The 144,179-nt window shown below is 46.3% G+C and overlaps 1 protein-coding gene across 1 annotated transcript; it reads right to left on the bottom strand.

Moving 5' to 3' along the window:
- Positions 1–48,911: 48,911 nt before the first annotated feature.
- Positions 48,912–105,513, bottom strand: ZCCHC2 (zinc finger CCHC-type containing 2). Its single transcript, XM_027525963.1, has 14 exons — positions 104,524–105,513; positions 80,386–80,497; positions 77,817–77,893; positions 75,536–75,607; positions 73,859–73,971; positions 71,933–72,027; positions 69,308–69,391; positions 67,711–67,768; positions 65,364–65,499; positions 64,225–64,289; positions 63,745–63,839; positions 56,465–56,593; positions 52,052–53,356; positions 48,912–50,990 (listed from the first exon to the last, which is right to left on the bottom strand). Exons 1-14 carry the CDS (start codon positions 105,469–105,471, stop codon positions 50,923–50,925), a joined length of 3,357 nt encoding a protein of 1,118 aa, XP_027381764.1. The 5' UTR covers positions 105,472–105,513; the 3' UTR covers positions 48,912–50,922.
- Between the last annotated feature and the right edge of the window lie 38,666 nt (positions 105,514–144,179).

Raw genomic sequence — 144,179 nt, 5'->3', positions numbered from 1 at the left:
GTTCATAGGATAATGATAAAGATGATTCCGATGAGAGTCAGTGGCAGCTGATTGTGACAGTGATAGTTCCTAGTGTAATGGTTCATAGGATAATGATAAAGATGATTCCGATGAGAGTCAGTGGCAGCTGATTGTGACAGTGATAGTTCCTAGTGTAATGGTTCATAGGATAATGATAAAGATGATTCCGATGAGAGTCAGTGGCAGCTGATTGTGACAGTGATAGTTCCTAGTGTAATGGTTCATAGGATAATGATAAAGATGATTCCGATGAGAGTCAGTGGCAGCTGATTGTGACAGTGATAGTTCCTAGTGTAATGGTTCATAGGATAATGATAAAGATGATTCCGATGAGAGTCAGTGGCAGCTGATTGTGACAGTGATAGTTCCTAGTGTAATGGTTCATAGGATAATGATAAAGATGATTCCGATGAGAGTCAGTGGGAGCTGATTGTGACAGTGATAGTTCCTAGTGTAATGGTTCATAGGATAATGATAAAGATGATTCCGATGAGAGTCAGTGGGAGCTGATTGTGACAGTGATAGTTCCTAGTGTAATGGTTCATAGGATAATGATAAAGATGATTCCGATGAGAGTCAGTGGGAGCTGATTGTGACAGTGATAGTTCCTAGTGTAATGGTTCATAGGATAATGATAAAGATGATTCCGATGAGAGTCAGTGGGAGCTGATTGTGACACTGATAGTTCCTAGTGTAATGGTTCATAGGATAATGATAAAGATGATTCCGATGAGAGTCAGTGGGAGCTGATTGTGACAGTGATAGTTCCTAGTGTAATGGTTCATAGGATAATGATAAAGATGATTCCGATGAGAGTCAGTGGGAGCTGATTGTGACAGTGATAGTTCCTAGTGTAATGGTTCATAGGATAATGATAAAGATGATTCCGATGAGAGTCAGTGGGAGCTGATTGTGACACTGATAGTTCCTATGAGAGTCAGTGGCAGCTGATTGTGACAGTGATAGTTCCTAGTGTAATGGTTCATAGGATAATGATAAAGATGATTCCGATGAGAGTCAGTGGGAGCTGATTGTGACACTGATAGTTCCTATGAGAGTCAGTGGCAGCTGATTGTGACAGTGATAGTTCCTAGTGTAATGGTTGACAGGATAATGATAAAGATGATTCCGATGAGAGTCAGTGGCAGCTGATTGTGACAATGATAGTTCCTAGTGTAATGGTTCATAGGATAATGATAATGATGATTCCGATGAGAGTCAGTGGAAGCTGATTGTGACAGTGATAGTTCCTAGTGTAATGGTTCATAGGATAATGATAAAGATGATTCCGATGAGAGTCAGTGGCAGCTGATTGTGACAGTGATAGTTCCTAGTGTAATGGTTCATAGGATAATGATAAAGATGATTCCGATGAGAGTCAGTGGCAGCTGATTGTGACAGTGATAGTTCCTAGTGTAATGGTTCATAGGATAATGATAAAGATGATTCCGATGAGAGTCAGTGGCAGCTGATTGTGACAGTGATAGTTCCTAGTGTAATGGTTCATAGGATAATGATAAAGATGATTCCGATGAGAGTCAGTGGGAGCTGATTGTGACACTGATAGTTCCTAGTGTAATGGTTCATAGGATAATGATAAAGATGATTCCGATGAGAGTCAGTGGGAGCTGATTGTGACAGTGATAGTTCCTAGTGTAATGGTTCATAGGATAATGATAAAGATGATTCCGATGAGAGTCAGTGGGAGCTGATTGTGACACTGATAGTTCCTATGAGAGTCAGTGGCAGCTGATTGTGACAGTGATAGTTCCTAGTGTAATGGTTCATAGGATAATGATAAAGATGATTCCGATGAGAGTCAGTGGGAGCTGATTGTGACACTGATAGTTCCTATGAGAGTCAGTGGCAGCTGATTGTGACAGTGATAGTTCCTAGTGTAATGGTTCATAGGATAATGATAAAGATGATTCCGATGAGAGTCAGTGGGAGCTGATTGTGACACTGATAGTTCCTATGAGAGTCAGTGGCAGCTGATTGTGACAGTGATAGTTCCTAGTGTAATGGTTGACAGGATAATGATAAAGATGATTCCGATGAGAGTCAGTGGCAGCTGATTGTGACAATGATAGTTCCTAGTGTAATGGTTCATAGGATAATGATAAAGATGATTCCGATGAGAGTCAGTGGGAGCTGATTGTGACACTGATAGTTCCTAGTGTAATGGTTCATAGGATAATGATAAAGATGATTCCGATGAGAGTCAGTGGGAGCTGATTGTGACACTGATAGTTCCTAGTGTAATGGTTCATAGGATAATGATAAAGATGATTCCGATGAGAGTCAGTGGGAGCTGATTGTGACACTGATAGTTCCTATGAGAGTCAGTGGCAGCTGATTGTGACAGTGATAGTTCCTAGTGTAATGGTTCATAGGATAATGATAAAGATGATTCCGATGAGAGTCAGTGGGAGCTGATTGTGACACTGATAGTTCCTATGAGAGTCAGTGGCAGCTGATTGTGACAGTGATAGTTCCTAGTGTAATGGTTGACAGGATAATGATAAAGATGATTCCGATGAGAGTCAGTGGCAGCTGATTGTGACAATGATAGTTCCTAGTGTAATGGTTCATAGGATAATGATAAAGATGATTCCGATGAGAGTCAGTGGGAGCTGATTGTGACACTGATAGTTCCTAGTGTAATGGTTCATAGGATAATGATAAAGATGATTCCGATGAGAGTCAGTGGGAGCTGATTGTGACACTGATAGTTCCTAGTGTAATGGTTCATAGGATAATGATAAAGATGATTCCGATGAGAGTCAGTGGGAGCTGATTGTGACACTGATAGTTCCTATGAGAGTCAGTGGCAGCTGATTGTGACAGTGATAGTTCCTAGTGTAATGGTTCATAGGATAATGATAAAGATGATTCCGATGAGAGTCAGTGGGAGCTGATTGTGACACTGATAGTTCCTATGAGAGTCAGTGGCAGCTGATTGTGACAGTGATAGTTCCTGGTGTAATGGTTGACAGGATAATGATAAAGATGATTCCGATGAGAGTCAGTGGCAGCTGATTGTGACAATGATAGTTCCTAGTGTAATGGTTCATAGGATAATGATAAAGATGATTCCGATGAGAGTCAGTGGAAGCTGATTGTGACAGTGATAGTTCCTAGTGTAATGGTTCATAGGATAATGATAAAGATGATTCCGATGAGAGTCAGTGGGAGCTGATTGTGACACTGATAGTTCCTATGAGAGTCAGTGGGAGCTGATTGTGACAATGATAGTTCCTAGTGTAATGGTTCATAGGATAACGATAAAGATGATTCCGATGAGAGTCAGTGGGAGCTGATTGTGACAGTGATAGTTCCTAGTGTAATGGTTCATAGGATAATGATAAAGATGATTCCGATGAGAGTCAGTGGGAGCTGATTGTGACAGTGATAGTTCCTAGTGTAATGGTTCATAGGATAATGATAAAGATGATTCCGATGAGAGTCAGTGGGAGCTGATTGTGACAGTGATAGTTCCTAGTGTAATGGTTCATAGGATAATGATAAAGATGATTCCGATGAGAGTCAGTGGGAGCTGATTGTGACAGTGATAGTTCCTAGTGTAATGGTTCATAGGATAATGATAAAGATGATTCCGATGAGAGTCAGTGGGAGCTGATTGTGACACTGATAGTTCCTAGTGTAATGGTTCATAGGATAATGATAAAGATGATTCCGATGAGAGTCAGTGGGAGCTGATTGTGACAGTGATAGTTCCTAGTGTAATGGTTCATAGGATAATGATAAAGATGATTCCGATGAGAGTCAGTGGGAGCTGATTGTGACACTGATAGTTCCTATGAGAGTCAGTGGCAGCTGATTGTGACAGTGATAGTTCCTAGTGTAATGGTTCATAGGATAATGATAAAGATGATTCCGATGAGAGTCAGTGGGAGCTGATTGTGACACTGATAGTTCCTATGAGAGTCAGTGGCAGCTGATTGTGACAGTGATAGTTCCTAGTGTAATGGTTGACAGGATAATGATAAAGATGATTCCGATGAGAGTCAGTGGCAGCTGATTGTGACAATGATAGTTCCTAGTGTAATGGTTCATAGGATAATGATAAAGATGATTCCGATGAGAGTCAGTGGGAGCTGATTGTGACAGTGATAGTTCCTAGTGTAATGGTTCATAGGATAATGTAAAGATGATTCCGATGAGAGTCAGTGGGAGCTGATTGTGACAGTGATAGTTCCTAGTGTAATGGTTCATAGGATAATGATAAAGATGATTCCGATGAGAGTCAGTGGGAGCTGATTGTGACAGTGATAGTTCCTAGTGTAATGGTTCATAGGATAATGATAAAGATGATTCCGATGAGAGTCAGTGGGAGCTGATTGTGACAGTGATAGTTCCTAGTGTAATGGTTCATAGGATAATGATAAAGATGATTCCGATGAGAGTCAGTGGGAGCTGATTGTGACACTGATAGTTCCTATGAGAGTCAGTGGGAGCTGATTGTGACAGTGATAGTTCCTAGTGTAATGGTTCATAGGATAATGATAAAGATGATTCCGATGAGAGTCAGTGGGAGCTGATTGTGACACTGATAGTTCCTATGAGAGTCAGTGGCAGCTGATTGTGACAGTGATAGTTCCTAGTGTAATGGTTGACAGGATAATGATAAAGATGATTCCGATGAGAGTCAGTGGCAGCTGATTGTGACAATGATAGTTCCTAGTGTAATGGTTCATAGGATAATGATAAAGATGATTCCGATGAGAGTCAGTGGGAGCTGATTGTGACAGTGATAGTTCCTAGTGTAATGGTTCATAGGATAATGATAAAGATGATTCCGATGAGAGTCAGTGGGAGCTGATTGTGACACTGATAGTTCCTATGAGAGTCAGTGGCAGCTGATTGTGACAGTGATAGTTCCTAGTGTAATGGTTCATAGGATAATGATAAAGATGATTCCGATGAGAGTCAGTGGGAGCTGATTGTGACACTGATAGTTCCTATGAGAGTCAGTGGCAGCTGATTGTGACAGTGATAGTTCCTAGTGTAATGGTTGACAGGATAATGATAAAGATGATTCCGATGAGAGTCAGTGGCAGCTGATTGTGACAATGATAGTTCCTAGTGTAATGGTTCATAGGATAATGATAAAGATGATTCCGATGAGAGTCAGTGGGAGCTGATTGTGACAGTGATAGTTCCTAGTGTAATGGTTCATAGGATAATGATAAAGATGATTCCGATGAGAGTCAGTGGGAGCTGATTGTGACACTGATAGTTCCTATGAGAGTCAGTGGCAGCTGATTGTGACAGTGATAGTTCCTAGTGTAATGGTTCATAGGATAATGATAAAGATGATTCCGATGAGAGTCAGTGGGAGCTGATTGTGACACTGATAGTTCCTAGTGTAATGGTTCATAGGATAATGATAAAGATGATTCCGATGAGAGTCAGTGGGAGCTGATTGTGACACTGATAGTTCCTATGAGAGTCAGTGGCAGCTGATTGTGACAGTGATAGTTCCTAGTGTAATGGTTCATAGGATAATGATAAAGATGATTCCGATGAGAGTCAGTGGGAGCTGATTGTGACACTGATAGTTCCTATGAGAGTCAGTGGCAGCTGATTGTGACAGTGATAGTTCCTAGTGTAATGGTTGACAGGATAATGATAAAGATGATTCCGATGAGAGTCAGTGGCAGCTGATTGTGACAATGATAGTTCCTAGTGTAATGGTTCATAGGATAATGATAAAGATGATTCCGATGAGAGTCAGTGGAAGCTGATTGTGACAGTGATAGTTCCTAGTGTAATGGTTCATAGGATAATGATAAAGATGATTCCGATGAGAGTCAGTGGGAGCTGATTGTGACACTGATAGTTCCTATGAGAGTCAGTGGCAGCTGATTGTGACAATGATAGTTCCTAGTGTAATGGTTCATAGGATAATGATAAAGATGATTGGGTTTGTTAGTACAAAAAGGATATTAACCCACATTTTCAGGGAATAGTACCGATAGCTGTAGCTGGCCTTACTATTAGCATTTGGTGTAACTGGGAGCCTGAAGAGTTTTGAGCTCTTAGGAGTAGGTTCAATCCCTATAGTTCTAGAAATAAGAGGGTTTAAACCTCTATTATTGACTCTATCAAAGTAGCTCTTTTATCAGACATATTTCTTATGTCTGTGGGAGGATGCTTGATAGGAGAATGGGTAGTGATACGTGCCACATACATAGGGCTAGTGTTTAGGGGTAGAAAATTTTTTCATAGTAGCTGTATTAGTTGATCATAACAGAATCAGGGATAGGATGCTCGAATTCATAGGAAAGAGATTGTGAGTAGCAGTGATTTGATGGTGAAGTTAATTGTGTATAGTTCTGGTATATATGGATTATGAAATGCCCCTAGGAATAGGATTGTTGTAAAAATATTTATTATAATGATGTTTGCATTTTCTGCTATGAAAAACAGGGCAAATGGTCCTGCTGCGTATTCTACGTTAAAACCTGAGACTAGTTCTGTTCTCCTTCAGTAAGGTCAAATGGAGCTCGGTTTGCTTCTGCTAGAGTTGAGATGAATCATATTATTGCTAGGGGTCATGCCGGGAAGATCAGTCACACTTGTTCTTGTGTGATGATTAGGGTGGAGAGGGTAAAGGATCCACTTATTAGAAGGACTGATAATAGAATAATTGCTAGCGTGACTTCAGATGAGATTGTTTGTGCAGCTCCTCGTAAGGCTCCCATTAGTGCGTATTTTGAATTGGAGGCTCAGCCTGATCAGAGGATGGAGTATACGGCTAAGCTTGATACGGCTAGTGTGAACAGGACTCCGAGGTTTATTCTGATGGGGGGTAGGGTATGCGTAGAGGAATTCATACGGTTAGGGCTAGGCTTAGGGCTAGGATAGGCGCTAGGATGAATATTGAGACTGAGGATGTGGCAGGTCACAGTGGCTCTTTGATGAAAAGTTTAATTCATCAGCAATGGCTTGGAGTAGGCCGTATGGGCCTGCAACATTTGGGCCTTTTCGGAATTGCATATACCCTAGAACTTTCCGCTCCACTAGCGTAAGAAATGCCACAGCTAGGAGAATGGGGATAATTAGCATCAGAATATTTAATTATAAACATTTTGTTAAGGAGAGGATTTGAATTTCTGATTATAAAGGTTTAAGTTTTACACAATTACCGGGCTCTGCCACCTTAACTGAGTCCTTTTCTAGGGCAGGGTCTGTTTGTGGAATTAATTGAGATGAAATCATTAACTGACTTAAGGTGCTGGTTTGAAGTTGGCCTTATTTCTCTTGTCCTTTCATACTGGGAGAAATACATAATAGATAGAAACCAACCTGGATTACTCCGGTCTGAGCTCAGATCACGTAGAACTTTAACATCTGGCCTTTTTTTCATAGGGTACATGGTAATCAATGATGCAACTGTGGAGAACTACGGCTTGCTGTACTAAGAAATGCAAACTTCCTTTTTTAAGGCAAAAGGAAACCATTACGTTCAAGTGGAGAAGGGCAAGGGCAAGCGTGGGGCTGGGAATCTCAGGGTGAAGAGGTGAGTGTGTTGACTTTGGGGAGAGAAAATGAGGGCTGAGCTTGGGGCCAGGAAGGAGGGGTCCCAGAGGCGACACAGACACACCTACAGTGTCCTGTTGGGTGAGGGGGGCTTGCAGACCTGGGGACCGCCCGCCTGAGGATGGACCAACGCCCGGAGGGGGGCCGGGTGTGCCGAGGAGGACGAATCACTGTGTCTGCCCGGATGGTGCACCGGAGCCCAACTCTGTTGCCCCGAAGCCTCCACAGACGCTGACTGTGGGGATCGGGTCTTCTTGCTGGTCAGGCAGCAAAGAATGAAGGGTTTCTCTTGTCACTACGCCTCACGGTGAGAAAACTCTTCTCTTCGGGAGGAGGTCAATTCCTCGCTCGTTTGGAGCCTTCCGTCTCTAATGAATTCATCTCTCAGGCTCAGGCGCAGCCTCGGTCTGAGCCCTCGGCGGGGGCCCTAACAAAACAGGGCTCCTAAGACCCAGGAAGCATCGCTCCTGCGCTGGCCCCCTGTGCTCAGAGTCCAGCAAGTCACATCCGGACACTGCAGGGGGCACGTCCAGGCGTGTATGACCTGAGACAGTGAAAAAGGGACCTCTACCCCATCGGCGTGAATAGGCATGTTTTTGGGTCCAAGGAAAAGTCAGATTCCAGGAATGGACAGGCTGCCTGGGGGCTCTGGTCAGCAGATGAGGCTGTGAGGACGTCCCAGGGGTCCAGTGGCGAAGACTGTGCACTCCCAATTCAGGGGGCCCGGGTTCGACCCCTCGTCAGGGGACTAGATCCCACATACCTCTGCTAAAAGACCGCACTTGCCCCAACTATGGCCCCAGAGCAGCCAAATAAATAAATTAGTACTTAAAAACCGATGAGGCCCCGCTGGGACAGCACCCTCCACGTGCCACGCCAGCCCGGAAGGATGGGAAGGAGGCCTCAGCGGCAGGAGTCTGTAGAACCAGGGGCCAACGCCAGGATGAAGCCGGAAGGGCCGACACGACAGCAGCTGCGGCGGATTCCAAGAATGAAGAACGGTCAGCCAGAAACACGGCGGCTGACAGTCCATAGTCGGTGCCCCCTCAGAGCAGGGACCTGAGAACTGAAAGGGGCTGAAAAGTCACAGACCCAGCAATGCCAAGGCCAAGGGCTGGTACGGGCTGCCGCTGGTTCTAAGGGGAGTGGTACCACCTGGAAAAGCCTATTAGCGGGCACTGGGTTCACTGGCCTGTGGAAGAGAAAGTGGCTGTGAACTAAGCTGTAAGCTCCTAGAAGGCAGAGAGCAGAGGTGAGGTCTTCATCTGTAAGCAAGTGAGGGGTATTGGTTGACCAGTTGCTTACATAAGCTCTGCAAGAGGACAGCCCCTTAACTGTTACTCCATACTTTTGCAAAGGCTTTGATTTTTCTAGTTTCTCTCTTCTTCTCCCTCTGGCAGCGGTGACTGCTTCAGCAGACTGAAGCTGCTGCTGCTTCAGCATCATTGCTGAGAAGGGCATCGGAGCATCTCGATGTCGGGCTGAGCTCACTCAACCAGATTAATTCCTTAGATGTTCAGCAGGATTTCAGGGAAAGTCACCTTTCGGTTGGAACAAAAGGCAGATAACTCACTTTATCCATGAGTCTCTTATCTTGTTGACAAACTCCAACTCGCATCCATTCCAATTTTCATTGCAATTCAAGAAATTGCTAGAAGAAATGTGGACTTGGGAAAGATACAGCTTGCTCTTGTTATCATGTACAGTCCCCATAGTCCCAGCAGTTTCTGAGTCAGTTAGGAGGGGATTATAGAAACAGAGTGATTATTGTGTCCCCTAAGCCTCTCACTGGTTTCAAAGACATGGCTGGTTTCTACTTTATTTATGGAAACTTTAAGAATTATCTCCAAAGGCCAGGAGTCCAAGAAGACATGCAGACTCTTAGTGTTTGACAGGACACCTGGGGGTCACCTAACCCCTCCTGTGTCAGAGGGGTGAGCTGAACGCAGAGAAAGACCCTAAGGTCCAATGAACTGTAATGTCGGCGATTGGACCTGAGCGTCCATGCTCCAAATAACATGACTTCTCATTGACAAAAATACTTGCAGTGGGTCCAGATATTTTAAAAATGAATGCAAAAAAAAAAAAAAGAGATGAAAAATGTAATAAGAAGTAATCAAACCAAGCAAAAAAAAAGGAGAAAAGTACGAAACAAAGAAAGGCATTTGCTGCCTAGACCGGGTAATCATTCCCCTGAACACATCTTTGCACCCACAACACAAGGCACTCTCCAGTTGTCTATACATGCGGATCTCAAAAGGTACTTCATGTTCCGTATTCTCTGCAAAAGAGACAAAGTTGCCATCTTCTTCTGAGCAAGGAAGGACCTTCCCTGGCGTCCATCCTTTGAAAACTCAGTATGTAAGCTTCGCCCTTCACCTCTCTCAGTTTTTATCCCGAGAACAAAGAAAACTTAAAACATTACGCTGACAATGGAAATGTAACCCTTTAAAAAAGTCCTGGCTTGCTGCTGTTGTTGCTAGGGTTGAAGCCTGCGTGTACCATAAACTCTCTCCCATCTGGCTGGTTTTTCAAACTTCTCTGGGACTGTTTTTACAGTTGAGCAATTAATTCTCTCTAACGGGAGCTGCTGAAATAAAGATTTCAGAGAGAGCAGTTCATGACCTTATGTCTTTGTGAGTTGTACCGAACGCTGAACTTCCTGTGTTACTGGGAGAGAAAAATCTATTAAAATCTCTTGGGTGAATACCTCAACAGCCTGATTTCATTTTGAAACTAATCATTTGTTAGAGTTTAGAAGGCATGATGAATGATGTCACTTCAAATATTAATACTGTTATAACCCTGGATGACATGCTTTTCCCTCAGATTCAGAGCTTTTTTTAAACAACATTTCAACAATTCCATAAAGCTCCTCCTATACCATTTGAAGTCCGGTAGAACACAGGAAAACAAAAAAAACCTATTGTTTGATATCATTGAAAAAGTATCAAAAACTTAATTATCTATAAACCTAACCACCCCAAAATCACAAAGAAGTTATGGAAAAAAATTAAAACTCTAACAAAGGATATAAAAGACCATCTAAATAAACCGACATATGTACCATATTTATGAGTAGGCCAACTTGGCACAGAATAGATGATAATTTTCCCTAATCTCTAAATTAATGCAATTTAAGTCAAAATCTCAAGATGACTTTTTCCAACTACTGAGACACGGTTGACACATGACGGTATTCTAGCTTAAGGTGTGCAGTGTGATGGTCTGAGCCACCTAAGTATACATTATGAAATGATTAGCACAAGACTGGTTAACACATTCTTCACCTGACGTAACTGCTATTTTGTGGTTGTTTTGGTGAGAACACTAAAGGTCTACACTCATAGCAACTTCGGGGCATACAACACAGTCTCGTTGACGCTAGTCACCAAGATGTGCCTTAAACCCTGGAACTTGAAGAGTTCAAGACGATTCTTCAACTGAAAAGATTAATTCCAAATTTTATAGAGAAGAGTAAAAGTCCACAAACAGCCAAGGGAATTCTGAGAACAAAGAGCAAAGGAGGGCTAGCTCTATCAGACGCTAACCCGGATTACAAAACGTAAATACAGGAGAGCCAGAACAGAAACAGAAAGTTCTGAAACAGAACAACATGTATACGAGGAATTGGCATATGATAGAGCTGCCAGTATAGACCAGAGGGAAAAATGAGGGATTACATAATAATTGATCTTGGAAAAATGTGGTTCACCTTATGAAAAAAACGGATTTAAATTAAAACCTTTACATCTAAATTTATTTTAATAATTATATAATATATAATAACATAGTTTATTAAGTTTAACAAATATAAATTATAAATGAAATACTTTATATTTTAAATAATTATTTATTTAAAGATTTACAAAATCAATACAAAAAAAGAAATTCAAAATAGTTTAAAGACCATAAAACTCCTAACGCCTGGAGGATTGAGAAGAGTGGGAGGAACAACGGGTGAGCCGGGAGGATTTTCAGGGCTGTGAAGCTACTCTCTCTGACACTATACCGAAGGGTACGTGTCATCGTACATCGGCCCAAACCCACAGAACAAACACCACCAAGAAAGGCTGCGTGGACTCTGCGTGGTGTGCTCTGTCCACAGACTTAACATTTCTGAGGGGGCTGTGGAGGGGGTCCTGCGCGTGTGAGGGCTGGGTGTGAACGTGTGAGAGGGTGGGGTGCAAATCGGCAGCTCTGTGCCTGCTGCTCCGTTTTGCTGCGAACCTAAACCTGCTCTAAAAAATAAAGTGCCTTAAAACGGACAAGCACGCCACAGCTCCTCCCAGCAGGACAGAGCTGGGCTCTTTTTCTCACTTCCTGAATCTGGGCTTGGTCAAGGGTCCTGCTGTGGTCCACTGGGTCCTTGTGATGTGAAGAAGCAGAGGCTTGAAAAGCATGTGCACCCCGGGGTTTGTCCTCCCCACTGCTGGAACCCACGAGATCCCCATGTGGAAAGGCCTGGGCTAGCCTCCTGGAGGTTGAGCAGCCCGGCCCTCCCAGCCGAGGTCCCCGTGACCTGAGACCACCCTCGACCACCCAGTCCCAGGAAGCAGTCCCGGACCAGAGGGCCACCCTGCCAGGCCACAGCAGGGCGTCACTGCTGGCTTATGCCGTTATGCTTTGCAGTGGTTTGTTACATGTCAAAAGGTAGCTGATTCAAGCAGAGACCCAGAAAGTACAAACTTCAAAGGAAAAAAAGTTTGATGAATTTAATGACATCAAAAGTAAAACTCTCTCTCCAAAATAAGACACCTTTGACAAGAGTAACAGATAAGAAATGTGCTAGAAGAAGATATTTTTCAAAACTAGGACAAAGGATTAAAATCAGAACATCCCAGGAACTCTCGTAAATTAGCAAGGAAAAATAAAACAGAAAAATTGGCAAAAATATGAAAAAAGAATCACAGAAGAATGCAGAATGGCCAATAAATAGATGAGGAGACTCTCAAATTAACTAGTAATCAGAGAAATGCAGGCTATGTTAAAGATGAGATGCTACATGGAGGTTTCTCAAAAAGCTTAAAATAGAACTGCCATATGACCCAACAATTCTACTGGGTATCTGTCCAGAAAAAAACAGAAACACTAATTCAAAAAGATACATGAACCCAACTCATTGGAAAAGACTCATGCTGGGAGGGATTGGGGGCAGGAGGAGAAGGGGACGACAGAGGATGAGATGGCTGGATGGCATCACCAACTCGATGGACGTGAGTCTGAGTGAACTCCAGGAGTTGGTGATGGACAGGGAGGCCTGGCGTGCTGCGATTCATGGGGTCTCAAAGAGTCGGACACGACTGAGCGACTGAACTGAACTGAACTGAATGTTCATAGCAGCATTATTTACAATAGCCAAAATATGGGAGCAACCTATATCAACAGATAAATGGATAAAGAAGATGGGGTATATATCACAATGGAATACTACTCAGCCATTAAAAAGAGTGAAATTTTGCCTTCTGCAAGAACATGGATGGACTTGGAAGATATTATGCTAAGTGAAATAAGTCAGACAGAGAAAGACAAATACTGCATGATACTGCTTATAAGTGTAATCTAAAAAATACAACATACTATATTTTGTGAATATATCAAAAAAGAAGCAGATTCATGGATACAGAAGACAAACTAGTGGTTACCAGTGGGGAAAGGGAAGAGGGAGGGGATGTCATAGGGGGAGGGGATTAAGAGTACAAACTATTAGGTATGAAATAAGCTATGAGAATATATTGCAACACAGGGAAAACAGCCAATAGATTATAATAACCATAAATAGAATGTAACCTTTACAAGTTGTGAATCATTATATTGTATACTTGTGACTTATATAACATTGTGTATTAACTAAACTTCAGTACACGTGAGATCCTACCTTGTTACGATTAGGCTGGTAAGAAATAAAAAGGTTTTGAATAACAGCAGGTGTGGACAGGGGTGTGGGGAGACGGACGTGCTTATTGCACCACAGGTGGGCAGGGCGCGCTTGATGCCACTTCTGGAGGGCACTTTGGCAGGAGTGCTGACAACATGTATATGTATATTCTTCGTGTGACTTGGGAATATTGTTCCCAGGCGGCAGCTCTGAGGACCCGTCAGGTGCCGGAGAGACTCGTGACAGTGTGTTTGCACTAGCGTGCAAACAGCTGTGAGCAACCCGTCCTCCAGGGCGAGAGGGAGTACGTCAACTGTGGAGCACCGTAGGGTGGAAAAACGGCACGACGGTCAGAAGCGGTAAATGAGATTGACTCATAACAACATGGTTTCGTCTCCGAAACGGTACGACAGGTGAAAAAACGAGCCGAGTAAGGTGCACAGCACCACACTGGCTACGTGAGTGAAAGCCTGCTTTGTGCATGTGAAGGCGTGGAAGGTGAGTTGCAAGAACACATGTTAAAGCCCAGACTGGATGTTTTTAAGAGGTGAATCCATGAGCAATTAAGACACTATAGTAAAATAAAATCAGAAATTTAGTTTTATACGGGCACCTACAACTTATGACAACATGAGCTTAACTGACAAAGTTGTGATTTGGAAGACCAAGTGAAAACATATTTCTAGGACTTCCCTGGTGGTCCAGCAGCTGAGACTCTGTGCTTCCACTGAAGGGGCCTGGGTTAGATCCCGGCCAGGGAACTGGATCCCACAGGCCACAGCCCAGGGTTCGAATGCCTCAACGAAGAGCCAGCAAGCCAAACAAATAACCAAGTATTTTAAAAGAATAAACCAAAACAGAGCCTCTTTTATACAAACAGGAAAAAATGCGGAGTGCTTTTCTGCTGGCAGTGCTTCGCTGGTATCACTAGCATCACTGCTGGCCTGTAACTGAACGGAGGCCCAGCGGGAGGCAGAACCCGACAGAAGGCATCTTTCCTCTTGTTAAAGGAGCGGGAGACAGAACCCGACAGAAGGCATCTTTCCTCTTGTTAAAGGAGCGGGAGACAGAACCCGACAGAAGGCATCTTTCCTCTTGTTAAAGGAGCGGAAGACAGAACCGGACAGAAGGCATCTTTCCTCTTGTTAAAGGAGCGGAAGACAGAACCCGACAGAAGGCATCTTTCCTCTTGTTAAAGGAGCGGAAGACAGAACCCGACAGAAGGCATCTTTCCTCTTGTTAAAGGAGCGGAAGACAGAACCCGACAGAAGGCATCTTTCCTCTTGTTAAAGGAGGAATTCGCGCAGGGAAGCCCCAGGCTTGTTGCTGAAATCCTGGGTTAAAAGGCTGGTGGTCCCTTCCCTCTTATCCACAGACTGGCTTCCATGGTGTATTCTGCTCCATGGCCGTGCTTTGTAACTGCTGACTCTTAAATGTGAATTCAGTACCTATGCAGGGCGTCCTCTCTACAGCTCCCTTGAGCAGAATTTATTTCGCCAAATTTATATCCAAAGGTGAAGCCAAAACTATTTCAAATACTCCTCTGAAAACAGCCACTCATGTAAAAGAATTCAGGAGCTGTTTCTTGAGTCAGAAATTTGCCCTGGCGCTGGTCTTCTTGCCCTGGTTATATCAGGTTGAGATTTTCTTAGCCATTTGAATTTGTGGACCAGACCCTCCTTTGCCTTGTTCCCCAGAGAGAAGCCCGTGACAGGATTACAGGCGTGTGTGTGCGTGGGGCGGGGGGCAGTGTCAGGGTGTGGGCAGACACAGTCCAGCGGAAAGACAGTTAGCACTGTCTACTTGCCTGAGCCATGGTGTCTGGATATTTGGTCAAACATTACTCTTGATGCTTGCTCAGTGTTTTTAGAAGTGACCAGTATTTAAGCTGGGAGCCTCTAAGTACAGAAGAGTGCCCTCCAAATGGGGGGTGGGCTTCGTCCAGTCAGTTGAAGGCCAGAATATCATGGGAGACTGCTCTCCCTCCAGGCTGACAGCCTTTGAGACAGGAGCCTGGCAGCTCACCCTGCAGATTTTGGACTTGCTAGCCAATCCTTTAATCTCTCTCTCTTTTCATATGTATACATCCTATGGGTTCTGTTTCCCTGGAGAACCCTGACTAATAATATACCAAGAAACACCTGTAAGGAGTGGTTAAGAAGCTAATGAAGAGTATATGCCATCAGCTGAGCTCAGGGTTGGTGGGTTGGGATCAGTGAGAAGGAACAACTTCAGACTAGATTAAAGGAAAGATGCTCAGGTTTACTGTAGGTGGGATTCAATTTCCAACACACAGAACTGTTGACATAAGAGGGACAAACATTCCTAAAGCAAGAAGCACCGCCCAGAAAACCCTGTCCATTTCAACCACAGTGATTCCCCAGACGGCTCAGCTCAGTTTTCCAGGATGTGAAACAGTGCTATGAAGGAAAATGAGCTGACCTTGAAAATGGGAAATAACGTAAGAATTTTCCCTTTGTTTTGCTTTTTACTCTCATCACTCAATGAGGTCCAGTTGCCATAGTATGTAAGTCCTCTGTGGGGAAGGTTGGATCTAGGTTCAACATAAAGATGTTGGAGGGAAATATCAGATGTCGACTCTTCAGGAAAGACCCTGATGCTGGCAAAGATCGAAGGCAAAAGGAGAAGAGGGTGGTAGAGGATGAGATGGTTGGATGGCATCACCGACTCAATGGACACGAGTTTCAGCAAACTCCGAGAGACACTGAAGGACAGGGAAGCCCAGTATGCTGCAGTCCGTGGGGTCACAAAGAGTCGGACAGGACTTAGCCATGATTTTTGAACAACAAAAATCAGGCCAGTGAGTGGAAAGAGAAGGTGGGTCACTCAGTCTGTTCGAAAAATAGGATCCCAGGGAATTTTTCCCCACTTAAAATCGCCAACATTGCCCTCATGAAATCGTTTGACCAATAAATAACCTTGTCTAAATGTGAGCTTTCCTTGGGAAAAAAGAAACAAGCACACTCATCTTTCCCCCGTCAAGGTCTGGAGAAGCTCGACTGACTCCTCCGTGAGACCCCAGCCGCAGCACTTTTCCTGGTCGTCTTCTGGTTTAACTACAGGCAACAGAGGAACAACACGCATCAGTCATCTGAGACGGGTGGACGGAAGCGGACTCCTAGCGTCGGAAGGAAAGCTGGGAACGGGGCTGGCTCACTCCCTTGGCTCTCGGACCACACCTAAACCCTTAAAGCCCTTAGGAGTTTACTGGGCTGAAGACCTCCAAGGACAATGCCTAATCTGTCTTAGAAACTCAGTGTTTCTAAGAATACTTGCTGCCAGGAAGTTCGCTGTTGTGAGTAAGTTTGGGCTCCGCTCACACCCATTTCCTCTGGCTCTGAGCTCGGGTGGAGAGGACTCTGGGTACACAGTCTAGCCCGGGCACATGTGTGGTCACCAGCACAGCCCTGCCCACCCCCACCATCAGCCTCCTCTTCTCTGGGTGGAATGATTCCAGCTCCTTTAATATCTTCTCTGTGGTTTCCTTCTCTGGATTTGGAAGTTAAAAGTGTTAGTCGCTCAGTCAGGTCTGACTCTTTCCGACCCTGTGGTCTGCAGCCCGCCAGGCTCCTCTGTCCATGGGATTCTCCAGGCAGGAATACTGGAGTGGGTTGCCATTCCCTTCTCCAGGGGATCTTCCTGACCTGCCTAAACAGAATCTTGGACAAACAGTCCATGAGAGCAGCGGTCCCCAACCTCCAGGGTCTAATGCCTGATGATCTGAGGTGGAGCTGAGGCCCTAACAATAGAATAATGTTCACAGTAAATGTGATGCCCTTGAATCATCCCGAAACCATCCCCCCTGCCGGGTCCGTGGAAAATGGTCCCCGGTGTCAGAGAGCTCGGGGCCCGCTGCAGTAGAGGGTTTGTTACTGTTGCCTCTCCAGGGACCAACTGCCCAGTTGGCCAGGGCCTTCCCAGGACACGGGACTTTCAGAGCTGAGACCAGGAAAGTCCCAGGCAGACCAGGACATGCTGGCCGACTTGGCTCTCTGAAGTGGAGAACTGTCCCTGCCCCAAATCTCAAGGAAACCGTGAAAACCACAGCTTTGATTCTGTGCCTTGGCTCCCATCTTCGGAGTCTGTGCAGAGCCAGACTTCTTGCCCTCAGATTCATCGCCCTGAACGTGCCCCTCGTGTTGGAAGCATTGTGGGTAAAAAGTGTCTTCCGGCGCTAAGACAACACCTCAGTGAACGGCACAGCACTCCGAGAGACAGAGAGGTCGGTCCTGAGGTCCTCACTCGCTCTGCTGTCCTCCGCACAGACAGACCTCCATCCGGCGGGGACGGGGAGGCGCCTGTCCTCAGGCAGCGGGGCTGAGCACACGTGGGGGCGGCTCTTGCGATGGACGAGCCAGGAGCAAACTCAGAAACAGAAAGATGAGTGCGAGGCCGGGGCAGGAAGACGGCAGGGAGAATGCAAAAAAGGGGGTCAGGGAGGGGTGAGAAAGAGTACAGCCTAAAGGGTACAGGAGAGGAAAAAGTTAACTTCCTTTCTTCCCCACTCTCACCTCCCAGGCTGGCTTCCCAGGAGGCGCTAGTGGTAAAGAGCCTGCCTGCAATGCAGGAGACTCAGGTTTGATCCCTGGGTCAGGAAGATCCCCGGGAGGAGGAAATGGCAACCCACTTCAGGTCCTTGCATGGAGAATCCCATGGACAGAGGAGCCTGGCGGGCTGCAGACCATGGGGTCACAAAGAGTAAGACACGACTGAGACACACGCCACACACACACACACACACACTAAACAGCAAGAGCGTGAGAAGCCTGTGCTGGTGGGAGACGTGAGAGCCTCCCCACCCCTTCTCTGTCTCCCTTAACTTTTACAGGAATGGTTCCCATTCTTAGTATCTCATAGACCAGAAAAAAAAAAAAAAAGCAAGGCGGCAAAGAACACAAAACTAAACGTTGCTCTATACTCGTCATCTCCAAAACCGAGGAGCGCTGTGCATTCTCGGAGCAGAGAAGAAAGCTCCTGGGCAGCCGAGGGCCAACACGCAGGTGTCAGACGCGCGTCTCCCATCTGCCAAGGGATGCTGAGAACTCTGCCCCAGGTGGGTGCCAGGGGTCCGCCGGCCCTTGGGAGGCATTGCCTTCGTGGACCTAAGGTCAGCCCTGCCCTTGTTCAGAAAGGCGCTGAGAGCCAAGGTTTATGGGGCATTTACGTGCCAGGCCTGCGCTCAGCCATCGTTATCTGTGAGACTGCATCAGAAGTCCAGTCATCTGTACTTTCCTCACGCTCCAAACAAGGAAATCGCAGCCTGGAAGTGTCGAGAAACGTGTTCACGGTCGAGCGGTAGAGGAGGGGCTTAACCCAAGCCACCTGACTCCGCAGCCAGCACCTCCCAGAGGTCCCCAGTGTCTCTGGCCCCAGGGACCAGTTTTGCGGAAGACAATTTTTCCACAGACTAGGGTGGGAGGTGGCTTGGGGATGATTCAGGCTCGTCACATTTATTGTGCACTTTATTTCTTGTTATTACACCAGCTCCTTCTTAGATCATCAGGCATTAGAATCAGAGGGCAGGGTTGTTGTTCAGTCGCGAAGCCACGTCCTGCTCTTCGGACCCCATGGCCTGCAGCACGCCAGGCGTCCCTGCCCCTCACCACCTCCCGGAGCTGGCTCACACTCCCGTCCACCGAGGCGGCGACGCTGTGCAACCGTTTCATCCTCTGCCGCCTCACACTCCCACCGAGGCGGTGATGCTGAATAACTGTTTCATCGTCTGCCGCCTCACACTCCCGTCCACTGAGGCGGCGACGCTGTGCAACCGTTTCATCATCTGCTGCCTTCTTGTCTTTTCACCTTCTCTCCGGAGGCTGGGGACCCCTGTTTTCAACCACGATGCCGCGGTTGGTAAATGTGTTCCCTGATGGAGGGAGTCCTCTGAACCTTTTGGATAACCTTGGAGAGTTTTCACAAGCTGGACATCACTGTTGCTTAGGCCTCCAACTGAGAAACCACAAGGGTCTCCCTGCAACTCTTTCCCGAAGCAGAAATCCTCAGGATACCTGAGAGCCGCCAGCGCTGCCCCTGCCTGGCCCGACGTCCCGGCCTCTCAGCGGCTCCTTCTCCTTCCAGGGTGGGGCCTGTCCTCCCGGCGGAATAGGAATAGCCCGCTGCTATTCATATCTCTATTTGTTCAGGGCCTTCCTTCCTGCCTCCCTTTTCACCTTAAGATCTTCCCTTTTCAGCAGTGCTGCCCTTGACATCTCACTCCAGCTGCACCTTAAAATCAGAGCCACAGGAAGAGCGTGTCAGGGGGACGTTTCTCGTTTTTCCACGTTGGAGACTGGTGCCCACAGCCTGAGTGCTCAGATAAAGGTTGCAGGAACCCGGGGGTACTGAGTGACAGGCCACTGAGAGGCTGGACTGGCCTCCTGCTCAAACTCAGGGTGACGAGGGCGGGAGGACTTTATCTGTCCACCACTGGCTGAGTCTCTTTTATTCAGTTCAGTTCAGTCGCTCAGTCATGTTTGACTCTTTGTGACCCCATGAATCACAGCACGCCAGGCCTCCCTGTCCATCACCAACTCCCGGAGTTCACTCAGACTCACGTCCATCGAGTCAGTGATGCCATCCAGACATCTCATCCTCTGTCGTCCCCTTCTCCTCCTGCCCTCAATCCCTCCCAGCATCAGAGTCTTTTCCAATGAGTCAACTCTTTGCATGAGGTGGCCAAAGTACTGGAGTTTCAGCTTTAGCATCATTCCTTCCAAAGAAATCCCAGGGCTGATCTTCAGAATGGACTGGTTGGATCTCCTTGCAGTCCAAGGGACTCTCAAGAGTCTTCTCCAACACCACAGTTCAAAAGCATCAATTCTTTGGTGCTCAGCTTTCTTCACAGTCCAACTCTCACATCCATACATGACCACTGGAAAAACCACAGCCTTGGCTAGACAGACCTTTGTTGGCAAAGTAATGTCTCTGCTGTCTAGGTTGGTCATAACTTTCCTTCCAAGGAGGAAGCGTCTTTTAATTTCACGGCTGCAATCACCATCTGCAGTGATTTTGGAGCCCCCCAAAATGAAGTCTGACACTATTTCCACTGTTTCCCCATCTATTTCCCATGAAGTGATGGGACCGGATGCCATTATCTTCGTTTTACGAATGTTGAGCTTTAAGCCAACTTTTTCACTCTCCTCTTTCACTTTCATCAAGACGCTTTTTAGTTCCTCTTTACTTTCTGCCATAAGGGTGGTATCATCTGCATATCTGAGGTTATTGATATTTCTCCCGGCAATCTTGATTCCAGCTTGTGTTTCTTCCAGTCCAGCGTTTCTCATGATGTACTCTGCATATAAGTTAAATAAGCAGGGTGACAATATACAGCCTTGACGTACTCCTTTTCCTGTTTGGAACCAGTCTGTTGTTCCATGTCCAGTTCTAACTGTTGCTTCCTGACCTGCATACAGGTTTCTCAAGAGGCAGGTCAGGTGGTCTGGTATTCCCATCTCTTTCAGAATTTTCCACAGTTTATTGTGATCCACACAGTCAAAGGCTTTGGCATAGTCAATAAAGCAGAAATAGATGTTTTTCTGTAACTCTCTTCCTTTTTCCATGATCCAGTGGATGTTGGCAATTTGATCTCTGGTTCCTCTGCCTTTTCTAAAACCAGCTTGAACATCTGGAAGTTCACAGTTCACATATTACTGAAGCCTGGCTTGGAGAATTTTGAGCATTACTTTACTAGCGTGTGAGATGAGTGCAATCGTGCAGTAGTTTGAGCATTCTTTAGCATTGCCTTTCTTTGGGATTGGAATGAAAACTGACCTTTTCCAGTCCTGTGGCCACTGCTGAGTGTTCCAAATTTGCTGGCGTATTGAGTGCAGCACTTTCACAGCATCATCTTTCAGGATTTGAAATAGCTCAACTGGAATTCCATCACCTCCACTAGCTTTGTTCGTAGTAATGCTTTCTAAGGCCCACTTGACTTCACATTCCAGGATGTCTGGCTCTAGGTGAGTGATCACACCATCGTTATTATCTTTTATTAACAATCTAATAATGAGGGAAGCTTTCATTATGGCTCTTCTAGAAGCTTGAGGGAAACAGTCTGTACTGGTTTACTATCCTGCTGTGCAAATCAGAACATCAGCATCAGGGCTGGAGGGGAGTTTAAATGATCCCCACCATTATTCCAGATGGGGGAGATGTCATCTGAGCTTTGGAAATCTCCAGAGGAGAATCTTCCACGATCAACTCTTTCAGCCTATCCAACGTTTAATAATTATCTTTGCTAAGAAATTATTCTTTCTTTAATACAAATCCTTTCTCCTGTGAACTTGTCTCTTACAGGTGTCCTTAGAGCTAAAAGGGTTTCCCCGGTAGCTCAAAGGGTAAAGAATCTGCCCACAATGCGGGAGACCCCGGTTTGATCCCTGGGTGGGGAAGACCCCCTGGAGAATGAAATGGCAACCTACTGCAGTCCTTCCTGGAGAATCCCATGGACAGAGGAGCCTAATGGGCTACAGTCCATGGGGTCACAAAGAGTCAGACACGACTGAGTGACTAACACTAACAAACTTAGAGCTAAAAACACCACCATCCTTACTATGTTTTAATGTACATTTCTTAACCGAAGGAGAGAATTCTTTCATTTTTCCTCATTTTCCAACCTTTAGAAGCTAACTTTTGTGGAATTGGAAAGGGACAACAAAGGGTTGTATATTTCCAACCCTGGTAATATACAAATCACATTTCCAGGTCAACATTTTTGTTAAAAAAAAGAATAAACAATTTGTTTTTCCAGTAATTGGTTACATGGACAGGGAAACTACATATCTCATTGTCAAAAAGCCCGGGCTTAGTCATCAGCACTTCAGTGAACAAGGAACTATCAGAAGATCCAGCTCGCTGGTTCTGAGGCTTTAGTGCGAATCAGCCACAAGGGCTCCGGTTATCAGGTATGGACATTCGCGTTGGACCATAAAGAGGGTTGAGAGCCGAAGAACTGAAGCTTCTCAACTGTGATGTTGGAGAAGACTGTTGAGAGTCCCTTGGACTGCAAGGAAATCAAACCAGTCCATCCTAAAGGAAATCAACCTGAATGTTCACTGGAAGGACTGATTCTGATGCTGAAACTCCAATACTTTGGCCACCTGATACGAAGAGCCGACTCATTGGAAAAGACCCTGATGCTGGGAAAGATTGAAGGCAGGAGGAGAAGTGGGCAACAGAGGATGAAATGGTTGGATGGCATCATTGACTCGATGGACATGAGTTTGAGCAAACTCTAGGAGATGTGAAGGATAGGGAAGCCTGGTGTGCTGCAGTCCATGGGGTCGCAAAGAGTCCCAAACGACTGAGCAACTGAACAATTGGTACCCGGGTTCTGTGACGGCTGATCCAGACCACACTTTGAGAACCCTTGGGCCAATATCTGCATCGACTTCCCCATGGAATAAAAACCTACTGCCTCAGAAGCAGCTGGGGAAGCTTCAAAATGCACAAATATCTACAGGGCTGAGGACTCTGGCACTGCAACAAGCATTTCACGGAAATCTTCTTGCTAAAATCTGAGAATCCTTGGTCTGTGGTTTTGACGCTTTAAAGAGCTTTGGGTTTGAGGCCTGTGGTTCTCAACGTGTGTGGTCCCTGAACCAACAGCGTCAGCACCACCTGGGAGCTTGTTAAAGTTGCGAACGTCATCGTGGGTTTTTCTTTTCTTTTTTTTCTTTTTAAAATTTTGTTCTAATAGTGTGGTGGGTTTTGCCATACACTGACATGAATCAGCCACGGGAGCACATGTGTCCCCATCCCAAACCCCCTCCCACCTCCCTCCCCACCCCATCCCTCTGGGTTGTCCCAGAGCACTGGCTTTGAGTGCCCTGCTTCACGCATCGAACTTGGACTGGTCATCTGTCTCACACACGGTAGTATACATGTTTCAATGCTGTTCTCTCAAGTCATCCCACCCTCGTCATCGCATTTTAACAAGCCCTGCATGGGATTCTGAGGCAGACTTTGAGCAACAGGCACGGGCTAAGCTCACAGAAAGGGTCAATCTCTCACTACTTCCCCTGCTTCTGCTTTTTCCCAGTTTTGTTCTGTTTCACAAGAGAACATATTAGTTCATTATTTGGCAAGTTCCTAAACGTCAAGGAGTTGACAGGCCAGGGGGGGAAGACGGCCTGGGGAAGACTTCTGAGCTTGAAGGAAGCTTACGACCCAGGGATTGAACCCGGGTCTCCCATTTCTCAGGCAGATTCTTTACTGTCTGAGCCACCAGGGAAGCCCTTACCTACCACATTATGGGTTACATTTTTTTTTTTTTACTTTAAAACATACTTAAAATTTTTTTTACTTTAAGACATAAAATTTCCCATTTTGATCACGTCTAGGTGTACAGTCCAGTGGCACTAAGCACGCTCACACCGGTGTGCAGCCTTCACCACCGCGCCTCTAGAACCTCTTCCACCACCTACCTAAACTGAGACTCGGGCTTCCCAGGTGGCTCAGCGGTAAAGAATCAGCCTGCCAAGCAGGAGACACAGGCTCGATCGCTGGGTGGGGAGGACCCCCTGGGGGAGGAAACGGCAACCCACTCCAGTATTCTTGCCTGGAGAATCCCATGGACAGAGTGAGCCTGGTGGACAACGGCCCACGGGGTCGCCAAGAGTCAGACGCGACTTAGTGAGGAAACAACAACAGAAATGTGGTCCCCATTGAGCACTTCTCTCCCCTTTGCCCTTCCCTCCAGGCCCCAGGCAGCCACCATTTGCTCTCTGTTTCTATGAATCTGACTGTTGCAGGTACTTCATACGAGCGGAATCAGGTGGTATGTGTCCCTCTGTGACTGGCTTATCCCCCAGCTTCGCGTCCTCGGGGCTCACGCGAGCCGCAGCCTGTGTCAGAATTTCCTTCCTCTGTCAGGCTGGTATCCCCCTGCACGTGTAGGACACGTTCTGTTTAGCTCCTCCCACGTCAGCGGGCAGGTGAGCTGTTTCCCTCTGTGCCTGCTGTGGATCGTGCCGCCGTGAACACACACGCGTGTGCAGAACCCACGGGGGCGTCCGCCCAGCCTCCCCCGCTGGGCCCAGTGAGGCTCTCCCGCCTGCAGACTGTCCCGTCTTGTCCCGGAGCCCAACTCGGCAAAGGCAGGAACTGGATCATTACCTGGCTGGTGGGGCAGGAAGTCACTGCCTCGGGAGTGGGCTCTGGGGCCCCGTGACAGCCACTGCATCTCACGCGGGAGCCCAACTCTTCCTCCTGAAAGCCCTCCCTCACGCAGTGCTTCTTCCACAAGGACAGGGCATGCGTCTTCCCGAGTGGCGGCGGTGTCCCCAGCCCCCAGGACGCGGTCCAGCCACGAACAGGAGCTCAGAGAAGATGCCAGTAGTGGAGCAAACCAGGGCCTGCGGGCTGGGAGCGCCTCCCGGGCCACCGGGCCTCTGCCCTGCCCCCGGGTCAGGACCAGCTCTCGCCTCGGCCCTGCGGCTCATGCTGCCACGCGCGCAGTCCAGCCTGGACACAGGTCTCTCCAGGGGCCAAAGTGTGAAAGCGTTAGTTGCTCCATCGTGTCCGTCTCTTTGTGACCCCGTGGACTGTAGCCCACTAGACTCCTCTGTCCATGGGATTCTCCAGGCAAGAATACTGGAGTGGGGTGCCATTCCTTTGTCCAGGGGATCTTCCCCACCTGGGAATCGAACCTGCGTCTCCTACCTTGCAGGCAGATTCTCTGCCATCTGAACCACCAGGGTCTTCCTCTAAAGGCCCAGTCTTTTCTTGTTAATATTCAGACGTGTTCCCTGGTTCCAACGGTTAGCTGGGGTTCTATGCGGACTGCCATCCAATGGGAGCTCTTCAGACTTCTGACTCACACCCCTGCCTCCTGCCCCAACAACGGTGGGGTTCCTGCTTGGCCGTCCCTTTGGCCCCTGGGAGCTGTGACTCAAAGTCCACACGGGCTGAGTCCCCCGCCTGCTCAGTATGAGGTCTGGAGCTCAGGTCCTGAAGAAAGGTGGGAGAACCACCCGCCGGTTGACCTGAAGCTCCTTGACCTCGGGGCAGGCCGGCCACAGGAGTCCAGGCTGACTTCTGGGGGGCAGAGGGCAGCTGTGACATACAAAGTCAGCCGGACTGAGAAGCCACACCTGGGGCAGGTGCGGTAGAATCAGGAGATGGTGGGGGAGGGGGGTGTTTTGCAGGACCCTAGGTTCTCGTCGGCACTTAGACTAATGTCTGGGGAGCCTACTAATGTACAGATAACGTTTACCAAAGGTTGCTTCTTCAGTTACCTGGAATTTGTAGTTCAAGTTCTTTGGTGGGGAATTAAAAATTCTAGAGGATAGTGGAAAGATAATTCCTGACAGTTTAAGTTCGTCATCTCATACTCCCATTCACCATACTCCATCTAGATGCTTCTATCCATAACAAAAGTTTGATATTTGAGCTATAAGGCGAAGGATGGCCATGGTCTCCTGACATATTGAACTCTGTGCTAATTCAAGACTGCCTCCTGGAGACTTACACTGGAGACAGTACTAGGAGAAGGAATCTGGAAGAAAATGTTAAGGGCTGGGTCTGCAATAAAGTGTGGAATGCAAAGCGTTTAGAGGCAAAGCATTTGCCGGAATTCTTCTCCTGAGACCCCGGAGGATTTGCTGTGTGGGTATGAGACACATAAATTCTATGAGTGTATCATTTTCATTTTATAATATTTACTGAAAACTATGAATTCATAGCACTGTACTGGAAGTTTCTTTTATGATTGACCTCCTAATATGGAGCTTAACATCATCTGTTGGCCAGGACAACTTTAATTTGTATATTAAGCAAAAGCAGTGAAGTTTGTGACTTTCAAGTACCACTTGGTTGCCCGCAGCACAATGAAGTATTCAGAAACGTTAATTTGACAGGTGATGCTTACTGGATGCATTACTGCTTGTAGCCTCTGCTGCTGCACATAAAACATTAAGGCAAAGTATTTTCTGAACCCATTTTGACACACACACAGTGTTTGGAAGAGAGGAAAGAGACAGGTGCTATTTTGGGATCTGTCCTTTCAAAGAACAGCAGCTAAACGACGAGAAAGCAAGCAGAACCAATTTTAGAATGAAAGGATGGGTAGGTAGGAGGGACAAGATGACACAGGTTTGAAAGGATGAATAAGACACAGTCTTTGCTCTTAATTGGCTTGCATTCCAGTGGTGGGGGTGGGCCCGCTATTCCAAAATAGTAGTGACCATCCTTTCTAAATTCAACCTGGGGACACATGGCCTGAAAAGAAGGGGTGCCTTTTATGGGGACAACTGGACCGAATGTTTGAAATGTCAGTGGATTTAAGACACGTGGTTGCCATACTTAGGACAGAAGACCAAGGAAGGAAAGCTGTTTAGGAGTCCACGTGGAGCCCACGTAGCTTCCGGGAGAAAAGGCCCAGGAGCCGCTCTCTCCTTAAACCCCGGCCTCCTGACTGGCTGCTCTCTGCTGGGAACTGAGTTAAGGGCTGTGGTGGAAGCGCCCCGGCCCCGCCACACACTCCCCTCTGACTGGTCAGGCATCCCCGCGCAGGTCTGGGCATGGGTCTTGAAGAGACCTCACTCTTTGGGATCAAACACACATGGGCCGTGAGGCTGTTATGGTGCCAAGGTGCCATCAAAAGCACTGGCTATACCCCCTTTTTTTAACTTCAAGAAATACAGATTTAAAACAATTCTTTAATGCAATATTCTCTATCTATTAAACGAAAAGGAGACGAGGCAGAAGAAAGGAAGCAGGGGGCAGGGTCCACCAGCAACAAGAAGGGAAAAAAAAGAAAGGAAAAACTCCATTAAGCCCAAAGAGAAATGGGTAATTAATAAATTGCTAATGCTATTAAGGGGGCATCCAGTGGCTAAGCGGTAAAGAACCCGCCTGCCAAGGTAGCAAGTGAGGGTTTGATCCCTGGGTTGGGAAGATCCCCTGGAGAAGGGAATGGCAACCCACTGCAGTATTATTGCCTGGGGAATCCCATGGACAGAAGAGCCTGGAGGGCTACAGTCCATGGGGTCTCAAAGAGCCAGGCACGACTGAAATGACTTATAGCAGACATGCACGCACAGGCTTCTCATAAGATGATGTTACTGAGACACCTGTTACAGGTAATTTGTTATTAATACCAACAGTTAAAATAGAGGATTTCCCTGGTGGCTCAGACGGTAAAGTGTCTGCCTGCAATGCGGGAGACCCTGATTTGATCCCTGGGTCTGGAAGATCCCCTGGAGAAGGAAATGGCAACCCACTCCAGTGTTCTTGCCTGGAGAATCCCATGGACTGTAGCCTGGGGGGCTACAGTTCACGGGGTCGCAAAGAGCCGGACAGTCTTTGGTTATTTAGTTAAAGTAATAGTCTCTGGTTTATTACAATATTTCAATAATAATTTTAGAGGTGACTCAAGCCCATTCTGTAAAGTCACTCCCGCACGTGTTTTGAGAGGACTCCTCTCGCACAGAGGGACAAGTTCACACGTCACTCTCCAGCTCAGTGTCGGCTCCTGGACCAGAGTGTGTCACTCGTGAATGTCGGCTGTCTCCAGAGGCAGGCAGGAAGTGCTGAAATGCTGTGATGCCTATGACAGTCCTGTTACCACATACAGGCATCTAGCACTTCCCGATGACTGCAGTCTTAAAAAGAGCCACACTTCCTCTTTCTTCTCATTCAGATGCCTTCACCGGGGTCCCTCCTGTCCCTTTTGCCTACGTCATGCCTTCTCGGCCAAGACGCCCCGAGGAGCCGCAGCAGCTTCTGTCTACAGTCTCTGTCGTAGGGACTCCCGGTGTGGAGATGCAGGAAGCACAGCCCTGAGCCTCCCCAAGGCCGGATGCCGGGGCCACTGGCCTCCCTGAAGCTCTCCCAGTTCAGCGAACGGCTGACTTGCGGGCCCTGGGAGGAGCCCGCCCGGAGGACCAGCTGGTCAGGGGCTCCACGGAGGGGCTCACTGGCTGGCCTGCGACCCCCACTGCCAGCTGAGCCTCAGACCCTGGGGGCCGCCTCCCCGCAGCTCAGCCCGGGACCCCTGCTCCAACCCCACTGTGCCACCACAGGGGACAAGAGTCCAGGAGACGCCTGACTCCAGGGGGCCCCAAGGGCAGGGTGCCCATGGATGCGCCAGCCCCGACCTGGGTGTCCTCCCACCATCCTGTCCCCTCATCCCTCCCAGTCCTGAGTGGGCGGCCATGCCCTCCTCCAGGGGATCTTCCTGACCCAGGGATCAAACCCGGGTCTCCCTGCCGGCTGAGCCACCAGGGAAGCCCTCATCCGGCCAAGGGGACAGGATTGAGAGCAGGGCCTCGGACAGTCCTCTCTGTAGCCGGGACCCTCTGAAGAAAGTGCCAGAAACCCCCGTGGAACCACTCAGCGTGTATGAGCTGTGAGTGGACGCAAGGCTTCCTCCCAGCCTCCTCTCCCGCCTCCTCAGGATCACAAGTGGCTGTCACTAGGGGCTTCAGGAGCCGCCGGGGGGCGGGGGTTCCCGGCTCACCGTCCACGGGGGGACACGGCCAACCTCTGACAGCCTCGCGCCTGGGCTGGGACTCTGCCCTGGGTGCGAGGGAAACCTGGGCTTGAAGGGGCAGCCCCGCAGCTGTGGGCAGGGCCCGGCCAGGGGCCTCTTCCTGAGGTTGAGACGCAGCCCGCTGGTCTCCTGCACTGCTGGCCCTCCACGTGAGCAGTAATCCAGACGCCTATCTCCAGATTGCTGCCGTGACCCTTGAACCCCAGGGATGGAGCTGGGCCAGATCTCCCTACGCAGCCCTGGCCGCTGTGCGCCTCCAGCGGGACTGGCTGCTGGTGGCCACGAGGAAACACCCAGCCCGGAGCTGAGCAGTGGGGAGAGGGGCGGCAGCTCCACCTCAGAGCACCGCAGGGCAATGCCACCTTCCTGATCATTCACTGCTGCCCCGGCCCCCGAGAGAGCTGCAGAGCCACTCCCCACATTTGGAGGGTCAGGGTGTGGGCAGGCACCCACAGCTCAGGCTTTCTGTTTCTGCCCTTCACTGGCGGGGGCAGCCTGGCCCCCCAGGGCCCCCACCATAGCCTCAAGGACGGCCTTGGGCCCTAAAGGCCTCTCTCTCCAGGTGCCAAGGCTGGTGTCGCCCGTGATGCCGGTCAGTCCCAGGTCTCGGGAAAGAGTGGGCTGCTCATGGAAGGCGTGTCCTGAGACTCGCCCACTGAGACCCTGGCCCTCCAGGTGATGCTGGCGGGGCGGGCCTCGGGGAGGCCTGGGTCCTGAGGGCAGCCCCCCACGGACGGGAGGCACCCCCAGAGCTGTGTCCTCACGGGGCTCCCTCCTCCCACCCTGAGGACACAGCCGGGGCCTTCGTCCTGGGCCGGGCCTTCACCAGGAGCGGGCCAGCCTGGCACCCCGACCTTGGACTCCCAGCGTCCAGAATGGGGAGAAAGGAATTTCCGCTGTTTACCAGCCACCTTGTCCCGGGAGGTTTATTATAAATGGACCAAGACAAAGCCCTGGGCAATCAGCCCCTCCCAGCACCAGCAGCCCACGCCCACCTGCTCGTCTCCCCTTCCTCCTCCAGGACCCCCGAGGTCACCTGGACCCCGCCTGCGGGACTCCTTGCTGCCCTGCTCGCTCCCTGGCACCTGGTTCTGATGAGATGGAGCTGCTGCGGCCCGATGAGTCCGTCCCAGGGAATTTGGCAAAACACGAAACACAGACAAAGGCACACCCCCACCCCCACCCCAAGCCCCACTCCAGCCCCCACGGCGGCGCCCCAGGGCGACCATGGGCGCACCAGCCACGGCCCATCCGCTCACATCCCCGCTTTTCCGAATGACATCTCCCAAGATCAAAGACACCGCCAGCCGTCAAAATAAGGTTCCTGTTTCCATATACAGGACAACAACGGCCAAAAAGAGATGACGCGGACACGAACAAACGGAGGGGAGGAAGCGGGGAGAAGCTGGGCTGCCTCCCTCCAAACCCATCCTTTCTATGGAAGCAGGGACTGGAATGACCTCTGAGCTGTTAAAACAGCGACTGACAAGCACAGCCTTGCAGCCATGAAGGCTGGCATCAAAGGAAGCTAGAGACAGGGATAAAAGAGTTTGATCTCCAGAGAAAATCACGGAGGATGAGAAGCGCTGGGCGTGGGTCGTTCGTTCCTGAGCCATCACGTGTTATGAGCATGGCAGAGAGCAAAGGGAGCTTCTCCCTGAGATGACGAGGAAGCCAAGACTGGCCAGCAGACCGGGACAGACGTGGGGTGACCTCTTAACATCTACCAGGCGCCCCCTTCCTGAGAAGTACCCCTCGTGGACACATCCCCCTGCTAACATCGTAAGAACTGCTCCCATCCAACTCAAGGCCCAGAATAGGGCTAGAACCTAGGACGTTAAAGTCCTTATTCCTGCCGTGCTACTCTGAATGAATCACTTGAATGGTCTCTGCCTCAGTTTCCCCATTTATAGGATACAGAATCCTAAGAGCATGGTGTGGAGGTGGCATGAGGATCGTGTGAGATCGCAGTAAGGAAAGCAGGGTGTAGGCTGCAGGGGCCCTCGGGAGGGAGGGGTGGCACCACAGATGGAATTGGCATCCCCGGCAGCTTGCCCGAGGGACTGAGTTGTTTTAAATGACATGGTATCTCCCAGAACTATCCCCCAGAACATAATGATGGTGTGGGTACTGCATGCACAGTGCTGGGCTGGCCCACAACCTCTGTCCAGCTGACGGTCTTGCAGCGGGGTCAGAGTCAGAGCCGGGAGGAAAAGCACTTTGATTGCCAGGCTCTTATGACCACCCCCTACCCCACCCTGAGCCACTAAAAGGGGAGGGCAGGCCAGCGTCCCGGGGAGCCACGAAGGCCTCAGGACAGCGGTCTCTGGGGCCCGATTGCAGCTATAACAGCGGAGGGCTCCCAAGGGGGTGGTGATCCAAACACCCAGAGAAGCAAAATCATTCATCTATAAGCTGAGAGATGCCAGGGAGGGCACCGGGGGCATCGAGGACACCTTGAGAATACGTGGGTTCTTTTTAAATGTCTGTGGCATTGATTTCCAACATAATCCCACAGTGACTTACAGAGGGGCACAGATGCGGCATCATTTCCACACCTTTGCACCATGAAACGTTTGTGCCTTGTTTTACGACCCTGGATATGTTCCAGGGTCTCCTGGTTTACAGTCTATGGGAACGTGAACAGAATGTGTATCCTGCTGTTGTGTGAGAATTGTGTAAAGCTTAATTATGTTGAACTGGTTCATAGTGCTTTTCAAGGTCTACTATATCTTACTTTTCTGTCTATTCATTCTACTAATGTTTGAGAGTTTGATATTGAGACTTCAGGTAAAAATCTTAATTTATCTACTTAAAATAATCATTGTAATATATCAGTTCAGTCGCTCAGTCGTGTCACCTCTTTGCGACCCCGTGGACCACAGCACGCCAGGCCTCCCTGTCCATCACCAACTCCCAGAGCTTATCCAAACCCATGTCCATCGAGTCAATGATGCCATCCAGCCATCTCATCCTCTGTCGTCCCCTTCTCCTCCTGCCCTTAATCTTTCCCAGCATCAGGGTCTTTTCAAATGAAAAAGACCCTGATGGCTCTCTGCGTGAGGTGGCCAAAGTTTTGGAGTTTCAGCCTCAACATCAGTCCTTCCAATGAACACTCCAGACTGATCTCCTTTAGGATGGACTGGTTGGATCTCCTTGCAATCCAAGGGACTCTCAAGAGTCTTCTCCAACACCACAGTTTAAAAGCATCAACTCTTTGGTGCTCAGCTTTCTTCACAGTCCAACTCTCACATCTATACATGACTACTGGAAAAACCATAGCCTTGACTAGATGGACCTTTGTTGGCAAAGTAATGTCTCTGCTTTTGAATATGCTATCTAGGTTGGTCATAACTTTCCTTCCAAGGAGTAAGTGTCTTTTAATTTCATGGCTGCAGTCACCATCTGCAGTGATTTTGGAGCCCCAAAAATAAAGTCAGCCACTGTTTCCACCATTTCCCCATCTATTTCCCATGAAGTGATGGGACCAGATGCCATGATCTTAGTTTTCTGAATGTTGAGCTTTAAGCCAACTTTTTCACTCTCCTCTTTCACTTTCATCAAGAGGCTTTTTAGTTCCTCTTCACTTTCTGCCATAAGGGTGGTGTCATCTGCATATCTGAGGTTATTGATATTTCTCCCTGCAATCTTGATTCCAGCTTGTGCTTCCTCCAGCCCAGCGTTTCTCATGATGTACTCTACATATAAGTTAAATAAGTAGGATGACAATATACAGCCTAGAACTATATATAACCTTGTTCTGTATTTTTCAAGTCTCCTATAAATGTGTTATCATACTTTCATAATCTAAAATATAAAAGAGATTAAAAATATCCCCAACCTTCTATTGTGTCCAACCCTTTGTGACCCCATGAACTGCAGCCCACCAGGTTCCTCTGTGCATGGGATTCTCCAGACAAGAATACTGGAGTGGGTTGCCATGCCCTCCTCCAGGGCACCTTCCCGACTCAGGGATGGAAGCCGGGTCTCCTGCACTCCAGGAGGATTCTTTACCATCTCAGTCACCAGGGAAGCCCAATAAAATAAAAGGGGTGCATCTCACTCAAACATCTCAGGGAGTCTTGGCCCCTCAGTTAATCCTGAGACCTCCGAACAGGGCTGGGAAGCCAGGCAGCTCTCCCTGCGATGTGTGAGGTGGCGCAACCCTCCCACAGATGGAGCCCAGGAGTCACTCTGAGCACCGTGCGGCCCGCAGGACAGTGAAGCGAGGCCGCCAGGCCCTCCCAGCACCCACGGGGGCCAGTCTGGCCGTGGAGCCCCCAGCACGAGGCTCAGATGGCATCTGCAGGCCCAGGACCATCTGGGGACGAGTCAGGATGGCAGTGCTGACCCCGCCTCGCTGGGTGTGTGGGAGCCAAGGGGAGGAGGGGGCTGCCCTTGGCAATCACCCCATTCCTGCACCGCCGTCATGCAGAGCTGCATCGGCTGCAGTTGCACGGACCATTCAGTCCGTGGATACGGAGTGGAAAACATCGATCTTGAAGGGATCTCCACACAAGCAGGGCCGAAAGGACTCTGGTGAGCAGGTGATTTCTGAGATGGCCCTGCCCTCCTGCTTCTACGGCAGTGACGAGACGTGGCATTCGAGTAGGAGTGTTTTGACAGCTGGACTGTGTTACTAAAGAGAAGGGAGTCATTGAAACTGCATGCTGGAAGGCGTGTCGCGGGGCCCCAGCGCCCGCCTTTCTTGGGAGAAGCTGGGCCTCCTTCCCCCTCGTTGTGTCACATGAGACGTGAACCCGCCACCGTGAGAGGCAGCCTGGCCCCCAGGCAGACCTGGCAAACTAACCCAAGTGCCAGTCTGCCCGTCTGGCTCTTGGGGGCGCGAGCTGAGAGGCCATTGGCGCTGGCGGGGGGGAATCCAAGCCGTGACTCGGGAGGTCGGTGGGGGCAGCGAGAGGGGTGCCTGAGGAAGCGGACCCGCCAACAGTCCAGGCCGCTGGTGAAGGGGAGCGGACGCCAGCAGGGGAGGTGGGAGGGACCCACGGGGAGCAGCCCCTGCAGCCGCCCCAGACCCCCCAAGAGGGGCCAGGCCACCGTGCCCATTCGTCATGGGCAGGCTTAAAATAAACCTTTTAAAAATTAAATATATATATATATTTTAATAACTTAAGATGCTTGCTATGAAAGAAAGCCTAATGAGAGCACACAGCATGGAGCCTCCTGGGCCAGGAATGATCTGTCCCACGTGGGAGCTAGGAACCTGGTGACACGGCAGCTGCCTGGAAATTAGGCTTTGATCTCATCTTTGGATCACTAGCCCTGGTTTCTCAGCGCCTTCAGCTCAAGGACATTTTAACACCTAATGACTAGGATACCTGCTTTACTCTACTCACTAGAAAAGACCCTGATGCTGGGCAAGACTGAAGGCAAAAGGAGAAGAGGTAGCAGAGGATGAGAGGACTAGATGGCATCACTGACTCAATGGACAGGAATCTGAGCAAACTCCAGGAGGTGGTGAGGGACAGAGGAGCCTGGCGCGCTGCGGTCCATGGGGTCACAAAGAGTCAGGCACGACTGGGCAACAGAACAACAACAACAAATTCTTGCTATCATTAACAAGATTAAGGGCTGCTTTTACTATGGTGACCGTATGGTCGGCTTTCACATTTTCTCAGGTGAAAACGGGGGCGGATAGGAGGAGCGGGGAGAAAGCAAATGGAGCTCCTTTCCAGGGAGAGAGTCGCGTGTGACATGAGGGCTCCATCTCTGCAGCATCAAACAAAAGACAGAGAAAGCTGGGGGCTCCCCGCAGACCCCGGACAGGGTCAGTCGGTCGTGTAATCCTGTCCCCCGCAGACCCCGGACAGGGTCAGTCGGTCGTGTAATCCTGTCCCCCGCAGACCCCGGACAGGGTCAGTCGGTCGTGTAATCCTGTCCCCCGCAGACCCCGGACAGGGTCAGTCGGTCGTGTAATCCTGTCCCCCGCAGACCCCGGACAGGGTCAGTCGGTCGTGTAATCCTGTCCCCCGCAGACCCCGGACAGGGTCAGTCGGTCGTGTAATCCTGTCCCCCGCAGACCCCGGACAGGGTCAGTCGGTCGTGTAATCGTGTCCCCCGCAGACCCCGGACAGGGTCAGTCGGTCGTGTAATCACGTCCGACTTGTAACCCCATGGACCGTAGCCCGCAGGCTCCTCTGTCCCTGGGATTCTCCAGGCAAGAATACTGGGGTGCGTTGCCATGCCCTCCTCCAGGGGCTCTTCCCGACCCAGGGAAGGAACCTGCGTCTCTTATGTCTCCTGGTCGGCAGGCGGGCTCTTGGCCACTGCACCCCTGGGACACCCAGTGGGAATCAGTCACCTCTACTTCAGCTCTGCATTCTGGGTGTTGGAGTGGGAGGCAGACCTCACTGGTCACGAGAAAGTAAGAGTGAAGCCTAGTCTTGAGGGACAAGAACACGCGAGCGGAGATCCTGGAGGCGAGCTGTCTCTGGAGAGAAGAGGGTGAGACTGTGTGCAGGGAGGAAGACTGAGACAGCCGCTCAGTCGTGACTCTTTGTGACCCCATGAACCGCAGCACGCCAGGCCTCCCTGTCCATCACCAACTCCTGGAGTCCACCCAGACCCATGTCCATTGAGTCGGTGATGCCATCCAGCCATCTCATCCTCTGTCGTCCCCTTCTCCTCCTGCCCTCAATCTTTCCCAGCATCAGGGTCTTTCCAAGTGAATCAGCTCTTCGCATCAGGTGGCCAAAGCATTGGAGTTTCAGCCTCAGCATCAGTCCTTCTAGTGAACACCCAGGGCTGATCTCCTTTAGGATGGACTGGTTGGGTCTCCTTGCAGTCCTCCTCTCCAACCAGAGACCAGGCCATTTCCTGTCCTGGGCATGCAGGAAGGGGCATCTCCCAGTGCCCTGTGCAGTGGGCAGGGCTGTGTCACAGGTGAGGCTGCCTGGTCAGTGGAAGACCCCCTGGTGTGATCCTCCCTTTGATCCTGTCCCTTGGGGACCCCAGAGGCCACAGCTTCGGGAAGTCAGGGCCGCAGGATGCATGCAGCCACGACCCCTGAATGACTGAGACTCAGAGTCCCCAAGAGACACAGTTCCTCCATAACTCCTGCCCTTCCCACGTCTGCCTTGGACCGCCAGGGACTTGCAGTAAACGAGCAACTCTTTTTTGCACTAGGTCACTTTAAGGGTTGTGTGTTAGAATATTAGCTTACCCTGACTAAGTGCTCAATAACTACGGTGACTGAATGTTGTTGATTCCAGAGTCCGAGTTCCTAACTACCACAATCTCTTAAATGGCTTTCTGTATGTATTTCCCGATTTTTTCATAAAATAAAATTCTTTTCTTATTTTAAGACGTATGTGCCCAGAAACACCAGCAACAAAGAAGCTGATAAAACAATGGGCCTAGGACTTGACTGGACACTTCTCCAGAGAAGACAACACAAATGGTCAACAAGCACATGAAAATGCTCTTGATATAAATTTTCGTTAGGGAAACACAAATAAAACACAATGAGACACCATTTCACACCCATCAGGATGGCTATAGTAAAAGAAATGAGAAAACATCAAGTGTTGGCAAGGATATAGAGGAGTTGGAATGCTTGGGCACTGCTTCTGGGAATGTAAAATGATGCGGATGCTGTGAAAATGGCAAGGCAGCCCTCGAAAAATGAAACACGAAATTACCATATGCGCCAGCAACTCCACTGCTAGTTAAATACCCACAAGAACTGAAAGCAGAATCTCAAAGATATATCCAATACACCTGTTCACAGCAACATTCTTTACAATGGCCAAAGGCTGGAAGCAACTCAAGTATCCATCCATGGAGGAATGGATAAACAGATAAACGAAATGTGGTTTAACATACAACGGAATATCATCAAGCCAGGACAAGTCAGGAAATTCTGACACATGCTATAACATGAATGAACCTTGAAGACATTATGCTAAGTGAAATAAACCAGTTGCTAGCACAAATACTGTACTACACAGCTCACTTACGTAAGGGTCCCAGAGAGGTCAGATTCATGTACTACACAGCTCACTTACGTAAGGGTCCCAGAGTAGTCAAATTCATGGAGACATAAAGTAGAATCAGGATTGCCAAGGACTGTGGGGAGAAGGGATGGGGGACTCGTTTAACGGCTTCAGTTTCAGTTTTGCTGAAACGAGTTCTGGAGGCGGCTGCACAACCTGAAGATGTTGTGGTTAAGGTGGTAAACTTCCTCTTCTGTGTATTTTATCGCCACTTAAATTTTTTTTAAAGTATTATGTGCTCATTTTTAAAACATCACAAAATATGAAGGAAGTTTGAAGAACATCATCCTCGACTGCTCCAGTAGAGTTTACCGCTATAGAGAGAGTCTTTTTAGTTGCCAAAATGGAGCTGTTTTATAAAACACTGATTCAACACTACAAAGTGAAAGCCAGTCTTGGTGAGAAAGCGATCCTCTTACAGAAGGGGAGAATCAGCCCACTTTTTGCTTCCAGGCAGGAAGCAGGAACAACTCCAGTATTTCTTTCTAAATCTTCACATTTGAATTTGGTGAATATTGTCTTTGACACCAGAAGTGCAGAGGCCTCAGAAGTGGAGTTTGGACGACTATAATTAGTTTTGGATTCAGGGCCATATAAATTGATACCTGGGCGTTTCTTCCTTTCATTCACAAACGTATTCATTTGTTGAATAAATATTTGATTGTCTACATATGCTAGACACTGGGCTAGGGGTTCAGGAGACAGCGGTGAACGGGAGAGGACACCCACCTTCTAGGTGCAAACAGCAAACAAACTGCAAATCATGACTCTGAAGGAAAGGAAAGTGTGATGCTAGGAAAGGCGCGGGAAAGGAGGCGACGCGTGAGCTGACTGGAGGGCGCAGTGACTCCCACAGAAAGTGCTGGAGACACCAAGGAGCCTTAGGTCATTCACCATTGTCGCTAAGTCGGGTCCCCCCACCAGGCTCCTCCTTCCATGGGATTATTCCGCCAAGAATGCTGGAGTGGTTGCCATGCCCTCCTGCAGGGGATCCTCCCGACCCAGGGATGGAACCCACGTCTCCTGCTTGGCAGGTGGACTCTTTGCCACTGAACCCCCCAGGGAAGCCCTGGGTCATTTACAGGACCCGACAACAGGAATCTGCGATGACCAGGTCAGAACAGTGCTTACCCGGGTTTGGGTGCTGACCTGGGCAGGCTCCGGCAGGCTTCTCGGGCTGCAAACAGTAAGCGTCTTGGCCTGGGTGACTACGTATGCAGAAAGAGATGTAAAAATTCCTCCGGTGGCACACTTTAAGGTTTGTGCTCTTTACTATATGAATGTTATACCTTAAAAACGGAATTAAATACCCTTCTCGCCACGAAGGGAAACAACAGGGGTGGCGTTCCGGGTGGAGGCGCTCTCGAGCAGGGGCCTGCAGGGGGCGCCCTGGGCGAGGACCGGGCCCGGCCTCCGCGCTCTCCCGGCTGAGCCGGACCCCCAGTCGCGTCAACTGCTCACCGCTGCAGAGACTCGAGACGGAGGCTCCGGGACCAGGGACTTCTAACTGTTCATGCTTTAAAAACACATATTGTTTTTGAGCACTGTTGTTTTCCAGGTATCATTTTTAAAAGTAAATGAGGCCATTTGCTTTTGCCTTCAGTGTTGCTTCCTGCCTTTCCTATCCGCTTGTTAATGGCTTGGAATACCCTCTTCCGCGCCTCCAGAGGAACAAAGCACGCGGGTGGAAAGCCCCGAATCGTCCTCATCAGGGCCGCGTCCTAGAAGGCCTCTCAGGGCACACGCACGGTTCCGGGTTCAGGCAGAACGAAGCGCGCGGCCGGCGGGGGGCCGGCTCCTCGCTGGGGTCGCTCACGGCGCTCCCCCCGGGGGTGCTGGGCGCAGACGCTGCGCGGCCTCCTGGTCCTCCCGGGTACAAGTCTCTCCCTGCTCGGAGCCTAAACCCGAGGCAGGAGGCTCGGGAGTGCGGTCGGTTGGAGCAGAAGCGGACAAGGGGGCCCCCAGGGAGAGTCCCGTGGCCCTGCGGCCCGCCGGCTGGAGCTGCGGGGCAGGGACCCCGGGGGGACGGGGGCACGTTCTGGACCGAGCCTGGGGCCCCTTTCTCACCGCCGTCCAGGCGGCACCCACGGACGCTCCGGCCAGCGGGGGGCGCGGGCGGGGTCTCTGCCTCCTCCCGGGCAGACGGTCCTGGGGGCGGGCCTCGTCAGGACGTGAGCCCCGGGCCTGGCCGGACAGCTCCCCTGGGGCCGGTGCGCAGGGGACAGACCCTGGGCGGCTCTCTCGGCCCTAAAACGGCTTCGGAAAAGTGCAGAGGGGCGTCCACGCGGCCGGAGTGGGGGTCGCCGGGAGGGCCCTGGCCTGCGCCCGGCCCTGCAGCCTCTCTGCCCTGGGCCCTTTGTCTAAAATCAGCCTGTGGGGGACAGACTGATGTGACCCCGGTGACCCTCTGGCCGCAGACCGGACGTGGGACTCACAGCGTCGAGGATGCCGCGTAGGCTCGTGGGGACCGTCCGTCTTGGAGCCACAGCGGGGTCACTGGAGCCGTGTGGTCGTGAAGAGCTGATGGACTTCGTCGTTTCCCGGTCAGTGGGCTTCATGCCTCTCTGTCAGTTTACCATCAGGGCCCTACTGGCCGGAGGCCCACGGAGAAGACCGCGACCCAGGCTCCGCGGTCCCGCGTTCAGATCCCAGCCTGGCCACTTAGCCGGTGAGTTCCTTAGGCTGTCCTTGCCTCCGATTCTCCGTCTATAAAACAGGTGTCGCAATTACCCTATATCATGGGATTGGCTTAATACACAGACGAGTTTAGGATATGTGTGCTGCAGGATAAGACTCCATAAAAGCTAGTCATCATTCCTCATGTGAAGCGCATGGAGCGGGTGCCTCCTACACTTTGTGAAGCCGGCCTCCTCTCTGAGGGTCTCCGGTGTGTTTCAGGGTGAGTTTCAAGTGCTTTAGCTTCTAGCAGCTGTGCAGGCAGTGAGTGGTCTGCACAGCCCCATTGTTATTATTCCCACTTTACAGATAAGAATGAAGCCAAAGTCACACGGCTACTGGGTGAGGGAGTGAAGATCTAAGTCCAGCTTTTTAGGCTTCTCAAGTTTCTGCTTTCAACTTGTATGCTAAGTCACTTCAGTGGTGTCCGACTCTGTGACCCCATGGATTGTGGCCCTTCAGGCTCCGTTATCCATGGGATTCTCCAGACAGGAATCTTGGAGCAGGTGGCCAGGCCCTCCTCCAGGGATCTTCTCGACCTGGCGATTAAACCCGCGTCTCTTACATCTCCTGCCCTGGCAGGCGGGTTCTTTACCACCAGGGTCTCCTGGGAAGCCCTGCTTTTAGCTTGATGGTGCTTTGCATCGGAAAGCCTGAGGGGCACCCTCTGGGCCTTCTGCCCAGCATTCAGTGCAGGGGTCGGGGGACCTGGACGCTGGAGGCCCCCAGGGGCTTCCCAGGCGGCACCGCACTGATTTCCCTCCAAGTGTTTTCGGTCAAGAATGACAACCATCTTTGCCTGAGTAAACACACCTTCACTTTCCATTAAGTGGAAAATCTGACTTAAGAGGAAACTGGGATTCAGGACGAGCTGGGCACAATGGCTTATCTCTACAGGGATCACGCTCTCTAGGGCAGTTCACTTCCTCCTCCCCAGGCTTTCATTGTAGCCAAAAATATGCCTGTTTCATACTGGACTCCAGAGAAGATCCTTGGCTATTTGGCAGCGTTCACTTCGCATCCATTTCTCCCGAAGTGGGTGGGGTGGGAGGGCTGCTCTGACAACCGTAGGCCCAGCCCTCCGAGGAGCTAACATCCTGTCCCCATGGTGGGACCGCTTCCCATCCCGGGAAGCACTATTGTCTTTTGCTCCCCCGAGGCCCCATGAGGTATGTGTGTGTCCCGCAGAATGAGGCCCAGCCCGGAGGAGCACAGGCAGCCTTGCTGGAGGCCCCGTGGGAAACGGTCTGCTTCCTCTCCCTGTGTGTCTCTGTAAATACACTGGGGAGGAACGCGGTCCTGTGTCCCAAATAAGATTGAACAAGTTATGAGGGGATGTCGTTGTAGGCCCACAATTTCTATCCTCTGGGCAAGTGACACGAACGGCCAGTGGTGTCCCAGCCGCCCAACTGTGCCAGGTTGTCCCTACGGGGAGATCCCCTGGAGAAGGGCATGGCCACCCAGCCAGTATCCTCGCCTGGAGAGCCCCACGGACGGAGAACTAAGTCCATGGGATCGCACAGTTGGCCCAGCTGAAGCGGCTCAGCCTGCCTGCCCGCCTGTCCCTTCAGAGAGGGGCTTGGCAGCCTCCTGGCCCCACTCCAGCAGCCACGTGACCACCCCCCCCAGGGTTGAGGGCCTGGCCACCACTGGGGACCCCCTTTCTGACACTGTAGCCGGACACACAGCAGGTGCCACTGGAGACGCCTGGCGTTGCATCTAAGGAGGGTGAAGACAGGGGGCCTCTGGCTCCTCTCTGTCCCTCGGTGTCTCCACACCCCCATTTCATCGCAATAAAAAGAACGAAGCACTGAAAGAATGAAAGGACAAGGAGAAAGCGTCTGCAAAACACAAAGGACTGGGATGCGAAATGTACAAAGAATGCTTAGAATTCAACAATAAGAAAACAGACAACACAACTTTAAAAATCAGCAGATCTGGACACCCTACCAAAACAGATGCCAGACACCTGAACAAAACGCTCCGTGGCATGTGTCACTGGAGAACTGTGAATTCACACGATAAGGCGCTGCTGCGCACTTCCTGTAATGGCTCAAACCCAACCCAGGAGAACAGCAGACGCTGTGAGGCTGTGGAGCGACAGAAAGCCCCATTCACTGCTGGCGGGGTGAAGGCGGGACAGGCCCTCTCAAAGAGTTTGGCAGATTCTTACACAACTAAACATATCTTACCATATGATCCAGCAATTGCACTCTTTGGTATTTACCCAACTAAGATGAAAACTTATATCCACACAAAAACCCACACGCGGGTGTTTAGAGCAGCTTTATTCATAATTGCCAAAACCTAGAAGCAACCAAGATGTCCTTTGGTAGGTGAGTGGAGAGACAACTGGCACATCAGATAGTAGAATATTCGGGGGGTGGGGGGGTAAAAATCTAAGTTATTGAGCCACGAAAAGACAGGAGGAAACTTCCATGCATATTACTGGGTGAAAGGAGCCAATTTGAAAAGGCTACATACCATGGGGTTCCAACTATATGACAACCTGGAAAAGGCGAGCCTTCAGAGCCAGTAAAAAGATGCGTGGCTGCCAGGGGCGGGAGGGGGGTGAGTATGCAGAACGTGGGATCTCTAGGGGAGTGAAGCTTACTCTGTGCGAGACGTGTCATTATGCATCAGTCAAAACCCACAGAACGCACAAGACCAGGAGTAAACCCTGACATTAACTATGGGCTTTAGTTAATAGTAAAGGATCGACACTGGCTCACCAACTATATATATATATATATATATATATATATATAAAAGAAAATGTGTGTATAGGATGATTGCAGTGATGTAAAGCAAAAGCAGTAGCTGACACAAACAAGAGAACAATGCATTCATAATTCAAAGAAGGGAGGCATCCCTAATTTTGACAGGCCCTGAAATAGGAGGGCAGGTTCTGAATAAGAAAGTATTTTTAAAGGAAGTAGAACACCGTGTTAGTGCTCCCTGTACGCCTCGCACCACCCTGGAACGTTTTAACCTGCACAAAAACCCTAAGAGGTGGACACTCTTGTAAACTTTTGTTTACAGTCAGGGAACTTGCTCAGGGGCCCCAGTTCAAGTGGGACAGCCTTGGGATTCAAAATACTGCATTATATATACTGCCTTTAAAAATAAGTAGTAGTGTTAAAAATAGTCTTGAACTATTTTTAAAATGTTAAAAATCTGAAATATTAAAAAGTTTTTTAACACTAGTTACATTCATTTAAGCAATACTTTAAAGATAGTACTAGTGTTAATTGCTCAGTCGTGTCTGACTCTTTGCCACCTGGTGGACTGTAGCCTGCCAGGCTCCTCTGTCTGTGGGGTTCTCCAGGTGAGAACACTGCAGTGGGTTCCATGCCCTCCTCCAGGGCATCTTCCCAACCCGGGGATGGATCCCGGGTCTCCCATCCTCCTCTGGCTCTGCCCGCTGCCCCCGCCCCGCCCCACCATTCCTCTGAAACTGTCATTTAGAGTCACCAGGACCTCATGACTGGCAAGCTCTCGGCCGTGACTCCTGGTCTCTTGCATGTGTCGGTGACGACCATCTCAGTCCCGGTGTCTCCAGGGTACCTCCTCCTGTACGGCCACCTCCTCAGCCTTCTTTGGCGGGTTGCTGCGTCCTCCCGGCCCCCACCCAGTGAACCCCGGGGAGCTCCCTTCTCTAGGGGGGTGTTCCGGGGATGGGGAAGGGTTGAGACATCTGTGCTTTCAGTCGAGCCTTCGGGTGATTCTGCTATCTGGGGCCTGGACAACCAGGTGTCACTCAGACTCAGCAAGAGCAGAAGAGTCCGCTTTTCTCCTCCAGGCGGCCACCCGTCCTGGCTCCTGCGTGGTTGAGGCCGCGTCTGTCTCGCCGGAGTCCGCGCCAGCCCCGCGCCCGCACCTCCCCGCGTCCCAGGGCGTTCTCTGAAGCCCGTCTTCCATGACACTCTCTGCCCTCTCTCTGCCTCTTCACTAAGAATGTCTCACTTCTTCCTTTCTGCCCCTCTGCCCTGGAAATGTTGTGTCCTTTGCAAATCGTTCCCCAGCTCTCAGCAGGCGGAGCTCACCCGTCCACCCCGGGACCCCATGGCTATGCCCCCATGACACTGAGCTCCGAGCCCAGAGATGTTTGCTGCATGGCTCACAGGACCTGCGCGCCAGAGGCCCTCTCGCGGTGCTAAGACGACTCTGCAGCAAAAAGGAGATTCCTACTCACACAGAGGACCTCAAAGGCACCGGACAGTGCGTCTTTACTCAGAGAAGGTTGATAGGCATCTGGGCTCAGCAAGCTTTTTCCATAAAAACACAGATAGTATCTCGGGCTCTGATAGTCATATGGTGTCTCTCATAACTCCTCAACTTCCTGGCGAAAGCAGCCTTCACGAGAGGAACGAGAGCGGCTGGACTCCAAAAAACTTTGTGAACACTAACACATGAATTCTGGGGGATTTTTGTGTGTCGTGATAAAAGTATTCTTCTCAACCACTGAAAGATGTAAAAGCATGGTTGGCTGTGGGTCGTGTTGCTGACCACGGCTGACCCTGTGTCCTTCAGCACAGGACTCGGGAAGTGAGCTTCCCTTCTTTGACTGGAAGGCCCCCCAGGTGAAAACCTTATTGGTTCAAGGAGACAAGAGCCTAGAACTCTGACGACAGGAAGCACCGCCTGCTCGGCGCTGCCCCGGGTGCCCGGCCGGTCCCACGCGGGCCTCCTCTCCTCTCCCGAGTGCCACGTGCCCTCCATCAGCACGTGGGCGCAGCTGGGCTTCGTGCGCCTAGCCACAGCCCCGAAGGGCCGCACATCGGTGAAATCAAAGAGAACTACAGAAACCTGATAAATCACTTAAAGAGAAAAGGCAAGCTTCCAGTCAGAATTCTGCGGTCATTCTGCTCAGTGTCTACCACCTTCTTCCAAGAAAGCACTCAGCTTTCAGGTGAGAGATGAAGGTCCAGGAGGGCCAGGTGTCCCAGACCGAAGGGCTCACAGCAGAGCTGGCCTGGGCCCCGCACGGGGCGCCCTGGACGTCCATGCCCCGCCTGCGGCGTCCTGGGACCCCAGCACAGAGAACTGGGCGGGGGGGGGAGGAGCGGCTCGGGGGCCAGTCCCAGCCTGGCCGCTGACCTGCTCTGCGCCCTCAGTGGGGCGCCTTCGTGCCTCAGTTGCCCCAGCTGTAAGCCGACGCAGCGCACCCGCCTCCAGGGGCGGTCGTGTGGCTGTGACCAGTCCGCCCCAAGGGGCACTCAGGTGTTTGCCACCTTCACGAACTTACAGAGCGCCTGCTGTGTATCTGATATTGAGTTCTTCATTCATTTCACCGGAGTTAAGTCTTGTAACTATTCTAACAAAGTGACCGTTATCCCCACTCCGTAGATGAGCCCGAGAAGGTGGTGTGAAGCGGGGGTGGTGCTGGAATAAGACCTCCTCTCTTGCACAAATTCGTCTGATGAAGGCGAACGAGGCACGCGGGATGACCATGTCCCGAGTCCAGTCCTCGATACTCGAGCAGGAAGGAGCCCCAGGCCCCTGGTGAGCGGGCGGCCTCCCCAGAGCATCCAGAGGGGCTTCCGCGGTGGATGTGGCCGCCGCTGTGTCTGCCTGAAGGTGCCTTTGCTGCCGCCGTTTTCGGCCCGGGGAGTCTGAGCCGCGGGGCTGAGGGGGAGTGCTTGCGACCATCCACATGTCACTCTCAGAGCTTTTCCAGCGTCAGCAGTCAGGTGTCCTCTGTGTGCCCTGCCGCTGCGTTTCCGAAGTTCCAAAGTCTTGACTCACTAAATGCTCGATTTACCGAGACATCTGGGGGATCATAAAAACCTCTGCAGAGCAAAAGTCGGTGTTTCAGCGGAGGATAGTGGCGCCTGTTTAAAACCCTGGGTGTAGGCGAGAAATACCGCTTCTTGAATTCATCGGAGACAGAACACTTAAAGCCTCGTCCAGAAGTCCCGAGGCGTCCACCTCTGCACGCCTCCCCTCACCCCGCGTCTTCAAATCCGTCAACAAAGACGCAGCGAAGAGACATCCGGGCCGCCCAGAGCCGGCCCTCTGCTCCCGCAGGGAGTCCAGAGGCCCCAGGCTCCTAAGACCACGGGTATCGACCGTTTTATGCGGCTTCAAAGGCCGTGGCCTTGGGCTCAGCAGGGAGGCGCTGCGGGCCGTGGGCGAGCAGGGGGAGCCTCCTCTGAACCTGGGGCCGGGCCTTCACCGCCCGTGGCCCTGAAGCCCCCTGAGCAATGGTGGGGGGACAGGGAGAAGCACCCCTTCGCACGGGAGACTGTGAAGCACCATCGGTGCGTGTAAGATGTGTATGCCCTACTGAGACTGCGGAGGCTGAAAGGGGAGGCCGCTCACACTGCTTCCGCGGACAGCCGCCGGCAAGCTTTAAGGCCCTGAGCTCAGGTCACCACCCCAAATGCCTCGCGCCTTCCGCCCCGTCAGGCCGCTCGTGGCGGCGTCCTCTCCCCACCAGGTGGCGCTGCTGCCCAACGAGCAATCTCTCGGTCTCGAGGCGGGTGAGCCCGTTTCCAGTGGACTGCGTTGGAGCTGCAAGAGGACAAAGAAGAACAATGAAGGACCCCCCTCAACACACACACGCCTCACCCCTACCCCCAGGTCTCAAGTATCAAACCAGGACCTCGGGACTAGCAGCTCTGGAGGCTGAGGCTAGCGGTCAGTGCAGCCGAGCTGCGACGGCAGGAAGGCTTTTCCTCGTCTCCACTGTGATGGGCCCCGTTTTCCAGGGCAGGAAGAGGGAGCCTAAAGCCACCCGGCTTCCAAGGTGGACCGACAGTTGGATACACAGAGGTCACGCCATGGGTGCCCATGCTCCAAAGGGGCCAAGTTTCCAAAAGAGGACAGCATTTAACAACTAGGTCAGTTTCTCTGGAGATACAGCACAGTTACTTTTGCACATATGGGCACAACGGGATCCGTAAGTAGCAATAAACTGAAATACTGATGTTAGATGGACCTCAGGTGTTAAAACCGTGCACGCTCCGGAAAAGGACAGTGCTGCCCTCTGCAGGAGAGCGCGGGCACTGTAGGGGAAACACCCTCACCTGCGGTGACACCGGACTCTCAGCCTAGACTCCAGGGCCCTTCATTCGCCAAACAGGACCCGCTGCAGACTTTCCTCCAGCCCCACAGAAACGACCAGAAATGCAGCAACCATGTTTAAAAGCGTACCCTCTCTTCCTCCATCCCCCAGATCTCAATTCATTTCTCCAGAAATAAGTGCATCCTTTTTGTGGGTGCAGTAGGTGGGGTGTCAGTATTTTTCTTCATTCCTTCGAGAGGAGAGATGGAAGTGTTATGGGGTTAACTGCTACCACAGCTTGCCTCCATTTGCTTTCACTGCCTTAACCTTAGAATGCTTTTGTAATCAATACATAGAATTGAAAACAGGTGTCTTCCAGGCTCTAATGGGTGGTGCTCCTGAGTACTAGATGCTCCCTGTTAAAAAAAAAAAAAAAGAGAGAGAGAGAGAGAGGGATTATTTGGCATTGTGCTTTAATCTTTCGGGAACCTTCAGAAAGTTTAGGTATTTAGCACTTAAAAAAAACTACAATGTGGATTTGCCTTGTAAGACCTTATTCTACTTCGGTTCTGCAAGACTTAGCCCATGGATATTATACCCCAGAGTTGCCTCCAAATAATTTTTAATATATACTTTATTTGGTTGCATTGGGTCTTAGTCATAGCATGTGGGATCTGACCAGGAATCGAACCTGGGCCCCTCCATTGGGAGCACAGAGTCATCCACTAGACCACCTGGGGAAATCCCAAATAATTTTTGAGGACAAGGAATATTTTATCTTTTATCAATGGAGAGAGCTCAAACAACTAAGCTTAACATAAGGAAGAACTACATTTCCTAAGCTCCTCACCGCCGCAACCAACCACTGCCTTCAGGCAGACAGTTCTGTTCATGGAAACAGAATTCTGCTGACATCTGAGTGCCTCCTTGGTGCTATTTCATGGTGCTGGACCCTGCCCATTATTATTTAATCCTCGGAGCCATAACTTAAGCTTGTCATCCACGTGGTAAAACGCAGCTCTGCAGCCCAGGGGTCCTTCCATCCGCCTCTGCCATCCCCCTCTTGTCCTGCCCTCACCCTAACCCATCTCTCAACTTCCAGGCTTTCTCTCAACCATCTGACAGTTTAAAAAACCATGTCAACACATTTTTTTCTTTTTGTCTCTATTTTAAAACCTGGCAACTTCCAATTTTTCCTTCAACAACTCCCAATTCTGCAGTCTGGCTGTTTTACTAACTGAACCACAAATCCTGTAACTCTTTCAGGATGTTTCCCACAACAGTTGCCCGTGTCAGGCCCCCTCACCCCACTTCCTAACCACAGCGCCTGTCACCCGGAGGTGCCCGCAGCGCGCCCCCGGCCCTGGCTGGGCCGTCCGCGCCCGCCCGTGCAGTCAGGCACTCCTCCACGAAGCCTCACACGAAGCCACCCCCGCCTCGCCCCCGGCTACACGTCCACCCCAGCCAAGGCGCCCGGGGCACTGTCACCAGGTCTCAGGAGCGGCCAGGACACGGACCGAGCGCCAGCCACTTGGAAAACCGCCGGCCAGTCTGGGAGGACGGCCTACGGCCCCGCACCTGCGTGCCTGGATGTGTCTCCCAAGGGCGCTCCTGCACGTGGAAACCGGGAGACAGGGGCAAAAATGCTCCTGTTAACGACGGCAGAGCAGTGAAAACCACCCAGGTGTCTGCTTGACACCGGATGAGAAGACGCAGTCTCAGAAGCCGAAGTAAAGGGCACCCTTTCTCTAAAGCTCGAGCCAAGGAAGGAGGACGCAAAGCGGAGCAGCGAGAGGACAGTGACACTGAGAGCGGGGACCTCGTGCGGCGGAAGGAGCGCAGGGACGCAGCAGACGACCCGGAGACGGGCGTCACCTCGACGGGCAGTTCCACCTTGGGGGGAACTGCCGCGCGCGGCGTGAGGCGCCGGCCCGCCGGCTAACGGAGCGGGCGCCTGCGGACCACCAGGGGGCGCCGTGCTCTCTCCAAACCCGTGGCCCGCCCGGGGGCGCTGGGCAAGGCTCTGCTCGCAGTGGGCACGCAGGTGACCTGTACAGTCAGGCAGGCTGCTTGGGGTGGCTGGGATTCCCAGACGGTAAATAACCAGGGGATTCACGGCCCACATTACAGGGAAATAACTGGTTGATTCTTTAAAAAGGAAAAACTCCAAACCCACCAGGTATGATGTCCCCCTCTCTTCACTGCTACAACATTTGCAATAAAGCACAATTCTGAAGCCATTTTTCATTTTTTTTTATTGCTGTTAATTCAAGGAAAAAAGGTTGCATAAAATCCAATCTTTTCTAGAAATATAAGTGGCCTTTCCAGTACATAACATTTCAAATATCAAAGTATATGGTAAACATACAAATAAGGAGAAGGTAACATACCTCCTATATACAGTACAGTCTTTTAAATCATAAAATAAGCTCCATAAAGTACAACTGGCAAGTGATTCACAATGCGGTCCATACAGGGCTTATCAAAACTCTCACTTCCATAGCTCGATTGCAGCTTAACAATTAATTTAATAATATGGTCCAAAAATACCCAAATAAAATATATTTAATCAAAATAATTTCCTTTCGTTGAACTTTCTTTTTAAATTAAAGCTTTCGCCTACCCCTTCTCCCACCCCACCTTTCTTCCCCTTTTACTCCCACCCCTGAAAGAAGGTTTCAAAATGTACATTGGTGCTATAAATATAAATTCTACCTATGAAGCTTTACAGGAAGCTTCTTACTTCAAGTGTTTCCTTTTGTCTGGCAATCTGTTAGGTTTCTGAACCAAGGCCAGATATTTAAGTTCCTCTGCCGCACACCAACGTGACCCCACAGAAACACCCGCCGTCTCTGCTCTGTACTGAGGATGGGGCGTAGCACACCCAACCCCCAGCCCTCACACCCGCGGCTCAACGCCGGGGGCTGCTCCGTGCCGCCGACGGCAGGGGTCCAAACCCACACCCCATCTTCCAGATAACCTCAGTGCACTTTAGGAAATCAAAAATTACCTGGAAGCAATTTAGTACATAGATCGGCTTTAAAAACAAACAGTCGTTTTAAACAGCAGCATTAAACTTAGTGACGGGACACTGACATGATTAACACCATCTTAACACACTCAGAATTCAGTCTTTCACATTATAATCAAACACAGTGGTGAACTGTTGCCAAAGTGACTTTGCTACGAGAGACAGGATAGGGACGAATACCTGACTTTTGTAGAAGCGCAGAGCTTCTGTTCAGATCGCAATAAACCGTATACATTTCAAACATGACAGAACACTGACAGTTGGTGTACGGAAAAGAAATCTTGACTTGTGTCTTTTACGTGACACAGCGGTAGACTGCGGTAGACTACATGTAAAACTGGCTGTTGGCTTTCGTTACACACACACACACACAGGAGAACCACACTCACACAAGTTTGTTCACTTTATGTCTCTCTGAAGCAACAGGCTAAAAACGTATGATGGAGTAAAAAAGTTTCTGTTTTTAAAGAAAAAGCTCTTTGTCCACTTCGTATGTCACATTTTCTCAGTTTCATATGGTTTACCTCTTCCTCTCTCTTCCACTCCGATTTTTATTTGGACAAGCGCTGCGTTGGTGTGTGTACGTGGAAGTGTTTATTACATATATACACACTGCTTGGGAATCGGATTCTCCCTTACTGTGAAGGTGGAACATTTTACCAGTGAATGATACTACACAGAGCGGTTTAGAGTGTGGACCGTGCAGGGCCAGCCGCTTCGGCAGCCACTGTCAAGAGCGGAGGTGGGACGAAAACGTGGAGATTAGGGCCAAAGTGAGAAAAGCTGGGGAAGAAGCAAAGTTTTTTTTTTTTTCCCTAAAACCATATGACCGTCACCAGTGTTATGAAAAAAGGTCAAATACACAGTTTCAAAGATTCAGTAAACATTGCACACAGCAAGTATTCAGTGTTAAAAAAAAAAAAAAAAAAAAGCACACATCAAGATTTTCCTTTTGATTGTTTGAAGGTTTAAATTACATGTATCATACAGATAAGCCTGTTGTTGAACCAGGAGACCAGAGGCTCAAAAGCAATGCATTCTTGTTTTGTTTTGGCCATCCGTACAAGAGAAATGAGAAATCTCAACTGCATAGAAATCTAGGAAATGTATAGACAAAGAAACACAAACAAAACACCTTTCCTTTCCCTCCCCTCCACACCCCACCATGACTGCCCACACTTCAGTGTATTAAGGAGGCAAGCTTTACTTGTTTCAGTCTGCAGAATCCAACGTGTCACTAGAAGGGGGGAGGGGAGGTGCGTATCTCAGTCTGTAAGAGCCTAAAACGGGAAAGAGAGCTGCTAAGTCACTGTGCACTGTAAGGCATCACACATGACAAGACATCAGACGGGCCTGCCCCTCTGTCCAGGCAGCACCTTCTGCACTGCCGTGACCCAGAACAGTCCTAGCAACGTGAAGTTTGTGCTTTAAGTTCAACCTAAAGCTATCAAACTCAACTTTCCCTTAAAAACTCCAAGCAAACACTCCCAATTAAAGACCCTTTTCCTGTGTTGAGATCTGGCAAAATTCAAAAGCTTCGTGTGAGCTGAAATGTAACAGTTTGAGGCCTCCATTGAATTTGGTATCCTACTTGTACTTATTTAAGAATTTCTTTATTGTGGTGGTAACACAAGAAAGTTCTAATTTTCTTATTCCCAAGTGAAAGTGTTAGTCGCTCAGTCGTGTCTGACTCTGCCATCCTATGGACTGTACCCCCACAGGCTCCTCCATCCATGGGATTCTCCAGGCAAGAACACTGGAGTGGGTTGCCATTCCCTTCTCCAGAGGATCCTCCTGACTCAGGGATGGAACCCCGGTCTCTTGCATTGCAGGCAGATTCTTTACCCTCTGAGCCACCAGGAAAGCACAGTGCTTAACTGTTCTGTTCCTTAAAATGTGACAGCACTGGAAACTAACGTCGGCTGGGAAAGAAGGGAGCACGCCTGAGGTCATCTGCCTGCCCACAGATAGACCCAAATAACAAAGGATCTCCCAAGTCAGGTGACTACCACTTCCTAATTTTTCAGTATTTAAAACTTTTCGCTTACTCTATGAAACTGGATTGTTGCTTAAAAAAAAAAGTGCTGCTAGCAAAGAGATTTGCAAATTCCCATTTATATCCCTTTAGAAGTGCCTTTCCGGTTTCCTCCTTCCCTGGCAACTGGATTCCTCTGAACTGCCCTGAGCTGCGGGGCCTGTGTCTACGCTGTCTGGCCGCCTGCACCTCTCGGCTGTCGCTGCGCGCGCAGCCCGCGGACACACCGGCGGCTCCTGCTGCTCCCACGGAGCCGCACGCCTCCGGCCCCTCAGAAACAAGTCCTCCGGGCGCTCTCGTGATTACCTTGTGGGCCGGCCTCCATGGACGACTGCTTGCACTCCTGCGCATGGTGTCCGCTCACGCCACAGTTGTAGCACGAGGCGCTCCCGCTCTTCTTGGGCGCCGCGCCGCCCGAGCCGGCCACCACGCTGTGCGGGTACACGGGGTAGAACCGGCCGAAGCCCGCCACCGGCTGCACGCCGTAGCCGGCCTGGCCGCCCAGCACCGGGTCATGCACCAGCCCGCTGGCGTACGGGGCCTGAGGCAGGAAGAAGGGGAGCTGGCCGCCGCTGCCCTGGGGCGCCTGGCTGAGGTAGCTGCCGTTGCAGAGGGAGGGCAGGCTGAAGAAGGGCGAGACGCGGTACAGCGGCCCGGGCGCCGGCCCGGGGTAGTAGTAGCCGCCGAGTGGCAGCCCGGCCCCGCAGCCGCAGCGCCGGCCGCACGAGCCGCAGGCGCCGGCCGGGGCCAGCAGCGCGCCCGCGCCCAGGAAGGCGGCGCCGTCGCCCTGCGCCGTGCTGGGCGCGGGGCTCGCGCTGGGCGCGGGGCTCGGGGCGCCCGACGGCGCGCTCGTGGCGGCCGGCCCGGGGAAGGCGGCGGGCGCGGCCGCGGGGACCACCACCTTCACGCCGGCGGGCGGGGCCGCGGCTGCCGCGCCGCCCTCCAGCTGAGGCACCATTGGAGAGAGTCCCGCCGCCGGTGAGGCGGCCTTTGGGACAGGGTCCGTGGCAGCGACGGGGGAGCCCGGGAAGGGCCCGGGGCCGGGGCCAAAGGCGGCGCTCGCGGAGCCCGCGCCCAGGCCCGCGGCGGGCGGCGGCGCCAGGTTCAGGGCGCAGCTCTCGGGGGGGCCCGGCGGCAGCTTCAGCCTCTGGATGGTGAGGTGCAGCGCGGGGCCGCCGCCGTGCGGGAGGAAGCCGGAGGGCAGTGGCAGCGGGGCCGCCAGCAGCTCCAGTGGCTTCTCCGAGTCCCCGGCGGACGCCGCTGGCCCAAGCGCGCCCAGGGGCGCGGGGTCCGCAGGCTCCCGGAGGGCGGAGAGCGCCACAGGGCCGGGGACCAGCATCCCGATCGTCTTGCCATCAGCAGACTTGGGCGGAGGCACCACGACCTCAGACTTCTGGGCACCATTGTGCATGACACAGTGTAGAGTTGGCATGAAAGAAATATGCTGATACTTGGCTGAGCTTAAGGGATCTTCCAAAAGGTCTGCACTGTCGTTTCCTAAGGAAGCGATTTGAACAGGTGGCTTGACCGTGACCGTCTGGCCCACAGAACCGTAACTTGTAAACCTGGTTGTCGAGGGATTTCCAGAGTCCTCGGAATTGCTGTCTGTGTCTGAGGGAAACATGTAAACAGATGTTAACACAAGCATCCTCTCCCGTCCATCCTGCTAGAAATAAAATTTAAGTATACCTAAAAATATACCCTGACTTTTAAAACCAATAAATGTATCCCCCTCAGTGTCCTGACTACTGAGCTAACCTTCTTTTAATTTTTGGCTTTCTATGGACTTTATTTGAAAACTATGGAGATTCTGGAAAAGGCAAGACACCAAGGAGACAATAAAAAGATTGGTGGTTGCCAGGGGTGGAGCCCTGGGGGAAAGATGAGGAGGCAGAGCACAGAGGATTTTCAGGGCCGTGGAAACACTGTATGATGTAGTGAAGGTGAATCTGTATCCTTACACATCTGCCCAGAGCCACTGAAGGTGCACCACAAGACTGTGCCCTTACACGTATCACGCGTCAAAGTCAGTTTTGTGTCAAAGTCGGTTCCATCCTTGGTAAACAAATGTGCCATTCCAGTCAGTGATGTTCATACCGTGTGAGAAGAGGGGCTACACAGGAAATTTCTGTGTCTTTCTCTCAATTTCACTGTAAATCCAAAACCGCTCTAAAAAAATTAAACCTCAAAAAAACCCTTGGACAGGTAAGACACAAAAGGTTAATGGCGCCTGGATGAAGCACAGTATAAACACAGACCTTTATTACAAGGGATCAGGTATCTTTTACCTTTAATCAATTTTAGGCAATTCATTTGACTTATATGCTGTACTGCCTGCCAAACGCGAGGTCTTCACATTTGTCTCTCATAAATTATACAATTTAAAGGAGTTCAATCAAGACTATATTTAATTTAAACATCTAGACATAGAGAAGGGAAGACAGTTTTCCTGGAGTGGAATAGTCTTCCTTTTAAATACTTTGGTGGGAGAAAGAAAATGTAAAACCACCATTACAGTCATAAAGTGAACGCTAGAACACAAGAAGCAAGAAAGCGCGAGAGCGCGGCAGCTCCTCCTAAAGGGGACGGCCGAGCGGCAGACACAAAGCTGTGCCACATTTCTTTTTATTACTGCGTCATTCTTCCGCACTCTTATGCTTGCAAACATAATACATTCAATAGAGACTTCCCCTGGGTTTCTTGATTTTTGGTGTAAAGGGGGCAAAGTGCAAGATTTAGTTCAGTTTTAACTCTCATAACCCAGACCCTGCAGCGCTATGCACTGAGACCATCCAATTAAATGCAGCACCTGATTTAGCATTTTTTTTGCTCACAAATATAAGCAGAATTGCATTATGTAGTTAAAATGCTTATATTTATTAAGGTAGTAACTAGCTATATTCAGCTAAGAAGCTAAAACTTTTAGAAACAATTCTAAAAACAAATCATACTATGCTTCCTGGAGAAAGGTTAAATAGAACCTATTTTGTGACATAGAATGTAAACAACAATACTAGTAACTCAATAATTTTTATTAGAAGAGATTCAACTTATGAACAAATGGTTCTAATATAGACTCCCCTTAATAACTGAGGAGTTCCTTGTTAAACTCTGCAAAACAAAAAGTATTCAATTAGTAACTTACTTAAGGCATTATATCGGTATCTGTACCTTCACATGAGTAGGAGTTAAAAATAATATTTAAGTTCAAAAGAAGCTGTTAACATTTTTCAGATGATCAGTTAAATTTCTAAATGAACTGGGCTTTGTTTAAATCATCTTAAGTCATAGCAAATGGCCCCATGATTTTAACTGATCTCAAATGGTTTTCTGAACATTCATTAGAAGGACTCATCTAGCAATTTAGAGATAGGTTTTCCTTTTCTGAGATGACTTTGAAAAGTATAACGTCTTATTAACAAAACCCCATTATGACCACCACCACCAACAAAGCCACCTGCAGTGCAGTAGGCCCAAGTCCAGTCCCTGGGTGGGGAAGACCCCCCGGAGAAGGAAGGGCAACCCACTCCAGCATTCTTGCCTGGGAAATCCCATGGACAGAGGAGCCTGGTGGGCTACAGTCCATGAGGCGGCAAAGAGTCAGACACGACTGAGTGACTAACAGCTTGAATCTGCCAGGTTAACAACTGCTGACCCATGGGGCATTTGTCACCATCAGTGGCAAATGTTTAACAATATGGCTGCCTGAGGTAGCATTACTAGTTGGGACTAACAAGAGCCTGACCAAAAAACTTAAAAGAAAAAACTGAAGAATGAGATGTCCACAGGAAGCTCTGAAAAGCTTAGATATATCCCTGGGAATCTAGAAGGCCACGCTCATACGCAGGGCTGTGGGCCCGTCCAGTAAAGACCTAAGGTGGCTTGGATACATCCCTGGGAATCTAGAAGGCCATGCTCATACGCAGGGCTGTGGGCCCATCCAGTAAGACCTAAGGTGGCTTGGATATATCCCTGGGAATTTAGAAGGCCACGCTCATATGCAGGGCTGTGGGCCTGTACAGTAAAGACCTAAGGTGGCTCTCAGTTCTTACTTCTGGCTGACTCTGAGCTTTCATGTAAGGAGGATTTGAAGATACAGTACATACAGAAAACAAAATGGCAGATATAAATCCTACCTTATCATTAATTACAGTAAATTTAAATACATAAACAAGTCAGCCAAATGGCAGAGATGGGCAGAATGGCTTAAAAAAACCATCATCCAACTATAAGATGTCTTTAAGAGACATACTTTAGAATCAAAGACACAAACAACGTTTAGGGTAAAAGGATGGAAAAAGAGGTATCCTGCAAACACCCAAGAGAGAGCTAAAGTGGCTACAGTATTATCATCAGATAAAACAGATGTTACGACAAAATCTGCCATTAGAGACAAAGGATACTTATAATGATAAAAATGGTCAATCAGGAAGACATAAAAATTATATGTCCATCAAACAATATGCAATTTTCAATCTTTCTACACCTACTCTGTATTTTGTTATGACTGTCTTTCTCTTTAATATCATTTCCAGTGAAACAGGTTTAAAAAATCAACATTACTAGAAACTGCTAAGTTAATGGTCTTTAAGACACCTGTTATACCAATTAAATTTAAAGTCAATAATGACATTTTCAGTACCATAAAAATAGTTGTTTGACAGATTTTAAGAGCACACATTTCCCTCTGCCTCCCCCACACCCTTCCAAAGAGCAAACCTCTGTCTTTTTCTTCTTCACTTTCAAAACTCTCTCTTCCATCATGTCGGGGGCTAGAAGGAGAGCTGTAACTCTCTGAAGATGTCTCTCCACACGTGTCATGTCCAGATCCAATGTCCAAACTCACATCTGAAAATTACATGGTTTTATAAAAAGCAGAATTGTTCAGTTAAATAAATTTCTGATTTTATTGATTTGATTTTTCTCCCTTTGTTTCTTGATGAGTCTGGCTAATGGTTTATCAATTTTATTTATCCTTTCAAAGAACCAACTTTTGGCTTTGTTGATTTTTGCTATGGTCTCTTTTGTTTCTTTTGCATTTATTTCTGCTCTAATTTTTAAGATTTCTTTCCTTCTACTAACCCTGGGGTTCTTCATTTCTTCCTAATGGAGAGATCACAACAGACAACACAGAAATACAAAGGATCATAAGAGACTATTATCAACAATTATATGCCAATAAAATGGACAACGAGGAAGAAATGGACAAATTCTTAGAAAAGTACAACTTTCCAAAACTCGACCAGGAAGAAATAGAAAACCTTAACAGACCCATCACAAGCACGGAAATTGAAACTGTAATCAAAAATCTTCCAGCAAACAAAAGCCCAGGTCCAGACGGCTTCACAGCTGAATTCTACCAAAAATTTAGAGAAGAGCTAACACCTATCCTGCTCAAACTCTTCCAGAAAATTGCAGAGGAAGGTAAACTTCCAAACTCATTCTATGAGGCCACCATCACCCTAATACCAAAACCTGACAAAGATCCCACAAAAAAAGAAAACTACAGGCCAATATCACTGATGAACATAGATGCAAAAATCCTAAACAAAATTCTAGCAATCAGAATCCAACAACACATTAAAAAGATCATACACCATGACCAAGTGGGCTTTATCCCAGGGATGCAAGGATTCTTCAATATCCGCAAATCAATCAATGTAATACACCACATTAATAAATTGAAAAACAAAAACCATATGATTATCTCAATAGATGCAGAGAAAGCCTTTGACAAAATTCAACACCCATTTATGATAAAAACTCTCCAGAAAGCAGGAATAGAAGGAACATACCTCAACATAATAAAAGCTATATATGACAAACCCACAGCAAACATTATCCTCAATGGTGAAAAACTGAAAGCATTTCCTCTAAAGTCAGGAACAAGACAAGGGTGCCCACTTTCACCATTACTATTCAACATAGTTTTGGAAGTTTTGGCCACAGCAATCAGAGCAGAAAAAGAAATAAAAGGAATCCAAATTGGAAAAGAAGAAGTAAAACTCTCACTGTTTGCAGATGACATGATCCTCTACATAGAAAACCCTAAAGACTCCACCAGAAAATTACTAGAACTGATCAATGATTATAGTAAAGTTGCAGGATATAAAATCAACACACAGAAATCCCTTGCATTCCTATACACTAATAATGAGAAAACAGAAAGAGAAATTAAGGAAACAATTCCATTCACCACTGCAACGAAAAGAATAAAATACTTAGGAATATATCTACCTAAAGAAACTAAAGACCTATATATAGAAAACTATAAAACACTGGTGAAAGAAATCAAAGAGGACACTAATAGATGGAGAAATATACCATGTTCATGGATTGGAAGAATCAATATAGTGAAAATGAGTATACTACCCAAAGCAATTTATAGATTCAATGCAATCCCTATCAAGCTACCAACAGTATTCTTCACAGAGCTAGAACAAATAATTTCACAATTTGTATGGAAAAACAAAAAACCTCGAATAGCCAAAGCGATCTTGAGAAAGAAAAATGGAACTGGAGGAATCAACCTACCTGACTTCAGGCTCTACTACAAAGCCACAGTTATCAAGACAGTATGGTACTGGCACAAAGACAGAAATATAGATCAATGGAACAAAATAGAAAGCCCAGAGATAAATCCACGCACATATGGACACCTTATCTTTGACAAAGGAGGCAAGAATATACAATGGATTAAAGACAATCTCTTTAACAATTCCATTCAACCATGGGTGGTGCTGGGAAATCTGGTCAACCACTTGTAAAAGAATGAAACTAGAACACTTTCTAACACCATATACAAAAACAAACTCAAAATGGATTAAAGATCTCAACGTAAGACCAGAAACTATAAAACTCCTAGAGGAGAACATAGGCAAAACACTCTCTGACATACATCACAGCAGGATCCTCTATGACCCACCTCCCAGAATATTGGAAATAAAAGCAAAAATAAACAAATGGGACCTAATTAAACTTAAAAGCTTCTGCACATCAAAGGAAACTATTAGCAAGGTGAAAAGACAGCCTTCAGAATGGGAGAAAATAATAGCAAATTAAGCAACCGACAAACAACTAATCTCAAAAATATACAAGCAACTCCTACAGCTCAACTCCAGAAAAATAAATGACCCAATCAAAAAATGGGCCAAAGATCTAAACAGACATTTCTCCAAAGAAGACATACAGATGGCTAACAAACACATGAAAAGATGCTCAACATCACTCATTATCAGAGAAATGCAAATCAAAACCACTATGAGATACCATTTCACACCAGTCAGAATGGCTGCGATCCAAAAGTCTACAAATAATAAATGCTGGAGAGGGTGTCGAGAAAAGGGAACCCTCTTACACTGTTGGTGGGAATGCAAACTAGTACAGCCACTATGGAGAACAGTGTGGAGATTCCTTAAAAAACTGGAAATAGAACTGCCTTATGATCCAGCAATCCCACTGCTGGGCATACACACTGAGGAAACCAGAAGGGAAAGAGACACGTGTACCCCGATGTTCATCGCAGCACTGTTTATAATAGCCAGGACATGGAAACAACCTAGATGTCCATCAGCAGATGAATGGATAAGAAAGCTGTGGTACATATACACAATGGAGTATTACTCAGCCATTAAAAAGAAAACATTTGAATCAGTTCTAATGAGGTGGATGAAACTGGAGCCTATTATACAGAGTGAAGTAAGCCAGAAGGACAAACACCAATACAGTATACTAACGCATATATATGGAATTTAGAAAGATGGTAACGATAACCCTGTATACGAGACAGCAAAAGAGACACTGATGTATAGAACAGGCTTATGGACTCTGTGGGAGAGGGAGAGGGTGGAAGAAAAAAAAAAATAAATAAATTTCTGAACTGAACCATCAGAAATTACAGTTTGTAAATTTTTTTTCAGTTTTTCTATAATTATGTAATAAAAACTGGCCCTTGACCAAGGTAAAAGTCCATTACTGAAACACAATTTTAACTGAAAATAATTGACAAATACATTCGTAAAACAAAGGCAGAGAAAATAGTCAATCTTATTGACTTTAAAAATCAGAATTAACGTTCTTTGTAGGGTCTGCCTAATACTACCACATCGAACCGCTTCTTAAGTTAAATAAAAACTCCTCAGAGTATACTATAAAATTCTTTCTTAAAAAAAAGAATAAATAAAATAAAATAAAACAACAACTCAAGAATACAACTGACTGCCAAAAATGCCTTTCAGTTAAAATTTCCATGCCTGAAATATTTGAAAAGATTAAATTGCTTCCCATGAAGTAGACTGAGTAGCCCCTGAGTTCTAAGCAGAAATAAATGATGGACTGGGAATAAAAAAAAAAACGCCACCACCACCAAACCACTTGGGTAGAGTGAGCTCACTATCATGCAGTGAAGCCTTTGATACTTCACAGGGTAAGCTTCAGAATGCTTAAAAAAAAAAAAAGGAGGTGAGGCAGCTATTTCTCAGAATGAAATAATTTATTCCATTAATTTCTTTACATTATATAGCTAGTAAATATTTTAATCACTCAACTGTCATAGATTAATTTGCAATTTTCAAAGAAATACATACATAAATCTAAATCTATAGTGAACATAATTTCCTGTTTTTGACAATCCAGGTGCTTTAGAATTGTGTGGATTCTTTGGAATTTTTATAATAAAAAAGAAATGTGATCCTCTGAATTCAGAAGGTGAGGAAGGTAAGGATCATTAACTATGCCAAAGGCTATTCCACAAACTGCCCTTTTAAACAGAAATATAAAAAATTCAACATTCAAAAAACTAAGATCATGGCATCCGACCCATCACTTCATGGCAAATAGATGGGGAAACAATAGAAACTGTGACAGACTATTTTCTTGGGCTTCAGTATCACTGCAGATGGTGACTGCAGCCACGAAATTAAAAGACACTTGCTCCTTGGAAGAAAAACTATGACCAACCTACAGAGCATATTAAAAAGCAGAGACATTATTTTGCCAATAAAGGTCCATCTAGTCAAAGCTTATGGTTTTTCTGGTAGTCATGTATGGATGTGAGAGTTGGACCATAAAGAAAGCTGAGCACCGAAGAATTGATGCTTTTGAACTGTGGTGTTGGAGAAGACTCTTGAGTCTCTTGGACTGAAAGGAGATCAAACCAGTCAATCCTAAAGGAAATCAGTCCTGAATATTCTTTGGAAGGACTGATGCTGAAGCTAAAGTTCTAATACTTTGGCCACATGATGCAAAGGACTGATTCACTGGAAAAGACTCCAATGGTAGGAAATATTGAAGGCAGCAGGAGAAGGGGACGACAGAATGAGATGGTTGGAAGGCATCACTGACTTGATGGACATGAGTTTGAGCAAGCTCTGGGAGTTGGTAATGGACAGGGAAGCCTGGCATGCTGCAGTCCGTGGGGTTGCAAAGAGTCGAACACAACTGAGCAACTGAATTGAACTGATAAACTTTTTTACTTATTGTTTTCCCTGATTCCACTTTTCCCCTTCTATTTGCCATGAAGTGATGGGACAGGGTGCCACGTTATTAAGACGACAAAGAGGAAAAAACTTACGCTAGCCACTATTCTAATGATAAAAATCTAGTTATTAGTATTTATGGATAAAAAGAAGCTAGACAGACTTAAGAACCATTTAGACCCATCAGACGACAGACCCGCAATGAGTTATTAAAGGAAGATGAAGGTCTTTAAATCATTATAATCTAAAATAAATTGAGAGGTCAACCCCAAATTTTTGGTGCCACAATCAGCCAACAGAAAAATGGGGTGGAAGAAACATGGGCGATGCAATAGGATAAAGTTCTTCATACTGTAAGTGAGGTAAGGCATCCTTCTCTTTAGTAGAAAGATTTAAAGCTTGAGATTTTAAAAGCAAATATTGTGAAAACACAGATGATGAACAGCACTGACTGTTTCGGGGAGAAGACAACATACAGGCGGACGGGGAGACTTATTTTGTTCCCTTTTGTACCTTCAGAATTTTGAACTACATAAATGTATTTTACCCAAAATAGAAGTTAAATTTTAAGTTACAAACACTTATCTCAAACTGAGTTATTTAAAAATCTGGACAATCCATGAATCAAAGGACCCAATATTTTCAGCTTCAATATGGCATCTACATTTACTAACTGTGTGCTTGTTCTGTTAAAAACCCTTAAAGGTAATTCCTCAGTATTTCAAAGGGATTAATAAACAGAGGGTTTTATCTTTAACCTGCGGTCAGCAAACATCTCAGCTACACCTGACAGCAGTTTCACAAAGTATTTTTTATTTATAGTTTACTCTATAAATAAAAAATATATATATACACACACATATGAATCAGTGGCATAGAGAGAGAACAAGAAAGAATAAGGTTAATTTTGAATTAAAAATCCTGAGGTTGTACTTTCATAATATTTGAAAATAAAGAAAGGAATTAAGAGTCTGATCGATTATCCAAAGTTCTTAACCTAGACAGCGTATGTTTTCTTCTAACTTATTATAAGAGGCAAAAGGAATTACATGACTGAACACCTTGGTACTTGATGCAAGCCAAATGCTTTTCACATGTTGTCACATTTAAGTCTTACAATCTGATGAGGTGGATATTATTCTTCTTTTACAAATTTAAGAAACTAGGGGGGTGGTAAAGACGCAAACCTACACCTGTCTGAGATCAAAGTCCACGTACATCTCTGAAAATATGAAGCTCAAAGGGAAGAAACCATTACTAACTTTTTGGATGTAGTTCCCACATCATATGAGACCAGAGTGATGTTACGAGGGTGGCGTATACCTGACAGGAATCTTAGCTCGAGATGACCTGATTTAGCATGTGGCTTAGAAGGCAGTGCAGAGAACGAACCAGGAGCAAACAGACAGGGAGTCCCGGCAGCGGCTGTTTCTAATCGTCCACCGAGAACTCCTGTCCCCTTGTTTCAGCAGCGCCTCCTTCTTTCAGCTGCCATCACCACGGGAATCTCAGACACTGCAGTGTTACAACACGAAAAGTTACTCCAATGAGTTGGCCCCCCACGTTTCTCTGCTCTCCCTGTAGTCCCAGGGACTCTCGAGAGTCTTCTCTAACACCATGGTTTGAAAGCATCAATGCTTCAGCGCTCAGTCTTCTCAAGGTCCTTCTTATGGTCCAGCTCTCACACCCATAAATGACCACTGGAAAAACCATAGCCTTGACTAGATGGACCTTTGCTGGCAAAGCGATGTCTCTGGTTTTTAATACGCTGTCTAGGTTTTTCACAGCTTTTCTCCCAAGGAGCAAGTGTCTTTTCATTTCATGGCTGCAGTCACCATCTGCAGTGATTTTGGAGCCCAAGAAAAGAAAACCTGTCACTGATTCCACTTTTTCCCCTTCTGTCTGCCATGAAGTGATGGGACAGGATGCCATGATCTCACGTTTTGAATGCTGAGTTTCAAGCCAGCTTTTTCACTCCCCTCTTTCACTTTCAGCTAGATGCTCTTTAGTTCCTCTTCACTTTCTGCCCTAAGAGTAGTATCATCTGCATATCTGAGGTTGCTGATATTTCTCCCGGAAATCTTGACTTCAGCTTGTGATTCCCATAAACCTCCACAAAGGATGGTCATTAAAGCTTGAAAGAGTCAATAAGATTTTTTAAGATGACTTTAACACAAGAGTACAGGCTTCTGTGAGGCTGGATAGACCCCTCAGGTCTTGTGGCCTCTGCTCTGGAGCAGGGAGTAGCTGAAGAGGAAACCCATGACGAGACCGCTGCTGCCAGGGGGAGGGAAAGGGGCCGGAGTGTAGCTGCGGCAGACGTCCCTTCACCTCCGAGGCCAGACCAGATTTCCTGCATTAAATACGTCTGAAGTATTCATGGAGTTAATTCAGAAATTACTACTCACATCAATGCAGGGAAAATGTGTGTGAGGCTTTGACACAACAGCTCAACACCCACTCTAATAGGTACCCTGCTAAATATATTTAGGTGATGTGTAATTGAAAGAAAAACTCCCTTACCTTTCACAGAACCACCGTGGGTGTGCGGAAGAGCAGAGATTCGAATACCATTTATTCTACTATTCAATCTACTGTCAGTTTTCTTAATTTTCTCCCTAAGCCAAAAGTATACATGTTACCAACATTTTTTTAACAGTCCCTAGAGAACACATTAAGTACAACACTAATAAAATTCCCCTCAATTTTTTTAATAATTAAAAAAAAAGTTTAGTAAGGTATATGTGAATGCAAGATCTACCCTTCAGTGTGCAGGACTGGAAACTGTGCCCCTCCAAACTGAATATGATACATGACAACAGCCTTGTTTTTATTATGTACATGTGTTGATTATCTAGAACTAAAAAAAAGAAGTCCAGAGTAAAAATAAAAAGAAAACTAATATAAAAATACTATTTATACTACATAAACTAAACAGGTCTATTATCAGATGTTGTCTTCTCTGACCAATTTCTATTACTAGAAACATTAAATTAAACCTACTTTTCAATTTGTGGCTTTCCTTTCTTCTTACTTATCGAAGATAAACTTCGTTTTTCAGTTGAATGCTACGGAAAAGAATAAAAAAGTAACTGGACCAAAGCACGGCCACACTCAAGGAGGCATCCTCGTATTCTGATACAAGACACTAAAATGACACAACCCCAGTTGTGTATTCTAACACATTTTTATTTTCTATCTTTTTTGAAGTTACCTACTTGGTCCACTAAAATTTGCATATTTTCTGACAAATACTTAATCATGAGAAAAATACCTATTCTGTATTTTGCTTTTATTAATAAAATGGATTGTTTTCTTTTTGTCACTAAAAAAATACAATCAAGTAACTGGTATTTGCTACAGGTTTACTAGTCTTCTCAAGTTCAGGTCGGTAGAACACATGATTGTGTTGACTCTAAGAAGAAAAGGTAGAGGCCCCGAGGCAGATGAAGACACACAACAGTCAGGTGGACCTGAGAATCAGCCATCAGTGAGCATGACTTTAATAACACAATTTCTCAAAGTATGTTTTAATGCTTTAGTTCATAAAACACATCCCAATAAAGGTTCACATCTGGACCTGAGTGTTAGCCAGTAATACAGATCCATTTTCTAGAGAAGGTGGTTCTCTCCAGAGCGGTCCCACTAAGCATCGCCCCTGTACTGGCAGTGCCATGGCCCTAAACTCACTGGGGAGCATGCGGCTCTCCGACTACACCAGCAATGAAAAGCGAGTACTTCCTAATCACGTTTGGGAGTGCTGGGAAACTGGCCCAACAAGTCACGAGGGAAGAGACTTTTCAGAGTTCACATCTCCACAGCGAGACAGGGACCAAAATGTGAATAATTCTTTCAAAGCAAAAAACGTGGCATAACGGTGTATCCCTAGTGAATCATTTCCGGCATCATCACAATAAAATGTATTAGTATTTCTGAGTACTAAAACTGATATAAATACACTTCTTCAGGTCCCAGAGGAGCTTAGGTCATGTATACCAATTAACTTCAAAGTCTTACATTGAAATGTTCCTTCGTTTCTTCTTACCAGATACACTAGCAGACCTCACAGTGCTTAAGGAACTTGACTCACATGCAGTAACACCGCCTGATCAGCATGGCGGAAGACAAAACAACCCCCGTACCTGGTCGACTAAGGCCACACACTGCTCCTGGTGCTGAACGGTGGCACAGGTTGGCTTCCTCCAATCCATGACCCCATTCTGCTCAGCATACTGCACGGGGAGCGTGTCCACCGGGGAACAACCTGCACCGACAGTGCTAGCAAAAGAAAGAGTTTGTGCCAGTGTGAAGCTCTGTCCTCAGAAATCCCAACTACTGAGCATACAGTGAAGAAGCGATGGCAACCCTTTCTTCAGTACGTTAGTTTTTTATAGAATGCCTTGCAATAGCTCTAAGGAAAAAAGTACACTATGAAAATAAGCCAGTACATAGCATTCTTACCTACTTATTAATTAATACCTGTCTCTGCGGAGCTTGACAAAGGCACAGTCTGTCTCTGGACTCATTCCACATGGCTCACAGCCGGGGTACTAACCCCGATCTTGAGACAATCGCTATGGACGGTGTGTGTCTAAGGCAAGGGAAGGGACAGCATAATGTGACTGGAAATCAAGAGGAACAGGCCACAGAAACAGACTCAGAGAGAATCCAGAGAATTACCGGACACGGACTCTAAACTAACAGTGCTCAACACTGGTCAAGAGCTACAGGATGACAGAACTTTGGAGGAATACTGGAAAATAGAAAAAGGAATCAAATTTAAATTCTAGAACTATAAAATAAATTAGGAAAGACAATGGCACCCCACTCCAGTACCCTTGCCTGGAAAATCCATGGACAGAGGAGCCTGGTAGGCTGCAGTCCATGGGGTCGCTAAGAGTCAGGCACGACTGAGCGACTTCACTTTCACTTTTCACTTTCATGCACTGGAGAAGGAAATGGCAACCCACTCCAGTGTTCTTGCCTGGAGAATCCCAGGGACGGGGGACCCTGGTGGGCTGCCGTCTGTGGGGTCGCACAGAGTCGGACATGACTGAAGCGACTTAGCAGCAGGAATTCAATGGATGGAAACAGATGAAAAAACTCAGTGAAGAGGAAATCTGGTCATGAGAAAATAGACTGGGGCATGGAAAGGGGAAAAATGTAGCAGCAGAAGAAGCTTGAGAGAGCACGCACGATGTGGCGGAAAGCCTGGCCTGTGGGCGCCCAGGGCCACAGAGGAGGGGCTCACTCAAAGAAAGCTGCAAACTCATCACAGGGAACTGCTGAAAACCAGACAATGGGAAAATTCAAACACACAGTCTGGGTTTGGAGAAGCCCCCTAACCTTCAGAGAGTAATAGGATGGAGACAATGGCTACCTGCGGTCTTGAGCTCCCCCCAGAAGCAGAGTCTGGGTGACGTGGTTGACATGGCCGGGCATCTGGGAAGCAGGAGCAAGGAAGGAGAGGGGCAAGTCAGATGGGAGGAGGAGAAGCCAGCCTGTGGTGCTGTCACTGGGGCCGCCGCCACGAGCTACAGAGGCTCAAGCCCCCTGGGACTCCCACAGCTACCTCCCCAGGGGCAGGAACCGGAGCTCCCCACCAGTGAGGGCACAGCCCTGGGCGAAGGAACTTCCCGCTCTGAGCTGGCCGGTTCCAGGGCCACACAGGCCCAGAGCACCCACACAGAACCCTGGGCCAAGAGCCAACAGGCTCGTGGCGGGAGCCTGGAGAGGACTGCGGCTGTGGGAGAGGGTCGGAAGTCACACAGACGATTTTAAGTGCTTTGAGGCAGAAATCAAACCGGGCTGAGAGGAGATGAAGTGAGGGACCAAAAGCACAGGCCTGGAGACGGTGACCCAGGCGCTCGGAGCTGCAGGAAGTGATGACCCGCCTGCAGTCCTATGTCCTATCTGCAAAGTGTCTTTCAAAAAGGAAGGCGAGAGGGACATTTCTTCTTGAGAAAAACAAAGTGAACTCATCACTGGCACACAATGAAATAGGAGATTCTCAAGTGTTCTTTAGTTAGAAGGATGCTCAGACACACTGGAAGGAATGAAGAACAATGGAATGGTAGTATCTAAATGATGAATGAAAAAAAGGCTTCATGAGGTTTAAAAGAGAATTAAGACACATGACAGACACAGTCTGTAAGCTAGGAGGAGGTAAGTGAAGACAGTGATGAAGGTCCTCACGTGGGAGGTGGTACAAGCACAACTGGGGTCAGGCCTTCATAAGCTGCCAACGCAGAACAAAACCTCAGGTAACCACCGCAAGCATTGAGAAACAGCGCATGCACAACCATCGTGGCTGATACAAGAGAAGAGCACAACAAAAAAAACACCCGAAAGCAAGGAGAGCGAGCTAAAGCTGATACAAATAACGAGCAAGCAGTCAAATGGCAGAATGGTAACTGAATCTCAGTAAGTACACAGGACAGTGATTCACAAGCACACAGCGCCTTCAGGGTTTGGGAGAGAGATACCTACTGCACAAGCGGGCCTCTGCCAGCGTGCTTCTTGTGGATCGCAGTGTGCTGTAACACATCTGGAGTGGAGGAAAAAACAATCATTACACCACACCCTTCTGCAAAATGCAAACGGAGCCCACAGCTGATTTATGACCGTGACAGTGTTCACAGACCACCCAGAGCGCTTCCAAGCTCACGGAAAATTCCTCAAAGAGACAATTTCCAAAGACACAGTCAGTGACGAACGTCCTTAAATAGCCTCTCAAACACATTCCACCTAACAGCAGATCAAATTTGTCCAAAACTACAAAAGTTGACTATAAGCATTAAACTGTAAAACCACAACATTGAATTTCAGGCCTTTTTTTTTAACCATTAGGCAAATGAAGTGTCTCATATATCATAAAAATACATATTAATAAAACCAACACCCATGTACCCACCTCCTGGATATCTCTGTATTTTCCTCTTTTTATTAAGAAAGGAAACATCTGGGAACAATTACATGCCTCCCTCCATTGCATCCAGTCCCTCCCCCCAGAGGTTAGCTGAGGCGCGCGTGTTTAACCACCCATCCGTGCATTCACACACACAGTGGTGCCACATGGTTGAGTATACTCTAAATATCCTTTATTTTAACTGCCACCCAGCATGAACGTGCCTCAATCTATTCATAACTTTATCAACATTTGAAACGTTCGGGTCACATTCAGGGCTCTGCCGTTCCCCCACAGCCTGCCGGGACGGCCCGAGTCCTGGCCCCTGAGCCCACGGGCAACAATGTTCACAGAAGCAGAAATGCTGGGGAGCAGCAGGGACCGCCTCCCACTGCACGACAGCGTCGAATTCTGTCCAAAACACTTGCACCCATTTAAACTCCATTGACAGTGGTGAGAATTCCCCTTACTTCATATCCTTGATAATTCCCAAACTTGAAAAAGGTCTGCCAGTCTGATGGGTATGAAATCTGGATATCTCTGGATATCTCTTTGATGATAATGAGATGACAATGAGAAAAATTTCTCATTGTTTTTCATTTGCATTTTCTGGACTACTCAGGGGGCGGAACCATTCAAGGTTCTTCTGTGAATTGCCTATTTTTATCTTTCCCTTTGTTGTTGACCAGACTGATTTTCTCAAGGATTTTTGAAGACTGTATAGTCCTGGCTGGAGTCTTCACCTGTAAATACCCTGCAAATGTCTTCAGTGTGGCTTTCTGTCACATGTTAAGCTTTAACTTAGAACAGAAAGATCTCCCCTATGGCCATGCTGCTCTGTCTTGTCTGGAAAGCCTTCTTGTCCCAGAGTACTAACCTTTGAAAACTCAAGTTTTATATTTTACATTAAGTTTACATATGTTACATATAATGTGCTATTCACTTGAAACGTTCTGTGCGCGACAGAAGTAGGGATCTAATTATATAATTTTTCCCAACTGGAAAGCCAGCCGGTACCACTGCTCACACACACTTTGATGGTTCTCTGAAACACCACCTTTCACACACCAAGTCCCCACACGTCTGTCTCTCGGATCCTCGGTCTGTGCTGACGGCCTGTTTACCTTCCCCTGCAACAACACTGTGCAGAATGACTCATCCCAGGGAATCAACGCTTACCTTCTTCTTGACTTGATGCTTCCGAGCTGTCTTCTTTCAAGTGTTCTAGTATCTTGGAGGTCTTCAGAGAGGACTGTAAGTTATCTGCAGGAAGTATTAAATATCATTAACTTTCAGGGAAGTTATCATAGTGAGATATACCAGTGTAATGATTACTTTTCTCCCACAGAAGCTGAGAGTTGGAGTTAATGGTACAGAGAGCGTCTCCAGTAGTTGGGACTCTGAAGAAAGCAAGGAGACCTGGCACAGAGCATCAGGCTGGGAGTCGGGGCCCTGAGCCACGCAGCCAGCTCTCCCCCTAGAAGTCACAGGACTGGAACAACTGGGCGAGTCTGCCTGCCCGTGTGCCCGGTGCACAATGAGGAGATGGACTGGCTGGCGCTTCTAAGTGTCTGTGCTGTGTCAGTTTCGTGCCCTTTTTATGAATGACAGGACAGTGCGGTGACATCAGGCTGCCGCAGCAGCGCACAACATCTCCCGCTCCTGCTCCTCCTCCAGACACGTGCTCAGCGCTCATGGGCCAGCCCAGGCCCTCGGAACACACTGTACGAGACGGATTGCTTCTCCGTTACAGACAGAGCAGTGGGCTTGCAGAGGTTACCATTTTAAGTCATTTGGGTGTCTAACACCTGTTTTCTTGGATGTCAGAATGTGGAATATTGCTATTGCAGGGACGCAGGAGGAGTATGGAACTGTTGTTTCTTAGAAGTGTGTGTGTTAGTCACTCAGTCATGTCTGACTCTGTTCAACCCCACAGACTGTAGCCCGCCAGGCTCCTCTGTCCATGAAATTCTCTAGGCAAGAATCCTAGAGTGGTTGTCATTTCCTTCTCCAGGGGATCTTCCCAACCCAGGGATCGAACCTAGGTCTCTTGCATTGCAGGTGAATGCTTTACTGTCTGAGCTACTAGAGAAGCCCTTTCTTAAATGAGTGGCTGCAAAATGAACTTTGCCAACAATATGTTCTTTGGTGAAATAACTTGAGATTTTCCATGATTTCAAAACATGTCTTTTAATACACTATCTTGATTTCATACAATTTGAGATCTTAAAAATCCACCAGCCTCTTTAACATTGCTCATGTAATTTACAAACTGCCGAACTCTCCAGATGAGTTTCCTCTTATTTATGTGTATACTACTCACTTGAGCACATTTTCCTAGGCAGCCTTGCTAAAATCTGAATTAAAAGCTTAACTTCAGGCTTCAATGCTTCTTCAGAACTAAACAGATGCTATTTATAGATATTCATTTAAAAAAATCACACTTGGTTCAAGAAGAAAGCACTGACTATTTTGATGTTACTGGCAAAATATTTGTTAGAAAAGGCAGCTGAGATAGATGTGTACAAAACCAAACGCAAAGCAGACTGTGATGAATGCTGAAACGTGAGGGCGAACCAGACCACAGGAACATACAAGGAGGCAGGAAATATCCTTGTGAGGTGGTTATTCCAGCTGGGTCCCAAAAAACAGGTGTGATCTTAACAGACTGTGACAAAAGGGTGCAAAAGAGCAAGACCCTGGAATAGGAAATGGCCAGGTGTACCGAGTGGCTGCCAACCCTTTAAGCCAGGGAGAGGAGGCTCAAGGATGCTCAGGACAGGGCCTGAGCCTCACAGCAGGTGTTTAACGCTCTGAATAGAGGGTGGATGGAAGCTCCAGTACTTTGGCCACCTGGTGCAAAGAGCTGACTCATGGAAGACTCTGATGCTGGGAAAGATTGAAGGCAAAAGGAGAAGGGGACAACAGAGGATGAGATGGTTAGACAGCGTCACTGACTCAATGGATATGAATTTGAGCAAACTCCAGGAGACAGTGAAAGACAGGGGAGCCTAGTGTGCTGCAGTCCACGGTGTCACAGAGCTGGACACAACTTAATGACTGAACAATAACAAGAGGATTAACAAACTGATCCCCAAGACAATCCTGGGGCAGGTTACAGTGGAGCAAGAAACTAGAGTCGGAGAGAAGTGAGGCTTTGTACAGTCTGTGCATGAAAAACAGGCCTGGCAATGGGACTGGTGAGAAGGTAAGAAGGAAGACGTCCTCTGTCTGGCATGGCTTGGTCCTTAAACGACTGGATATGAAGGGGAAACGTGAAGAGGGTGAGGCCCGAGCTTCCAGCCTGGGAGGCTGGGGAGGTCCTTATGGGAATAGGGGCAGAGGTCAGAGGTTATCCATCATCCAGGCTGCACTAGAGTGTCTTGGCAACCTGTGAGTCAAGTCTATCAAGGGGCCTGAGGATCCAGAAGGCCCATGGGTTTGAGATATTTGGCCCCTGTTTTGTGATGTTAGCGTTTTTTCTTTTAAAATTTTCATTACAGTACAGCTGATTTAGCCGTTAGTTTTTGCTGTACAGCAAAGTGAATCAGTTATACATATACATATATCCACTCTTTTATACATTTTTTCACATACAGATCATTACTGTTTTGTGACATTAGCTTTTATAAGTTACTTTCTTTAAAACTGCAGTGAAAATTCACTAAAAACTACCAATGTTTCTAATTTGTATGCCACTTGACCTTAACTAAAATGGCAATCCCATATACAGGGAGGCATGGTATAGCAAGAAATCCAGGCCAGAAAAATGTCAGATTTATACGGAGGAGCAGAGACACTTACTGAGGCTGTGCAGAGGGTCAGATGATATGGACTGAAAAAAGCTGTGTACTCTCTGACTCTGTAGAAAAGCTTGTGATGAAGTTGAAAATAGCTGCCTGTATGTAAAAAGAAAAGAGACTGGTTAATTTCATGCAATAAACCCACAAGATAGGTGAGATGGTAAACAAACCACGTGGCAGTTTAATTCAGGTACAAAAACTATTTTCCTAAGAAAAAGAATATGTGTTTGCTAATGTATTCCCCATAGGAGGAAATGAATAAAAGACTTATCTACAAGAATCTAATAAACAGGCTTATTTTCAACTTTATATAATCTACTGATAAGGTTTCAATTCTGACCCAACACGTATTATTAGCAGTCACCTTTCTGCTCAGAAAAACAACTACAGGTTCTTCACCCTTCTTCACAGTTCCATGAAGGAACTGTCCCACCCCCTGAAAATACAGACACCGGGAAGTTTGGAGCGCGGGAGTTCCGGAAGCTAGAAGACGCCGCTAGGCTGGTCACAAGTACTGCTGCAGACTCAGGCACGCGTGGCTGATGAGTCACCTCGGTATGCACCACACCATGAGTCTAAGCTGTTATCTTTAAAAACAGCTTTCCTCGTGTTCTATTAATGTCATTAGGGGATTCCAAGTGGAGGTCTTCCCTACAAAAGGGGCAGAGTTACAGCACAGTCTGATGGAAAGTTGATGGAAAGTTTACTTGGGATGTGAACACCAGCTCAATCACTTACAAGCTGAATCACCCTAAACAAGGCATGTGGCCTTTTGGCTCCAATTTCCTCTTAGGAAATTTCAACATCCTTCAAGGTTATGATACTCAAGTAGTACACACACATTAACTGTCACCCTGCTCAACATACAAATCCCTTTTCATTGCTTTTGAATACTTTAAGTGCTCATTCAAAACTTTAGTTCTTATTGACTCCCCAAGGTTTCAGACCTACCATTCTGATTAGTTACAAAATTATCAAATACCATACCAAGAGCTGACCCTTATGGACCGAAGCGTCCTTATGCATTAGACAAAACTTCTTATTGGAACTCAAAATGTGGAGGTAAACATTGGACAGGAAGACAAAGGGGGAAATGGAGAGATGGGCGAGAAACAGACGCCTAGTATGGCACTCATCTAAACTTCCAGGTCTGAACACACTACCAAAGGCTGGGGATTAAAATCCAAAGGCTTCTATTTATCGTTATGTTTACAAACCAACTAATTGGTCAGAAGTACAGTCATGTTGAGTACAAGGCAGGGACTTGTAATCAGCATACAGGCTCGTCAGATTCACTGCTGCAGGGCCACAAGAGAGCAATTACACCCAAACAGGACACAAAGTGGCCATCAACTACTCGTGCAATTAAAAAAAACAAGATTGCATCTGACATGACGACGTCATCCAACCCCAAATGCACGTTTCCCTACCACACCGTCATCTTCCTAATCCACAGCGCAGGCGGAAGGGAACGCAGACCCCAGGCCCTGTACCGGCCCCATCGCCGCCTCACTTACACACTCATTTCCTCCCTCTTTACACACTTTCCTCCCTCACTTACACACTCATTTCCTCCCTCTTTCGACTTCCCCCTCCTTTACAACTGCTGCATTTCTTAACGGCATGAATGACAGTGACACTAACCCAAAGTCCACAAACTGGTATCAGTGTCCCGAATCCGATTTATGGTCCTGAGACCACAGCCTAGCCTCACAAAACAACCAAGGGTGTTTTTAAAGGGAAGTATAAGAAAAAATCACTTCTTTAATATAACTTTTGCAGAGATGTTGCCCGGGTTCTCAGCCCCCGCCGGCCACGTGCAGCCTGAGGTGCCCTGGGTGCGCGCAGACCTCGCCTCGGGAGCGCGCCTCAGGAGCCCTAGGCGCGCAGACCCCCGCCTCGGGAGCGCGCGGTGCGCAGACCTCACCTCAGCACGGGCTCCAGGTCAGGGTGCCGCCGCTCCTCTCTCTTCAGCGAGCCCTGATTCAGGGCTCGGAGGATGGTCTTGTCAAATGTCTCCGAAGACAACTCCTTGGGAAGCTAGGAAACAAAAACGTCTCTCACTCACTGGGGGCACAAACCAGGGGCATAAAAGGAACGTAAGTGCCTCCTGCTCAGACATCACCCCAAAGCCGTTCCCTTTCTAGACCTTCCCGATACAGGGCCGCAGCCTGGAGCAGCCGCCGGGCAGGGCAGGGTCCCCGGGGGCATCCCCGCGGGGTTGGGGCGGGGGGGTGGGGTGGGGACCCGCAGCGCTCACCCCGCTTCCCTCCCGCTCCCGGACACCCACAGCGAGGAGCTTCAGTTAAACGGAGCATTTCCCAGAGCTCGTATGGCACTCTGCAAAGTATGGCCTGTCTTTGTAGTCACCACCTCTGTGGCTCCTGTTTCACACGTGAACCTCAGGCCACCTCAGACTGCCAATGCTACACTCCCAGTGAAGAGCTAGGTGGGAATGACGGGGCAAAACCCCAAGGTTTACACAAACAGTCCCCACCCTCTGGAGCCCCAGCTCAGCCCTGGCCGAGCTCAGTGTGCTAGAAGCTCTTCTTTAAAAACACTGAGGCCTGATGGATAACCATCTACAAAACCTGGCAACGGTTTAGTTTTTGTAACTCTTCTCATGAATTACTAGTTCATTCGTGCAGTCAACACACAGTTCGAACTCCGACTGTGTCCTAAGTACTGTGTCTGGCGCTGTGAACACAGCACCGAGGAGGAAACCTACACCTGGCCTCCATGGAGCCGCGCTTCTGGGGCGGAGGAATAACACAGGTACCAGACGCAGCTGCCACGGAGCAGCGGGGAGGCGGCCACTGAACCCGAAAAGGGGCTGGAAGGCCCGACCGCACTCCCGCACGTCTCAGCAAACTCAAGTGCCCTTCATCAGCCTCCGCAAAGGTTAGTGTTAGGGAGCACAGGTTGTGAAGGGAACAGTTTTTACTCTTATATTTTGCAGATGATTTTAAAAGGAAGGTAAACAGTTTAAAAAAAGGCATATGGTAAACTTGAAAGGATATTTTATAATAGGAAATTCGTTCCTAGAAGTACATTATGTTGCCACTTATTTCATATAACTTGATAAGGCACTGGTCTTACATAAAAAACACTATATTCAAATGTTGGCTAAACAGGGGGTCATTAATTACTGTGATTCTGAAGGATAAGCTATCTATTGGGGACTAATAATTATATATATATATTTTTTTAAAAAATCTAAGCTTTAGAGAAGTTGTATTACTAAAAAATGAAATCTGTCAAGAAAAAGAACAGTCAAAGCTTAGGAAACCCAGAACAGAGACCTTGCTGGGTGCTGGGCACATCGCCACCAACAACATACGTCTCATCAAGAAGCTAGGAATGATAAGGTTCCTTTTTTTTTTTTTTAATGTGGAAAGCCTTCAATTCCTTATATTAGCAATATAACGTAAGAAAATCTATGCTTAGAATAATATGACATTTTCTACAGCTAATGTTCATGAATAGTTGTAAGTCAACCTCTACATACATGTTTTAATATTCCTGGTGTTTACTTTGGTGCTAAAGTTTTTGGATTCTGTGTATTATATCAAAATCATTTTCACAGTAGAATCTGTATTTTTACCTTCAGTAGAAATTCCTGTAGTTCTTGGTGGGTTTTTGTTACTGTTGTGACTGAAAGATCAGACCAATTTACCTGATTTAAAAAGAAAAAAAAACAACAACACATACTATACAGTTATTTCTCAGGCAAGAACTGACTGGAAAAAAGCCATGTGTAAAACAGATGACCTTACTTAAATTTTATCAGTATCAACAAATTACAAATATAAAGTTAATCTGTTATCATAATTTCTTCAAAATTGTTAAAATTAACTGTATATTGACATGTTACTTAAAAATTTTAGTAACTCCTTTCAAATTGCATGGTTTTCAAAACAAGCTGTCTTCTATAAATGTACCTACATTTTAGTAATTTTTCAGAAAGGGAAATGTCTTACATTCCTTTTGGAGAAGTAGGACTCTAAAATGACACTTGGAGAGTACAGATATATAAGCCCCAAGAAAAACAAAAATTCTATCTCCTGAAACTTATTAAATACACATTCTTAAGAGAAATACCGGGTTCACTGCCCCTCTTTGGTAGTGCTGTATTGTGCTTTTATGGGAATTTATAGTTTAGGAAAAGATTTCATCATCTTTATCTTAATGCTTTAAAGTCCTATGAAGGTGGATGAGGCAGATATGACTACTTCCATTTGCAGATGGAGAAACTAAAACTCAAAAAGGCTAACTGACAGATTCAAACTCTAAGCAAGCAGAAGAGCCACAACTAAAATTGATTACCTACCTACTTCTTGGATACTTTTAATTCAGTGGACTCAATGGTGGCCCACTAATAATTTCTACTTTACAATTATCTGAGCTGAGTAAATACTTGAACTATGTAACACATAAGCCTTAGCAACTACTCATGCCACAATTAACCAAATACTTAACAATACCTTCAGCATTTTACCCAGCAACCCTCAAACAAATATCCTTATTAAGGGGGCAAACTTTTAAATGACTTCTAATTATTCAAATGGTCGTTGAGCAGCTACTGGTGTCAGACACTGTTTATGAAAGGATACGGAGGGAACAAGACAATGAAGTCTCTGTGGGCTGAGGTCAGAGCCCAGTGCAGGAGTCAGACCAGAGCCCATGAGCAGAGAGATTCCGTCAGTGACCAGGGCTCCACAGACAGTGCACTAGGCACGGAGCAGGGGCTGAGAGCAGCACGTGAGACAGGCGCCAAGAACGACCTGGGCGGGGGGCTCAATCTGGGGCCGATAGATGGTTCAGAGCCAGAGAACACAAAGGCCTTAAGGAATGAACGAGCTAAGAGCTCCAGCAACGCAAGGAGAGCTGGACTAGCTGAGTAAAGAGCGCAGAATGGCTGGTGTCAAATGTTACAGAATGTAGATGAGATGTGAAGATAAGGACTTAAAACTTGAAAACTGAGGATACTTCTACAGAAGGCAGAAGCTAGTCCCAAAACTTATTCAACAAAACAAGGCCAGTCAGACACGGTGAGATGCAGAGGATGATGACTCCTGCTCTCTCGGAGATGACAGCCTTCTGGAAAGAAATACCATGTAACCCAAGTACAAGAACCTGGGAAAGGGATGATGGCGGTACACCCGGGATGAAGGAAAAGACCTTCTGCTGCAGGATCAGAAGTGACTTCGTGAGGCAGGGCCGCTGACGTCTTGCGGGCAGCTCCTCCAGAAGGAAGTGAGGGGCGGGCGCACAGAGACGCCTCTGCCCTGCAGCTGCAGCGCAGGCGGCCGCCTGAAGAGCAGCGTGGGCCGGTGCGGCCGGCAGGGAGGAGGGAGACGCGGGCGAGGGTCCACAGCACAGGCCACAGGCAGAGAGGAGCCACAGGGACCGACCACGCTGGGCTCTGCGCTCAGTCAGACACCGTGTGACGGACAGAAGGGCAGCAGAGCAACCAGAGACCAGAGCAGGCAACGAGGGCCAGGAAACAGCAGCCTCGGAGGAAGAGAAGAGACACCGGGGAAGACCGCCACGGAAGGCTACGCCTGTCTTCCGGGCGCTCAACACTGCTGAGTGGTTACTTTCACTTTCTAAAGGTTTGTTTACGCCTTAAATCTAAGGCTCTTATTTCTTTTTAATCAAACTGGCAGAGCAATCTTAATGTGATACATCTTTTAAACTGGGCAAACCATGCAGTATATACTGGAAACAGCACATCCCCTTAATTAAGACAAACACAGATATGTGCACAGCTTTTCTTAAGTTAGCAAACCTGCCATTTAGTTTTTCCAAAGATTAATTTTCATTCCTTCCAAAAGATCAGTGAACACAGTGTGAGGTATCTTTTTTGGGTGAGAGTAGCTTACTTTGAAGGTGTACTCCCAATATTTGTCAGCCCTTTTTCTCTGGACTCCTTTCAACATTATCTTCTCAATGTGTACAGCTGAAAGAAAGAAAACATGCTGACTTGTTCTACAGAGACTAGATACACATTTCAGTTATTCAACCTGACACAGCCAAATGGTTAAGCTATTTATCTTCATCTTTACTACTGGCCTTAATCATGGAATAAAACCAAAAACCCCAGAAGCACAACAATGTGCTGTCCATCCATCAAGTAATTTCTTTCTACATCTATGAGTATGCTGAGTGCCTAAAGTCGTTTCAAGCACTCTGCTAAGCACCAAAGATAAATAATAAGAGGTGCCTGCAGTGAAGATTGCTTATCTAGAGGAATCTTCAAAACTGTTACCACAAATACAGCACTTTAGAGTCTTTCAGTTATTTAGGCAGATTAGGTATAAACTAGAAAAAATTCTTAAATGAGGTGGGGAACTCTTCAAAAGTAATAGGAAAGCGATAAAAGACTTCTTTCCAATTCAGAATTTAAAAACTGTTTCCCTCAAGTGTGACCCTTAATATCATACAATGGTAACACAACTTAACATTATAATGAATTATGATGGTTCACTGTAGTAAAACTTCTCACAATTTATTATACAATAGTGGTCATAAATTACACTGGTGACTTAACAATTACACTGAACTGAACTAGATAAGATGATCAGCTCACTCATGAAGTAAGTCAAAGTGCAAATCCCCAAAGTCCTCATTTCATACATCCTTCAATAGAAGTTACCACCTTAGCAAGTAAATCTCTTTACAAAGTGAAAAGAGCCAGTCTACTAAGCATAATATAAGGACTTAAGGAAAAAAAATTTGTTGTTCAGGTGTAAGTAGAAGAAATCGTAATGAAGATGATAAAGGTCACAGGGAAGAAGTTAGGAAAGGGACTCAACACAAGGTCACCGCTCGAGTCACAGGGGACAGGAGATGGAAAAGAAAAGGGAAGGACTCACTTTGCCTTAAAGGAAGAAGTTAAAACAGGTGAAGTAGAATATACAAAGGAACAAAAGTGTGCAGGAAGAAGTAAGATTGCTATAGATCACAGAAGGTGGGCACTGAGAAAGCAGGAATCATAAGACTACAGAAATCTGCTGATAAACAGACATTAGGAGACACCATTACCAGAATTTTGTGTTAACTTTCCAAATGTCTAGTGTTTGGTGGCCTCCTTCTGGGCCAGTTTCCCTTGGTGGATGAGAACGTTGAGGATGGAGACGAAACAACCGCAGACGCCAGGTGGGGTGAGAAGCCTGCAGTGGCTCAGCACTGCTGCGTATGATGAAGGCTGGAGGAGGGGAGGGGCCTGCTGTTTCCAAAAGCTGCTGTATTCAATTAGGTGAAGGATGGTGCTATTAAATAAAAATGATCTGAACTAATCAATGTTCCAAAATATGAAGCAGCTTTACTTCTGAAAGCAGGCTGAGAGAGGGGGCCGCAGAGCAGTGTGGCACAGTAGCATGGCTGTGGCTTCGGCTCCATTTCACTTCTACCTGCTGTGATCTATCAGAATCGAGGTGAGGGAGACAGAAGGCATGGGGTGAGGGATGGCTGATAATGGGCGGCCCTGCAACTCTCAAAGAACTGCAGAGCATGGACTATGGACATTTGTTAAAAGTTAAAGATATAGGAAAAACCATCTATAAGTACCACCTTACAGTTAATTAGTATCATTTTGATGTAGTCTTTTTATTTTTTTTTAGCTATCTTAAAGAAGAAAAATGACAAAAAACCACAATGGACCTTCACTGTAAACCCAAACTCTGCTTCACTGAGCCTGGCTGAAGCAGACCAGGCAGGATTCCAGATTACCGTTCAAGATTCAGTAATCTTGAACAGAAGCAGTTAATTATGTAAACGTTTTCTAAACCTTAAACATTCACATCTATTTTTCCTCTGTGAAGAAAAATGCATTACATGAAAAGGATTATTATCGGAACTAAAAGGAAACAGAAAGACATCAATTCAAAGCTGTTATAAATGAGTATGATGCTTACCGCCTATCTTTCACCCTTCCCAAATTTTCCCTCAGCAGGTTAACGGACCCCCAGATGTAAAGGGAAGAGAACATGTGAACCCGTTTCTCTTCAGGTGGCAATGTCCTTTCACTCCCCCACCCAGACCTCTTGAAAACTGCATCACTGCAGGAAGCATGTGCTTGTAAGAAATCTCTTCTGTCTTACAGTGCACTTCAGTAAAATTGACTTTTCCAGCAGACCTTGAGCACATTCTACAGCTAAAGCACTGTACTAATACTTTGGAGGGAGGTTAAAGTCTTTGCCCTCCAGAAGTATGCAGCCTGATTTAAGAAAGGCAGAATCGAGTAAGTGTGGGCTGGGACGGGCCAGGGGGCTGCGGAGTTGGAGCCCAGACGCAGACTCAAGGAAGCGAGAGGACCAGCATTTGAGCCAAACCCAGGACCCACAGAGTTCTGTACTCCACAAAGGGGCAAGGGGGTGAATTAGTCAGCACCAGTAGCACTCTGCAATCCTGTGTACAGACGGTTTACAGTTTAGGAAAAATACAACATACCTTCTCGCTGGGTTCTGTGAGGTGTCACAGTAAGACCATCATGAGGTATTGGGGCTTGTTCTATTAAACTGGCCTCGTTACTTTGCATATAATCACCATGAGAAGAGTCATTCTAGAGGAGAGAGGGGGGCACAGGTTAATCTACATCTGAGACTAAGAACAATGAATGCCACAAAAATAAACTAGATTAAAGTGATACTTTTAACAGCAGTAATTTCAACAGCAATTTGAGAGATAAAATAGGTGATTACACATTTAGAGCAGAAAGGCACAGTGCCAGAGCAGGAAAGAGAAAGCCATATTTATCTTCATTTAACAGCAATATTCTATCAATTATTTAATTGTCCCAGTTTGGGGGGCACACACAGCATAGTGCTATTCAGAATCGCCAGAGATGTCAATTCCTTACCCAAGTGAACATGATCACATATAAAAAGACGGTACCCTTTATGTTATTCCCCAGATGTAAGGGCATCTGTATTTTTTATGTTTTCGTGCAGTTTTTTAATTCACTACTTGGTCTTAGTGACAGTCTAACAAGATGCTTTGTTAGGAAAAAAATTTTTAAGGCTATCATCAATACACAAATCTAAACAAGAATGTGTGTGGACAATGAGTTTACATTAATGCTAAACCATCTAATATCAACTAGGTGCTCTACCATTAGTGAACTAGAGTATAAGTTTTATCCCTACAAATGCTACTTGGGAGTCATGAAGAGCTTGCCAATCTTATACATGGCTCTCAGAATTCAAACACCGTCATGGATTGGGTTGGCCAAAAAGTTCAATTTTTCTGTTAAGTTGTTATGGAAAAATATGAACGAATCTTCTGATCAACCCAATATATTGTTACTCTAACCCACTGGGTAAGCCAAAAATTAAAATAGCTTTATAATGGATCTATATCAGAATTCATACCTTATCCTCCCCCACTTCATGTTCAGAATCTCAAAACACTATTCAGACCAAAATTATCTCACTTACAGGAGCTAATTATAATATTACAAATCTGCAATAAATAATACACATTAATTTTTTAATTGTATATAAAAATGAAGTAAACAGCAGACCTTAAACTTTCCAAGCATTCTAATTTAAAACATTTTGTTCTATAGTCTGACCATGCCTCCTGACCTGTCAGTGAGTACGAGCTGTCAGTTGATGGCTCTATTCCTAGGAATCAGGCATCACACCAGATACCCCTGGGAGCTAAGCTTCAGCCTCATGGTGTGTCGTCTTCTAGAAACCCAAGGAAATAAAGGCTGTCTACACAGAAACACTTAAGAAGAAAGACAGCATCGACCTCTTAAGTCAGCATCCAACTTTTGAATGGCACTCACCAACTTTCAATATTATTGAATAAAAAAAAAAGGCAGACATAAGAATTCTTCTAACAATAACAAAATCATGTATTTCCCAACCCAAACTATATAATCATTTACTACAAAATAATACAACCATATTGGCCTAAAACAGCTATAAATACTTCAAAAATCAATATAAATAAAGCACTGTAATCCTCTTAAATACTTATGTTAATTGGAAGTTTAGCTGAACGGGTCAACCATTTCTTTTTTTTTAATATAAATTTATTTATTTTAATTGGAGGCTAATTACAATATTGTATTGGTTTTGCCATACATCAACATAAATCCACCATGAATGTACACGTGTTCCCCATCCTGAACCCCTCTCCCACCTCCCTGGCCCATCCCATCCCTCTGGGTCATCCCAGTGCACCAGCCCGAGCATCCTGTATCATGCATCGAACCTGGACTGGCAATTCGTTTCACATATGATATTATACATGTTTCAATGCCATTCTCCCAAATCATCCCACCCTTGCCCTTTCCCAGAGTCCAAAAGACTATTCTATACATCTGTGTCTCTTTTGCTGTCTCGCATACAGGGTTATCATTACCATCTTTTTAAATTCTATATATATGCATTAGTATACTGTATTGGTGTTTTTCTTTCTGGCTTACTTCACTCTGTATAATAGGCTCCAGTTTCATCCACCTCATGAGAACTGATCCAAATGTATTCTTTTTAATGGCTGAGTAATATTCCCTTGTGTATATGTACCACAGCTTTCTTATCCATTCGTCTGCTGATGGACATTTAGGTTGCTTCCATGCCCTGGCTATTATAAACAGTGCTGCGATGAACACTGGGGTACACGTGTCTCTTTCAATTCTGGTTTCCTTGGTGTGTATGCCCAGCAGTGGGATTCCTGGGTCATATGGCAGTTCTATTTCCAGTTTTTTAAGGAATCTCCACACTGTTCTCCATAGTGGCTGTACTAGTTTGCATTCCCACCAACACTGTAAGAGGGTTCCCTTTTCTCCACACCCTCTCCAGCATTTATTGCTTGTAGACTTTTGGATCGCAGCCATTCTAACTGGCGTGAAATGGTACCTCATTGTGGCTTTGATTTGCATTTCTCTGATAATGAGTGACGTTGAGCATCTTTTCATGTATTTGTTAGCCATCTGTATGTCTTCTTTGGAGAAATGTCTGTTTAGTTCCTTGGCCCATTTTTTGATTGGGTCATTTATTTTTCTGGAATTGAGCTGCGGGAGTTGCTTGTATATTTTTGAGATTAATTCTTTGTCAGTTGCTTCATTTGCTATTATCTTCTCCCATTCTGGAGGCTGTCATTTCACCTTGCTTATAGTTTCCTTTGTTGTGCAGAAGCTTTTAATTTTAATTAGGTCCCATTTGTTTATTTTTGCTTTTATTTCCAATATTCTGGGAGGTGGGTCATAGAGGATCCTGCTGTGATGTATGTTGGGGAGTGTTTTGCCTATGTTCTCCTCTATGAGTTTTTTAGTTTCTGGTCTTACGTTTAGATCTTTAATCCATTTTGAATTTATTTTTGTGTATGGTGTTAGAAAGTGTTCTAGTTTCATTCTTTTACAAGTGGTTGACCAGCTTTCCCAGCACCACTTGTTAAAGAGACTGTCTTTAATCCATTGTATATTCTTGCCTCCTTTGTCAAAGATAAGGTGACCATATGTGCATGGATTTATCTCTGGGCTTTCTATTTTGTTCCATTGACCTATATTTCTGTCTTTGTGCCAGTACCATACTGTCTTGATAACTGTGGCTTTGTAGTAGAGCCTGAAATCAGGCAGGTTGATTTCTCCAGTTTCATTCTTCTTTCTCAAGATTGCTTTGGCTATTCAAGGCTTTTTGTATTTCCATACAAATTGTGAAATTATTTGTTCTAGCTCTGTGAAAAATACCATTGGTAGCTTGATGGGGATTGCATTGAATCTATAGATTGCTTTGGGTAGTATACTTATTTTCACTATATTGATTCTTCTGATCCATGAACACGGTATATTTCTCCATCTATTAGTGTCCTCTTTGATTTCTTTCACCAGTGTTTTATAGTATTCTATATATAGGTCTTTTGTTTCTTTAGGCAGATATATTCCTAAGTATTTTATTCTTTTCATTGCAATGGTGAATGGAATTGTTTCCTTAATTTCTCTATTTTCTCATTATAAGTGTATAGGAATATAAGGGATTTCTGTGTGTTGATTTTAAATCCTGCAACTTTACTATATTCATTGATTAGCTCTAGTAATTTTCTGGTGGAGTCTTTAGGGTTTTCTATGTAGAGGATCATGTCATCTGCAAACCGTGAGAGTTTTACGTCTTCTTTTCCAATTTGGATTCATTTCTTTTTCTGCTCTGATTGCTATGGCCAAAACTTCCAAAACCATGTTGAATAGTAGTGATGAAAGTGGGCACCCTTGTCTCGTTCCTGACTTTAGGGGAAATGCTTTCAATTTTTCACCATTGAGGATAATGTTTGCTGTGGGTTTGTCATATATAGCTTTTATTATGTTGAGGTATGTTCCTTCTATTCCTGCTTTCTGGAGAGTTTTTATCATAAACGGATATTGAATTTTGCCAAAGGCTTTCTCTGTATCTATTGAGATAATCATATGGCTTTTATTTTTCAATTTGTTAATGTGGTATATTACACTGATTGATTTGCGGATAATGAAGAATCCTTGCATCCCTGGGATAAAGCCCACTTGGTCATGATGTATGATCTTTTTAATGTGTTGTTGGATTCTGATTGCTAGAATTTTGTTAAGGATTTTTGCATCTATGTTCATCAGTGATATTGGCCTGTAGTTTTCTTTTTTTGTGGCATCTTTGTCAGGTTTTGGTATTAGGGTGATGGTGGCCTCATAGAATGAGTTTGGAAGTTTACCTTCCTCTGCAATTTTCTGGAAGAGTTTAAGAAGGATAGGTGTTAGCTCTTCTCTAAATTTTTGGTAGAATTCAGCTGTGAAGCCGTCTGGACCTGGGCTTTTGTTTGCTGGAAGATTTCTGATTACAGTTTCAATTTCTGTGCTTGTGATGGGTCCGTTAAGATTTTCTATTTCTTCCTGGTTCAGTTTTGGAAAGTTGTACTTTTCTAAGAATTTGTCCATTTCTTCCACGTTGTCCATTTTATTGGCATATAATTGCTGATAGTAGTCTCTTATGATCCTTTGTATTTCTGTGTTGTCTGTTGTGATCTCTCCATTTTCATTTCTAATTTTATTGATTTGAGTTTTTTCCCTTTGTTTCTTGATGAGTCTGGCTAATGGTCTGTCCATTTTATTTATCCTCTCAAAGAACCAGCTTTTGGCTTTGTTGATTTTTGCTATGGTCTGTTTTGTTTCTTTTGCATTTATTTCTGCCCTAATCTTTAAGATTTCTTTCCTTCTACTGACCCTGGGGTTCTTCATTTCTTCCTTTTCTAGTTGCTTTAGGTGTAGAGTTAGGTTATTTGACTTTTTTCTTGTTTCTTGAGGTATGCCTGTATTGCTATGAACCGTCCTCTTAGCACTGCTTTTACAGTGTCCCACAGGTTTTGAGTTGTTGTGTTTTCATTTTCATTAGTTTCTATGCATATTTTGATTTCTTTTTTTATTTCTTCTGTGATTTGTTGGTTATTCAGCAGTGTGTTGTTCAGCCTCCATATGTTGGAATTTTTAATAGTTTTTCTCCTGTAATTGAGATCTAATCTTACTGCATTGTGGTCAGAAAAGATGCCTGGAATGGTTTCAATTTTTTTGAATTTACCAAGGCTAGATTTATGGCCCAGGATGTGATCTATCCTGGAGAAGGTTCCGTGTGCGCTTGAGAAAAAGGTGAAATTCATTGTTTTGGGGTGAAATGTCCTATAGATATCAATTAGGTCTAACTGGTCTATTGTATCATTTAAAGTTTGTGTTTCCTTGTTAATTTTGTTTAGTTGATCCATCCATAGGTGTGAGTGGGGTATTAAAGTCTCCCACTATTATTGTGTTATTGTTAATTTCCCCTTTCATACTTGTTAGCATTTGTCTTACATATTGTGGTGCTCGTATGTTGGGTGCATATATATTTATAATTGTTATATCTTCTTCTTGGATTGATCCTTTGATCATTATGTAGTGTCCTTCTTTGTCACTTTTCACAGCCTTTGTTTTAAAGTCTATTTTATCTGATATGAGTATTGCTACTCCTGCTTTCTTTTGATCTCTTTCCATGGAATATCTTTTTCCAGCCCTTCACTTTCAGTCTGTATGTGTCCCCTGTTTTGAGGTGGGTCTCTTGTAGACAACATATATAAGGGTCTTGTTTTTGTATCCATTCAGCCAGTCTTTGTCTTTTGGTTGCGGCATTCAACCTATTTACATTTAAGGTAATTATTGATAAGTATGATCCTGTTGCCATTTACTTTATTGTTTGGGGTTCGAGTTTATACACTCTTTTTGTGTCTCCCGTCTAGAGAATATCCTTTAGCATTTGTTGGAGAGCTGGTTTGCTGCTGCTGAATTCTCTCAGCTTTTGCTTGTCTGTAAAGCTTTTGATTTCTCCTTCATATGTGAATGAGATCCTTGCTGGGTACAGTAATCTGGGCTGTAGGTTATTTTCTCTCATCACTTTAAGTATGTCTTGCCATACCCTCCTGGCCTGAAGAGTTCCTATTGAAAGATCAGCTGTTATCCTTATGGGAATCCCCTTGTGTGTTATTTGTTGTTTTTCCCTTGCTGCTTTTAATATTTGTTCTTTGTGTTTGACCTTTGTTAATTTGATTAATATGTGTCTTGGGGTATTTCACCGTGGGTTTATCCTGTTTGGGACTCTCTGGGTTTCTTGGACTTGGGTATTATTTCCTTCCCCATTTTAGGGAAGTTTTCAACTATTGTCTCCTCAAGAATTTCCTCATGGTCTTCCTTTTTGTCTTCTTCTTCTGGGACTCCTATGATTCAAATGTTGGGGCATTTAACATTGTCCCAGATGTCTCTGAGATTGTCCTCATTTCTTTTAATTCATTTTTTTTTTCCTCTCTGATTCATTTATTTCTACCATTCTATCTTCTACCTCACTAATCCTGTCTTCTGTATTCTACTATTTGTTCCCTCTAGAGTGGTTTTGATCTCATTTATTGCATTATTGATTATATATTGACTCTTTTTAATTTCTTCTAGGTCCTTGTTAAAACTTTCTTGCATCTTCTCAATCCTTGTCTCCAGGCTATTTATCTGTGATTCCATTTTGTTTTCAAGATTTTGGATCATTTTCACTATCATTATTCAGAATTCTTTATCAGGCAGATTCCATATCTCTTTCTCTTTTGTTTGGTTTGGTGGGCATTTATCCTGTTCCTTTACCTGCTGGGTATTCCTCTGTCTCTTCATCTTGTTTATATTGCTGTGTTTGGGGTGGCCTTTCTGCATTCTGGCAGCTTGTGGAGTTCTCTGTATTGTGGAGCGTCCTCACATGGCTTGTCAAGGTTTCCTGGTTAGGGAAGCCTGTGTCGGTGTTCTGGTGGGTAGAGCTGGATTTCTTCTCTCTGGAGTGCAATGAAGTGTCTAATGAGTTATGAGATGTCAGTGGGTTTGGAGTGACTTTGGGCAGCCTGTATATTGAAGCTCAGGGCTGTGTTCCTGTGTTGCTGGAGAATTTGCATGGTATTTCTTGCTCTGGAACTTGTTGGCCCCTGGGCAGTGCTTGGTTTCAGTGTAGGTATGGAGGCATTTGATGAGCTCCTTTCGATTAATGTTCCCTGGAGTCAGGAGTTCTCTGGTATTCTCAGGATTTGGACTTAAACCTCCTGCTTCTGGTTTTCAGTCTTATGTCGCCTCAAGACTTCTCCATCTATATAGCACCGCTGATAAAACATCTAGGTTAAAGATGAAAAGTTTCTCCACAGTGAGGGACACCCAGAGAGGTTCACCAAGTTACATGGAGAAGAGAAGAGGGAGGAGGGAGATAGAGGTGACCCGGATGAGAAGAGGGGGAATCAAAAGAGGCGAGAGCAAGCTAGCCAGTAATCACTTCCTTATGTGCTCTCCACAGTCTGGACCGCTCAGAGATGTTCACGGGGTTATACAGAGAAGAGAAGAGGGAGGAAGGAGACAGAGGTGGCCAGGGGAATAAAGGGGGAAATCAAAAGAAGAGAGATAGATCCAGCCAGTAATCAGTTTTCCACCATCTGGAACACACACAGAGATTCACAGAGTTGGGTAGAGAAGAGAAGGGGGAGGGAGGAGATAGAGGCAACCTGGTAGAGAAAAAGGAGAGTCCAAAGTGGGAGAGAGCAGTCAAGCCAGTAATCTCACTCCCAAGTAAAAATGGGTACTGAAGATTGGGTTCTTAAAGGTACAAAATTGATAACAAATTCTAAAAAGCGAAGATTAAAAATCTAGAGTAGAGGTTGGATTTTCAAAAATACAGTATTAAAGAAAAAAACAGTCACAAAAATTATATATATATATATATATATGAAGTTTGCTTTAAAAAATAGGGTCTTTTTTTTTTTTTTTGCAAAGTAATAGGTTATAAAAATGAAAATTAAAGGAGTAATAGAGGACTTAAAAATTTTTTTTAAAAATTTAAAGAATGATAGTAAAAATATATCTAGGACTTTCTCTGGTGTTGTGGGCAGTGTGGGGTTAGTTCATTTTCAGATAGTTCCTTGATCTGGCTTATATTTCTCAAGATCTACAGGCCCCTTCCTATGTAGTTGGTACTACCTGTCAGTTCCCAGGCGGTTCCCTCTGTTTTAGCTTCTTCTGTTTGCTGGTCTCTTCAGTTTCTAATTTCCACCCTGACACTAGTGGGATGGTGGTGGATGCTTTCTTTTAGGCTCACTTGTTCAGTCGCGCTGTGGGGAGGGAGGGACGCTGCAAACAAATAACACTGGTGTGTGCTCACACTGTCTCAGCCACACTAGGCCTGCCCCTGCTCACGGTGTGTGTGCCCTCTCTGCCCACACTGCTCAGGCTCTAGGTTGCTCCGCCAGGAACCATCCGAGGCCGGCCCTGGGCTGCATGCACCTCCCAGGTCTAAGCTGCTCAGGTTCAGGCACTCGAGTAGTCCTCAGAGGCGCAGACTCAGTTGGGCCTGCGTTTTGTGCCCTTCCCAGGTCCGAGCAGCTCAGGTGATCAGGTGTTTGGTGAGCGCAGTTGCTGCGACTCATTGCCTCCCCCATCCCTGCCACTCAGTTTTCTGGGTGTACACCCAGTACACCTTCTCAGACAGACGTTGACCGTCCAGAACCCCAAGAAGTCTCGGTTAGCAACGAAGCCTGCTTGCAGTTTGGTAGATAATGCCTCTCTGGGTCTGCGACTGCCCCCTTCCGGATCTGGCTGCCTGTCTCAGGAGGAAGATGGACCGGCAGGCAGCCGGCTAGCTCTGTTCAGTCCTTTGTTCTGTGAGTGGGCCTGGCGGTGTCTTAGGTTAGGGCTTTTCGTGTGGTAGCTATCCCACAGTCTAGTTTACCATCCCAAGTTAGTTCCCTCAGATTGCCCTTGGGGCATTCAGGCCCAGTCCTTACTCTACGCAATGTAGCCTGCGCCTCCCTGCCCAGCCCCCACTTTGCTAGTGGCGAATACAGGGGTCTGCGCTGCTTCTCTGCTAGGGGGAGTTACTGTTGGGCACGTAATCTGTGGGTTTTAATTATTTATTTTTCCTCCCAGTTATGTTGCCCTCTGTGGTTCCAAGGCTCGCCACAGACTCGGCAGTGAGAGTGTTTCCTGGTGTTTGGAAACTTCTTTTTTAAGACTCCCTTCCCGGGATGGAGCTCCGTCCCTACCTCTTTTGTCTCTCTTTCTGTCTTTTATATTTTTTCCTACCTCCTTTCGAAGACAATGGGCTGCTTTTCTGGGTGCCTGATGTCCTCCGCTGGCATTCAGAAGTTGTTTTGTGGAATTTACTTAGTGTTCAAATGTTCTTTGGATGAATTTGTGGGGGAGAAAGTGGTCTCCCCATCCTATTCCTCTGCCATCTTAGGATCGCTGTGCCCCCCCTCCCCCACCATTTCTTAAGGGTATATTCCATATTGTTCATATGTCGTTCAAAAATTAAAAATAACACTCACCATTAAAAATAAATGAATGCAAAACTATACAAGAAAGAACAGTTTTCATTAGGGAAGTGCAGAGCACAACTACAATGAGATACCACTTCACACCCATTAGAAAGGCTATTATCCAAAAACAGACAATAAGTATTGGTGAATATGGGGAGAAATTGGAGCCCTTCTGCTTTGCTGGTAGGAGTGTATACAATGCAGCCACAGTAAAAGTTACTAAAAAAATAAATAAACACAATTATCATATAATCCAGCAATTCCACTCCTAGCCATATACCCAGAAGAACTGAAAGCAGACACCCAAGCAGGTAATTAGTACTCCAGTGTTCACTGCAGCTGAAAAGTGGACTATTCAAAAGTCCATGGATGAACAGATAAACAAAATGAGGTATACGTATAACTGAGTATTACTCAGCCTTAAGAAGGCATAAAATTGACACATGGGTCAATCTTGAGGGCATTATGCTAAGTGAAATAAGCCAGGCACAAAAGGGCAGATTCTGTATGATTCCACTTATATGAGGCACCCTAGAGTAGTCAAATTCGCCGACAGCATGGTGATTCTAACCAGTGGCTTCAAAGAGTTCGGGATGGGAGTAGCGGCTTAAGGGCTTAACGGATACAGTCTCAGTTTGGGATAAAAGAAACATTCCAGAGACAGATGGTGGCAGTGGTTGCACAACAATGTGAATGCCACGGAAATGTATACTCAAAAAATGTGAAAACAGTATACTTTGTTACACTTTGTTACATATAGTGGTAAAGAACCTGCCTACTGAAGCAGGAGACTTGGGTTTGAACCCTGGGTGGGGAAGATCCCCTGGGGAGAACATGGCAACCACTCCAGTATCCTTGCCTAGAGAATCCATGGACAGAGAAGCCTGGTGGACTACAGTCCAAAGGGTCGCAGAGACTTGGACATGACTGAAGTGACTTAGGACGCATATATATTTCACCACAATAAAAAAAAAATTAAGAATAGTTGTATCACATTGCCTCCATAAATTTTGAAACAGCTGTATGGAATCATTTTTAAAGTCTGAAGTTACTTTGAAGCACACAATTTAAGAACCAAGTCAAAAGCCTCCTAGTTTAATAACGTAGGCAGAAAAATGGAATCTGAATTTCTATCCAAGGACCAAAGTTCATCGACCCATGACATGTCTACTAATTAAGCTTTCTGCCCCTCCTCCCAACACTGAGTCCCAGCATGTATCACTGCTATACAGTCATTTAGACTACGTTTTAAAAACTAGAAAATTTTTAATTTTATTAATTTAACCAAAACTGAATTTAACATCTCAGGAGCTACAGAGATCAGAATCATGGGGCTTTCCGGCCCCAGCAGGAACCGCTCTTGGCTCCACTGTCTCCTCTCCCCCGGCACGTGTGCTTTTACTGTGTGCAGGGCAAGGCACCAAAAACCCGAGAACCACTGGCTTAATGGGATCCTGCAGGAAGGAATAGTGCCCATGTTCTCTATTAAGTTCAGATTCCTATGCAAATGCAATGCAGATGACATGCCAGAATCAGCATTTTAGAAAAAGGGTCAGGACCAAGTGGAAAATGGGAGAATTTTTCTCTGCTTGGAAGAAGATGACAAATTTTAAAAACCCTAAGCTGGCAAAAATATGCACAGGAACAAAAAGAGCCCTGGCATGTGTGTGCCCTTCTCCTTCCTACTGAGGTAGCTCATTTGAGTTCAGAAAGCTTCCTCTGACCTGTGGCGTGCTCCTGGTTAACTCAAATCCACGTGTCATGTAACATATCTTGGTTATTTTAAAAGACTGCTCAGACCTCACTTTTACACATGCAGATCCATCACAATTACTGGAGATCTCTTAAATGTGAGGAAAGTCTGTGAAACAGTCAAGTTGACTGCGCAGTCCCAAGACCCTTCTCTGAGAACACATCATTAGAGCAAAGATCACGCGGGTCTCAGGTTACTTTAACAAAGGTCTAACAGGACAGACTTTATCCTAGCACATCTACCAATGTTCTATACGTTTTCTCTCGTCCTTTTATGCAGACTGTACATCTTAAAATACCAAGACATTCTAAGAAAAAAGGCAAAAAAAAGCACAGAAATTGTTTTTATACTAAACTTACTAATGTCAAATTTTTACATTTATCAAATCAGACTGAGAATTTAACATTAGTATATGACAACATCCTATGAAGTTTTTGGGGTAAAGACAGCCCACAATACTGTGCCTACTCCTCCTGCTGATCCGTGGGTATAATTCCCCAGCCAGTGGATCTGGACCGACTTCAGAGATAGGCCTAACCAGGAGGATGGGATGGAAAGCCATTCTGGAATGGCCGAGATAGGTCATAGAAGTCTTGCCGCTGGACCTCTGGGAACACTTGCTCTGGGACCCCAGGCCTATAGGAACAGTGGTTCCCCGGAGACGCCGCGCCATAGACATGCATAGAGAGGAAAGGCGAGAGAGGCCCACAGCCGCCAGCTGTGTGCCCAGACATTCTGCAGCAGACACAAGTCACTCTTGCTGTTAGCTCCCTGTCTGAATTCCTGGCCCACAGAATTATGAGACACAACACTAAGAAAAAAAGTGTTATTGTTGCTTTAAGTCACTAAGTTTGGAGGTAATCTGTTACAGTTCTACATGGTAAATTCTCTTTAAATAACCAGGGTTGTACCTCAAGTATATGCTATTATCTAAGCAAGATTCATAGAAAGTCTTTCTTTGAATGTCAGAATATGATTCACTATTAGAAACACTACTAAGATGTCAAATTTCATCTATTTTGGTAGAAGAGGGAAGAAGCTCAGGCGAAGATATGAACTATTTACTGTCTGTCTCTTCAATTGAGAGGATGTGGGGGAAAGGCAGACATCTGTCTCATCTTTCCTCAGTGAAAACAGTGTAACCCAACCCAAAGGAAAGTCCTGAATCAACCTAGAGCATCTGATAAAGGGTAAGTTCTGGTGGGAGAGAAATGTGGATGCCAAATGTATTCAAGTTATGTCGCAAAGAACAAAATCGACCCAACAGGGCAGAAAGGAGGGAGACCAGTGAGTCAGCAGCTTAAAAACAGTTTGCCATGATTTCTGCTATGACCGTGGACTCACTCCCTATGTAACTTACTGTTTAACTAGAAATGTGTGGAAAAGATGATTCAGCAAGACAAGTGTGGCAGATTCACTATGTTAAAAGTGTGGGTAAATGCGCTCTAGTCACTGAAAGTGGGGGAAGGACTAAGCTATGCACTGACCCCGTGTCCACACCCGGCCACCACAGCCCACAGCCCAGACCCAGCTCCCAGTTCTTCCCACGACGATTGGGTGAGCTGAGGGCCGGCACCTGTGTGACCACAGCAGGCATAGCTGGAGCTGGGTGGTCGAATAGGATGGAAGGGGGAAACTTGATTCACTGTAACTTTATGTGTGTTTGGGGGAACTCTGAATTTATTACAAAAAACAAAAAGCAAACATTAATATTGTCGACGTCATTGTCTTTTCTAGAGAACTGAACTTGCAGGATGCACGACTGGGGAAGAACTAGCAGAAAGAATGCTGATGTGGAAGCTGACCAGGGAGGCAGGGAGTGGAGAAGGAAAGAAGAGAGGCAGCCCTTTTACCCAGCAACAGCCTGACGTTTCCCTCATGAAGCACCCTGTGAGTTTCTGGACACAGTGGTAAAGAATCCGCCTGCCAAGAAAGGAGACACAAGAGACACAAGTTCGACCCCTGGATGGGGAAGACCCCCTGGAGGAGGAAATGGCAACCCACTCCTGTGTTCTTGCCTGGGAAATCCCATGGATGGAGGAGCCTGGCAGGCTACAGTCCATGGGGTCACAGAGTCAGACACGACTTAAGAGTCTGAACAACAACAAGGAGGTTGAATCAGGAACTGCTGCATCCCTGGGCTGGCAGCTCCCAGACCTTTAGATCCCCACTTTGCAAAAATGTTTCTGGGTGAGTTGAGGAGCACACACCCGTGAGCATGAGACCCAAAGGACCTACTGAGGCTGTGTCTCGCCTTCCCAGCCTGCGTAGAAGTGAGCTGCCCTCTCCTTTACAACCCCTCCCCACAGGAGACACCAGCGGGTCTTGCTGGGAGGTGAGCCCAGGACCCCGACAGCCAACGGCACTGCAGGGACTCCTAACTGAACTTCATCCCCAGAGAAGGGTTCTCCACCGAAATGCTCACAAAGCCTATGAAGGATCCTTGACAGAAAGTGACAGAAAGGTCAATGATGCTTAGTGTCAGGAAACACTCAATCAGGCCTTGTGTTTAACCCCACCAAGTACAAATGTCACCTTCCCCAAACCACCACCACCCCCCGTCAGCAGATAGCCTCTTCCCCGAGGACATCTTCTCCAAACACTTTGGCTCACACACGATCACGTTCTTCCTCCCAGGACCACTAGACAACTTAAAATCGTCTGATACCCAAAACAAAAATCAATCATACCGAGGAAACATTATGTTTCTTAACTATCCCAATTTAAACATTCCTAACAAGAAACATAAAAACCCCATACTTTTTAGGTTATAAAATTGTTCACTTGAGTGACCAAAAAGTTTTTAACTTTCAGATCATAAGCAAGATCACGTGTGTGCTCTGTCGTATCTGACTCTGTGACTCTTGGACTGTAGCCCACCAGGCTCCTCTATCCGTGGGATTTTCCAGGTAAGAACACTGGAGTGGGTTGCCATTCCCTTCTGGGGATCTTCTCGACCCAGGGATCGAACCTGCGTCTCTTTTGTCTCCTGCACTGACAGGCGGATTCTTGATCACTGTGCCAACTGGGAAGCCCCATAAGCAAGGTGCTGTACTTCAATTCCCTATCAGGCTCCCACCACCCCTCAAGCAAAGCACGAACTGGAGAGCAGCCCTAGACAGCAATAACTACAGCAACCCCAATAAGAAGACAGCTTGTAACTTGTGACTTTTTTCATCCTATCAAAACATCACCCATAGGTTTGCAAAACGTGCATCAGCCTCACACACAAAAGTTTAGTTAACTTAACGAGTAGAGTAAGCATGACCTGATTTTGAAAGAATAATTAATAAGCACAACTATTCAGCATTCACTCATTGAAGCTTCAGTTCAAATCTATACTGGTCCATGCTTTCTATCTAAACAAACAATTCCTTGTACTATTTCCAAAACAACTGCGCCTATCTACATTGTGCACATATACTGTGTGGCTGCAAATAGCAAAGCAGCTGATACTTCATCAAGACCAAGGGAAAAAAAATCACTGCCTGATGCACTCTGTCTTACAGTAATGAATCATAATGGTATTTTTCAGAGCACTATTTGAAATATTCTAAGGGTAGGAAATTTTGACTGAGCACTTATGATATATGCAACGCTGACCGAAAAAAAAAAAAAAAGAAATGTGATACCTAAGTCTTTGTGGAACCTCTAAGATTGACCTTCCCTCCTGGATTTTAAGTTAAAAATCATTCAAAGTAAAATTTAAAAAAAAAAAAACAGAAAAAAAAATCACAGGATAAGTACCAAAATTGTAACAGAGAATATACAGGCTATTGGAAGGCAGAGGCAGCAAAGTCTTCCAAGATTACCACAAGGACAATTCCAAACACCACCACACAAGAGGTGACAGCATGAGTCAGCCTTGAATAAAACCACAGACCATGAGCAGGAGGAGCAGGAGACGGCGTGTGAGTCCCGAGACCCACCGGAAACCAGGGTGAGCAGGAGGAGCGGGAGGCGGCGTGTGAGTCCCGAGACCCACTGGAGACCAGGCCCCACCGGTCGCCACAAGCACACGTGGTGCGAGGGACACTGCTTCAGGAAGTGGGGCCTGGCAGTGGTGTCAGCAGCTAAGAGGTGGGAGTCTGAAAGGGTTAACAAGGATGTGAAAAGGGTAGATTCAGCTTATGAAGGAGAAAGGATTAAGGTTACCAAGCAAATAAGAGTGACCAGAAACGTAATGGAACCACTGAGAAAACTGGATGAGTTTGGAAGATGTCTTTTATTTATTTATTTTTTTAACAAATCAGTGATGCATTCTTTTCACACATATGAATGTAAAGGGACAGTTAACGTTTCAGGAAGACATACAAATTCTCACCTGCTCTCACTGCAAACCAGTTTCTTTAATTTGACCCTCAAGCTCCTATGCAACCCAACCCCTGTTTTCTCTTAAAGCTTCTGTATTTCTGTTCATCCACTGCAATCAAACTGCGCTATCCACTCTTGGAACCGCCCACAGATGAGCTGACCTATCTCCCGCGTATTCACCAAGTGTTTCATGTAGGTTGTTGTGTTCATCTTCAAGCAGTTCTTTGCATAAATGGTGAGAGGATCCCTATTCTATTCAGAGAAGTCTGAAACTTGGAAAGACCAAACAACTTGCCAGAGTGATCTCAAATTACCTCCTGAATGAGCATTAAACATGCCTAATGAACTGAGACATTTCGAAGGGCATTAAACCAAGTGTTCTCTGGAGCACAGGAAGAGCACAAGGAGAAGGACGACTGTGCGCCCAGCAACTGTCGCACCTGAAACACAACACCCGCCTAAGCACAGCCCTCTGGAGTGACTGTTTACACAGCCCGGATGAAGGCGACTTGTGTGACAAAGCACTCTGTGAGGAACAGGAGCCCTGTGACGACATGGTCCTCCGTGATGGAAGAGAGAGTTGATCAAAGTGAAGCTCAGTCTGCTTTGAGGGTAGTGCAGGCTTTATTTGCTTTTGTTAAAAAAAAAAAAAAATTAAGCTACTTATTACTCAGGAAGATCAAAAATATTAAACAGTTTTAAAAACCAGCCAATGTATAGCTTCTTTAAAAAAGTATAAAAAAGTTAAATTATTTATGGATTCCAGTCTGTACCCTGAAATAAATGAAAAAATTATATAACTTAAAAGAACTGCAAAATATCTTTGAAGAGTTAATCACTCAGTCCTGTCAGACTCTTCACAACCCTATGGACTGTAGCCCATCAGGCTCCTCTGTCCACAGAATTCTCCAGGAAAGAATACTGGAGTTGGTAGCCACTCCCTTCCCAGGGCATCTTCCTAACCCAGGGATGGAACCCACGTCTCGCATAGCAGGAGGATTCTTTACCATCTGAGCCCTTTACATTACCCTAACTAAATGTGAAAAAAATTTAAGTAGATTACATTTGCAAGGGAGTTCATGATAACCCAAATTGAAACTATGTATTTTCTCCATTCCCATCCCCAAATCCAATACGGGGAAAATACATATTTTAATCATCTGTGACCCAGAGAAATGCTTCCTTTGGGCTTATCTGTAGCTTATCAGATCTTAACAACATAAGAACTAACAAAGTTATCTGAAATGTATCTCACCCACCAGCTTAATTAATTACCTTCTTGGAACACCAATTTAGAGATATGGTAATAGAGAATATTTTCTATATTACTATAGTCTATAGTATTTTCTCAGAGAAGGCAATGGCACCCCACTCCAGTACTCTTGCCTGGAAAATCCCAGGGACGGAGGAGCCTGGTACGCTGCAGTCCATGAGGTTGCTAACAGTCGCACATGACTGAGTGACTTCACTTTCACTTTTCACTTTTATGCACTGGAGAAGGAAATGGCAACCCACTCCAGTGTTCTTGCCTTGGAGAATCCCAGGGATGGCTGCTGTCTATGGGGTCGCACAGAGTTGGACACAACTGAAGCGACTTAGCAGCAGCAGCAGCATAGTATTTTCTATACTATACCATATAGACTTTTTATTAAGGAAAAAAAAAGAAAACCTATTCCTGAAAACAATTTATGTAGCAATCTGAATGGCTGCATCTTAGTGGAAAAGAAAAGGCACTGAATATCATTCTCAAAGAATTTGTGCTCAAGACAATTTGAATCATTTTGTCTCCCTAATGCAAACACCACAACCTTAAAGAGATGTTGTTGTTCCCATTTCACAGATAAGACTGAGGCTCAGCCATGAAATTCAAAGATGCTTGCTCCTTGGAAGAAAAGCTATGACCAACCTAGACAGCATATTAAAAAGCAGAGACATTACTTTGCCAACAAAGTCTAATCAAAGTGATGGTTTTCCCAGTATTCACGTATGGATGTGAGAGCTGGACCATAAAGAAAACTGAGTGCCAAAGAATTAATGTTTTTGAACTGTGGTGTTGGAGAAGACTATTGAGAGTCCCTTGCACAGCAAGGAGATCAAACCAGTCCATCCTAAAGGAAATCAGTCCTGAATATTCATTGGAAGCAGTGATGCTGAATCTCCAATACTTTGGCCACCTGATGTGAAGAACTGACTCATTGGAAAAGACCCTGATGCTGTGGAAGATTGAAGGCAGGTGAAGAAGGGGATGAAAGAGGATGAGATGGTTGGACAGCATCACCAAATTGATGGACATGAGTTTGAGCAAACTTTGGAAGTTGGTGATGGACAGGGAGGCCTGGCGTGCTGCAGTCCATGGGGTCACAAAGACTTGGACACAACTGAGCAACTGAAGTGAACAACACAATTCCTGCCCCATCCCCGCCCCCCCACACACACAAAAAAACCCCACAAAAACTGACAAAAGGTCAATTTATAAATATATATTACATTAGCTAATTTGCAGAGTTCTTATGGCAGAAATTGAAGAGGAACTAAAAAGTCTGTTGATGAAAGTGAAAGAGGAGAGTGAAAAAGTTGGCTTAAAGTTCAACATTCAGAAAATGAAGATCATGGCATCTGGTCCCATCACTTCATGGGAAATAGATGGGGAAACAGTGGAAACAGTGTCAGATTTTATTTTTGGGGGTTCCAAAATCACTGCAGATGGTGACTGCAGCCATGAAATTAAAAGACGCTTACTCCTTGGAAGGAAAGTTATGACCAACCTAGATAGTATATTGAAAAGCTTAGATATTGCTTTGCCAACAAAGGTCCGTCTAGTCAAGCCTATGGTTTTTCCAGTAGTCATGTATGCATGTGAGAGTTGGACTATAAAGAAAGCTGAGCACCGAAGAATTGATGCTTTTGAACTGTGGTGTTGGAGAAGACTCTTGAGAGTCCCTTGGACTGCAAGGAGAGCCAACCAGTCCATCCTAAAGGAAATCAGTCCTGGGTGTTCATTGTAAGGAGTGATGTTGAAGCTGAAACTCCAATACTTTGGCCACCTCATGCGAAGAGTTGATTCATTGGAAAAGACTCTGATGCTGGGAGGGATTAGGGGCAGGAGGAGAAGGGGACGACAGAGGATGAGATGGCTGGATGGCATCACCGAATCGATGGACATGAGTTTGAGTGAACTCCGGGAGTTGGTGATGGACAGGGAGGCCTGGCATGCTGCAATTCATGGGGTCGCAGAGAGTCGGACACGACTGAGCGACTGAACTGAACTAATGGTATATTAACTTACAGTGTGAGTGAGATTTTCCTGAATTCTTCTTGACTCAGAAAACCACCACTGAGAAAAATTAAGTAACTGGGGGTGGATACCCAATAGCTGCCATTTGCTATGAAAATAATTACTGCTGAACTGTGATCTAAAAGCCTCTCCCAGAAGGCATTTAATAGCTGAACTGCTTTTATTCCTCGATGCAGCCAAAACAACCTAAAATTTCCTGTAAAAGTCATGACTAGCTCTACTCCCTACTCTCAGTTTGTAGATGCTACACTCACTTCTCTTCAGCACCTTCCAAAGAAAGTTTAACTTTCATTAATAATTGCTAACACTTATTGAAAATCATGTACTAGACATCATTCCACAAGTACTCATTCATTTAAACCTTGCAATCTAACGTAAGTACTATTATTATCCCTCCAATAGGAGTGAAAAAAGCCTTCTCAGACAGTGCCCACTGCTCAGGGACCCAAGTCATTGTAAGAGCTCCCAGCAGTGGACAACAAATTAAATAAAGGTTTTATTACTGTGAGCAGTGGAGTTGTTCTTTTCAAATGTCATTTTTGGAAAGCATCTTTTTAGGGCCTAATCCAACAACAGCTGACATTTGGACACGAACCTCCCCAGTCTCATTTCAGTTCAGAGCTCTCACTAGGATTCTGACTGCCACAGACACATCCGTTATCCAGGACAGGAGCACTTATTTCCAAAAAAGCACTCTTTCCAAAAGAGTTTTCTTTTTTATGTCCTAACACTACCAGTATGTTATCTGTATTATTAAAATTAGTTGAGGTACTTGTTTTGTCAAGTACAATATATCTAATTAACCTATGCTATGAAAAAGTAACAATTTTGCCAAGTTTTCCTTTTAAGTATCTTCACTGATCTTTTTTTAAAGGACACATAGTCACATTTTTGTGTCTGAGTTCAAATAACACTGAAAGCTATTTGCTATACTACTAATAACATAAAAGTTCAGTTTCTATCTTTAATTCAAATATTAGCACTATTTGCCAAACAATTAACTTTTGAGGATACTGAAAACAATCTCCAGAGAAACAAGGCCATACCAACAACATTAACCACTAACAACTATTCAGTTCAGCCGCTCAGTCGTGTCCGACTCTTTGCGACCCCATGAATTGCAGCACGCCAAGCCTCCCTGTCCATCACCAACTCCCGGAGTTCACTCAAACTCATGTCCATCGATTCGGTGATGCCATCCAGCCATCTCATCCTCTGTCGTCCCCTTCTCCTCCTGCCTCCAATCCCTCCCAGCATCAGAGTCTTTTCCAATGAGTCAACTCTTTGCATGAGGTGGCCAAAGTATTGGAGTTTCAGCTTCAGCATCAGTCCTTCCAAAGAACACCCAGGACTCCTTGCAGTCCAAGGGACTCTCAAGAATCTTCTCCAACACCACAGTTTAAAAGTATCAATTCTTTGACGCTCAGCTTTCTTCACAGTCCAACTCTCGCATCCATACATGACAGCCAGAAAACCATAGCCTTGACCAGACGGACCTTTGTTGGCAAAGTAATGTCTGTGCTTTTTAATATGGTATCTAGGTTGGTCGTAACTTTCCTTCCAAGGAGTAAGCGTCTTTTAATTTAATGGCCGCAATCACCACCTGCAGTGATTTTGGAGCCCAAAAAAATAAAGTCTGACATTGTTTCTCCATCCATTTCCCATGAAGTGATGGGACCAGATGCCATGATCTTAGTTTTCTGAATGTTGCGCTTTAAGCCAACTTTTTCACTCTCCTCTTTCATGGTAATTTTAGCTCTTTTCATCTTTGTGTTACTAACTGGGGGCTAAACCTCCAGAACTAGAGGATCCATTTTCATAAACAGAGGGTCTTTAGTAAGTATGCAAAGACAGGAAACAAAGATAGGGGCTGTCTTTCATCTTTTCAATGAAACAGTAACAAGACTAGTATCTTTTAAAAACACTTGATCATGGACTTCCCTGGTAATATCTGACTGCCAATTCAGGGGACATGGGCTCCATCCGTGATCCGGGAAGATCCCACATGCAGTGGAGCAACTAAGCCTGTGTGCCACAACTACTGAGCCCTCGAGCCCAGAGCGTTTGCTCTGCCACAAGAGAGCTGCCACAATGAGAAGCCCATGCACCACAACTAGAGCAGCCCCTGCTCACTGCTACCACAGAAAGCCTGCGCCTCAAGGAAAATCCAGCACAGCCAAAAAACAAAAACTTAATCATTAAGTATGTAATTTAAAAACACATTCATTTTTTGCTGCTATTGCTAACACATCATTTATACCTTGTGTTCCTAATAGTAAAGGGCCCATTTTAATACCAGTTTTTTTCAGCTATGCTATACATGCAGTACTTCATTTCATTAACAATGACACGCATCAATCACACAAATTTCCTAGGACATTTTTGTGAGTAATTTTCACTACTGCCAACTGGGCTAGTTGTTGAATTTTATGCCAGTGATTGGCAATTCACTGCAGCTATGATGAACATGAACTTCACCCGTAAGTCTCCTAAAAGCAAGGCCAACATTTAAGTTATAATCCTATGTAACATTTACTCTGAAAACGTCCAAATCATGTAGCAAAACTCTAGAAATGCTTCTTTTAAAAATAAAAATATACTTGTTAAATCTCTATTATTCTAAAATGACCTACTTAGTAGTAAGCTCTAGTAGTATTTGTGAACTTGCCACTTTTACTGACATCGTGACTACCTTATGCCACTAAACCAACAGTTGCTGAGCCTGGGTCAGCTTGAAAGCATACGGCTAGAATTAAAATTCGCACTGCAATACAAGTTCTACCGGTAAATGTCCTTAGTTTTTAAAATTTTAACGAGAAACTGCAGCATATTATGAATTGGATACAAATCCTGAAAGAGCCAGGAACACTATTCTGGGCTAGTATGCTCTAAGAGAAAGTTAAAAGAAAATTAGTTCTACTTCATCCATTTATTGATAGTATGGATGACATTTGAGTAAGTAGAGAAATAGTATTACTGGGCAATTAAAAAGTTACAACGATAGGCCTAAAAGGTTACTTCCGGGCAAAAGCTGCCAGGATACCCGCCTCTGCCAGTCCCAGAGCAAATCCTCCCCACGGCTCTTAGCCGACCCCGGTCCCCACCTCGCCCAACTGACGCCAAAGGGAACCCCCAGCGCCCCCGCAAGGCGGCGCAGCGCACCTCCGGGGGCGGGGCCAGCGCCGGTCACGTGGGCGGCGCCCGGCCGCCATCTTGCAGGGCGGGGGAGGGGCGGGGCCCCGCGGACACCCCACCCCCGCCCCCGCCGGTCCTCGGCGGCGCGTGCCCGCGCGGCCCTCGGGCGCGAGCCCCGGCGCCTCGCTGCGGACTCCGGGGTGGGCCCTCCCTCTCCAGGCAGCCGCGGCCAAGACCGCGAGCGGTGAGGCTGAAGTGTAGAGACCCCCCGTGAGCCGCCTCTCGGGGCAGCCTGGCAGCAGGAAGACCCACGGGCACGTCCTCCGGGGCCAGAAGCGGCCACGGCTGAGGGGCTCGGAGTCCCGCTGACAAGCGAAGTGTGGGGCAGCAGCAGCCGAGTAAGACGGGGTGATCTGTCACGGCAACCTTCAACCACGGGAGAGGAAACGCTCACCAGGCCACCGACGTCCACAAATGGCGTTCAGTGTCACCTGTAGGCGTGTGCCCCGTGATCGACCCCCGCTCCCACGGACGGTCACGACACAGGCACCGTCTGAGAAGTAACGATGCGCTCAAACTCGCGGCAGCATGCCCAGCCTCACTGTCCACTCTTTCCGGCACTCACTGGTGGCCAGAAAAGGCCACACGCCGCGGTCAACATAAAAATGTCACTGCTGTGCTCTGAACGCATCTCTCCCCTTATCTCGTCCCCTTGGAACACTCGCATTATAAGCAAAATTTAAAGGGGGAAAAAGCATCACTGCAGTTAAAACCATTAGTCGGTTACCCTTGTTGGAATGATAAGAAAGGAATAATATAAACTGCTCCACTATGAGACATTTTCATTGTATCTACACGCTAAAGTTATCTTTACAATATATACAGGAATTTTGGGGGGTAGGATATATAAGTACTGCTTTGGAGTTCAGGCTTGCTTCTTTAAACCTGATGGGCACATAGGATTTTTTTGGAATTAGTAAGTAGGCTGAAGAGTGCAGTATACACAGTTGCATGCTATGTAAATAGACACGGAATATTTCATGCTCGCCAAAATTCTGGGTACTAGTATTACTACGTCCCAGTTTGATACAGTTTGTCCTAAAGTGGGTTAGTCACTTCACTGAAGCCTCCTTTTTAAAAGGAGGGGCTCAGCCTAGATTATCACTAAATCCTTTCCAGGTCCCAGGTTCCTTTGATTCTATGGGTATTGAGTCCACACAGCCATTGCAGAGATAGAATGCCCAGTTTTAGTCTGAATGACAGCAGATATATAAGCTGAAAGAACTTTCAAGCAAGGAATGAAAAAAATCTCGCTTTCCAATATATCATCCTGGAGATCTCCTAAACTGAAAAACATGGCATCCAAATAAATACTTTTTAAATAATCGTGAACCACGAAAATAAACTTACTGTACAGTCTTTAAATGAAAGCTATTTGCTCCATTAAATTGTCACACTCAAGGGCTTTATGCTGGGCCTAGACTATTGCTTTCGTGGCCTTATAAAATTTTCTTTCATGTTTGCGACAAGGGACTTACTTTGTCTCATCTACTACATTTTGGCGTTCAGTAACTTTTTGGAAACCATTTATGCTTTCAGTAAAGGCCCCACAAACATCCCCGGACCCAAACGTGTAGACACGACTCAAACCCGTTAGAAGCCGGACTAGCCGGGGGTAAAGGGCACCAGAACCGCCCGAGGGGACGTTTCCCTGCCCAGACAACCTGGCCGAAGACCTAACTGATTTGAGTCATTTCGCAGCTCTGACTCTTTTTCTGAGAACCTCAAGTTCTCTGAGCAGGAGCCAAAAGAGCCAACGACCCGCTTTACCTCAAGCCACCGCGGAGCGCGCCGGGAGCGCGTCTGGGGCCGCCTCCCCCGGGGGGCGAGCTGGGCCTCGGGACGCGCGGGCGGAGCACCAGGCGGCGGGGCGGCGGCCGGCCCGGGCTCCGCAGCCCCGACGGAGGTGTCGGGGCCGAAAGGTCCCGGGAGCCCGCGTCCGAGGGCCGGGCTGAGACCGGGCTTCCGGGGCAACCCCGGCGGGACGAGACTTCCAGAGCATTCTGTTATGGCGGGTGCTCGTGTGTGTGTGGGGGTGTGTGTGTGTGTGTGTGTGTGTGTGAGGGGAGTGGGGCTGAGCGGCCCGGCCGAACGCACATGAGTCCGGGGCCGGAGTCAGGGTCGGCCCGGCAGGGGGGCGTCCGGGAGCCGGGCGCGGAGGCCGCGGGGACCGCCGCGCGGGTGTCGGGAGGCCGGCGAGCCTTACCTGGGCCCGGGCGCCGGCCAAGTGGCTCGGCGCCGCCTCTACGTCCTCGGGGCCCCCGCGGAGCGCGGCGCGGAGCCTCTCCAGGTGCTCCCTCAGGGTGACGCGCTGGTGGAAGGAGAAGGCCGGGTGCAGCGAGGCCATGGTGAAGAGCAGCAGCAGTTCCTCCTGGGCCCTGAGCCCCAGCCCGCCGCCCGGCCGGGGCGCGGCGCCGCCGCCTTCCGGGCCGGAGCCGTCTTTCTCGGCGTCCTCCTCCTCGCCGCCGCCGTCCTCCTCACCGCGCTGGTCCTCCGCGCTTCCCCGCGAGCCCTCGCCCCGGGCCGCGCGCAGGCTCCGGAGCACCGCGTCCACCTGGGGCAGGAGGCGGTGCAGGCGGCCGGCGGCCTCGCGGTTCTCCGAGCCCAGCAGCGCCAGGTAAACGATCAGGCGCGAGCGCACGGCGGGCTCTCGGAAGTCGGCCAGCGGGCCGGGGTCCGAGAGGCCGTTGGCCTTGGCCTCCGAGTCGCGCAGGTAGTGGTAGTCCTTGCGCGCCAGGTCCTCCAAGCACGAGCCGAGGAAGCGCAGCTCCAGCGGGTTACACAGGTCCAGCAGCCCGCACATAAACTCCAGACGCTGCGCTGAGCCCAGCACCATCCCGAACCACTCGTACACCCGCTCCTGCTCGCGCAGCGCCGCCGCCGCGGGCCCCGCGCCGCCGCCCGGCATGCCCACCCCCGCCGCCGCCCCGCCAGCAACAGGCGGCCCGAGCCCCCGAGACGGCGGCGGCGGCGGCGGCAGCGGGGGGCCCCGCGGCGCGCCCGAAGGCGGCGGCGGCGGCGGCGGGGGGCGGCAGTCGCGGCGGCGGCGCGGAGGCGCCTTCGCGCCCGGCCGCGCGTCTGCCTCTGGCTCCTCAGCCTCGGGCGGCGGCTCCGCGGGGTGCGTCGGTTTCAGCGGCAGCTTCATCCTCAGCATCCTCGGCTACAGCGGCGCGGACATGCGAGCGGGGGCAGGAGGGCGGGGCCGGGGGCGGGGCGGGGGCCGCGGCAGCGGCGGGCAGCCGTCAGGAGCAGGGCCCCTCCATGCCGCCGGGGCCGGGCCGGGCCGGGGGCGGGTCTCGGCCGGCGCGGGCGGCCGCGGGCGGTGTCTTCCCCGGCCGGGGGCGGGGCTGCTCGCGGCGGCTCCTCCCCCCTGGGCTCCACACAGCCTCTGGGAGCCCGGGCGCGGTCGGGAGCAAGCTAGCGAGCGTGTCCTCCGTCCGCCTCCCTCTCTCTGGTCGTCCGCGCTGGGCCGGGCCGGCGGCGCCTGAGCTGTCCCCTCGCGAGCCGATGCGGACCGGGCGGCGGCGACAAGAGGAGGAGCGGCCGGGCGGGCGGAGACGCTTGCGGGCTCCGCGCAGGCGCTTCAGCCAATCAGCAGCCCGAACGGCTGGTTGCGCGAGTCTCCCCGCCCCCAAGGCACGCCCCCTCCGGGAGGCCACGCCTAACCGCCCTGCGGCCGCCTTCCCTGCCAGCGGCTCCCGCGCGGTCCCGGCGTCTGGCGGTGACCCGGGGTCGGGGGCGGCCCGCGTGCGAGAGCCGCGCGCGGCCCACGGCGCGGGGCCCGTTAGGGGGCCGCACCTTCTCCGGCCTCCGGCGCGGCTTCTGATTCCCGACGCAGTGCCGCCGCCCCGGGCGGGCCGCCGCCCCTGGCGCCGTTCGGCTCCCGTCGCGGCCGCGCGGGACGCTTCCCGGAGCCGGGCTCCCTCTGGAGGGGGCGCGCCGGCCCGACCTCCGCGGGTGTCAGGAGGTCAGTGCGCGGGCCCTGCCGCCGCGGCTCTGCCGCCCCGTGTCCGGTCTGCTCCGCGGGCGGGCGCCCACGCGGAGGGCGGCCCTGGGCTCAGGGCCCTCCCGACCCGGGCAGCACCGCGGCCCCGGGCCCAACGTTCTGTAACGGTCTTTGGGAATTATTGCCGCGACAGTTACCAAAGCCCCGTGGAGCCACCATCTTCGGGGGCCTGTCCTATTAGCTACATGACGTTTCTGTGCCTGACGCTAGCATTTTGAATTCCTGTGCCCCTGAAAATTCTCTGTGACTTGAGGAACTGACTTTTTTTTTTTTTTTTTTAAGTTTTTGTTACGTTTTTAAGGTTGGAAGATCTTTCTTGCTCTCACTGTTGCTTTAAAAAAAATAGTTTATAATATAACACCCAGCTGGATCTTTTGAGGGTTAATTTTTAAAAGGTGGGACTAAAAAACCCTTCAGGTTTTAAATTAGGAAGTCCTACTACAGCTGTGTAATGGCAGGATGTAAAAAAAAAAAAAAGAATCACTTTTTCCGAATCTCTTCCTGAAAATATTTGAACATCTGTTGGTAGAGCATATGCTGAGCCCTCTTTACAATTTTATGCCCTAAGAAGCTAATTTATAATTCAATAAAAGGTTGAACTTAAGCCTGAATCAGCTTCAGCGATAAAATGGGGAGACAGTTGTTTTCAACACACTTGCTGCTACTGCTGCTAAGTCGCTTCAGTCGTGTCCGACTCTGTGCGACCCCATAGACGGTAGCCCACCAGGCTCCCTTGTCCCTGGTATTCTCCAGGCAAGAACACTGGAGTAGGTTGCCATTTCCTTCTCCAATGCATGAAAGTGAAGTCGCTCAGTTGTCAACACACTTGAGAAGATGTCAAATATATAAAAGCCATTCTTCCTGTACTTTGCTATTTCCTTGTGTTCTTTAGGTGTCGTCTAAAATCATGATGAGGAGAAAACTTTGCAGGAACATTTATTACAATCCTTGCCCCTTTGCTGTCAACTTCAAGTGTCTTGGAATTTTCTGTCTTATCATTTGTGAAGCTTAGGGTGACATACTTCAGGCAACCAATAATAACCTTGCTAGATATTCACAGGTCCATAGTGAGTCACCTGTCTAGATCCTTGGAGATGATTTTTACATGTGATCCAGGCATATGGTCTTTACATTTTCCTTGGCAACAAGAAGCCATTTGGTATGAACTCTCCGTAATACTTGATCCATAAATTTGGGTCTGAGTTCAGATTTATAATCAGTAATGATTACTTTTGTTCTTCTATCTTTGGCCCATATTAGAAAATGCAACAACATGCACTGTGCTTTAATGCTTCTGGTTATCATCCATTGGCTGGACGGTTTGCTACTTACGCCCCAGTACATTGTTGCAGAGCTCTCTCCATGCCGCTGCTCATTAGAGCCAGCTACAGTGTTTTTTTCCCACCCTGTAGTGAGAATACATCTTCAGTGAAGAGTGATGTACTAGGGACTTCCCTGGGGGTCCAGTGGTTAAGAATCCACCTGTCAATGCAGGGGACACAGATTCAACCCCTGGTCTGGGAAGACTCCACATATGGGGCGCAGCAACTAAGCCGTCCAGTCTAAACTGCTGAGCCCGTGCACTTAGCCCATGCTCTGCAGCAAGAGAAGCAGCCCTCCCCGACAATGAGAAGCCCACGTAGCGCAACTACAGCGTAACCCCTGCTGGTGCAACTAGAGAAAGCTCAGGCACAGCAACGAAGACCCAGCGCAGCCAAAAATAAAGTTTTAAAAAATAATGAAGTAGTTTGTAAAAAAAAAATAGAGTGATGTATTACAACAGGGAGGAGCCCAGATGTAAATCCCAGGATGAGGTGTAGGTGCATTTATTGGGGAAAAAAAAAAAACTATCCAGATAATTCTAATATGACATCCCGGGAAGGTATTCCTCCCACCAGGGCCTACCTATTGGGAACACTTGTTCTAGATTCTCTAGTGTTTTATATTTAATTATATATATATTTTATCAGTTCAGTTCAGTTCAGTCCCTCAGTCGTGTCTGACTCTTTGCGACCCCATGAATTGCAGCACGACAGGCCTCCCTGTCCATCACCAACTCCGGGAGTTCACTCAAGCTCACGTCCATCGAGTCGGTGATGCCATCCAGCCATCTCATCCTCTGTCGTCCCCTTCTCCTCCTGCGCCCAATACCTCTCAAATATATATTTATATATATATTCCCTATATAATCATTTAGATGGGCCAAATAATATTACTGTGGTAATAGTGGTTATGTGTTTGTATCCAGATCTTTCAGAGGAATATATCCTATAAAAGACATCTTTAAGGACATAAAGTGCTATTGTGTCTTGTTCCTAGATGATATTTAATGAATATTTAATATACTTTGTTTCTTTGTTTTGGGACTTCTGTGGTGGTCCAGTGGTTAAGACAATGAGTAGCAGGCATGGGTTCAATCCCTGTTTGGGGAACTAAGAGCCCACATGCCACTGCTTGGCCAAAAAAGAAAAAAATACTCTGATTTATTTGCCTCATTAATAATGAAATATGACGTACTGACATTATTGTCCAAATATTTATATGTACCCAGAAAACTGGTTTCTAGTTAAGGTTATACTTTGGATTAAGACACCAGCCAGTGGTTGAAGATTGAGGAAACTTTGCAATGCTTTTGCAATTGGGTTACTGCAAGAAATTTCACTAAAACCACAGTTAACTGGATGGTTCAAGGCAGACTGAAAAGGTATCAACCCCACATACAGAATGCCCAGATACAGCCACTTCTGCCATCTGGGGATACCTCAGGTGGCATCCTGCGACAGCTAAGTGGATCCATACCAGGAATCTGTGCTCTCTGTTTTTGTGAATTCTGGCTGCTTTGCCCCCCGCCCTTTATGCCTTCCCGTCTCCTCCCCTACAGTATAAGCACCGTAACGTCAGTGGCCATGTCGTATTCAGTTTTCTATTTTCACATCTGGCACTCAGTGGTGGTTACTAAATGTTTGTTGAGCAAACAATGAATGGATAATGCTCCAGGAACCAAAAGTAACCACTCCCAGCTCCTGGGGTCACCTGAACCCCTTTCATCTCTAGCAAGGAAGAGAAAACATCGGCGTTCCAACATTGCCAGGCTCGTCCTGAGAGTTCTTCTAACTGAACTGGCTGAGGTTACATGTCTGTTCCTGATCAGTCGTGGAACCAGAGAAGTGGAGGAAGCTTCTTCGGAACCATGCGGATCACCCAAAAGAAGCCTAGGGCTGTTGGAAAGAAGGAAACATGGGTGCTGGGGAAGCCACCCACCATGCGTCCCATGTCAGTACACTCACAATCTGTTGTTCTGATCACATAAGTTGTCATGGCTTTAAGGCACCTCAAAAACAAACTTCTGTTTAGTTAGGCTACATGTTTTCCTTTTGTTACATCACGCATTTAAGAGATTAAATATTAAATTGTCTTTAGAGATGACAGTTAAGCTGGTCTATAGGTCTTGCAAGCAACACGGGTAAATCATTGACATTTGACTTAAGGGAAAAAATTAGTGCATATTTAAAAGGATAAGCTTTTGGTAAGCTTTCTAAAAAATACCCAATATGACAGATTTGAGATAAAAAGAAATCCTCAGTGTTGATGCTGTGACAGCTGGAAGTCCATGCCCAACACAGGGTGTATGATACCTTTTCTCGAAGACCAGCATTGGGTAGAATTCGGAGTCTCCCTGGAGTTACCGTTCCACTTGTCAGCTTCTTAGGACCTTAGATTGACCAGGTGGCCTAAGTTCTCCCACTTGTACATCAAAACTTTTGAAGAAACCCTGAAATCCAACCATCTTTGGGGCCTGTCCAGACATAAATTTTATTTTAAAGTGGCTTGGTTTGGAAAATCCTCAGGCTGCTGATTTGTGTTAGAAATTAAGGAACTGGATGACCTGAGGCACTCGTGTGGTTCTTTGGTAACTTGGCAAATAGACCCTTTGCCCAATCGCTCAAAAAGGCAAGGGCTGTCCCTCCCCCAGTGAAGTCAAGTGAGAGTCACTCAGTTGTGTCCAGCTCTTTCTGATCCCATGTAGTCCATGGGATCCTCCAGGCCAGAATACTGGAGTGGGCAGCTTTTCCCTTCTCCAGGGGATCTTCCCAACCCAGGGATCAAACCCAGGTCTCTCACATTACAGGCGGATTCTTCACCAGCTGAGCCACAAGGGAAGCCTAAGCATACTGGAGTGGGTAGCCTATCCCTTCTCCAGTGGATCTTCATGGCCCAGGAATCGAACTGGGATCTCCTGCGTTGCAGGCGGATTCTTTACCAACTGAGCTATGAGGGAAGTCCCTCTCCCAACCCCACCAAAAAAGAAAAAACAGAACACTGCCTTCAAGGGACCTGTGGAAAGGTAGAACTGAATTCCTGGAAGGTTGACTTGCTAGATAGAAAAATAACCTCTGCTCCCGCAGTTTTCTCTGGAATAGAATTTGCTGAATTTATGACTTCTTATAGGGTAACATCATATTATTGGTGAGCCCACAAAGCTCCTCTGTCCATGGGATTTCCCAGGCAAAAATACTGGAGTGGGTTGCCATTTCATTCTCCAGGGGATCTTCCTGATCCAGGGATTGAATTCACGTCTCCTGCATTGGCAGATGGGTTCTTTACTATTGAGCCACCAGGGAAGCCCTAGATGGACAGTATTGTTTTGCAACCACCGAAAGCAATAACTGATCCAGGTATTTGCACCACTAGGTGCAAAGTTGTTAGGAAGCAAAACATTCGCAGGTCCTCAAAATAACACCTTACTTAATTAAAAGGGAAGAACGGTACTTTTCCACTGAAGGTCTGATGGCTGCCACCTTGACCTCGTGGTCACGATCAGCATCACCAATAACGAGACCGCCCAACATCGCTCCTCGTGGCATGGATGTCATGGAAAGTACACACTATTTGCGGTATTCTTCCCAAAATGTCTACACTGAATCCAATCATGGGGAAATGAGACAAAATCTGGACTGGGGGACCTTATAGACACCACCAGGCTTCCCTGGTGGCTCAGATGGTAAAGAATCTGCCTGCAATGCAGAAGACTGGGGTTCGACCTGGGTTCGATCCCTAGGTCAGGAAGACCCCCTGGAGAAGGGAATGGCTACCCACTGCAGTCTTCTTGGCTGGAGAATTCCATGGACAGAGGAGCCTGGTGGGCTTCAGTCTATAGCGTTGCAGAGTCTAACTTGACTGCATGACTAACACTCACTGTTCACAGAAGACACTGACCTGAATCACCCACAATATCAATGTCATGAAAGCAAACCCAGGCAGGTACTGCTGTATCCTAAAGAAAACTAGATAGACGTAACAACCAAATGCAATTCACGATCTATGATGGGATCATGATTTAAAAAAATAAAAAACTCAAAAAGACATTCTGGGAACAATTAGATAAATTTGAATATGGACTTCTTATTAGATATGGTTACTGTATCAATGCTAACTTTTTGGGGTGAGATAATGACATTGTAATTGTATAGAAAAATGTTTTCAGTTGGTTCATGCCAAAGTACTGAAGGTAGAAATGTCATCATACCTACAACTTAATTTTTTTTAAAATTGTATATAGAAAAATGAAGCAAATGTGACAAAATATCAACAACAGACCAATCTAGGTGAAGGGTATATAGGTGAACATTGTAAAATTTCACCTACTTTATTTGAAAAAAAAAAAAAAACAGCAATTGCAAATATACATCCATAGGATGAGTAAACAAAAAAATTTGCTAAACTTATGAATGGAGTTCAGCACACTTAAAGTTGCCTAATTAACTGGTTTTGTCAATGGGACAAAACATTAAAGTCCCTTTAAAACTATATCTAAAATAGAATAATAAGATTTGTAAAAGGAACACAGAAACTTAACAGAGAATGGTTTTTCTGAATTTGTTACCTCAGTATGTTGATCTTTCAAAAAATTGGAGAGTGAAGCTGGTTAGAATCAACTCAAAATGGCTTGCAGAGTCATGAGGTGTCCTCAGAGTCAGTCTATCAGTGCGTTCTGAAGGAAACCTGGGGCACAGCCAAAGGCCAGCAAGGTCATCTTTAGACAAACATTCCTGAAGAAGAGTGCAAAGCAATCACACTGGACCGAACTACATAGAGTCAGGAGGAAGCAGGAGGAGGATGGTTTTCGGTGTGGAGTGTATTATGATTAATCTTAATTAGTTAATTATGTGGTATCATCTGCCTTCTTTCGAACATGATTCAAGAGGGCTGCTCGTAATCTCAAAATAGGGGAAATGAGCTTCCCGGGTGGCAGTAGTGGTAAAGAATCTGCCTGCCAGTGCAGGAGACAGAAGAGACCAGGGTTCAATCCCTGGATTGGGAAGATCCCCTAGGGAAGGAAATGGCAACCCACTCCAGTGTTCTTGCCTAGAGAATCCCATGGACAGAGGAGCCTGGTGGGCTGCAGTCCATGGGGTCTCAAAGAGTCAGACACAACTGAAGTGACTTAGTACTTAGCACATGTATTTGTTAAAGCTGGTGCAGAACTTTCAATATCAGTAGCAATCGTATCCAGTATATATGACTTTTCCATCAATAGAAAGAGACTCTGTCCCGGAGAAGACTTAGTTCTTTGGGCTTTTCGCCCATCCTTACAAAAAGTCTCTGAGACCAAGAGGTTCTCTCACTGTGATTCTGATAAGCAACTTTCACAAGGTGATTTTGATTAACAATTCGGTCTCCCATTGATTCAGTGCTGGGAAGCAAAATACCCTGGAAAATGGAGACACAGAACTCGCTGCCAAGAAAGGAGTACCCCGCATTAAAGTGAACAGAGCGACAGTCTGGTTTACCAGCACCTGGTAAGCTTGGTTAAAGGAGGCACTCCCCCTGAATCTTATCAATATTAAGCAAATAAATATCATCGATTTCTTGGATTCTGGCCTAGATATGGTGACTTGAACACCCTGCCATTCTTACCCTTTTATATAACGTTAAAAAATTTACTTTAGAAACAAAAATTAAGTTTAAATTTTGCTAAAATAAATGATACATTTCTTTAGTTCATTTTGTGTTGTTATTGTTCAGCTGCAGAGTCACATCTGACTCTGCGACCCCTGGACTGCAACACACCAGGCTCCCCTGTCCTTCCCTGTCTCTCAGAATTTGCTCCAATTCATCCATTGAATCAGTGATGCTATCTAACCATCTTGTTCCCTGTCATCCTCTTTTCCTCCTGCCTTCAATCTTTCCCGCATCAGGATCCTTTCCAGTGAGTCAGCTCTTCTCTTCACGTGTTCAAAGCACTGGAGCTTCAGCATCAGTCCTTCCAATAGGTATTCAGGGTTGATTTCCTGTTGGATTGACTGGTTTGATCTTGCAGTCCAAGGGACTCTCAAGAGTTCATTTCAATACTACTCAGTTAAAAACCAACCAATTTGTTTACAATGTAGAAAAATATTTGTTTTATTTAGCAATTTTCCAACTGATTATGATGAAACTATGTGGATACTAGTTAAGCAAATATAACCTAAATTGAACAATATCCTTGCCATATTTATCTCAGAGCATATCTGTACATCAGAACACTGGTTTTATAGTCTTACTTGAAATATTCCAAAATATTTATTTTGCTCTTAAATCTCAAGTCAAAAAAATTTTTTGAATGCAATTTGTATTTTAAATGTTCCATCAACATTTACAACTTTAAAGCTTTTTTTCCATCATAAGTCTCATATCTCACTATTTAAAAAGGCATAAGAACAGTTTTATTTTATAGAAATGTAAGCTTTTTCTGTAAAATATTCATTATCACTTTCTCAGATCTAACTGTGCTTGTGTAAGATTAGTGAGCTTATGATGTATGCCATCGTTGCTATTGAAATTTGGATAACCTACAGAACCATTTCAGTTTTATCTGCTTTGGGTGATAATAATAGAAGGATTAGAAATGATAGAAATATTTGACTATATTCCTGTTCCCTGACTTCTAACCTCTGAAGAGCCTTGGGCTGCAACTGGTGGCTCAGGCAGTCAGCCGTATTGGAGGAAGTGACTGCAGGGTGCTACATTAAGATTCACAGACACACCATCAAGTTCTTAACATCCCTCCCCAGCACCCTTTCTGCTCTACGACTAGCCCTCTGGCTGCAAGTTCTCACCAGCTGTAACCATCCGGGGCAAGAAAGGAGACCGAACTACAGGTCCACCCTAGCTCTGATCCCTCCCTGGGACGCTCTGGCAGCATCTGCATCAGAGCTCACTTCTGGCACATCCTCCTGTGAACCTGAGCAGTGACTTTAAGACTGGAATGAGTGAAACACAGAGCTGCTACAGTAATGTGAAGAGTTACCATGGTTATCTGCAACGGCACCTAATTCTATTGGCCAGTGTGTTCCCTATCATATTAATAATTACTTGAAAAAGTCAGGCAGAGCAAAGAAATAATAGCCAGGAGAAAAAAATCATGTCCCAACAGCAAAGTATAATAAGTCTCTCTAAGCAGAACTACAACAACAGTAATAAAGACCATTTATTGAATTGAATATAATTGAATCATGTGCTGTTCTACTGGGGCTTCTTCCCTGCTGGATCAGTGGTAAAGAATCCGCCTTCTGAGGCAAGGGACACAGGTGTGATTCTTTGTTTGGGAAGATCCCCAGCAGAAGGACATGGCAACTCACTCCAGTGTTCTTGACTGGAAAATCCCCATGGATGGAGGAGACTGGCAGTCTATGGTTCATAGGGTCGCAAAGAGTCAGACATGACTTAGTGACTGAACAAGCACTGTGCTATTCTATTAACCACTTTATACAAAGTTTCTATTAATCTCCATAACATTCTTCAGATATATGCCATTTTATAGATGAGGCAACTGAGACTAGAAGGTTAAGATATTTTCTCAAGGTCTCGTGTTAGAAGGTGACTGAGACAGGATTCAAATCCTGATTGGCCACCCGACAGTGTTTTCAACCATTGTAAGAGAAGAAGAACTAAAGAGCCTCTTGATAAGGGTGAAGAAGGAGAATGAAAAAGCCAGTTTAAGACTAAGTATTAAAAAAAACTAGGATCATGGTGTCCGCCTCCATTACTGCGTGGCAAATAGAAGGGGAAAAGTTGCAAGTAGCGGCAGATTTCCCCTTCTTGGGTTCCAAATCCACTGTGGACGGTAACTGCAGCCATGAAATCATAAGACGATTGCTTCCTGGCAGGAAAGCGATGGCAAACCTGGACAGCGTGCTGAAAAGCAGAGATGCTGCTCTGCCGACAAAGGTCCGTATAGTCAAGGCTGTGGTCTTCCCAGTGGTCATGTTTGGTTGTGAGAGCTGGACCGTAAAGAAGGCAGAATGCCAAAGAATTGATGCCTTTGAACTGTGGTGCTGGAGAAGACTCCTGAAAGTCCCTTGGACAGCAAGGAGAACAAACCAGTCAATCTTAAGGGAGATCAACCCTGAATACTCACTGGAAGGACTGATGGTGAAGCTGAAGCTCCAGTATTTTGGTCATCTAATATGAACAGACAACTCATTGGAAAAGTCTCTGATGCTGGGAAAGATTGAGGGCAGAAAAAGAGGGCATCAGAGGATGAGATGGCTGGATGGCATCACTGATGCAATGAACACTAACTTGGGCAAACTCCGGGAGATGGTGAGGCTTGGCATGCTGCAGTCCATGGGGTCGCAGAGTCAGACACGACTAGGTGACTGAACAACACCATTTAAATAATGAATAATTTACCATGTGTTCCCTGACTATAACAGCCACGCATGTTCACTGTTCAATTTTTTATTAATAAAATAAGTTGGATTAAAAGTAAAACACTAAATAGTATTATTAAACACTAAATAAGCTTATAGGTGACTATTATACAATTTATTTCCAATATTTTCCCATGATTGTACGGATTTGAGTATGCACAAATATATGTGTGTATATTTGTTCAGGGTGTATATATTATACATTGTGGTTCTGGGGTGCATTTTTAACTTAAGACTATGTTGATTTCTTAATTTTGTTTTTGAATTGTTCATTGCTAATATATGGAAATAAAATTGATTTTTGTAGGTTGATCTTGTATTCCATACCTTCCTGACTTGTTCATTCTAGTACTTGTGTGCATGTGCATTTTTAGAATCAGAATACGTCATAATCATGAATCTAAATAAAGACAAGTTCTATATTTCCTTTCTGATCCATATGCCTTTTTTTCCTCCTTGTTTGCGCTGGCTAGAATTTCTAGTACCGTGTTGAATAGAAGTGGTGAGGTAGACATCCTTACCTTATTCCCACTTTAGTGGGAAAAAATTCAGACTTTGGTCATTGAGTATGAAGTTAGTTGTGCACTTTTCACAAAGGCCCTCTGATAGATTGCAGAAATTCCTTTCTAGTCCTTGTTTGGTGAGAGTCGGGGTTTTTTTGTTTCTTTGTTTTATCATGAATAGATAAACATGGATAGACATGGATTTTGTCCTATGCTTTTTCTGGGTCTTTTTGAGGTGGTCATGTGTTTTATGTACTTGATTCTATTGTATGGGGCATTATATTAAATGACATTGAGATCTTGAACCAATCTGGTGTTCTCTGGATAAACCCCGCTTGGCCCTACTGTATCATCCTTTCTCTACGTTGCTGGATACTGCCCTGTGCGGGCAGCTGCCTCTCGTCCCATCCTCAGCCTGAGTAGAACTGAGTAGAACTGTAGCCGAGGACGGGGGTGGATGGGGAGCCTCCACTAAACTGCCACAGACCTCACTGATCTTACTGAAATTCAGTACTTGTCTCAAATAAACTTGACTCAGCTTTTTGTATTTAGAGAATATTGAGATGGTTGTTTTTGGACAGTTATGTCCAATTTCAATGTTGACTTTTGGGAAAAAGATTTGCAGTGCTTCTCCCTGAGTCACCCTGGCAATCATGCCCCTGTCTCAGCACCGTGCCCCGCCTCCCACCCCCAGTTCTACTATAGGGGTGCAATATACACCCTTAACTTGCCATTCTACTTCAGTTACTGTTTCCCCATCCTGCCAAATGCAGAAACCTTGTTATATATAGGTTGACTTACCACTGCTCAGGTTCACATAAAGTTTCATTTATCTTGTAACATGCAGATTCATTTACCATTTAGAGACTGGAAACACTTCCCATCTCCTTTACATTGGGTTATCATATATCTACATACATGTAGAAACAACTTTCAGGATTTAGATTAAATAACTAGTAACCCCCTTTCACTCAAAATAGCGTAAATGCTTTCAGTGGAGGAAAAATATTATAACAAAAACTCTTTACCTGTGTCCTGGATCTATAAACAGTACGTGTCTTTTCTTAGAGTTTAAAATTCTTCAAAGAGGAAAGAAACCCTTTATACTTTGGGAACTAGGGCTAATTCTTTCACTGGGTAAAAGGCGCAAAGGGTTATTTGGAGCAAAGGTAGTGTGTGCAGTGAGCGATCTGATCTGTGCATATTTGTAACACCTTTGCCCTGTGCAGTCATACAGAACTGAACCGAAGTGACTTTTATACTCAGAGTCAGCATCCAGCAGTATTTTGTGACTATGTGATCACTGATCATTACTATCCCTTAGACTGTGCAGGAAATGGTATATTTTCCATTACAGACTGTTCTAGTTCATAGCAATTTAATTGAGGAAAAGTTTTAAGGTGTGTTTTTGTTTCTTTTTTTTTGTTTGTTTCTTTTCTTTCTTTTTTCTGTATTTTAAAATACATTATCTCCCCTAGCCCTAAAGCTTACCTCTTGGTGAGGTGTACTGTTGATATTACACTATTTGTGTGTTCACATGCCTGGTTATATCACGTTGATCTATTTTGGAATGTTAGTTTTTAGTGATCAGAAAGCACACTCATCTAAAAAACTGCTGAGAACAGGCACATGAGAGCTCTGCCTCACTTCCTGTCTGTGGAGCATCTTATCTCCTAATTCTTCTCAATCTTAAACACTCTCAAGGACCAAGCGCAAACCTTCCCTCTTTCAGGGACTCGCCCATGGCCATCTCACCTGGAAGTGGTCTTTTCTCCTTCCTTCATTTATTTGTTCAGCAAATATTTATGGAGTACCTACTCTCTCTAAGACACTGATCAGGTAATAGAAGATGAGTAAAAGTTATCTACATCAAATAGTTTTGCACTCTTGTAGATACATGCTTCTAAATCTTATTTTCTCAGTTAAATTGTGAATTACTTGGGGCTACACCCTCAATCTTATTACTTACTCCATTCCTCAAAAAATTTAGCAGAGTGACTTCTATTGAGACTTCAAGGAAGGGAATTCCCTGGTTGTCCAGTGGTTAGGACTCCAGGCTTCCCCTTCAGGGGGTACGGGTTTGATCCCTGATTGGGGAAAGAAGATCGCACAAGCTGGGCAGATGGCCCAAAAGAGTTAAAGGAAAAGGTTAATTTGTATGGTGGATATATTTTTAGATTTTCTTTAAAGATACTTAAGTATGCAAGACATCAATAGTTCCAATAGTTAGTTATACCATTTAATCATTCCACACAAAACATTCTAATACAGGTATGAAACTAAACTTAAAAGTTTTTCAAAACTCAGTCTCCTCTTCACATCTATATAATCATGCCTACTTGGGACCCTTCCCCCCATTTATTTTCCCAGGCTCTGTAAGAATGCCATGTGTATATGTGTGTTTAAACATGTAAATATAAGGCAATAAATAAACCTGGGCTCTGTCAGATTTTCATCTGGTGTGTACGCCTGAGTGTAGGACGCCATAGAAAGAGCACTGTCCTAGGAATTAGGATGTAAACCTTCCAATCCTTCACTCTTTTCCACTTCCTCCTTTGAAAAATATAGAATAGGAGAGATATTGGGCTGAGCTAAGGTCTCTTCTAGCTCTAAAATCAGGTGTGTTTCCGTGGACTGACTTCTTTGAACACAAATCAAGGGATGGAACATCAGAATTTAGTGTACAAATGTAGCTTCCATCACTTGTTAATTATAGCCAACTGTCTTCTCATTTCCTATTATGACAAGCCTTCTTTGCAAATCCTGTTTCCCCAGTCTAGAAGGCCCTCCAAACTACTACAATCATTTTGTAAAGCAATTTGACAGTACTTCTCTAGGGCTCACCATCCTTTGGTGTAAGATGACACCAGTTCCAGAGCGAAATGGCTCACCATGTCTTCCTGTCGAGTCTCATTTCCATCCTGGACCAGGGACTGGACCTGGGCCCTGCACTGGGAACTCCAAACCTTAGCCGCTGGACCCCAGGGAGGTCCCTCCCCCTCTATTTCTGTAGGTAATTCTTGTCTATCCAGTGGGACATGGACCAGATTTATTTGCCACTTTATGTCTGTCACATACATAAATTGATTAAAGCTTGATTTTTAAATTCAAATACAGTCACATTCAGTTCAGTTCAGTTGCTCAGTTGTGTCCGACTCTTTGCGACCCCATGAACCACAGCATGCCAGGCCTCCCTGTCCATCACCAACTCCCAAAGTCCACCCAAACTCATGTCCATTGAGCCGGTGATGCCATCCAACCATCTCATCCTCTGTCATCCCCTTCTCCTCCTGCCCTCAATCTTTCCCAGAATCAGGGTCTTTTCCAATGAGTCAGCTCTTCGCATCAGGTGGCCAAAGTATTGGAGTCTCAGCTTCAACATTAGTCTTTCCAATGAATATTCAGGACTGGTCTCCTTTAGGATGGACTGGTTGGATCTCCTTGCAGTCCAAGGGACTCTCAAGAGTCTTCTTCAACACCACAGTTCAAAAACATCAATTCTTTGATGGTGCTGGTGCTCAGCTTTCTTTATAGTCCAACTCTCACATCCATACATGACTACTGGAAAAACCATAGCCTTGACTAGATGGACCTTTGTTGGCAAAGTAATGTTTCTGCTTTTTAATATGCTATCTAGGTTGGTCATAACTTTCCTTCCAAGGAGTAAGCATCTTTTAATTTCATGGCTGCAATCACCATCTGCAGTGATTTTGGAGCCCAAAAACATAAAGTCAGCCACTGTTTCCACTGTTTCCCCGTCTATTTGCCATGGAATGATGGGACCAGATGCCATGATCTTAGTTTTCTGAATGTTGAGCTTTACGCCAATGTTTTCACTCTCCTCTTTCACTTTCATCAAGGTGTTCTTTAGTTCTTCTTCACTTTCTGCCATAGGGTGGTGTCATCTGCATATCTGAGGTTATTGATATTTCTCCCGGCAATCTTGATTCCAGCTTGTGCTTCTTCAAATTAGTGAACTGCTAAAAAACCTTTCAAAGGCATAGGTAAAATAAAGGACATTTTTGTAGACATTAGATACGGGGCAAACTTCTTTTAAGGGATTATTTGCCTTAAACAATTTTAAGTAGTTTATTTTGCTAGGAATATTGACATCAAATGGGTTGCTTGAGAGTGTAAACTACTACAATCATTTTGTAAAGCAACTTGACAATATGTGCCAAGAATCTTAATATTTTTTGTCCCATTTAGGACAGGTTCCAGAATGCTATCGGATACTAAAAATCTCAGAATGCCCAATTCCCTTATATAAAATGGCACACTGTTTGCCTATAACCTATGTATACCCTCTCATATACTTTAAATCACCTCTGCAAAGAAAGTGAAAGTGTTAGTTGCTCAGTCATGTCTGACTCTTCGTGACCCCATGGACTGTAGCCCACCAGGCTCCTCTGTCCATGGGATTTCCCAGGCAAGAATACTGGGATTGGGTTGCCATTCTCTTCTCCAGGGGAGTGTCCCGACCCAGGGATCAAACCCAGGTTTCCTGCACTGTTCACCATTTGAGCCACCTCTAAACCCTTAGAATACCTAACGCAGTGCTGTGTGCTATGCATGCTTAGTCGCTCAGTCGTGTCTGACTCTTGTGACCTAACAGGCTGTAGTCCGCCAGGCTTCTCTGTCCATGGAATTCTCCAGGCAAGAATACTGGAGTGGGTTGCTATTTCCTTCCCCAGAGGATCTTCCCAACCCAGGAATCTCCTGCATTGAAGGAAGATTCTTTACTGACTGAGCTGAGGGAAGCCTCAATGCAATGTTAATTCTATGTAGACAGTTGCCTATGGCAAATTCAAATTTTACTTTTTTGGAACTTTCTGGAATTTATTTTTTCTGAATGTTTTTGATTGAGGGGGTCGGTTGAATTGTGCATGTGGAACCTGCAGACAGGGAGTGCCTTATTATACCTGTTGCTGAGAACAATTCCTAAGGAAATAATTTCTTAAAAAAAAAAAAGTAACCTTTACATATGTGTGGTGGTTTAGTCACTAACTCGTGTCCAACTCTTGTGACCCCATGAACAGTAGCCCACCAGGCTCCTCTGTCCCTGGGATTCTCCAGGCAAGAATACTGGAGTGGGTTGCCATTTCCTTCTCCAGAGGATCTTCCCAACCCAGGGATGGAACCTGGGTCTCCAGCATTGCAGGCAGACTCTTTACGAACTGAGCTACAAGGGAAGTTGGTGGGCCACAGTCCATGGGGTCACAAAAGAGTTAGACACAACTGAGCACCCATGCACAGGTATGCAGTTTATATGTAAACATATTCATAATAGAATAATTTGTAATATTAATGTATAAAAATAAGTAAATGGATAAATGCATTATATACAAATGAGAGGATATTGTGGTTGCTGTTGTTCAGCTGCTCAGTCATGTCTGACTCTTTGCAGCCCCATAGACTGAAGCACGCCAGGCTCCCCTGTCCTGCACTATCTCCTGGAGTTTGCCCAGGTTCGTGTCCATTGAGCCAGTGAGAATATTATGTAATCAACTAAAAATGGGGTTGGTAAAATTTGTACCAACACAGACAAATGCTATAATATAACGTTAAGTGAAAAAAAAAAAAAAAACAGTATACATATATAAATATATATATATAGATAATATACATATATATGTATACATATATACATATAAAATTTTATATGTAGCATAGTCAGAATAAGACACCAAAAAATACGAGTGAAAAAAAGAAATAGAGAATACCCCAAAATATTGAGGAGTTCTCTTTCAAAGGTGAAATTGAAATTTGAATTTTTTTCTCCTCCTACTTTTTCCTGTTTTCCACGTTGTCAAAATGGAGCATGCACTAATTTTGGAGAGGAAAACAATGTACTTCCAAATACAGGGCCATCAAGGGTTTAAGTTTAAAGCAGAAACTTTTTAAAGTTTAAAAACCTTAGTGATTCAGTGTCTGCAGTATGCGTGGTGGTTTCAGTAGAAGTCCGAACTTTTTTTTCCTTAAGTGCTGTCAAGTCTGAAGAACTTTCTAAGCAGGCGGTCACTATTTTGAGTTGTTTCCTCATACTCTGTCCGGCGGAGCCCCTGGGCTGTTTGGCTTGGACAGATTTGAGGATAAGCTGTGAATGAGGAAGAGCAGACGCGCTTTCCTCCACTTTGTGGCCAGAATACCAGCAAGTTCAGGAAGTTCTCCTTATGTTCTTTTTCTGGCAAAGGCAGAAACCCCGGCTATGGTTCATTCACCATAGACTGATTAGGGTGGCAGGGATTCTGGGTGGCCTTTTCACATCAAGGAATGTACAGATGGGACAAGTTAAGCCATGAATGCATAGATACCAAAGCAGCTAGTGGGTCAATTTATGGTATTAGTAAAGAAGATGCATTTTTCTCAGGGTTAGAATAAATGTGCATGGTACTAAGCTTTAAATCTGTTGCAACTCTTTGTTTAGGAATATCTGCCATAGAATAACTGTTGTGTCTTAATTAAGTTCAAGGGCACAAAGGTGCAATTATAATAAACAGGATCAGATCACTACAAAGGAAAAGAGAATATTCTGAGAACAGAACTGAAACCTAAACGATAGAAAGTGAAACGAAACTGAAACTTAGCCAGCAAAGCTATTAAAAAAAAAAAAAAAAAGAATTCCTGATCTTAACAGAGTTCTAGCAGGTAACTATACATGAGCCAGTATTACCAAAAGTAAAAGAAATGAATGTCTTAAGTTTTCCTAGGTTACATTTAGACTAAAAATGAAACTTGTCACCAGCTTGTGACCTTGCTGAAGTCATTTAACCTCTCTGAGTCTCAGTTTACTCATCTGTGAAAATAGGGATAACAATTCATGCCAGCCAAGATTCAATATAGACTCTCAGGACTCTCAGACATCTCAGATGCAATCTCAAAAATGACAGAATGATCTCTGTTTGTTTCCAAGGCAAACCATTCGATACCACAGTAATCCAAGTGTATGCCCCAACCAGTAACCCTGAAGAAGCTGAAGCCAAATGGTGCTATGAAGATCTACAAGACCTTTTGGAACTAACACCCAAAAAAGATGTCCTTTTCATTATAGGGGACTGGAATGCAAAAGTAGGAAGTCAAGAAATACCTGGAGTAAGAGGCAGATTTGGCCTTGGAGTACAGAATGAAGCTGGGCAAAGAATGAAGCAGGGCAAAGGCTAACAGAGTTTTGCCAAGAGAACGCGCTGGTCATAGCAAACACCCTCTTCCAACAACACAAGAGAAGGCTCTACACATGGACATCACCAGATGGTCAACACCGAAACCAGATTGATTATATTCTTTGCACCCAAAGATGGAGAAGCTCTACACAGTCAGCAAAAAGAAGACTGGGAGCTGACTATGGCTCAGATCATGAACTCCTTATTGCCAAATTCAGACTTAAATTGAAGAAAGTAGGGAAAAGCACTAGACCATTCACTTATAACCTAAATCAAATCCCTTATGACTATACAGTGGAAGTGAGAAATAGATTTAAGGGATTAGATCTGATAGAGTACCTGAAGAACTATGGACAGAGGTTCATGACATTGTACAGGAGGCAGGGATCAAGACCATCATCAAGAAAAAGAAATGCAAAAAAGCAAAATGGCTGTCTGAAGAGGCCTTACAAATAGCTGTGAAAAGAAGAGAAGTGAAAGATAAAGGAGAAAAGAAAAGACATATCCATTTGAATGCAGAGTTCCAAAGAATAGCAAGGAGAGATAAGAAAGCCTTCCTCAGTGATCAATGCAAAGAAATAGAGGAAAACAGTAGAATGGAAAGGACTAGAGATTTCCTCAAGAAAATTAGAGATACCAAGGGAAATTTTCATGCAAAGATGGGCTCAATAAAGGACAGAAATGGTATGGACCTAACAGAAGCAGAAGATATTAAGAAGAGGTGGCAAGAATACACAGAACTATACAAAAAAGATCTTCATGACCCAGATAATCACATTGATGTGATCACTCACCTAGAGCCAGACATCCTGGAATGTTAAGTCAAATGGGCCTTAGGAAGCATCACAACAAAGCTAGTGGAGGTGATGGAATTCCAGTGGAGCTATTTCAAATCTTAAAAGATGATGCTGTGAAAGTGATGCACTCAATATGCCAGCAAATTTGGAACACTCAGAAGTGGCCATAGGACTGGAAAAGGTCAGTTTTCATTCCAATCCTTAAGAAAGGCAATGCCAAAGAATGCTCAAACTATCACACAATTGCACTCATCTCACAGGCTAGCAAAGTAAAGCTCAATATTCTCCAAGCCAGGTTTCAACAGTACATGAACTGAGAACTTCCAGATGTTCAAGCTGGATTTAGAAAAGGCTGAGAAACCAGAGATCAAATTGCCAACATCTGTTGGATCATCGAAAAAACAAGAGAGTTCCAGAAAAACATCTACTTCTGCTTTATTGACTATGTCAAAGCCTTTGACTGTATGGATCACAATAAACTGTGGAAAATTCTTCAAGAGATGGGAATACCAGGCCACCTGACATGCCTCTTGAAAAACCTGTATGCAGGTCCAGTTAGAACTGGATATGGAACAACAGACTGGTTCCATATCAAGAAACAAGCATGTCAAGGCTGTATATTGTCACCCTGCTTATTTAACTTATATGCAGAGTACATCAGAAACGCTGAGCTGGAAGAAGCACAAGCTGGAATCAAGATTGCTGGGAGGAATATCAATAACCTCAGATATGCAGATGACACCACCCTTATGGCAGAAAGTGAAGAGGAACTAAAGAGCCTCTTGATGAAAGTGAAAGAGGAGAGTGAAAACGTTGGCTTAAAACTCAACATTCAGAAAACTAAGATCATGGCATCCAGTCCCATCACTTCATGGGAAATAGATGGGGAAATGGTGGAAACAGTGGCTGACTTTATTTTGGGGGGCTCCAAAATCACTGCAGATGGTGACTGCAGCCATGAAATTAAAAGACACTTACTCCTTGGAAGAAAATCTATGAGCAACCTAGACAGCATATTAAAAAGCAGAGACATTACTTTGCCAACAAAGGTCCATCTAGTCAAGGCTATGGTTTTTCCAGTAGTCATGTATGGATGTGAGAGTTGGACTATAAAGAAAGCTGAGCGCCAAAGAATTGTGGTGTTGGAGAAGACTCTTGAGAGTCCCTTGGACTGCAAGGAGATCCAACCAGTCCATCCTAACGGAGATCAGTCCTGAATATTCATTGGAAGGACTGATGCTGAAGCTGAAACTCCAATACTTAGTCCACCTGATGCAAAGAACTGACTCACTGGGAAAGACCCTGATGCTGGGAAAGATCGAAGGCGGGAAAAGAAGGGGACGACAGAGGATAAGATGATTGGATGGCATCACCGACTCAATGGACGTGAGTTTGAGTGAACTCCGGGAGTTGGCGATGGACAGGGAGTCCTGGTGTGCTGCAGTCCATGGGGTCACAGAGTCAGACACGGCTGAACGACTGAACTGACCGACTGACTGAGATTCAATATAGACTCTTAGGACTTGAAGAGGACTAGAGACCACCAAGCCCACCCCCTGCACTGGGGCAGGGTCCCAATCTTGTCTTGCTATGTGTCCCCCCAGGCCCCTCACTATCAGGGCCCATCTCTCCTGTTCCGATAGTGAGTTCTGGAGACAACTGAGGTTTCTGCTGGGCTCACTGAAGGCTCAGGCGAAGTGGGTGCCCAGTAACGTGCGGGAGAGGGTGGCAGGAGAAAGCCCGGGCGGACGTTACACTGACGTGGCTTTGGAAGCCAGTCCTGTTGCGCCGGCTGAGTGGTCCCAGGCCGCTCGGACAGGGTACAGCAGTCATCATTGTCAGAGAGGGACTCTGTTATGGTGCTTATAGGGCAATGACAGAGCCAGAAACAGGAGCTGTGATGGGGAACCGCCAGAGTGTGGGACCTGGGCAGACGGAACACCCTGCTCAGGAATGAAGAGCCCTTAGCTTGTCTGGACGCTCTGTCCCCATCTTGAAATTCCTCATCTTTTCACAGCAATTTCCCTTTGCCCTGGGCTCCCCAAACAATGTAGCAAGTCCTTAGATGGCTTCCAAGATCTGCTCAGCAGAGAGCTGGGGGAAGACCAAGACGGGGACGCAGGGAGACGGGGCACTACCCGGCAGGGTGTGACTTTTCCCCGAGCGCCAGGAAACGTCGGGCCAGGGCCGCCCTCTGCTGCCCACGCCCGAGGATGGCTCAGCACCAGGAGGACTGAGCAGAGAGTCTGTGGGGCCGGGGGCTTGCTCCCACAGAGGCAGCTCCACAGAGGGGTCTGGGAGAGCAGCGAGGGAGGGCCCGGGTGTTGTCACCTTTTCCCTTTATTTTATTGAAGTAAAATTCACATAACATAAACATAGAAACATGTGAAAACATAGAGTTCAGGGACCTCCCTGGCGGTCTCGAGGTTAGGACTCTGTTTTCTTTGCTGGGGGCCCAGGTTCCATCTTTGGTTGGGGAACTAAGATCCGACAAGCCGTGCAGCGTGACCAATAAATAAATAAAATAAAGCAAAAAGTATGGGGTTCAGTGGCATTTAGTGCTCGTCCAGTGTTCTGCAGCCGTCACCGCTGCTTCGTTTCATCACCTCACCCTGTACCCGTTAGGCAGTCACTCAATGTCCCCACCCCGTGGCAACCACTAATTTGCTTCCTGTCGCTATGGATTTACCTCCTCTGCACACACGGTATAAATGGAAGCATAAACTATGTGGCCTTCTGTGTCTGGCTTCTTTCACTTAGCGTCATGTTTTAGGGACTCATCCACATTGCGAAACTTGCTCAGTCATGTCCCACTCTTTGCAACCCCGTGGTCTATGCAGTCCATGGAACTCTCCAGGCCAGAATACTGGAGTGGGTTGCCATGCCCTCCTGCAGGGGATCTTCCCAACCCAGGGATTGAACACAGGTCTCCTGCATTGCAGGCGGATTCTCTACCAGCTGAGCCACAAGGGAAGCCCAAGAATACCGGAGTGGGTAGCCCCTTCTCCAGAGGAGATTCCCGACACAGGAATGGAGCTGGAGTCTCCTGCATTACAGGCGGATTCTTTACCAGCTGAGCTATGAGCAGATAGCACTGCAGCATTTGGGTGAGTTGTGTACCCTGTGTGGATATACCACATTTGTTTATCCATTCACATTCTGAGGGATGTGGTGGGGGTTTCCATCATTTGGCTGTTGTGAACAGTGCAGCCACGAACATTCAGGTACATGTATTTGTTGGAGTACCTGTTTTCAATTCCAGGATACTGGATCCTATGATAACTCTACGCTTAGCTTTCTGAGGAACTGCCAAACTGTTCCCCACAGTGGCTGCACCGTCTTACACTCTTACCAGCAGGGAACGAGGGTTCCAATTTCTCCACATCTTTGCCAACACTTGCTGTTGCTGGTTTATTTTGTTTTTTCTAATGGTAGCCATCTTTCTGGGTGTGAAGTACATTACGCTGTGGTTTTGATTTACATTTCCTTAATGACTAGTGATGTTGAGCATCTTTCCATCTGTTTGTTGGTTGTTTATATATCTTTGGAGAAAGGTCTGTTCAAAGCTTTGGCCCATTTGAAGGTTCAGCCGTTTGCATCTCTACTGTGGAGTTCTAAGAGCTCTTCATACACTCTGGATGCAAGTGTCTTATCTGATACATGTTTTTGAATATTTTCTTCTATTGTGTCAGTCTTTTAACTTTCTTGATTGCCCTTTGATACACAAATATTTCTTACTTTTTATGAGTTCAATTTGTTTTATCTTTTGTTGCTTGTACTTTTCTATGTAATTTCTAAGAATCCATTGCCAAATCTGAGGTCAGGAAGTGAAAGAAAATGAAAGTGTTCGTCGCTCAGTCGTGTCTGACTGCACGCCATGGAATATAGCCTGCCATGCTCCTCTGTCCATGAAATTCTCCAGGCAAGAATACTGGAGTGGGTTGCCATTCCCTTCTCCAGGGGATCTTCCTGACCCAGGGATTGAACACTGGTCTTCTGCATTGTAGGCAGATTACCATCTGAGCCACCAGGGAAGTCAGGAAGAGCTATCCCTATATTTCCTTCTAAGAATTGTATAGTTTTAGCTTCTAAGTTTAGGTCTTTGATCCATATTAGTTAATCGTTGTGTATGCTGTAAAATAGAAGTCCAACTCATTCTTTTGCTTGCAGATATCCACTTGTCGCAATATCATATGTTTAAAGTTTATTCTTTCCAATTTTTTTGTCCTGACAACCTTGTCAATTAGCCCTAGATATATGGGTTTAATTCTGGACTCTCATTTCTACTCCTTTGATCTAAATCTTATCATTTGTAATTGCTGTGGATAAGTATGCATATATGTATGCATGGTACTAAGTCATGGTAATGTATCAATAAATTCTGGCCAAAGATCAGATGTATGTAGCACTTGGTAAATTTGATAAAAGAGTAGGGCTGTTAACTTTAAGATATTGCAAACACAAACACTGAGACAGCAATTTAGAGACCTTTGCAAGAGCTTGAAATAAATATACGAAGAGACAATCTGAGCAGCCTTACTTGGAAGGCCTGACCTAGAAGCAAGGATGCTTATCTCGGTGGTTGAACTCATCCTACAAATATTTACATGTAAACATCTTACGGAAGGTCACATCCATCAAGGACACTGCAAACAATTTGGAACCTGGTACTCCATATACTAAAACCAGGAAGAAATAATGACGTGTTTGCCTGCAGCTATTTTTAAATCTCCCCCTCTTTTCAGTTTAGTAACATCACAATTAGCTTTTGTCTCTTTTTAGACAAAGTGGTGAAACTTTCTGGTTGTAAATTTAATTCCAATAAATTCAGTGAAATGGTCTAAATAGTTTATTGTTTCCTAATTAGATATTAACAAAATTAACAATAATTATTAATTATATTTTATTACTATGGGTGCATATTTTTATATAATTATAATACACTATGTATATAGGTAATGTATTTATTGTTAATCATAATTATTAGTAATATTTAATTGGAAAGGACTGATGCTGAACCTGAAGCTCCAATACTTTGGCCACCTGATGCAAAGAACAGACTCAATGGAAAAGACCCTGATGCTGGGAAAGATTGAAGGCAGGAGAAGGGGACGACAGAGGACGAGATGGTTGGATGGCATCACCGACTCAATGGACATGAGTCTGAGTGAACTCTGGGAGATGGTGATGGACAGGGAGGCCTGGAGTGCTGCAGTCCACGTGGTCGCAGAGTCGGACACGGCTGAGCAACTGAACAGCAATACTTACTTAAGAAAATTTCTTTGAGTTAACAATTTATCGATTGTTTACTTGGAGTAGCATGTGAGATGAGGATATTTGTTCATCCGTTTAACAAACATAGTCTGAGCACACACGCCCTGGGCACTGGGGTGGGACAGGACCAGGCCCTGAATGCCTGAAGCTGCCATAACGGTAAGGGCAAGGTAGCAGAGGCCGCGAAAGGCTTCCAGGCTCCCCCAGCCCAGCCTCACTGTGGGCTCTGGCCTGGCCATCTACCCAAGCCCACAGGTACAGCTTCCCCTGAGCCTCTCAGCTTAGCCAAGACATACAGGTGGTTTTCCTGTGACATCTCATGGGATGCTAAGGAAAATCCCCAAAGCCAGAGAACAAAACGGACAAAGAAACAACCAAAGCAGAGAAATAGATATGGGTCATTGATCTGGAGGGAACAAGAGTTCAGTCTTACCTGCCAGGCCCTCCCCCAGGGGATCTTCCCCACCCAGGGACCAACTCCCGGCTCCCGCACTGGCAGGCGGGTTCTTTACCCCTAGTGCCACCTGGGACGCCCTCACCAAGAGAACCTTCCCCAAACCCTGTTCTCCACACAACATCCCCAATATTCCTAGCAAACCTCCCCCTTTGGTTGCCAAGACTCTTAAGAAGTTTCTCCAGGGGAGACATAGGCTTCCCTGGTGGCTCAGACGGTAAAGAATCTGCCTGTAATGTGGGAGACCCAGGTTCCCCGGGTCCTGAAACTCTCCTGGAGGAGAGCATGGCAACGCACTCCAGTATTCTTTCCTGGAGAATCCCATGGACAAGGGAGCCTGGTGGGTTACAGTCCACGGGGCTGCAAAAACTCAGAGACGACTGAAGTGACTTAACATGCACGCACAAGAGAGACAGGAGGTTTTCTGGCCTCAGCAGGCTATTGGAGATAGGATTCAGAACCTTCGGACTATCTCTAGGGGTCATTAACTTTGGAATAAACTGCCCTCCAGCCCTCGGTTCATCCCTAACCTTTGCAGGGCAACAGTATGAAGAGAGGCCCGCATTCCACGTCTATAAATCCAGATGTAAGTCAAGCTAACAGTTAAATGGCATTCATGTCCTCCTTCCTTGATAAATGTAACTTCACAATGACACGAAAAACAAGGTTCCAGTTTAGAATCCCTCTGCCTCTGTCCAGAGGCCCGCCCTGTCACTCCAGGAAGGAGCATTCATGTATGTGGGTGGACACTTCAGCCAACATGTCCAAGTTCCGTATTAATTTTTTACAACTGCATTTACATCTACAATTATCTCAGTAAAGAAATTAAAAAATATTTACTTATTTATTTGGCTGCCTTATATATAAAGGTTGGGAAAGGAGTACGTCAAGGCTGTATATTGTCACCCTGCTTATTTAACTTATATGCAGAGTACATCATGTGAAATGCTGGGCTGGATGAAGCACAAGCTGGAATCAAGATTGCTGGGAGGAATATCAATAACCTCAGATATGCGGATGATACCGCCCTTATGGCAGAAAGCAAAGAAGAACTAAAGGGCCTCTTGATGAAAGTGAAAGAGGAGAGTAAAAATGTGGGCTTAAAGCTCAACATTCAGAAAACTAAGATCATGGCATCTGGTCCCATCACTTCATGGCAAATAGATGGGGAAACAGTGGAAACATGAGAGACTTTATTTTCTTGGGCTGTAAAATCACTGCAGATGTGACTGCAGCCATGAAATTAAAAGACACTTACTCCTTGGAAGAAAATCTGTGACAAACCTAGACAGTATATTAAAAAGCAGAGACATTACCTTGCTGACAAAGATCCGTCTAGCCAAAGCTATGGTTTTTCCAGCGGTCAAGTATGGATGTGAGAGTTGGACCATAAAGAAAGCTGAGCACCGAAGAATTGATGCTTTTGAACTGTGGTGTTGGAGAAGACTCTTGAGAGTCCCTTGGACTGCAAGGAGAGCCAACCAGTCCATCCTAAAGGAGATCAGTCCTGAATATTCATTGGAAGGACTGATGCTGAAGCTGAAACTCCAATACTTTGGCCACCTGTTGCAAAGAACTGACTCATTTGAAAAGACCTTGATGCTGGGAAAGATTGAAGGCAGGAGGAGAAGGGGACGACAGAGGATAAGATGGTTAGATGGTATCACCGACTCAATGGACGTGAGTTTGAGTGAACTCCGGGAGTTGGTGATAGACAGGGAGGCCTGGCGTGCTGCAGTCCATGGGGTTGCAAAGAGTTGGACATGACTGAGTGACTGAACTGAAACTGAAACATTGCTGCCTTGGATCTTAGTTTCGTCAGGTGGATCCTCCACCGTGGCCCACAGACTCTAGTTGGGGCATGAGGGCTTAACTGAATTATCTTTCTTACACTGGACGGTAAGCACACCTACACTTTGCTTTGGAGGGAGACGGTGTCTCTACCTTTTGAAGGTGTTCTTCTCACAAACATCCTAGAAACGACAGTCCAGACAAAAGGCTGCCAGAACATCTACTCCTAAGATGTGCAGAAACACAAGAGACCATGGAGGATGGGCCCCCAGCAATGACAACTCAGGACATTATTTGCTCGGGCCCCAGACTGAAAAAGAAAGCAGCTCTCCAACGTTCTTGGGGTCCACGGCATGCGGGATCTTAGTCTCCTGCATTGCAAGGCAGATTCTTAGCCACTGGACCACCAGGAAAGTCCCTCATAAAACGTTTAATTAAAAAACAAAGAGAGAGAGAGAGAGAGTGTGTGTGTGTGTGTGTGTGTGTGTACCTGTGTGCTGTATGACCATACACTCAAATGAGCGGGGCCCCTATGCTGGGCTGTCTGCTCTCAGGGGCCCGCTCTGGTCACCTTCGGCCTGGCCCCTCCTCACAGCACAAGGAGCCCCCAGGTCTCGCCTAGGACTGCCCTGTGCTTCCCCTTCCAAACCAGGGCTCAAACAGCCTCCAGTCCGATCCGAGGACTCCATGGCCTTGCCCTTTTTCTATCCTCCCAAGCATTCTGCTCGGTCTGTGTGTGCACTTCTAAGCGCACAGGTAGCCCTGGGGGAGCTGTTTGTGGGCAATATGAACAGAGCTTGGTTTGGAAAAGGAAGGGCTAGCATGTTGGTAAGCACTCATGGCCGTGACCAGTGTGGGGAAGGAAAGGCGGACACACAGTGGTCTTCCCGTTTTCGCCATAAGATTCTGGAAAGGAAATTGAGAAGAAGGCTGAGCCAGCCTTCCACGCCCTCTCTGACCTCTAGGGACTGGGGCACGGTTCATAAAACCCAGAGACAAACATCAACTCTTCTGCTCCAATCAACTGCAAACGACTGTAACCCCCAACAGAATGGCAAGCACCGGTGCAGAGTAAAGCCCGGGAACCTGAGCGAGGCCAAGGGATGTTTCACGACCCCGCCCTTCGAACCACAGGCTGAGCGTGCTCCTCTGGAAAGAAGGGCCGTGGATTGTGGCATCCAATGCCCAACAGTTCAAAGTACAGACGCCTTTTCTAGGTCCTTTTGGCCCCGCCAGGACATGACCAGGAGGCCCACGGCGGACAGCTATTTCTTGTGTTGAGTCCTGTCAGACACGAGGGTTTCTTGGTTCCTACAATAATCCCGCTTTCTGAGGATAAAGCAAATCTGCGACTTGATGGTCATGGCCCAGAAGTAGACAGACCGAGGGGAGAGCTGAACTCGGGGTACGGTTGAAAAGCTTCTGGAGGTTTAATATTTAGTCACCAAGTGCTGAATGCTTTAGAGTTTGGAGCATTTCTTCTTCTATTCCAGACCAATTTCTGCTTCACAGTAGAGCTGTGGATTTACCATCTTAGGTATTTCTCCACTGCCTCGTTCCCTCCCAAAAGGATTTGAAACAGCTTGTCTCCCTTTAAGGTTAATGTGTCTGGGTCCTAGCGCTCTACAAAGTGCATTTGGTTTTATATGAGTCAGCCAAAATTTCTCTTGGGAAATTGTCAGAGAAAATAAATAACTGAGCGGGGAAAGGCAGAGTCACAGTGGAGGACGCTTGGGTCCGAGGGTGCTGCAAAGATGTCCGCGGAGGCTGCACCGGGGGAATGAGGACCACGGGGTCGTTTCCAGGGGCTGTTCCGGAGAACAGGGCCTGGCAGCAGACCGCGCTCAGCAAACGTTTGTCGAGTGGGGCAGCATCTCCCAGCCAGCATGCTGCTGCCTGTGGAAGGGACGGGCAGCAGGTGCCCTTGGCCACAAATGTTACCATTTCCTACATGAGCCGTGCAGAAGGCCCCAGAGCCGGCCCTGGCACTCTGAAGGCACCATGAACTCCTCCAGGGCAGGGAAGAGAGCTCATCTGTATTTACATCCTAAGCACAAGGCATCATGCCTGGCATCTATGTGAGAAAGTGAAAGTGTTAGCTGCTCAGTCGTGTCCAACTCTTTGTGACTCCAAGGGCTGTAGCTCCCCAGGCTCCTCTGTCCATGGAATTCTCCAGGCAAGAACACTGGAGTGGGTAGCCATTCCCTTCTCCTGGGGATCTTTCAGACCCAGGGATTGAACCTGGGTCTCCCGCATTGCAGGCAGATTCTTTATCCTCTGAGCCACCAGGGAAATCCTGGCATCTGGTAGGCGCTAAACTAACGTTGAGTAGAATTTGCAAGCATGCTTTTTATAACTTCCTCCAAGTCATCTATTAGGATGTTGAGCAGTAAACAGATCAGGAACAGAACTGTGGATCCTCCAGGTGCCAGGCTGACAGTCATGCACTAATCCACACAGGAGGGAGGCGAGGTCTAAGAAGAAGGAGACTTTTTGTTGAGACGTGATGGTTTTAGTTCAAACGGTAGAACGGGTGTCCCGGGGCCAACTGGACACTAATGAGTGAAAAAGAGAGAAAAGATCAAGGTCTCCCAAGAAGAGGATCGTGGGTAAGTCTTGGGGAAAGGGGCGTTCTTATAACTGCTGGAACAGGGGTAGATGTTTGATTTTTCTGGGACAGAATTGGGTGACTTTTACGAGAAGTCATAAATATGGGCCAAACCTCTGACACAAGAATTTCACTTGTAGATTTCAATTGCTAAAATTTAATCAGCTTCACAAAGATGTTAGTATGTGTACAAGACTGTATACCACAGTATTGGTTATAATGATGAAACATTTACAATGTTTACTTTCAACAAGCACTTAAATAAATCATTGAATATAGTCACTGAATGTAATATTACACTGCTGTTAAAATGGTGACGGAGGGCTAGACCCAGTTGAATGAACATTTATTTGTACTATATGGTTAAGTAAAAAGAGCGAGATACCAATGCTACCACTTTGGTTTGCTAGAAACATTTATATATGGAGGGAGAGAGAGAAAAAAATTCTTAAAGAATACACATCAAAACGCTAATGGTGAGGACTTCCCTAGTGGATAGGAATCCGCCTGTCTGTGCAGGCGACATGGGTTCGATCCCTGGTGGGGGAATATCCCACACGCTGCAGAGCAGCTAAGCCTGTGCAGCACAACTGCCGAGTCCTGCTCTGAGCCCCAAAGCCAGGCCTACCGAAACCCAGGTGCCTGGGAGCCCTCGGCTCCACAAAGGGAGACGCCACCACGAGGAGGCCGCGCAGCGCACGGGGAGAGCAGCCCCCACGATGAGTCCATGCTAGACAACAGGAGATGCCCCCACAGTGAGACCGCGCAGCACACCGGGAGAGCAGCCCCCACGATGAGTCCATGCTCCACAACGGGAGATGCCCCCACAGTGAGACCGCGCAGCGCACCGGGAGAGCAGCCCCCACGATGAGTCCATGCTCCACAACGGGAGATGCCCCCACAGTGAGACGGCGCAGCGCACCGGGAGAGCAGCCCCCACGATGAGTCCATGCTCCACAACGGGAGATGCCCCCACAGTGAGACCGCGCAGCGCAACGGGAGAGCAGCCCCCACGATGAGTCCATGCTCCACAACAGGAGATGCCCCCCACAGTGAGACCGCGCAGCGCACAGGGAGAGCAGCCCCCACGATGAGTCCATGCTCGACAACGGGAGATGCCCCCACAGTGAGACCGCGCAGCGCACGGGGAGAGCAGCCCCCACGATGAGTCCATGCTAGACAACAGGAGATGCCCCCACAGTGAGACCGAGCAGCGCACCGGGAGAGCAGCCCCCACGATGAGTCCATGCTCCACAACGGGAGATGCCCCCACAGTGAGACCGCGCAGCGCACAGGGAGAGCAGCCCCCACGATGAGTCCATGCTCCACAACGGGAGATGCCCCCACAGTGAGACCGCGCAGCGCACCGGGAGAGCAGCCCCCACGATGAGTCCATGCTCCACAACGGGAGATGCCCCCACAGTGAGACCGCGCAGCACACCGGGAGAGCAGCCCCCACGATGAGTCCATGCTAGACAACAGGAGATGCCCCCACAGTGAGACCGCGCAGCACACCGGGAGAGCAGCCCCCACGATGAGTCCATGCTCCACAACGGGAGATGCCCCCACAGTGAGACGGCGCAGCGCAACGGGAGAGCAGCCGCACCAACCAGGACCAGAGAAAGCCCGCGCATAGAAGACCCAGCGCAGCAGAAACAATTTAGAAAAACAAATAAATACAGCCATGTGTACATGTCAAAAAAAATTTTTTTTAATGCTAATGGTGATTATCTTCTGGGTATTAGGAATACAACTAATTTAACATTTTTACTCTTATCTGTTATTTCTAAACTTCTAACTGTGGATATGTGATAGTGTAAAAATAGTAATAATAACACACATAATAAAGTTTATTATACACATAATAATAAAATTACTATACACATACTAATAAAAGTTAGGACGGGTGAAGTTGTATCTCTGCTGTTGATTACATTGGTGAGCTTTCTGCTACCCGAAGTGCCCAGCTGGGGCTGCGGTGGTTACCTGGCTGGATGCTCTGGGAAGAAAGCTGAAACTGAAGAGACTACAGCCACTTCTAGCGGCTGATGCTCTGATTCCTCGAAGGAAGACGGTGACATGGGAAAACGCGCATCAGTCCCTTACACACTTTGTCATGCAAAAGTGGTTTTTCAGAACTAATATTTTAAATTTTTTGCGAGGCTTTTTTGGTTTCATGATGAGAATGTCTTTGCAAATCAGAAATTACATTCTTAGCATTTCCCTCTTTCTGTGACTTCTTCATGAGCAACAGTGTAAGAATTGGAATCTTCTCATTTTATCCCCTGCTTTGGCACAAAATACTGCACACAGACATTTGTATCTGAACCTGGAAACAGAAATAACATTTGCCTCTCATCCCACAGGGTACGCTGGAAGCTCCATGAGGCCAGGGGTTTGTTTTGTTCCAGAGCCCAGAAGAATACCTGGCGCACAGAAGGCACTTAGTAAATATCTTTCAAATGAATAAGCAAGTGTTGGCAGAGTAAAAGAAGCAACTTGGAGGAAGCCGCTTTGCAAACACTTGCTTTCTCTATACTTACTTTAAAAACATGAGTTTCTAAAGGGAATTCCAAAATAAAAACTCAATTCTTTTTTTTTCATGTAATTAATTTTTCAGATTACTAATATTTTTTAAAAAATTAGGTATGATCTTCATACAGCCATACAAGAAAAAATGAGAACTACAGACTGTGTTCTCAGTAAACACAGTTCAACAGAACTTGCCCTAAACGAGGGAGATATTCTACACCTGCATCTCCAAAATGGTAGCCGCTAACCACAGGAGGGAGGCATTAGGCACTTGAAATGCGGCTGGCTGAGAAAGAGGAGGTGAATTTTACATTTTATTTAATTCTAATTAATTTACATTTAAGTTTAAATAGCCACATATGATCAGTGGCTACTATGTCAGGCGGTCAACTAAGACTGAACTGCTCATCCTAGTGACAAGGTAAATGCCATGTGTGTGCCATGACGCTGTGTGTAAACACGATTGACTCTCGTCCTGTGAGAAGGGGGTGGAAATGACCCCAGGAAACCAGTGCGCATGACAGCAGAAGATCTCTCCTGTGCTCAGTCACTCAGTCTTTCCTTCTCTTCGTGACCCCATGGACTGCAGCCCACCAGGCTCCTCTGTCCGTGGGATTTTCCAGCCAGGAATATTGGAGCGAGTAGCCATTTCCTTCTCCAGGGGGTCTTCCCCACCCAGGGATCGAGCCCCACTCTCTTGCACTGGCAGGCGGGTTCTTTACAACTGTGCCACCTGTATGTCTCATAAATTTAAAAAATTTCTTGGCGCTTCCCCGGTGGTCCAGTGGTTAAGACTCAGTACTTCCGCTGCAGGGGAATGTGGGTTAGATTCCTGGTCAGAAAGTTCTGCATGCTGTGAGGTGTGGCCAAAGAAAAAAAAATTTGTTTTAAAGAAACAAACAAAAAATTTCTTTACCACACAGGCTTCCTAATTTCTGTAGTCTTGCTACCCTCTGGACCTGCCACAGATTTATTTGTTTTCAAAATGAGATTTATAAGATTTATAAAACCCAAAGCAAAGATCTGTGCGGTGTATGTCGTCAGCACGAAAATGAAAAGTGCGACTTGCATGAAAAGTCTCACTTTTACCTCAAAGTGCCTCCTTTTGTTAGCTGATGGTTGTACATACCGCTTTAGTGATGTTAGTTATAAATAAAGGTTTCTGTTTGTTTGTTTTCACTTAAAAATCCCCACGTTATCTCCACAGGAGATAACAGCTTGGAGGAAGTGAATGTGGAACTCAGGCAACCAATCAGAAGAGCCTCCCCCACCACTACCTTCTTCAGAAACCTTCATAAAACATTCATGCAAAGTGTTCTCCTTTAAATTAACTGAGTATTTATCTTAATTCTTCATCTTCTTGATGTTTAACTGTCCCATGGCTTTTCTTATCGGCTTCCTAGGTAGGTCAGCTGGTAAAGAATCTGCCTGCCATGCAGGAGACCCCAGTTCCACTCCTGGGTCGGGAAGATCCCCTGGAGATGGGCTACCCACTCCAGTATTCTTGGGCTTCCATGGTGGCTCAGACAGTAAAGAATCCGCCTGCAATGTGGGATACCTGGGTTCGATCCCTGGGTCGGGAAGATCCCCTGGACGAGGGCATGACAACCCACTCCAGTATTCTTGCATGGAGAATCCCCTCCCATGGACGAGGAGCCTGGCAGGCTACAGTCCATGGGGTTGTGAAGAGTTGCATACAACTGAGGGACTAAGCACAGAGCTCAGGCAACCAGTCAGAAGAGCCCCCCAACCCCACTACCTTCCTCGGAAAACTTCATAAAACATTCATGCAAAGTGTTCTCCTTTAAATTAACTGTGTATTTATCTTAATTCTTCATCTTCTTGGTGTTATCTCTCCCACGGCTTTTCTTAATGACATGGATGTTACTGTAGGTCACATTGTAGAAAGCAATTTCAGAGAAAAACTAAAAATGGAGGAAGAACACAGCTGAAGTGAATATATCTTTGTGACATTAAACCAAAAAAAAGGGGTTATTATAACTTTATGATGAATCATAACAAGTTGTTAAATGAGGTGCAATTACCTCATTGTGACTAAGCTGCTATCACAGAAATACCATAGACGAGGTGGCTTATCAACAGCAGAAGTGTCCTCCTCACGGTTCCGGAAGCTGTGTTCAGTGCAAGTTCAAGGCAGCGGCAGGTTCACGGTTGGATGAGAGCCGGCTTCCTGGCTCATAGACCGACGGTTCACTGTATCTTCAGGTGGCGGAAGGTGAGGGAATTCTCTGGGGTCTTGTTTATCAGAGCTCTGAGCTCATTTATGAGGACAAGGTCGTGTATCAAATCCGCCCCCAAGTCCCATCCCACTGGGATTAGGCTTCAAGGTGTGAGTTGCAGGGTGGGAGGGACCACGTGCACTTTGGATGGATCTTCTGTTCATACCCTTGTATAATTGTACAACATCACGCACGGACTATTCAGGAAATATTGGGTTACTAAGTTGTGGACTTCTCCAAATGTTGACCCATTTCATTGCACGATATGCAACGCTGCATTCCTTAATATCAGCACCAATGTCATCTGGGAAGTCTTTATTGTGATACCACCAAGCTTATGATGCCTAACACAAGATTTTTAAAAATCTAATGTTTGCTAGAAAGTTCAAAGAAACAAGGGGCTTCCCCGGTGGCTCAAGCGGTAAAGAATCTGCCTGCCAATGCAGGAGAGGCGAGAGACTCGAGTTCCATCCCTGGGTCGGGAAGATCCCCTGGAGGAGGAAATGGCACCCCACTCCAGTATTCATGCTGGGATAATTTACGGGCAGAGGAGGCTGGTGGGCTACAGTCCATGGGATCAAGAGTTGGACACGACTGAGCACCTATGTAGCATCAAAGAAATGAATGTTGTTGGTTGCTTTTCCTTGGTGTGACAAGCTCGCTTGATTCATTTTCAAGAACGTGCCTGCCAAGCAGCCAAATCTGAATAACCCTAGTTGCCAGCTGTTCTTCCCCGAAGAAAGCAGTGGGTTCAGGGCGCTGCTCAAACAATGGTACAAGTGCTTTTTTCTTGAGATAACCATGGTGGTGGGATGCACAGCAGAAGCGCTTTATGCATGCTTTCTATTTTGTCCTGTGGCCTTCGAAGTGGGCCCATGTACCCTAGAGAGGCACCAGAAACCCACTAGGGCACTGGAAGAAAAGAACAGACGTACATAATTTTAAAATGTCATCCTTTTGCCATTTCCACTTTTGTATGTGCTTTGTAGAGCGCCCCGGGCTGACCGCACAGCTGAGGCCGCAGCCCTTGGAGGCCACACAGCACAGGCAGAGCACCTCGGCCTTCCTGGGCTCTAGCCGCGCCCCCCCCACCCCACCCCCAGCCCTCTGCTTGTGCCCCCAAGTTGGGGCTCTTGGCCCCCGTGGACAGACGGCTTGTGGTGTTCAGACTCACTCACTGCCTCGGACAACTGCCTTTTAAAAGTTACGGAAGCTTGCGGGCTCTTTCCCTAAGACCTGTCACCAGATTACCTTCAACACCAGCCGGGGCAAAGAACCCTCAAGCTGAAGCTCCCCTCTCCCGCCCACCCAGGTGCAGTGGGAGACTCCAGTGAGTGAAAGTCACTCAGTTGTGTCCAACTCTGAGACCCCATGGACTACACAGTGCATGGAATTCTCCAGGCCAGAATGCTGGATTGGGGAGCCTATCCTTTCTCCAGGGAATCTTCCCAACCCAGGAACTGAACCGGGGTCTCCTGCATTGCAGTTGGAATCTTTACCAGCTGAGCCACAGGGGAGACTAGAACTCTCCATTCCCCTCTGAGAATATACGATATCATCAGTCAAGGCCTTAAATGCTGTCCAAACAATTCTGGCATTCTTGTCATTTCACTCCCTGTCCCTCACAATGAGCCGCTAATGATTCCTGTTGTGCAAGAGCGAGGTTACCGCCAGGATGAGCGGGGTCCTTCTGCTCTCTGATCTTTCTCAGGTGCTGCTGCTTCTGTGTTTTCTCCCCTGGTTCTGTCCTTGGGCCCAGACCACAGCTGCACACATGGGTTTACATTTCGTCCTAAGACACTGGCTTTAGTCTCCCTGGGGGTTTAGGGAGCTGACAGGGAGGAAGAGCATGCGGGGTCTTTCACTGGCTTTTTCTTTGAGCTCTTGAAGAGGCTTCATTTTGACAGTGACACTCCTGCAGCCGGTGAGCTGTTTACATGGGTGTGAGCGTGTCCTGTTGTTCACTTGAAAGGTACAGGAATGACGTTTCTCGAGCCTTCCAAGCCACTTGCCTTTTTCTCTTTTCTCTTTATGCTCTAGCCATAAAGAGGATTCCCTCTCCGGCCTTCTGACTCATTTCATTGTGCCTTTCTCCTAAGAGTCTGAAGCGTCTTACTGGAGGGTGTGGGACACCACTGCCTGATCTCAGCAATGCCAGCAAGATTTTTACTGCATTATCTCTCCTCCCAAATCTCTCTCTTCACCTAATACCCAGATCCCAAATAAAAATCTAATGGATGCAATAAAAGGTTATATTCATCTGTGAGACCCACAAAAGGTAGAATGTTATAATAAAAGGTGAAAAACATAAATGTTGAAAAACACAGAGATTCTAAAGGTATATGAAATAGTAGAATAAAAATTATTTCATCATCAAATACTAGAAACCCACATGGTGGTCAAAGAACAAAATAAGATTTTATGGCTTACGCATCATTCCTCCTCCACAGTACTGCACTCTTCTCTCAAGAGGCTCTTGTTTCAGTGTATTGCAGCTACTTATTTACATGGCTTTGTCACGCGAGTGTATGTTCCTTGGTTCTTTGTCTCGTCACAACAAAGATTTGGAGTGACGGACATTAAAGCCCTCAGTGCGTCACAGCTCTCGGATCTTGGACAAACTGTGCTACAGCTCTTAGGCAAATCAGTGTTACAGCTCCATTTTATTTAGAAGATAGCAGGAGACTTCAAGACTCGAAGAGAAGAGAGTGGAGGAGTGCGTGGGGAGGGAGAGAGAGAGAGTGAGAGAGAGAGCGAGTGCACACACACGGGAGAAAGAAAGAGAGAGAGTGTGAGAGAGAGAGAGAGACAGAGCGCAGGCACGCGCGTGAGAGAGTCCATGAGAAAGCGCTTTGGCACCTCCTTTTATATGTTTTTCCTCCACCTGGGCCTGCCCTATGCAAATTGGGCTTAGCCAGAAGTGCTGTTTGTTCTGCCTGAAGTCTTCACTCTGGTCCTCGGACCTTCCTTGTCTTTTAGCCACCGCCATTTTGGACTCCTTTTCCCTATTCTACCCACCTAACATTCCCCCCTCAAGAGATGGGAGGCCCAGTTCTTTGGGAATAGGGGCGTCGAGGTCTTTCTGGCTACTTCCTGCTGAACTGGGACAGCGAGGGGTATTTTCCCTATTCTACCTACCTAACAGCTTGTTCTGTATTTGATTTTGGTTACTTGGGGATAAAAACCAGGTTCTGTTTATCTCCATGTCTCCAGTACCCAGCATGTAGCTTAGAAAACAGTGGATGCTCCATCAAGGTTTATTAATGGGAAGAAGAACAGAAAGTCTTTCTGGGAGAAGAATGCAGAACACCTACTGAGAGAGAAAACTGGAATCTAGCATATTAACTAAACGAAACCCAATGACTTTCTGCATAGCAGAACAGGGTTGTATGTAGCTACAATGCCATGTTTTTCTCTAGCTTATGGGCTTTCCTGAGAGCTCAGTTGGTAAAGAATTTGCCCGCAATGCCAGAGACGCCAGTTCAATTCCTGGGTCGGGAAGATCCACTGGAGAAGGGAAAGGCTACCCACTCCAGTATTCTGGCCTAGAGAATTCCAAGGACTGTATAGTCCATAGGGTTGCAAAGAGTTGGACACGACTAAGCGACTTTCACTTCACTTCACTTTATTGGAACACATGGAGGATTAACCTACCAAACGGAGAGGGGAGAGATGATGGATGGACATGATATCAGACTCATTGCAGCTGATGAATTTCAGAGTGGTGTTTTTCATATCCACGATGTCCTACAGGCTATGAGAATGAAATTAAAATTAAATCAAATTAAGTGCCAAATGTAAAATGCCTTTGAAGCAACCAGGAATGATTTGGGGATATTTTGAGAAGTAAAGATGAGCAAAAGAATAAGCCCAAAATAGTGGGTAATGACATGATCTTTAATAAGAGCTGGAGGAAAGGAAGCTTTCGCCATCATCACCATCCTCCTTCTCCTCCACATCATCATTAAACAAGCACAAAACAATGTCACTGTTGGGACCCAGGCAAACACCCTCATTAGGAGATGCATTTCAGAGACAGAAACCCCTTTCATCGCTACATTCTAGAGGCAAATGAGGTAGATAGGTAATGAGATGTAGCTTAGTGCTCATTTTACAGTGTGATTTTAGGAGAGTCATTACTGAAAACCTCCACTAATAAAAGATTCCCCAAGGGGTTGGTATTCTGTTAATATGGAAGGAGATGGAATTCAGGATTTTTATATCTTCTGAAACAGACGGTTATAATTTAAACTTCATGAAATACAGGAAAGAGGAAATGCAATCAAAACCCTTAAAGTCCTAGTTTCTTATTTTCCAGGCCAGAGCCTGCAGTAGAGTTGTATAAATAGTTCTGAGACGGTCTTCTATTTTTCTTCCTTCCTGGAGATAATCTGCAGTGTGTCTGCCTGGACACATCGAATGGTGAGCCAGATGGCATTCCAACATCGCGTTTCTAAAAGCCTGAGCTCTCGTCAGATACACTGGAATGATCTTGAGCTGGTGGAGCAGAAGCCGCGTTAAGGGAAGAAGCTTTGGAATGAAAGGAAGGGGCAAGCATGAAAGAATGCCTTGGAAGGGATATTTCCTTTAAAAGGCAGAAGGAACATCTGAGGGTGAGACGAGGAAAACCTTATACGTATTAAATCTGTCAGGATCCCTATGACGCAGTGTTGCCCTGAGCCAGTCTCAACATTATCAACATATCTTAACAGTAGTGTAAATGCTATATTAGGGTTTGTAAATATTTCACTACCAGGCTTGCTAGCTGCAGGACTTTCCTAACTGAAGTCAAACAGGTCTGA

The sequence above is a fragment of the Bos indicus x Bos taurus genome, chromosome 24 (assembly GCF_003369695.1).
Source record: "Bos indicus x Bos taurus breed Angus x Brahman F1 hybrid chromosome 24, Bos_hybrid_MaternalHap_v2.0, whole genome shotgun sequence".
Classification (NCBI taxonomy): Eukaryota; Metazoa; Chordata; class Mammalia; order Artiodactyla; family Bovidae; genus Bos; species Bos indicus x Bos taurus.
The sequence above is the reverse complement of the archived record's forward strand: the minus strand, read 5'-3'. Positions and strand labels throughout refer to the sequence as shown.

Excerpts from the sequence above, each read along its gene's own strand:
- ZCCHC2 (XM_027525963.1), bottom strand. The coding sequence starts at position 105,471 with ATGCTGAGGATGAAGCTGCCGCTGAAACCGACGCACCCCGCGGAGCCG. Across the intron at positions 72,028-73,858 it reads GACCTGGAGCCCGTGCTGAG|GCAGCTATTTTCAACTTCAT; the intron begins GTGAGGTCTGCG and ends TTTTACATACAG. Across the intron at positions 65,500-67,710 it reads GGCAGAGGCCCGCTTGTGCA|CACTGTCGGTGCAGGTTGTT; the intron begins GTAGGTATCTCT and ends TTCTTTTGCTAG.